At 40.5% G+C, this 144179-nt stretch overlaps 5 protein-coding genes across 15 annotated transcripts; 3 read left to right on the forward strand and 2 right to left on the reverse strand.

Moving 5' to 3' along the window:
* The first annotated feature begins 15088 nt into the window (after positions 1–15088).
* slco3a1 (solute carrier organic anion transporter family, member 3A1) lies at positions 15089–42580 on the forward strand. The gene is given in 9 exon segments (XM_034535248.1): positions 15089–15800; positions 21736–21996; positions 21998–22193; positions 37677–37775; positions 38165–38437; positions 38872–39036; positions 39132–39330; positions 41848–42015; positions 42463–42580. Coding segments are annotated over 9 exon segments (1527 nt in total). The 5' UTR covers positions 15089–15641; the 3' UTR covers positions 42470–42580.
* An 8348-nt stretch (positions 42581–50928) lies between these two features.
* st8sia2 (ST8 alpha-N-acetyl-neuraminide alpha-2,8-sialyltransferase 2) lies at positions 50929–59578 on the forward strand. Its single transcript, XM_034535534.1, has 6 exons — positions 50929–51026; positions 52331–52387; positions 53378–53518; positions 53619–53876; positions 56368–56661; positions 59266–59578. The coding sequence occupies exons 1-6, from the start codon at positions 50929–50931 to the stop codon at positions 59576–59578; spliced, it is 1161 nt and encodes a 386-aa protein (XP_034391425.1).
* Positions 59579–61626: 2048 nt separating this feature from the next.
* On the reverse strand, positions 61627–77144 carry fam174b (family with sequence similarity 174 member B). Of its 5 annotated transcripts, XM_034535114.1 has the most exons (5): positions 67953–67997; positions 66660–66726; positions 65176–65881; positions 64324–64455; positions 61627–63729 (listed from the first exon to the last, which is right to left on the reverse strand). In XM_034535114.1, exons 3-5 carry the CDS (start codon positions 65454–65456, stop codon positions 63726–63728), a joined length of 417 nt encoding a protein of 138 aa, XP_034391005.1. In that variant the 5' UTR covers positions 65457–65881; positions 66660–66726; positions 67953–67997; the 3' UTR covers positions 61627–63725. The 5 variants fall into 5 exon arrangements, with proteins under 5 accessions (XP_034391005.1, XP_034391004.1, XP_034391007.1 ...); XM_034535113.1 differs by lacking the exons at positions 66660–66726; positions 67953–67997 and adding an exon at positions 77070–77144 and having other exon boundaries at positions 65176–65878; XM_034535116.1 differs by lacking the exons at positions 66660–66726; positions 67953–67997 and adding an exon at positions 77070–77115.
* chd2 (chromodomain helicase DNA binding protein 2) lies at positions 69367–93965 on the forward strand. 7 transcript variants are annotated; one of them, XM_034535109.1, is made up of 43 exons: positions 69367–69562; positions 70938–71003; positions 71145–71214; positions 73642–73701; positions 75072–75928; positions 76906–77017; positions 80559–80793; positions 81415–81501; positions 81667–81728; positions 82158–82265; positions 82571–82756; positions 82841–82980; positions 83084–83309; positions 83400–83500; positions 83596–83637; positions 83776–83954; positions 84080–84204; positions 84308–84524; positions 84613–84702; positions 84823–85013; positions 85109–85297; positions 85420–85582; positions 85719–85871; positions 86371–86442; positions 86717–86866; positions 86968–87116; positions 87195–87291; positions 87379–87471; positions 87567–87740; positions 87876–88045; positions 88129–88170; positions 88283–88422; positions 88509–88647; positions 88767–88917; positions 89196–89318; positions 89397–89534; positions 89753–89893; positions 90101–90217; positions 90322–90500; positions 90594–90693; positions 90788–90980; positions 91207–91447; positions 92157–93965. In XM_034535109.1, the coding sequence occupies exons 5-43, from the start codon at positions 75898–75900 to the stop codon at positions 92440–92442; spliced, it is 5532 nt and encodes a 1843-aa protein (XP_034391000.1). In that variant the 5' UTR covers positions 69367–69562; positions 70938–71003; positions 71145–71214; positions 73642–73701; positions 75072–75897; the 3' UTR covers positions 92443–93965. The 7 variants fall into 7 exon arrangements, with proteins under 7 accessions (XP_034391000.1, XP_034391003.1, XP_034390997.1 ...); XM_034535112.1 differs by lacking the exons at positions 75072–75928; positions 76906–77017 and having other exon boundaries at positions 69367–69563; positions 70959–71003; XM_034535106.1 differs by having other exon boundaries at positions 71145–73701; positions 75072–77017.
* Positions 93966–95923: 1958 nt separating this feature from the next.
* rgma (repulsive guidance molecule BMP co-receptor a) lies at positions 95924–108124 on the reverse strand. Its single transcript, XM_034535195.1, has 4 exons — positions 107592–108124; positions 103526–103641; positions 100799–101316; positions 95924–98859 (listed from the first exon to the last, which is right to left on the reverse strand). Exons 1-4 carry the CDS (start codon positions 107603–107605, stop codon positions 98155–98157), a joined length of 1353 nt encoding a protein of 450 aa, XP_034391086.1. The 5' UTR covers positions 107606–108124; the 3' UTR covers positions 95924–98154.
* Positions 108125–144179: the final 36055 nt, after the last annotated feature.

Genomic DNA, 144179 nt, shown 5'->3' on the forward strand with positions numbered 1-144179 from the left:
CAGATATTGATCTAATATAATATACTCACAGGGGTTTACTTTTTTATTTATGTAACATTTTGCTGACAGACTATTACTTAAGATATGTTTAATGCTGGACTTTTTACTTGTAAATTAGTATTTTTCTTACTATATAAATGTAAATTAAGTACATTAGTATGTGTTTCACTATATTAATTAAAGTCACATCTTTGAACAATGAGTTTGTCTTTTAGATGACAAAAGTACATTGTGCCTCTCCATTTACAGTAATTAAAATACAAGCCGGGTTTAAACTGTGTTTATTAAATGATTTGGCATCAGAAAACACAAATAACTATCGTCTAAGTATGAATCTGTGGAACAATGGATTTAAAGGTTGCAGGTTTTGAAGTTAAGGTTTCACCTTTATGTACCTTTAATCCAGTGAATGCTCTCTCATTGTTGCTGCAGCATTAACAGCCACCACAAGGGGGAACTAGAGCTCAATAAATGTCTTCCACAAACAGATTACTTTATTTTGCTTCAGAAAAGGCTGAGGCCGGTGTGTGAGTGTGAGTGTGAGAGTGATTTGTCTTTATCTTTTCAAGCTTGACTTACTCCCCTGTGGGCTACACTTTCCTCTTTTAATCAGATTGTTCCCAATAACCTGGTTTCTTGTGTCCACGTTGTGATTGCTAATACTTCTGTGTATCAATCACCCAAGTCCAAGTCAGGCATCACTTTAAGATACATCTTTACTAATCATGTTTCTTGTCTTTTATTTACCTCTGATTTCTTCAACATTTGATATTGTTGTAGTCAGAAAAGCTCCTCGGAGTCAGCAGCCACTTCTTTAAGCTGCAGCAGTAAAACCAGATCACAGAAACCGTTCATATCATCTCTGATATTATTTCCTCTCTTATATTGTGGAAAAAAATATTATTCTAAAACTGGAAACTCCATGAAGATATATTCAAATATGTGTCTGCTTCCGTTCTACATGCGATGGTTATGCCTGATTTTCGGGCATATATTTTACACATACAGTAATATGTGGAATAGCTTGAGCTTAACCCTCAGAGGTTCTGTTGGAGTTTACTGCAAACTCTGCAGTGTCCATTCAGTGTGTCATTAAATAAAGTGCTCATTACTTATTTTACTACTTGCATGTATGTTAATTAGAAATGTCTCAACGTGTATTTATGTTAATATGTGTACATAGTAGCTAAATGTTTATGCTCACCTCTGTTCTACTTTGTTGTTCTTGTTTTTTTTTTCTGTTACGGTATTGTGTGCGTAGGTATACATGGCCAATCAAGCCAATTCTGATTCTGAGTAATGTCCTTAATTGTTTGTTGGTGAATTAACTGTGAACGTAGTTATAATAGGGAACCTGATCAATTTGAAAGACTAGTTCACATGGCTTTTAAATTCTTGTATGTATCATTATGACAATATCAATAAAACAAGAGGTAAATAAGGCCATAATATACTTACACATATATAATTTAGTTATAAGCTAAATATAATAATATAATTTATCATAATTGATATCATGTTAACAAAAAAACATGATATACATAGCCCCAATAATTAACGTGTATAAAACTATTCACAGTTCAGAGTATGAATGTCATGTTATAATGAAGTCACGTTGGTTTGTAATGCTGTGAGTTAACCAGTCACCACATTTTCTTACATCTATGACTTTTGCATCCTGACGTGTCTGTGAGAAATTCATCACAGACATCAGAAGCACATTACGTTTCCAGGTCAGCAAAGGTGCCAAATTCATGACAATTCATATTGTACAGCTGCAGAGATACTAAGATTGGCATATTATATGACCAAAACAGATACATTCATATTTCAGTAAGTTATTTTTTGTCTCCACAAGAAATATTTTTTTCTTAAAAGATGCGCAACACAACAGTTTTAGCTTTAGAGAAGGACATTATTTACTTCCTTATAGCTGTGAAACTGTTTTTTTTCACTGCTCTTGTCAAAGCACCCTCCGCCAAAGAGAGAACATTGTTTAAAACAACAAACTTCACTGACATTTCATTTATTCACTGTGAATAATTAATGTAAATATGCCTTATTGCTGACGAGGGCGCTCATACGTCTGTGTTACAGTGAGTGGGGTGTAAGGAAACTGAACTTTAACTTCAGCAAACTATACAACCATTTCCAGCATGTGATGTGTAAATGAAGAGGAATGACGCAACATCAAACACTATTTTTAAAAGTGGAATCTTTAAGGATTTAATTTAAAGCAAAACATCTTTATCTGGCATGTTCCATAATGCATTTACATCCTTCAGTGAATTTAGTTTTAGGCGGTTTACTCATTTCAAAGAACTCAGGTATTACTGTAGGTATTAACATTATCATCAAACATATTTATCAGTACTTTGAAATGCAGATTTGTACAATAACTTAGAGGAATAAAGACACAAACCTCTGCAATACTCAGAAGTACAGTACTTATATACTTATATCCCAACAAGGTTTTTTTTTTATCACGGGAAGCTGCTTTGGATGTGTGTTCTCATGCAAATAAATCTTCTTAGGGACTTAACTTACTCTCACTGTATGTTTGGGATAATTCCACTTTTCCCTGTTTCTGGGCTGCAATAAGGAAATAAACTGAACACTATCCTCCCGATTAAAGACGTCAGATGGCCGGCCTTATTTAAATTTACACTTGATATGCAATTCTGTTTGAAATGTCCCACTTTATATGGAGAAGGATCAAACTGAACTGAACTGAGGCAATAGTACGAAGCTAAGCTTGTCAGTGATGTGCACACATTAAATTCACATTCATGTTCAGCCCATTTTTAAAACAACGAAGAAATATAAGTGTGTTGTATTGTAGGTTGCCGGTAAAAACATTCAGATTTTAGTGCTCAGTGTTTCTTACCTGTATTGGTTTAGTTGTAATTTGGCTGCATGTATTTACTCCATGCAAGTCATGCATTTGTGTATTCACTTGTCACTACACACAGTGACAAGTATTGCAGTCAATACTTTTTTTTTTTTTCCCTAATAAGTTGATGTTCATGTAAAACACTGGTGTGCACACAGGCACATGTAAAGAAGGTTAAAGTGTTAATTTTGTTACTAAGTTATTTGAGCAGCAGCAAAACAAGCTGTCTACACAACAACATTAACATATTGTCACTTTATAAAGTTGTCAAATGTGTCAAAAAACGTTAACCTTCATTTGGAGTTGTGTTTCTGGTCACCTGATGAATGTTTTTTGTTCTACTTTTGGTCTCCGCCAACAAGGGAAATATTTGACTCTTTAATGGTTATATACTACACTATGTTCACCAGTTGCTAACTGTATCTGTTGTTGAGGGCTAAGCAGACACAATTGAAGGCTATAAAACCAAAACAAGAAGCTGAGCGACCTTAAAATGTTTGTAGGGCTCAGGGGAACTTCAGAGTTGGGGGATGTGGGTTCATCACAACAGGTGACCCCTTTCCCACTAGACGTATGAATCCTTGCTGTTAAAGACAACGAGTCTCCAGCCTTGCTAGCAGCTTTGGGATGTTGTACTTAGGTACAGCAGTGCGTTTAGCTAAATACTAACATTTGCTATTCAGTAAACACAAAAGTACAACCGAGGCTGATGGAAAGGTCATTGGCTTTGCATGTATTTGGAATTTGGAAAGTTATAACTATTCATCCTGAAGGGAACATGAATAAACCAAATGTCATGGCAATCCACCCAGTAGTTGTTGAGACTTTTCACTCACAATCACAAATGTCAACCTGGTGGCACGAGAAGAAAAGACAGAGGCTCGACAAACGGCAGCTGGGTTCATCTTCTGTGATCCATGAATGACTCTTAAAAAAAAAGAAATATCAGACAATTGTTGAGATATTTCAGTCTGGATCAAAGTGGTGGAGTGACCGTCCGACAGACACTGCTAGCATGGCTAAAAACAGCTTTAAATATGTGCACACTGGACAAACTTTGTATCTGCATTTTGTAAAACAAAGAGAGAATGAGAATAGAATATTTCTATCCTGAGGAGAAATCTATATTTGGACATCTGCAGACAAAGAAAGAAGACTTCAGTCCAAAGCAAAAGGATCATCTCTTCAGAGCTAATCAGTAGCTCGCAGCTGAGAAAACTGAAGGCATCCATCATCAGCAGCCACTTATGCACTGATGCTCTCATTAGACAGCTGTGATACAGGACTAGAGAAGAGGGAAGAGCATTCATTAGCATGTCATATCCCAGACAGGAAGGAAGCTTTCAGAATTACAGGATGAGGAAGAAGACCAGAGCACACTAGCCTTTATATAAAGACTGAAATACTTCTTCCTATCCTCTCTGCCAGCATTGGCAGCGACAGAGGAGGAAAGAGGCCTCTCCAAACAAAATCTAGCTGTAAAACTGCTGTAAAAGCCTTTAACAATGTCCTAAACTCTGTGTTTTAGTTTGCTTCTGATTGAAAATATAACAAGTTGGAGTATTTGTCCCTGATATTATCATTCTTAATCATATTAAAGATACAATTTAAATGGCACACACATACAGTACTGACTCCAGTTTGCCAATGTCCTCAATGAAAAAAAAATGTTACGGCTGAGTTTGCCAAGCGACCATATGTTTACATGTTGCTTTTAGTTTGGTTGCATTTGACTTCAAGAAGGGGTTGTGTGCTTACTGGGAAAAGTGCTGCCTGAATATTTCATGGTATAAATATGGTAAGTGGTTTGTAATGGTCCCTGGAGGCTCTTCAGAATTCCACATAATGTCCTCGCCATCTCTCCCATGTTTGTGCCCGAGGGCGAGAGAGCTGCTGAATGTTTTCTACACCTAAACCACTTTTTGTTAGAAATAATTACAGATGGAACAGCACAACATTCACTTTTTTTTTACATTATTGCACCTAAAAGCATGGCAGTTGATCAAAGAATGATTTTGAGGTAAGAAAATCCAAAATGTTTGTTGAAAACTTAATATCTCATTAAGAGCTGACCTAATCCATATTTTATTCAATGGAAAACTTAATCTGTAATGCGAAGGGGGTTGCTTGGAGAGATGAACTTGCATGTAATGGTCTAAAATCTCCATAAACTCTCTCAGTGTTTTGACATCTTTTAACCCATTATTTTGGTTTTACAGCAAGCATCTTTTGGGATTTGATTCCCTCTCACAGCTCTCATTAGCATCATTTACAGCAGCTGTTTTCAGCCAAAGTGCTCTATTCACTGCATGCTGCAAGACACAGCCACTAGCTGGTGAACATGGTGGAGCAGTTCGTAGCTAAAAAGGAGACCAAAACAGAGCTAAAAGTGTAATAAAAGTGGCAAAAGGTAATCTGATGGCGACTCTAAATACATGATGACGTTGCTCCGGGTGTTTAACTAAGCAACTATGTTGTGTTTACTACAACAACAGCTTGCTGTGCTGCTCATTAATGGCTAAAACATAAAGCTGAGAAACATTTTGCTGTGGAGACTCGAAAGCGGTGGTAAAGTAATTTCCTAGAATGACATTCCCTGTAGATCAGATAATCATTTCAGAGGCAGGAAGGTTCATGCACACTGAGTAGCTTCCTGTTCATTTGCATACATTTACTGTATGTAAATGTACTTACAACAGACTGGAGCTACCCCATTACTACTCCATGACTCTTTTCACTCAAGGTCTCTATTTGGCCATGTTTTGAGTCAGGATTGCAGAAAAGATTTGTTTAGTCTAGTCTTGAAATAATAATAAAAATGTCTGGATAGTGATTATAGCAAAATCACATATTTAAATGTATTAAACTAGCGAAGCTGACACTACACTGATACTAGGAGTACCACTGAGCCAGGAAAGTCACGTGAATATCTTGTGCTGTGCTGAGCAAAATGTGCAAGTGAATTATCTCTTCAATTGCATGAAATCATCCTAACTCTGGACAGCCTCCAGTGACAGAGAGCCTTTTGGATGTGGTACCCAATTAGTCAGCTTTTCAACATGAATTATCAGCCCACCACATGCCAAACACCGACAATCAAAATGTCAGCGACTAAAATATCTCCCTTGCAAAAGGATCGATGAAATCTGCTGAGTGAAAGGATGAAGCCTACAAAACTGCTTCGCTGTTACTGTGGACTGTTTTGAGCTATTTTCTTTTTAAGACCATACTGCAGAGGTATGTGCTGGTTACGGTTTCTCATCAGGGTGGCTGTCAGATCTCGCCATGTGCATAATCCCACCCATCTTAAACGAAGCTTTGCTTAAACTTCCCCTTTAACTGCAGAATGGCAACATTTGATTTAGGAGACTTTTCCTACGTAGTTGGTAGTTGTAGCTGAGCCGCAGAAAGAAGGCTTTAATTAAAGGGATTATAGGCCTGTGGTAAGAAGTCACATGACAAAACACATACTTCTTGCACTAAAAGCTTTTTACCCATAAGCCTCTACTGTTAAAAGGGCCATTGTGTCGCATGTTGGGCACTACTCTATAAGCACAAATGCAATATAATATTCATAACTGTTTTCATTAGTGTATAATCACCTAAAACTAAGAATTGTTCTACATTCACATCTACATCTGGAGGGGGTTGTCTTCATGGGGTCCGCCATGTTGCTACAGTAGCCCAGAACAGACAAACCAAACACTGGCTCTAGTGAGAGCCTTTCATTACCTGAAGGCCACCGTAGATCTCAAAAACACACCTGTGAAACTACATACAAAGAACTGGAGTTTTGACTTCTTCAAACGTCATTCTATACCACCAGACATATGAATAAACAAATATGACATAAAAACATCCTGACTGTGCAAATGTCCCCTGAGGGCATGCAAAAGGAGTTTGGGCTCTGTAGTACATTGTGGTAAGAAATAATAGGAGGTATGTGATAGCCACTTCAGCTTTCTTTCTTCTTTTTCTTATACTTAACACATGATACACAGTGTAGAATAATCTTCTGATTAAGTGTTTAACAAACTAACTGAATGTTAGGGTTGGATCGGTTTGCCTTCAGCCATGTGACACCTCATTTCAATCCTTACAAAGCTAAAGAAAAATGAGGCTCATAAGGTCATACATGCTTTACATGAGTCAACAGTCCCAGTGCAGTCGCTCCAGGTTGTACATGTTCACGACCTCATGGTGGCTCAGCTCTGTGGTTTTTTGCTTTGGGAGCAAGTTGTTCCTGTTTCAAATATTATTTTGACAGACAAATACAGGCTGATGTGGAAAAAAAGAGAGAGTCCTCTTGATGGTTCCCCAGGGCTATCTATTCTGTCCTTCCATTGTTTCCATCTCACCCCACTTGTAACTCAAAACTTTGTCCTGTGCATTCCCATGCTCAGCCAGCCAGCAGTGCTTCTTCGTCGCTCAGGCTTTGTTTAAATGTCATCAGACTCTCTGGTTCTAGTGGCTTTGCATTTTTCCTCCCAGTGAATGCATTCTTGTGTCACTCCCATGAAGCAGGTTGGACTGGTGTTCCAGCACAGAGATGTGAACAAATATGTGATTGAGGGTGCCACCTGGAGTAACCATGTGTTACTCTAATGTAGTATTATTATCTCATGATCCAGGGTAAGATTTAGATGATTTGCTGAGTGAATCGCAAAGGTCACATCTAGAAATAAGCACATGCATCCCATGGCTTTGTTTACACGATGGAGACTGATCCATGTTGCTTTTTTACTTGCTATGTTTCAAATCCTTTACCCAGCAGCGGACGGTATTACCCTATTTTAAAACCGCAAGCTGCCCTCTCTATTGATATTGGTGTAAAGATAGACAGCAGAGCAGCAGCATGAAATGGTTTAAAATCTAGAACAGACAGCAGCACGCTATATTTAGACAGGACACAATCAAAAAGAAAGTGCCGCGTGACATTCTAGTAGCTCGCCATTGAAGCTGCAAATGCCATTTCACTGTCCTTTAGTTCATGCAGTATTTATGTGCCCCTTAAGATCTCTCCTGATATCTGAGGGAGAACATTGACTTTGAGGTGTTATTTCAATTCTGGCCACTGCGAGTGAATGCAAGCAAATGGACTATGGCACAAAATATTTGTTGGTACTCCTTGAGCCCGACCACTTCATTACATTTCCTCTTGTCAGTGTTATAAGCAATGAGGGATGCAAACTGATTAAGAGACGAACAGAGGCTCATACAGTCTATAAAGTGCCGCAATGTGAAAAAGTAAATCAAACACTGAACACAAATGGCTTCTTGATACATACATGAAGTAGCGTTTTAAAGTTAACAGCGAACATCGACGGAATTCCTATCTATTTCTGCAGGGGATTTAAGTTAGCTCGGGACACATAATTATCTTTCTCTCTTTCCACATCCAAGTGTTCGTAAACACAAAAACAGCCTGTCGCTCATTCAGCGAGGTTGGCACTGTTACCAGAGTTGTTACCAATGGAAAGATGCAAAGTGAAGGTGTACGCCAATGTTTATAGCCTTGACTTCATGTCACAGTGACTCCCTGGGGACTCCAGAGAGTTTCGGCCAATGAGGCACCAGTGTTGGCTTACACTAAATCTCACACTTAGGTGAGATTTTGACACCTGATGGGGGTTTGGCGCAGTTTCATATGCTTTTTTCTTTACATGTAGGTCTCTCTCTCTTTGTTTCACCCACATGGTGAAGTCCCAGCAGCAGTATCTGTGAGTTTTGAGTAAGCGCCGTCCTCTGCAGAGGCCACTCCCTCCAGGGGAAATTCCAGCTCAGCAGCGCTGCACGTCTGAGTGATGCAGCGCCCGAGGCCAGACTGACTGGGCATCTGTCTGACGGAGACAGCTTTAGGCTAAGAATTAAGGAGGAAGCTCTCACTGTTTGAACATGCAGTGGAATTCCTAAAGAATTGATTTCAATCTGAGGCTGTTTGGAAGGAGAAATATAACACAGTTGCCTTTTGTTAGGGATAACTTTAGTCATTTCAGGTAAAATCTTTTTCTTCAGGTTTCATAACAATGAAAGTATTGATGCTGATATTTCACATTCTGAGAATTTTCCGAAGTTCAGAAAGAAACTCGTCCATTAGGTAGAAATAGACAACAAGGTGGGGAGAAGAAAATCAGCTCCACACTCATTTAGGTGCTTTAGCTGAAGCGAGGGACCATTAGCTTATAGCGCAGCATAGAGACTGGAAATGGGGAAACAGATAGCCTGCCTCTGGCCAGAGTTAAACTACTTGAGGTTTGACTGGGAACCAACAAATGGTGACAACCCTCCAGTAAGCAGTCTTCTAACCTGCCTGTCAGTGCCACAAGAGCACTGCCTGTCTGACATCCTGGTTCTTCGCCACACCCTGACTTCTCCTTTGCTCGGCCTCATTTCATCAGTCCTCCACTCCCCTCAACGTCTGCGGTTTTAGATCAACAAATTTACATTGGTGGCTAAAACAAAAACTAGGTTATGCGTTGGCTAACGTTAGTACAATGTAGCAAACATAACCCAAATTTGTTATTCCATTAAAGCACCGCAAGGCTTTCTGTGAACATGAGCACAATGACCGACATGCACGAGGCAGCCGACAATATCGCTCTGCTAATAGAGAAAGTTGCGTCTTTCTTCCAATTGCTTTCAAATGATGCAGACGCAGCCTCAACAGTTACCAACGATGGCCAATGTGTTTTTACAGAAACTCACACACACACAATCCCATTTCCAATAAAAGCTGTTGGTAAGTTCACAACTCAGGTAGAAACTCCCTCTGCACTATTCCCGCTGCCCACATCCATTTCCATGGCAACCGCTGTGTCTTAAGAGAACGGCTGAAGATTTTCGGGATGGATGCAGAGATGAGAAGTCGACTGCGAAACAATATTTGTACTTTCTTTCAAAAACTACAACTCTAAAGGGACAAGTTGCTGTGAAAACATCCTCAGTGAGTCGAATAAAGACAGAGCTGCAGATGTTCCCCTTCAACGTCAAGTTTGAATTTGTGTTTCAGGTTTCAGTTGTAGAGACAGAGACCGAAACGACTCTTGACAGCTGCAAGTAACAGACAAGTAGAAACTGTCCGGAGCCTTTTACTGGAGGTGGAAGTCTGTGTCATATTGAAAGTGCAGTGAACCACATAGAAATATGTGTTGCTTTGTGAAAGTAATGGCTTCTGGCTCTTTAACACACTGGAACTGTACAAGAAAAATACTGTTCATAAAGGAAATAATTACATAAAAAAGGTTTGTATCAGAGTCACAGTCCCAACACTTGTAAATACTGGACACATTCAGGGTCTTAAACACACTCAGAATATGACCAAAAAAACCTCTATTTTCAACTGTATACATCCATATATTTTAGGACTGATTAAATTACTTTTTTCAAAACAATAATCAGTGAATACTAGCTCACTAGATGTTTCTAATGATACAGGACCTAGTTTCATAAATGTCACATAATATAAACCATAATGTTGTAAAAGCAATACTGAGAATATTTTTAAGTTGAATGAGAATGCACTATGCCAGTATGTGTGGAGGAGTGCAACATAAACATCACCTCATGTGCTTTCTAAAATAATTGAATGGAAAAACTTTCACTTTTAACAATGTTGAACTTTTATTTGGTAAATATTGTAAAATAACCAGGTAGTGCATGCACACTTTCTTAAAAGCTTTAAAAGTTGACTGACAGCAGCATTGTTTGTATACTCCCAGTTATGCCTCAGACTACTCCCATTTCCCAGTTTCTCCCAGTAGACGGGCTGGGCTTATTTTCCACAGTCAAATCCTATAAATAGCAGCCATTTCAGAAAGCAGAACAATAGTCTGCATGGTTTTCCATTCATGCATTCCTGGCACCGGTCTGAGGCGTCTCCGCCCACTGCCTTTTACTACCTGACTCATGTCCATGCACGTCTACTGTATGTAAACAGTGCTGCAAACACACACACTGACATTATGATCTCACAAAACACATTTCTGCACTCTTGTTTTCCATTCTACAATTTTTTTCTTAACTCAGATGTTAACCGATGTGAATAACCTAACTTATTACAATAATAAGAGAACTGTATACATGTGTTTTGCGACCACAAGGAACTTTCATTTAATGTTTTCGAGTTGCTTTAGAAAACCTCTTAATTCACTGTACCGGGGTCTGATAGTCTTCCCCGCTCGCTCCTGGTTCTGGTTCTCCTTCCAGTGGGCACAGCATTACGGCCTGGGTCTCCAGCAGCGGCCTAGCACGGGGAAGCTCTGCTCCTGGCTAGAGGAGGAGACGCTGCTGCCAGGCGTGGAGCTCTCCTCGTGCCGCCGAAGCCTCCCGACTGCAGGTTGAAGCCAATAATGGGTTTGCCAGTGTTGGGCTGGTTGCTGCCGAAGGCCCCACTGGAGTCGAACCGCACTGGGGTTGTTGTAGTGGTATACTATACCTCTCAACCCCTATAGGCCACAAGCACACCTCGAGAAAACATTTCTGTTCAACGAATTGTAATAATGGATTCATTTTGGCTTTTTTTTTTTTAAATACTGGCCTCTAAATGATCTATGAGGATGAATCTGAGGAGGAAACTAGAATTAACAACTTGCGGTTGATTGCTTCAGTCAAGTTGCAGTACACATCCATCATTTACACAAAAAATAATTCTTGAGTTCTGGATACAAATTTGTTTGTGGAGGTCACAGTGATCTTTGACCTCTAAAATGTCCTCAAGGTGTTCCTGGAATATTGCGTTCACGAGAATGGACCTGATGACTGAACTGATGCCACAGGCCACGTAAAGCCATAAGCATGTGAGGGAGTGTCGTGATGCACTGATTAATTTGAAAGCTTCCACATCTGTGAACCATGCCACACAGGTGTTTTCACTTGGACCTTGATCACCTCATGACTGTGTGGCTGCATACAAAGACTACAACTGTAAGAACTGTCCTGTAATAAGCAAGGTCATTATAGCCAGCTTATCTTTCTGTTTAAAAAGGTGTGACGGAGCAAGTCTACCATTATTGTTATGAGTTCTTTGAGTTTATTTATTTCACAGTTTCAGTGTGTTAAAGCAGCCATAAACCGAAAGAAATGTCCTGTCTCTGATCTTTCATTGTTCACTGCACTTTGGTGCCACACAGGATTCCACCTAAAGGCTCAGGACCATCTCTCCTTGTCTGTCTGTTCCCTGCAAATGTCAAGTTATTGTGTCTGGCTCACGAATTCAAACTTGACGTGGGAACATCTGCAGCTCGGTCTTTATTCAACTCACTGAGGATGTTTCCACAGCACTCAGACAACCAGATACGAATTGCCTACAGTTCTAATCAGGCAGAGTAATTACAAACACCTGTGTAGTTTCTATTGCAGGTTACAGGGTCTTTGAACTAATGATTTTAGGTTAGTTTCATACAATTTGAAATGAACATGTGACTCAGACCACACTAGATTTACATTTCTCACAAGACTGTTCCTTTATATTCCAATATTTACATACTTCAGCTTTGGCACGTCTGCGCTCAGTGGGATTTTAAAAACGGTCAGCTTGACAGTCAACGTGTTGCTTCTCCCAGCAGGCTGAACGGAGGAAGCAGCAAGCAAAAGCATAGGAAGGATTTCTGTGTGGGAATGTGTGCTGGTCAAGAGGGAGGGAGCGTCTACGATTGATGACCATTTTGCATTGGACACATGCCAAATACCTAGTCTGAGAATGAGGGGGCCGCCCTGAATCACAGTTGACTGTTAAATCCTGCAGTGATCATTTTTAATTTTTATAGTGGGTTCATTAGTTGTTCTAACATGAGATGGTTTCAGGTCCTCTGGTTTACTATGAGAGGGGAACTGTGAGTCGATTGAACAACATGAATGGTATACAGTTAACTACCATATATAGTAACTACCAAATAATCATATTGATATTGATATAATACATGTTGTACTACAGTTGTCACTAAATCCATGTTGTTTTGTGATTACATGTGTCTTGATTAACTAAACTAACTCAAATGGCAAATAGATATGAAAATAGATTTAACCTCGATATATAAATAGTATTAATTGCATTTCTTAAGAAAATTAGATACTAGGATTCAGTATTTTAATTAACAGGTCGAACAAAGGAAATAAAAGAAAAGAAAATTATCCAAGGCGTAGTAATGATAACACAATGAATATATTAGTCTATAAAATGTCAGAAAATACTGAAAAATGTGCATCACAATTTCCCAGAGTACACGGTGGTCTCCCCATTTGTCTTGATTTGTCCAAAACCTAAAGATATTTAGTTTACAACGATATATTTTAAAAAAGACAAACAGAAAACCATCATATTGTAAACAAATATTTTGTTTTTTTGCATGTAAAATGACGTAAGCAGTTGCCACTTAATATTCTGTCAATTGACTAAACTGTTCATCAACTAATCAATTCAGCTCTTATAGCCTTGATCCGAAATATCTAACAATAACCTTATAACCCGTCTTGCATGTTAAGTTGTTGTTTTGACCAGTTTTTAAATGTTCAGTTTGGTTCAAAAACATATTTCACTGTTCGTCAATTACCAGCTCATCTCCTTGACCTTTACATGTCCTCATGCTGCTGCGGCTGTTTTCAAAACAGAGCAAACAGCTGCAGAAAGCCCTCGCAGCCTTTACACAAGATATGTTTATCATCCTGAGCCGTTCCACCCCATCATCATCATTAAATTATGTGGTTTCATTACATCATAACCACCGCAATACCTCATCCCAGACATGCTGACAACACGATAATCCCATAATAAATGTTGGAAACATATCGTGCAAACATCCCATTCGCTGCTATAACTTCACCAAAGTGATGTTAAAGGACAAGAGCTGCAGTGATAATTCGATTAATCAGCAACTATTTTCATTAACGATAGATTGTTTTAAAATAAATCGTTTTGAGAAATAGTAACTCATTCACTTTCTAGCCGGTTTAGATGAGCAGATTGATACCACGTCTGTACAATAAATATAAAGCTATAGCCAGCAGCTGGTTACCTTAGCTTAGCATAAAGACGTGGCGCATTATGGCAATTAATATGACAGACCTTTTTCTATACTAAACATCTTTGGGTGTTGGGCTGTTGGTCAAGAAAAGCATGATAGCTGAAGATCATCCTGGACTCTGGGAACTTGTAATGGCCGAGTCCCACATTTTATAGATAAATAGATTGATCAAAAAAGTAATATTAAGGCTGCCAATAATGAAAATAATAGTTAGTTAGTACTGTTACTGTCTGCACAGAAAGTATGTATTGTTTTCATTACTCATGCATTGTCATGTTTGACTTGTGGAGATACTGAGAGGCAATGTTAACAATATACAGTTCGAAAGACTGTATGGGCGGTGGAGTTGATAATCCAAATATATTCCATTTACAATAAAATAAAACAATACCTTCCTTGGCAGCTGGATTCTCGCAATTTCAATCACCAGATAAAATGTGAATTGAAAATCCATCTTGTCAGGTTTCAAGTATTGTGTTTGTGTCCGGTAAACCCGAGCACAGACCAATCAGAGTCCTGTGAGGAGCTTAGGCAGCTACAGGGCGGTTTAAGTGTGTGCGAGACAACACAGAGAGGAACCTGTTTCTTCCAAACAACAATGGTGTTTCCTAAAGACATTAGTGTAGATGCTATATCAAAGAGAAGAGAGTATCTCTTCATTAAAAGAAGAACAAAAACGACAGAGTAGGCCTTTTCTGAATGGAAAACATATTGTTTCCTTCTTTACCGACAGATGGTTCACCAAATCACCAAACAAGTATTTTATTATAGTGCCTGCCCTTTTCCAAACAGTTAATGGGGGCTTCTCAGATTGTTCCGTGTGTCAAACCATCTGGCAAGTTAGGTTAATGCAGCAAAGTATTACACTGGAGAAGCCTGAGCAACAGCATGTTTGCCATACTTTTAGATAAATTACTTAACTGATAAAGTTATCAAAACGGTTGTCAAATAATTTGTCGAAAATTAGTGATCAATTTAGCCTCAGCTAGTTTCAGCTAAAATAGTCTTGAGTTGCAGCCCTGAGACTCAACAATCATCCACATAAAAAAAACACCTATATATTTATTGTGGGCAAATTATACATCAGGGGGAAAAAAAGAAGCATACCACACGCACACACGGGGCCGCATGGGACGACTGGAGTGATTCTTCAAGTCAGTGGCAAGTTGAGCAGACCTGTGATGCTGCCACGCAGCGCCTCTAGGGCCGTGCACGTGCTGACAGAGGAGAGAGGGAGGTGGGAGCGAGAGACTGAGAGCAGTCATTGTGCGTGAAGGACCATGTCAGTCCGGAGAGGCAGGAGTTAGAAAAAGGAGGAAGAAGAACCCGGTCACCAGGAACCTTGTCCGGCACCTGAGACAGACGAAACCCCCGGCGACGGAAACATGCGATTTGACAGACATTTGCGCGCGCGTAGTTCACTTTTGCCTCCGCAAACACCAACAGGGAGTTCACATGTTCCTGCGCGTCGACGACGAGGAAATGTTTAGACGCCGACTGCCGGCAGAGCCCCGCGGAGTTTGGACGTGTGTTTCGTAGCTCGACATCGTGTATGAAGACACATTAGCGACGAGGAGCACCGCGAATGTAGTCTTCAGGTGGGAAATCGAAACCCCCCCCCCTGTACCTGCCGGTGTCTTCCCTGCGGTCTCCCTTCCGTGTGTGTGTGTGTGTTTGTGTGCGTGTGTTTCGGTCTTCTCGCGGTGCCGTGTGGGTAAAGTGAGGCGAGGATGCAGGTGAAGAAGCAGCGAGACTCGGACCGGAGCGGCGGGGACATGCTGGAAGGAGACGGCCTCCGCAAAAACCCCTCATGCTTCTCAAATATCAAGATATTTTTGATATCGGAATGCGCCCTCATGTTGGCCCAGGGCACCGTCGGAGCATACCTGGTGAGTGCAACACATCCGCGCATGACTCGCTCGTGTCATCCAGGTCCGGGCTTTGCCTTCGTGGTTTCTGCTGCTCCGCTCGCCTGAGACTAAGTGACACGTAGCAGAGTAATAGCATTATTATAGCTTTACTGTAACGTACAGTCTGCAGGACATATTCAATGCTGCTTAACTGTTGCCTTGTGTGTAATAGTTGTGAGAACATACAATGCTGCGTTTGTGCCATGGTAATTTATCTTTTTATAGGCTTTATATTTATCTATTAGGCTGTCACAATTCAAACTCAGTCACCCAGGCAGCAACAACTAAAGACTGACCGTACAGCTCTGCGTGGCATTATTGGTAATCTTATAATATTCAGAAAGGCAGTAGTGGGCTAATTTTACCCAAAATGTCATTCAAGGTCAAGCACCCCTTCCATCCCTCTTACTTCCTCTCGTTTTGGTTTTGTTTTGCGGTTGCTGTGATAACGTCAACACGTAGAAAGGTCTTGTTCAGAGGCTCTAATATATAGATTTTGTGGGACAAAGCTCTGAAGTGCTCCCAAATATTCCTCTAAGCGTCCCAAAGGAGCTCCTTAGCCTCAGGTGACCATGTTAAGTTTTGCCGTGTTTATTCTCCAAGAATGACAGTTTCCTCGGCTTGCTCGCAATTAATATACTGAACCCTGAATGCAGTGGCCATATTTGGAGTGGAACATCTTATCTTCTCTGTTAGTGGACCTGCTGAGTATCAAGCATCCCGCTGCTCAGAGCAGCGACAGCAACTCAGAGGCGGTTAGGATGATTTCCTAAAGAGGACTTCCTCTTTATTGTTTATTTCAACAGAGGCATTTGTTCTGTTTTTTTGTATTGCATTAGCTTTGGACACATATTCAACAGTTTGTATAATAAACCAGGTGATGCTTTTAATTAGTTTACTTATGAAAGAACACATGATGCTTTCTGGCATTGGTGTCCGTCAACACAAGAGAGCTAATTTGCATGGTTGTAGGTAGGACGTTGGGTAACTGGTTTGGTGACAATCTGGTGACCTGGTGTTGACTGACATGGCTGTCTCTGATTGGATGATGGGACTTGAGAGTGCTTGCTGGCAGTGAACGGACAAAACTCAGCTATCATGGCCCCCTTTGCTTTCTGTGAGCTGCTTACTGTACAAGACACTTAGCAGCATGCTGGATGTCCTGATTTAGCAGCCTGACTGTAAGTGAATATACAGTCCACCTGCACGGTCGAATACCTCAGAAGTACAGATTTAAGTGTCATTGTTTCCAGATTTAATTTGGGGTTTTCTTCAGAAAGTCACTTTGCTATATTTATAGTTTGTGTAAGAGTCGCTGAATTAATGCATCTTGTGATTATAAGTTTACATTTTAAGTAAATAATTTCATGAATGATTCTCTTCAGCAGTTGGTGACTTGGTCTAATGAACTTAACGCAAACAAAAACCTTTTGTTTGTTTTTCCAAACAAAAAGGTCGAAAGGTATTTAGTTTACTAAGATGTATGAGTATGGAAAAAATAAATGTGCTTCTACTTGTACTTAATGAATGACTGAAATTATTAATTTTCCTGTCAATCGACTATTTGATAATTCGATCGTTTCAGCTCGATTAGACTTATATTTATCAGAATTGCAGAAGGTATAACACGAGCAAGCAATTCAATTCCGTTATTTACAGCTAGTACATTGATTGATTGTAGTTGTTCTGTAGTCAGCCCTATGACTACGGAACAACTCCAATCAATAGGTATACTTTACACCTATAGTAAATAGATGTATGTAGGTCAGAAAAGATAAGTCCAGCAACAGAAAACTATTTGCAGGTATTATGTTAATTTACTATTTGTCTCCTTTTTCATGTTTGACCTTTTTCAAGCCAAAAGGGCAAACATGCCACCGTGGGCTCTGCAATGTTATTATTCATTTTTCACTGATTTGACATGATACAATCATGCATCAATAATAAAGACAATCTTTGGTTCGAGATCTAGCTGATCTCAGAACCATCATGTGATTGATACGGTTTTACACAAATAGTTTTCCAAGCGGTCTCATTTTACCCAATAATAAAGCTACAGGGACAGATGTTTCCGTCACACTTTACTGCACTAACTCCATCAGATTTTCATTGCAGTTTATACAATCAATGAATCCCTGAGAAGCTTCATTTGGGACTTCTGTGTATGCAGGTTTATTTAAAACCTCCCTGATAAGAACTAATTCTGCCACAGCAGAGCTTGAAGTGCAACTAACACCAGATCCTGAACTGTGTTTGTCTCCGCTGAGCAAATCTGTCAAACTGCGGTGGCACTGAATCTACTGAGCTTTGTGGGAGGACCCCAAATAGTTTCACAACCATATTGTCATTTAAAAATGCATAATGAGATATCGGCATTAATCACTGTGATTGTCATTTTATTTCTTCCTTCATTAAAGTTAGTGCCGAAATACTTCAGGTCAATATACAAACATCTATCACCCAGGTAATGTATTATTGCCTTTAGGCCATTAACAGAGTACCTGGCATGACTGTTGTAGCCAGAGCGAGAGAGGACCCAAATGCCGACAACGGTGCAAAAGAAACTTTATTCCTTTCGGAAAAAACAGGAATCACAAAAAAGTAGGCTCTAGGCAGGGCGATCATCTATAAGGACAAAACGGTACGAAGCGACATGGCGCAGGAGACGAAATGGGTTTAAGTAGACTGGGAAGGTGCAGGTGATTTAGACACGGGAGGAAACAATCAGGGACAGGGCCGACAATCACAGGGAGAGGAAGTGTAGGGAAACAGAGGGCGCGAGAGACAAGGACGTCAAAATAAAACGGGAAACAAGACGCAAAAAACCCAGACCGTGACAGTACCTAGCGTCAGGTGCTGTTGAGAACGTGGTATACGTTTAAAGATCCAAAGTGCTAAATGCGTTTTAAAAACAGTCCGAATTATTTGGGTGTTAAGCATCACTAAATAGGCAGTTTATTCATAATCAGCTTCACTGTATGAGGCATTTCTTTCTGTACAAACATGCATGAACTGAAAAAGTTCACTCGTGCTCATATAAGGATAGAAGATTAAAAAAAGTATGACAGTGAATGCACATTGCATGTATACACTATAGATTGTAGCTTATTTTAGACAATAAAACAACTCGTACCCTAGCTAACCTTCAGTAGGTTTCACCTCATAAAACTGAATGCATATGATTCTAGACAGCTGTCGTGCCTTCACAAATAGCACCACTTCAGCATGTTGATGGCGGCGCTAAACCTTAATGTGATGAAGTGGATGTTGGCATTTAGCTGCATTTTAGCAGCTAGCTGGTAACACCGACCCTGTCAGTACAAAAACAACAAACAAAGTCTGATAAAGTCAGGATTCCTTGTGTTTGGATAAGAATCGTCCTTCTGTTAGGTGATGTGGTGTTCCACAACATGACAATGTTTGTTTTGTTGCCATGCAACAGATTAAATATTTCCCCAGTTTGAGTTATCTGGAGAAAATGTAGCTGTAACCACTGACCAGTATGCAATCCACTCGATTTTTCCTATATAATTTGTCCTTGGTGTATGCCTCAAGGAAAGCTTTCTGTTTGAGTCAGAGTGGAAGTGCATAAACATGTTTAACCTGTAGACGAGGGCTCAACTCAATGTTTCCACTGCTCAGCTGATGGGATGTGCTTGGATTGCTCTGCTCTAATTTTTTGCTGCAGTGTCACCGTCTGTGTCGAGCCGAAGCTACAGTGTCAACAGGTTGTTCGGGCTCGATGATTAGATCCCAGTGTAAACGCAGCCTGTCCAGGATGTTTGCATTTAGTGAGAAAGAGCCACCTGTGGGGACGTCATGACTCAGCCTGAAGTTTTCTTTCAGCTCAACGTCACCAAAAGGACGCCGGCCCGAACCGCCCCCAAAAATAATCCTCCCCATTCTTTGATGTGTAGCGAAGGAGTAACTGCAGCTGTGTCCAGAGCAGCTGCAGAACGACCTGTTGTCATTTCTGCTTCTCAAAAGTCACCGAAGACGACTCCTTTTTCCAACTGTAATTACAAAGCAGACAGGCTGTCCAGTGTTTGTTTATTTTACAACATTTCCTCACTTACTCGCCTGTTGTGCGTTAACTATTGACCTGAAGGGGAAATACTGTAAGGAACAATGAGCAATGTCGGATAGCATTTGTAGAAACTGATCATGTTTTAATCAGGTACCAGTAGAGACTGAAGAATAAAGGGAATTAGTAAAAACTTTAAACTCTCTCAAACATAATGGAAAAAGCAAAGACACAAAGTGTTCACACTGTGTGACGTCAAAAGTGGATAACATGCTGAATGCAACCGAAAGTGGGAGGAAAAAACAACAAATAATCATGTTATTTCGATTTTTCCAATAAAGGAAACTCTGTTATTTATGATATCTAATATGTAGCAAAGTTTTGATACTAATGTGAAAGTAAAATTCAATTTGAGATGCATGAATGATAAGTCACCACCGCATTCGGCCTCCATGAAGTCTCAAAGGTTATTTCCCCCTTTTTTAAACATATTCTGATCTAATCCACATCAACTGTATACAATAAATTAACACAATTGAGCATTTGATGGAAAGCATTTTCCAACAGTTGAACCACAAAGTTGATTCACCAAGCAGTGAATACACTCTTTCTCTCTTCTTTTCAGGGAGGGATGTTTGTGTTGGCCTTTTTTTTATGGTTGTACTTAGTCAAAACTCTTTGATGGAGCCAGTGAGGAAATGGAAAATTGTGATGCCCTTTCAAGGGCAGTTTGGGACAGATCTGAAAATAGCTTCATAACTGTTTAAATGTGACGCTGTGGTTTCACATGGCACAGAGAAACTGTTCCCACACACCACACAAGGCAACACAGCTCTGCTTTATAACAGATTCATTATAAAGTCTTTAACTTTAAAGTATTATGAATTTAGTGTTTCACAAAGTCCATGTACTCACTCACACACTGAAAACAAATATTTCATTGTAATCTGCAATAGGGTGTGTGTGTGTGTGTGTGTGTGTGTGTGTGTGTGTGTGTGTGTGTGTGTGTGTGTGTGTGTGTGTGTGTGTGTGTGTGTGTGTGTGTGTGTGTGTGTGTGTGTGTGTGTGTGTGTGTGTGTGTGTGTGTGTGTGTGTGTGTGTGTGTGTGTGTGTGTGTGTGTGTGTGTGTGTGTGTGCGCGCGCGCCTAGCAGGTCAGTCTTCTGTGTCTGTCCACGGCTAATCTCGCATTCTGATGCATAATAATGTGGGTGCCCAGTTATGGCTGCTATGTGAGCAGAAAGCTTGGTAAATTTAATTTTGTTTTGGCGATATCTTTTAATCACCCAATATCAGCTGTGGTTGTTGTGTGTAGTTCTGAACTCTAATAAGTGCACCGTTTTCGTTAAACTGAAAACTACAGGTATCAAAACAACTGCGCGCTGGCAGTTGCTGGTAGGGCTCAAGCTCTTGTGTGGATGACAGCTGGTGAAAGAGAGAAATTTGTGATGCACCGTTCTCACTAAAGCTAAATGTTGCTGTGCCCGGCTAATCAGAAACAGAGGCCTGTTTCCAGGGAGGAGCCGCTGTGTGGAACCTCTGAACAGCTTGTTATTCATGATATTCCAATGGAAAGCTACAGTTTAGAACTTATGATGAACACATGCACGGCCGCTCCAAGATTATAGGCCCAATTTTCCTGGCTGAGATCTGAGCAGATGTGAACTGGCAGATCTGATCGCGTTCCGGTCACAATGTGTTTCTTTATTCAGATGGTACATGCAGACACAGATTGCATGTTAATGCTAGGTGTAAATGGAGTTAACATTCTTATGATAGTCTAGTCTATTATTGTTTTTCATTAGGCGACGTCGGATTCCGACATTCTTGGTTTTGTACTTGTGTTTGATTTTTCATGACCCTGGTTTGATGTTGTGTCCTGTTGTTTTCAGGTGAGTGTGTTAACAACCCTGGAGCGGCGGTTCAACCTGCAAAGTGCTGACGTAGGAGTGATAGCCAGCAGCTTCGAGATAGGGAACCTGGCTCTAATCCTATTTGTCAGCTACTTTGGGGCCAAAGCACATCGGCCCCGTCTGATCGGTTGCGGGGGCATCATCATGGCGCTCGGCGCCCTTCTCTCAGCTCTGCCTGAGTTTCTAACGAAGCAGTATGAGATAGGGAAAATGTGGAGAACTGAGGTGGGTCGGGACGTTTTGCTCCAACACCAGCAGCACTGACGCCCAGCAGGGTGAAGACGCAGTGTGCAACAACAGGACCAACACCAACATGATGTACCTGCTGCTGATTGGAGCCCAGGTCCTGCTGGGGATTGGAGCCACACCAGTGCAACCTCTTGGGGTGGCCTACATCGATGATCACGTGAAGAAGAAAGACTCATCACTCTATATAGGTGAGCCACATTCTTAAAAACCCAAATTATACCTAATCTGTTGGGAAAAAAAAAGGTAAATATCAAAGTCAGATAGCCCTCTACTGAAGGATGGTTTGATAATCTTTAGCTGTTCAAGATAAGCAATGTTCAAGGAAACGGATGATTATCACACTAGAAATTAAAAATCTATTTGCTGCAGCATCCTGATTTCCCACGGCAACTAAAACCGGTAAAGTGTAAAAGACAGCCATGAATGTGTTTGTTTATCAGGTGCAATGTTTGCACACTTTGAGTACACCCACTATGTGTGTGTGTGTGTGCTCTTCTGCTGCACACTATATGCCTTTGTCCCAAGAACAGGCCTGATTACGTGAGTGCCAGGTGAGCAAATCTTGGAGCTTTTTAATCTTCATTACAGCAGTTTCAGTGGCCACATGTGGGTTAAATGTCTCTACTTTTCTCAATCCCATCTCAAAGGCAAGATGCTGCTGATGTGGCTTCTTATAGGTTTAAAGGTGCATTTAAAGTGCTTTCTGTGCAAAGTTCTGAATACACAATGGCTGTTTAGGGAATATGTATTTGCTGTGATATGTATATTTTTGCATTTCAGTATGCAGAAGGAAGCTTTAATGCTAGACTCATTAAGCCATGGAGGTCTTTCACTTCTGTAGCGTTTTCTGTGGATCTGTCATATATTACAGGAACAACCACCCAGTGAAATATGTGAATGTATTGTGTCATCTGCACGGAGAAGAGCAACATATGCAACATCATTTGGGAAATGTGTTTATTTGCTTTCTTGCAAAAAACAAAAAAAAGATCGATACCACTCTCAGGACATGAGAGGGTATCAATCGTCTCATCTATCTTTTGGCATGGAAGCGAATAAGCATTTATATTGTCAAGCAGTTCAAACGGTAACTTTCACAGGCTACCATTCCTGCATGGTAAATCTTTTTGCTTTAATTTAAGTTGAGTTGAGAAGTTAGCTGCGAAGCCACAGCCACAAATCCATGTAATGGTAGGTTACCTTGTTTTGACGGGAACCTGCCTGTTTGTTGTCCAGACTGCCACATCAGCCTTTGATGGAGTAGATGAGATGTGTCTGCAAAGTGTGTGCTGTTTGTTATCAGTGTGGAGCAGAGACAATGAGAGCCTGAATAGAGGATGAGTTCAGGCTGGCACTCGCCTCCTTTTGTCACTCAAATACAGATGTGACCTGCGAACAAAGGTGTGCTCTGTAATCTCAAGCCCAAAGCTGATTTTCTTAATTGTCGTTCATTGTGTTTATTTGTCCCAAACATGAGCTGTTTTTTACAAAAAGCTTTGTTTGAAACAATAAATGGCCTGAAAAAGTGCCACAAAAAGGCTTTGACATTTTGGCAGCATCGTAGTGGGTTGAAAGCAGTTTACAGTGGGAGGTGTACTGTGAGTGATTTGAAGTTTGGCAGGCACAAGGGAGGTGAGATTTGGTTCTGTCCTCCTCTGATAAGCTGCAAGGAGAGTTGGAGGAAAAACAAGCGGTGAGCAGTGAGGAACAATGTGGTATTGAGTCGCGCTCAGCTGATGGTGCTAATCCTTCTGCTGCAGGCATGTCATGTGCCCGCAGCTGCATGAATGGAGTAGATTGTCTGACATTCTGTGAGATTTCCTTTCACATACTGATAATGTATTTGGAAATGCATCAGTTTGCGTCAACAAGTTCACATTGTTACAATAGCTATCGAACATTATGTCTTTGTCTGGCAAATATTTGCTTGATTCCTGTATGTTTTGCACACGTTCTGTAGGCTTTGTCTTCAGTCTTGTTTTTCTTTCACTATAAATACTCCTGGGAAGAAGTCCCAAAGTATCACATTGATACTAAATTAAGATAAGATTAATGTAGCTTTATAGTGAGATTGACACATGACAGTGAATGTATTTTTTGTAGTCGTGTTATTTGGTGTCTGCAGACAGGTGTTTGCAGAAGGTTTTAAGGGGAGTGGTTTGAAGAAGACGTTAAAGGAAATTTAGGATAACACCTTTTTGGAATCTGAGACTAGGAACTTTGACCGGACATGTGTCTCAGAACAGCTGCAGACAGAAGTAAAACTTCCTTTAGGCTCTTATTTTCATTACAAGTGTGTAAATATTGATGCAATTTTTGCACAGTTTTAAGTGTTGAAACCTTTCCACACACTCGCATAGTTGAAAGTATTCCCTTTGCTTTAATTCCCTTTAATGATCTGATATCGCATAATATTAAGTTCAGCCTAAGGTGAAGAACATCATGGTTAACCCTGATACATGGCATCAAGTGTAATTGAAACTGCTATTTTTCCTACAACTGTTGCCTGCTGCTGTTTTCAGTGCACATGTTCACCTGGTGATGTGTTGTTATTGTTAAAATTAGAGGCTGAGCTAAATGTCCAGGTGGAAAGTGTGTGCCTTTGGTAGAGGCAAACCCCGCCCTTTAAGAGTATGGCGGTGCAGGGAGAGTCGAGCCGAGAGGCCTGGAGATGAGCCATAATTACAGAGTGAGGCAAGAACGCCAACTAGCCAGCCATGAGGTGGGTCTGAGTAGGCCGGGCTGCACATGCATACCACACAGGCCTGTGAAAAACAACTCCTCCAGAGGCTCCGGCTGCCTGTCTTCACTGTGTATACTGCAGCAGACATGACTTACTGCTGTTTAAACGGCTGTAAAACACCAAGTTGGCTCTGACTTTTCAGAGAACCTTTTGTCTCTGTCTGGTTTTTTTTTTTAGGAGCTTGTACTGCTCCGTGGTACATGTTCTTCTTAAAAGGAAGTACTTCAGTGTTTAAATGCCATCTCCAAATTGTATGGCATGTTGTTTTGGATTGTTTCCCGAGTCTAGACGTAGGCACTCGTCTCTGGCCAAAGGAAATAAATATGATTGGACAGATTGCGTCAACAGGATCTCTATTCCCACTGCTCTATGACCTTTCACTATCCACTGCTAATTCTGGCTCTTCCCACAGGACCCCAGCATAAATATACTGTAGGACACACAGAGAAGGGTTTAGAGCTGGCGTTGTGTATCCGACAGCACAGACTCCACCCGCCCGCCTCTCCAGGTTTCAGAAGAAAATATAATGTGCAGTACGTGGTGGTGCCTGTGGTAAAGTACATATATGGGGTGGACTGAAAGTATGAATTAATTCATCTGTGTTGTGTGTTTTTCTGCAAAATCCCACATATTTGGACCTGTGCTCGTTAAATAAGAAATGTATGATCAGATTCAAAAGAGTGTTAATGGAGAAGCGCAACATGCAATTTTCTAATTCAGCTTCTTGTACTGGCAAACGTGACACAGTTGCTGAAGTTGTTATAACAACATCTAAAGTCTAAATGTCCTCCTTTTTTTTTTTTTATGCCTCCGCGCCAGCAATAAATGTTGCCTGAAACATCATGTTTTTAAGTTGTCCGTCCATATGGACAAACCATACCCATGAACAAGATTCTGTAGCTCAGGAATGCCCCGAGGGAATTGGACTCAAGGATGAACTGATTGGAATTTGGTGGTCAAAAGTCACTGTGACCTCACAAAATACATTGTTGGCCATAACTCAAGAATTTATATACAAATTACAGTATGACAAATGTCTAATAGGATAAAATAATGAAGTGATTACATTTTGGACAAACATGGATGTAAACTGCAACTTGACTGGTTGGTGGAGGCATAATGCCATGAAGCGGTAAGTCTAGTTTAATTCTGCTACAGCGTTGTAAGTAAACATTGTACTGTAAAGTAAGTGTCCCGTGCTCACGACAGTCACGGTAGCTGCTAAGGAAGTCTGAATGGACACACTGTGGTGTTTCAAGCTAAATGCTAATGTTAGCAGCCTGAAAGGCTCATGATGGCAATGCTGGTTTGTAGCATGTCATTTTTACCATATTAGTTTAACCTGTGAGCATTCTAACATTAGCTCATTCACTTGCTCTCTCCCTCTTGTCTATCTCTCTTTGTCTCTCTTGTCTTTCTCTGTGTCTCTCTCTGTCATCTCTCTCGCTCTCTCTGTTTCTATCTTGTCTAATTTTTTCTGTCTCTCTCTCTCTCTCAGCCAAACTAGGAATGACAGAGTAGCTGTGGGGAAACACAAAGGGCTCTTATTCCGTTGTGGTCTGAGACAAGATAACTGCCTCTACCTGGAGAGCAAACGCATTAAAATATTCCTTTCATATATGTATGTTATGTTGCTGTCAAACACTGGTTTGTGTGCCATTGTCAAGCCTTAGCGCTGTATTTTTTCCTCATGGTATATTGCTATAAATGTAGCTTCAAGCTTGTTCAGAAAACCGATTGCAGTCGTCGCAGTGACAATGGTCTCTGAGGGATCCTCGAGACACTTGTCAACATTCTTGCTAAAATGCTCTGCCTCCAAACGGTTGCTGCAGTAGGGCGTTTATATAAGCTACTTAAACTCGGCGCATGTTAATGTCATCTTGAAGGATTAGATTCTAAATGGGTTTTTCCGTCCCTGCCATAAGCTGCATGCTGAGTTTGCCTAGCAACACCAGTTTGTTTTATCTCAAGATGATAAACGGCGTTGCAGTAAACGTTCATCAGCCAGCCGCTGCGCCTCCTGCATGACTCGAATGAACAGTGTGGGCTTGTCTTTCCACCACGTGTGACAGGAAGCTCAACAGTCTGCTGTGCTTCGAGCTGAATGACCCAGAGACGTTAACTGTGCGCTCTGCTTCAGGCCCGAACGCAGCGACCTCCCCTGCTCGGTTACCTTGGGTTGGTCCTAGAGGGGAGAGAAGGCACTGAGATTATCTTGTATCTAACTGGTAAACAACATGCTGCTGTCTCGAAGCTAATCAGTAATAATCCCCAAATACACTTGAGTATCATGTTAAGGTGTCAGAAAGTAACGGAGCTGAGCATCTGTAATGCTGAGCAGAGGACGACTTCAGCACTTCAAAGTGCTCTCGTTTTGGTAAACATCATTGTGATTGATGAGTGGCTGCCTCAAGTTAAAGTTCCATTACATCTGAGCAGGGAAAGTTATTTGATTTTAATCTGCTGTCCTTCCTTTAATCTAATGAGGTAATCTCGCTAATTTGTCTGCTGTTTGCAGATGAGAAGAGTTGATTGAAGACTTGTTTTCAGATTTCGTTCTGCTATGACTCGGGCGGGTGGGCGTGCAGAGCTATCTGATAGTGTTAACCTCAGAGGGGTGTGGACTTGGTTGATTATTCCATGCCCACAGTTCTGCTGTGTGTCAGACTGTATAGTAGTTATAGTAGCCTCATAAGGACTCGTCATCTGGCTGCTTGTCGGAAGTGAATCACCTCCCCCAGTCAATCTGCTGTTTTTGTGGGATAGTATTGCAATGACACTAATTATTCCAGTGTATGTTTAGCTACAGTCTGTACGGTCCCGTCTGTTGGATGTCTGCCTGGTCGGATCAGATAAACATCCAAAGGTTTCACAAAATCCCTCATTTTGTTTTGATTTTTACGGCTTCCGCACAAAATAGAGGAAATTAGATTTCTATTTTAATTGTTCCAATGACCAAATATAAAGTAGTAGAACTATGAAGAGTTAGCTTGGGGGTAGGGTGGATAACTTATCAGGCTTTAAATGGGTCTTTATTTTTGTAAAACTGTCTAACTTGCATCCGACTCGTCTAAGAGCAGAAATCTGGATTTGCCCAACATACAACATTCACCAAGATGTCTTTAGGAAACTGGCCTCTGCATGTCTCATCTGGAAACCCTTCAAAGAGGGTTTTTAAAGTTCCACTGATGATGAGCTAACTTCTCAGGCCTGATGAACCTTTCATCCCTCAGCTGGACAATGAGGGAACTGAAAAAGTGTCAGTTTATTAAGCCAGCAAATAGGTCAGACCTCTACAGGAAATGGATCAGTGTTGGATAGCTGATATGAAACCCTCAGGCCGTCTCACCAGGGCCTGCAGAGCCGTATGTTGAAGTTCCTTGCTATTGCCATGAGCATGTTCCTTTTTTCTTCTTCTATCAGATAGCCATCTGCAGCATTGGCGACGAAGCCCAGCAGCCTGAAAGGGGCCACATGTGGCCTCCTGCTGCATTGTGGCTAGTATTTTTGCCTAAACGTGGTTGTGGCATCTTTTCCCCTCCATTATGAATCCCTGTGGCTTCAGTAAACCTCACCATGCCACTATGCAGCTGTCTCGAGGCAATCTGGGTCCGGCTCTGTCACTGCTGATTAAAAAGGGGATTTCTTTTGGTCACCCAGGGGGGGAGGAGCGTGGGATAAGAGGTGGGTGGAGACAGATCATAAACACAGTAGTATTAGCCAGCCGTTGCCACAGAAACGGTCAGTTGTTAGGCTGTTTGTTTTTTTTACGATTGGATTGAGATGCTCAGTCCTGCTGTGAAGAATGCAGCTGTCACTTTGCTCTGCCTGATCTTCAAAACCACACAGGAGCTGTATTTCTAATCGCATCATTTTTGGTTTTACTTTTTGGACATACTGCAGCTGCCCTTGCAAAGTACATACAGTTGCATGCAATATGGTTTCAATTGGGACATACTACTTCCTCGCGACATCAATCAGCAAACATCCGACTTTGGTTGCAGTAGAACATCCTAGTATTTTTGTCTTATTGCATTTGACACACTGTGTATTGAGACATACTTAATATTTTTTCTGGCATACTAAATAGTATCGTAATGCACAAAGGGTTTATAAATCACACTTCTGGTCAGCTGCTGTCTTGGACTCGCCATACATGAAAAATTTGAATTTGAACTGTATGGCAAGGCCTGACCTTGGACAAGGACTTTGCTCAGGAAATACGAATTAATGCTGCGCTTGTGGCTTTTCCACAAATCCCAAGCCTCATTGATTGAGTGGTGTGTAAGTGGTTGCTCTCTGGGCTTCTAGGATTACTCTGAAGCATGTTCAGCACTTAATCCCCATATCACTGATGGCGAAGAGTGACGGATAACGGTGCCTAATTAAATGGAGTCTGATCAATAGGTGGCCAGTAATTGTAATTAACCGTTTGATTCAGTCAACTTTTATTTAATCAATGTGTAAACAGAGGTTCGTCCAGTTAACAGTTAAGCTGAGTTATTCCTGTGTTTCCATTCACATATTTTCATCACATTCATTCAGTAAAACTTAAAACCTAAAAGGAAGGTGAGATGTTTTTTGCCTTTGTCGATTAAAACATTTATGTGCTAAATGGATTATGAAAACCTATAGACCAAACTACACTATAGCTAAGTTTATTGGCTGCAAACGAGTTAAACTTAATTTCAATTTACATAAACATACAGGTATACACATGGAGTCTGACTTCTGCATTTAACCCGTCCTAAGCATTTAAGAGCAGTAGGCTGCTGTGACAGGCATACAAGGTGCCACCTGCCCATCAGGATCTAATATAATGCTCACACCCACACACCGATTTGAAAGGCCTTCAGAAGCAATTTGGGGTTCAGTGCGGACTAACGGAGAAGGTAGCCGGCCTGCCACATTTAGCGGTCTGTCGTCGTCACCTTCTGAAATGACAAACGTCAGCTAAAGCTAATAAACGATAAAACCATGAAAAACTTCCAAATGAAAGTTTAGGCTGATTTGCCCTATTTGATCTGGTGTTTGTTCTCTGTTTTGTTGTCCATAGAAGCACCACTTTATAATCTCAAATTGACTGCTTTTTTAGAAGTTCAAAAAGACCAGTAGAGTGGTTTTATCGCAATGGAAACCTTGTCGCTAATAGTATAATGTCAGTTATCACAATCCCTCAGTTTATGTATTACATGGAAAAGTTCTGTCAACTTTTTTTATTCCTCAAAACACCTCCCACGTGTATCCTTCCCCATCGATTCTCCTCTCAGGATGCAGCACAATTACTGCCCCATTATAATTGGCAGCAAGTATGATGTTGTACAATAGTCTGTATATTGTGCGCCTGATGTTCCCGGAGAAAGGAGGGAAACGGGCAGTTGGCATCTCTATCCTGATAATTAGGCCAAGCCACCTGCTGAAGAAGCTGTTACCAGCTGCTGTCAAAGAGTCCCGAACCTCTCTGTGCTCCTCTTCTTCAATAGAGCAGCTGCAACTCTCCATCAGAGCGATGTTTACGCTCTGGTCTTTTGCCCTTTCTCCTCCGTGCCTTCATCCTACCACCCAACTGCCCAACAATGGAGACTGTGGGTCGCTGCGTCTCGGCTCCGAGCAAACATCTGAAGCGGGATTACAAACGGATCACTGTAGCAGGGCAGAAAGACAAGCCTTCGCTCTGTTACATTAACTCCTACCCGCCCCGTCTATCCGTCCTTCTCGCCCCTCTGTCTCCGACTCTGCTGACCCGGTGTTGACAGAGCTAGCAGTCTGCTTCCAGCATCGCATCACGGCCCTGTTTGAAAAGATGCCCAGTCTGTTTATGTAATCTTATGGAACAGAAAGAACATAATTAGTATTGTAACAGCAGTCAAAGCATGCAATACTGTAATATTTCAAAACCGCTAGCCTTACACAGAAAAGACCTGGTACCATTGATGCACATGAAAAGGCCGATCAATTTAATGACGTGTGCCGTTTACTAACCATGAAGATCATTTTATTAATTAGGAGTGTGGATTTAAATCTGTCAGACATGAAACAAAAACAAATTGACTTTCAGTTAGAGCAAACTAGTACTGATGCCATTTAGGTTAATTAGGGCTTTTACAGCTTCTTGGAATAGCAAGGAGTGTGATGACACAAGGTTAATGGGACTCAAAGATTAAGTTACTGCATGTCAGGTTAAAGTAGCCTAATGCCACTGATCTACAAGGTGGTAGAAGAAAAGCCTGATTACAGGTCACCTGGGCACAACGCAAATATAAGGTGCATGTTTAGATTAGCTACATTTATTTGACTAGAAAGGTAGAATAAGAAACGATGGACCAACATTTTAAAGCAATGTTTTCAACAAAAATGTGTTTTTACCACTAAAATATATCAGATATGATGTGCTGTTTCACTGCATGCTGACAGTGAGACAGCATGCACAATACCAGGACCCATAAATGGAAGCAGCTAAATAAAAACACCTATTGGAACTCTTCTCAGGACTCTCGGCCGTGTACAGATGTCAAATGTCTTTTTGTCTGATGGTCCAAAAAAACATAAATATTGAATTTATTTATGTATATGAATTGTGGGGGGAAGCCGCAAATCCTCACATTTGAGAAGCTGGAAACAGAAAATGACATTTATACTATATATTTAGAAAAATGACTGAAGGAATTAATCCCTCATGTTAATAGTTGCTGATTTTTCAATGACAATTGATCAATCAATCAAATAATTTCAGCTATTGTAAAAAGATTTATAAATATTTGTATTGAATATGTGTTTTTCTTAATTGATGAAGGTTCAGAATATGTAGTGCGTTTTTAAGAATATCACATGCACACCAATTTAAAATATAATTGGCATCTGTGTTTTGTCTTAAATTACAGAAGACGATGTGGTAAAAAACAAACTATATGTACGGGATTCTCAATGAAAGTTACTTGATTGTCCTGCTACTTAGGAATAATTTGGGTTTAAAGTAGTCTAGACTCATATCAGGAGTCTAGATATGACGTAATGAAGCCGTCAGCGAGGCCCGACATTGATCTCCCATTTCAGGCCTTGACCTCTCGGCGGCTTAGATTGAGCCAGAGCTCAGCTTAACGTGACAGGGTGTTGAGGGGAAGAGAGCCGCTGAGAAGCCGGCGTGTCGTCTGGTCGCTGCTCTGCAGTAAACCCGACTACTTCATCCTCACGGTCAAAATGCTAATCGTTAAAGACGTGTCCTCAAGCTGCACCTTTTTATATAGCATCCATATGGTATCAGGGAAACACTAGTCTACTCCGGGGGAAGTTAGAAGTTGACTAGACGAGAAGACGATGTTTTGATGTGAGCTCCCAGCCGGACGTGGACGTAGGGGTGGGTTAAAATTTTGGATGGTTTGACTTAAGCGGAAGTTAAAGTAGGATGATCATGATGTAATGGCATTTGAATGAGAGTTGAGAGCCTACTTTAAGCTTTGGCTGGTTATTTAGGTCATTGCTGTGTAGAGCCAACAAGGTTAGTATAGGATACTGCTGAACAACAAACCATCTCAGGGGTTTTTTTTAACTCTGGAACAATACATTTTATATTTATATATATATATATATATATATATATATATATATATATATATGCAGACTCATCAATAATTAATACAATATAAATGAACTATTTGGATTACCTGAGAATGAATTGCAAATAAAATCGTTTCATAGGACAGAAGCTATATTAATTTAATAACTGTATTCTGTAAGATGTTTTTTAAAACCTCCTGCCTTCAGTGTGAATAATGTTGACGTTGATACTAAAAGCCACTCAGGTCGGCCGAGGCTTCACTTTCCTCAGGTGAAATCTGGTGTCTAATGCTGTTAGTACTAATTTATGGATCACTGAAGAATTATTAGCCGTTAATATCCACTGTACCTCATCTAAGTATACTTCAACGAAGAGGAGACTTTGCATGACACTTACCTATTATTAATAATCCTGCAGGTGTGAGATTACATAACGGCTGTTTGCAGGAATTGATCATCATGTGTGCAGAATTTAAAGTAAATCTTGTTTAATTTAGGAAGGAGAATTTATTTATTTAGACAAGCTCATTTTCCTCCACGTTTTTTTTTTGCTGCTGTTCGCAGGTTCCCATCATCAGATAGTCACTGTGCAACAGTCTGCAGGATTAGGGTGTTGGTCGTATCGTCCACACAAAGAGGAAAATAAATACAACTTTAGAGACTGCAAAACCAACATCATGCAGGTGTTTAGCAGAGGCTCATGGTGTTATTAGCAGATAGAGTGGGCAGTCATTTGAGAGCCAATGGTTATGTCATTGCATGCTTGAATAGTGTCTTACTTATGAATGAAGTACTAAGACCTGATATCTTAATGCACTTTCTAATGAACTGTTTGAAAAACTGCAGCAGGTTGCGAGTGATGCGAAATGGTACGAGAGCTGGTTAAAGAAAGTTGGGATTTGACACAAGATTATTATTGACTTATTAAAATAAACCCACAGACCAACAAAGTACGAGATATCTCCGAACAATCTCAGATCAGAGCTCGACCTGCACATACAACATATTACATGCAACATCAATGCTGGTCCTTCAACTGTGTCCGCTTCTGTAACAAACAAGCACTGATTGACAACTTTACGACCACCAATCACTTTGATGGCTTGTGGTAATTGTAAATCGTGGACGTGTCGTAGTGCAGAACTCCTCTCAATCCTTTGTGTAACTGTCGGTGTGAGCGATGCTACCAATGGACATGCAGGAAATGGCCTGTGCTCAGTCCGACATCTCTGCCCTGCTTTCAGTGTTTCTCCCGAGTCTCTTCAATCTTAAAAATGTCTTCACACTTCTACACAGAGGATGTTATGAAGGAAGACGGGGCTTTTGTTTGAAAGCTTATTACATTGTGTGGTCTTAAAACTTTACAGTAACCTTGACATCTTGTCCAGGTCTTGTCTCTGCTGTATGCACTCCTTCCAGCCCAAGACTCTTTTTTGTACCTACTCTCTAGTGACCGTCTGACAAACTCATGTTTGGGCCCCAGAGATGGAGAGCTGAGACACCGGCTTTACCTTTTTTAGTACTCGTTTAGCTCACTCGCTTCCGTCTGGTCTCTTGAAGTGGCACAAGCTGTTTGGCCTCACTCATCGCACTGTCCCTCTGCTCTGATTTAGCTCAGAAAATTACTCAGCCAACTTGGGCAGGAATAATGGAGGAGAAGGAATTCCCTTTGTACAGCGAGAGCATAAAATAAAACTGAAGAGGGCACAGGTTAATGTATCGGACATTTCGATTACCATGAGCTTTTCTGTTCAATCTCACGCTGTGCTGGATTACAATATCACCCCTGCTCAGACAGTCGAAAGACTGTGGTCGGAAGACTAGAAAAGTGCGATACAAGTTGATTGATAAAGATGACGTGACGTCAAGAACCTTCCACTTCTGCTAAACCACAAGTGCTTCATGGGAAATTATCTACAGTTTGCACAAGATACAAAAGCGTCCCTCTGTGGTCTTTTTAATGGCATGCGTGGGTGTTTGTATATTCAACATGTTCATTAAGTCAACTTTTCAAAGTATCAAGAATATGGGATGCATCTGTGGGTTAATTAAAATCTGGGAAAGGACAAGCCCCATGGACAAGTAGCTTTCCCAGCTTTTTCTATGGGTCTCTAAACAAATTAGAGGGAAACAAAAAACAATAGAGCGGAGCTTTGTTATTGAATTACAGCTGACATGCTCCCCTGAGAGTATAATTCACAGGATACTAAAAGGCTCAGGCGAACAGCAACATGAACAAATTAGTTTGTTTTGTACTTATCTCATAACAGGACTGCTGGAAAGGAAAACGGATTTTGAGGCATTTTAGAAAAGCAATGTGTTCCAAAGATTACCCACGACTGTGGTTGTGTATGGTCCTTCATGGAGATTTAATGTGCTTAACTTTTTTTTCTTCAGCTTAATCCTGTTGCGACATATGAAATATGAATATGAAATGCGTCCCTTTTCAGATTGTACAGGCGCACAGTTGTCTTATCTGTGACCTGAGTGCAAAGGTTGGTTATTTCAGATAAGATACGGAGGAAGAATAATTGCAGCATTGAGGTGATGACCAATAGAAGTTTGTAATAACATAACCAAATGACCATGTGGATCCTTCACAGTTAACAATCAGCATGTGGTCACAGGCTGCTTATCCTCCTCTACTCTGGCCTCTTCCTGTACGCCAGAAGAATTTAGCTTAAAAGAATGTTATGACATTTTGGGAAATATTGTTATTTATTCACTCTCTTGCTGAGAGTTGGATGATAATGGGATTTCCCAAAATGTTGACCTATTCTTTAAGCCCAAACTGGAAAATGTAACACAAACGACCTGTGGTTATTTAACATGTAGCCGCTCTCAAAGAGTTATGTGGAGTGCCTCACAGTAAGTAGATTAGCCTCTGGTTGGTAGAAAAACAATACTGAAGAACTATACTGACACAATGTTGGGACTTCATACGTTGTTTATGTTTTGACTACAAGATCCAGCTCATGTTTCATGCCAGTTTAATCCCAATGTGGGAGACTCTATTTACTGCATCCTTTTCCTCTGCTGGCTTTTGACTACAAAAGAAAATTAAAAAAAATATATATAAATATATATATATATATCTAGATATATATATATATATATATATATATAATATATATTTATTATTTATTTTTCCACTTGAAGATTATCATCAACTTAACAATTGGGTTTGCCTTGTTCCTTGTGCAGAAGCAGAAAATTAATAAGCAGGCATGGTCTCTCATAGATTAGTGATCTCCACCACTTGTACTGGGCCACAATGTTATCATCAAGAAGACAGCGTTTCTTAGAGCAACCAGAGGTTGGCGCGGATGTCTCTGGAAACATTTATACACTCTGTGGTCGTAGACCCGCGGGCCAGTTGAGCCGTCATCTCCTGCAAGGTGATTTCACTAACTGAATTTTCCTCTTTGAGGGTTCCAGTGGTGAAAGAAATTGTGGTGTTGTTGCTATGAGAAGAAAACACTCGGTTTCTAAGGAAACACTCAAAACAGAGAGTGCACAGGCCTCAATTTGTAGCACAACGGGCAAATGTGCTGTATACATAGTGACTGCAGAACCCTCCTTCGTGAAAGTGCTGTAAACTGCACAGTTTCATTGGTGTCTAGTGAACACTCCCCAATGTGCCACAACAGTTCTTCCCTGTGTGTTTGTGGGTGTTAACCCCTCTCTCTGCCTGTATATAGAGGTGGTTAAACACTGTTTAGTTGAGCTAAGTTGTTTTAAACTTGGATTTCAGATTTACATTCAGACTGTAAGAAGAGGGCATTTAATTTATTTTCATACTACAAAAAAAAGCGCTGGTGCCTCATAGACAAATATTTGTATCTTTGTTAATTTCCGTCCTGGCCTGGCTGTCAACCACGAGATGTTTCAGTGTTATGAAACAACAAAAATCAGTATGTTCCTATCCCAACATGAAAGCTCTGTTCCTTTTTGTTTACTTCTCGTCTTGCCTAAATTGTCTGTTTGTACCTCATTTTAGTGAGGGGAAAAACAAATCTGAGCCATTTCCTTTATGTGAAGAATAAACTATGGTGTGAATGAGGCGACAGTTATGTGAATGTGTTGACTCCCTTCCTGTGTGGGTGGTCAAGGCAGGGAGCAGACCAGGCCTTCATTCTCAGCACTAGCAGAGTCCTACAGAGCTTAGTCACAGTTTCCACGGGTTGTTCATTAAGTGGCTGCTCCTGGCATTGGAACCACATCTCACTGGAGGCTCTGTGCTGATGGCAGCAATGTGCAGGCCAACCTGCAGCCAGTAAAACGGTTTCTGATGCGGCGTGGCCAGAGGAGGAATTGGAGTAGCAGAGATGCTTTTATTTCATGTTTGATGCTAATCTCTAGCTAGCATTGGTGTTTCTTTTGTGATTATTTTTGTTTGTTGTGATTTCTGTTTTGTCGCTGTGTGCCACATGCAGTCCAACAGCGCAGACTGATGCCTCAGATCCCAGGACATAGTCAGTGAGACTGACTCTCCCAAATTGAGCTTTGAGTCTTCATAGCCTGCTGTCTGAGTCACAGCGCCAGACTCTCACCCTGCTGACAGCGCTCCAAAGAGGATTTTAAATCGAGCTCCACATTTTATCTCCAGCTGCCCGCTGGAGCAGATTGGGATGAAACAGCTGGTTTCTGTTGTCGGGTGTCGTCCTCAAAGTGTGGGCTCGTATCTATTTGTGCAGTGCATTACCCTGTGAGGGTGAGAAGGCTGAGCCATGTGATCATAACGTGTACAGTCACTGCTTGCCGCCGCTGCACTCGCCTGGTGGTTTTAACTGGCTGATTTGATCTTTCATGACGGCCAAAAGGTTTTCTTGTCTGCTGTCACACTGCACCTCCAGGAAAATGCCACATAAATGTAGAGCTGATATGAAGCTAAAATGTCAAATAATATAAATGCAACAAAACACAATACAAATAATAAATTACATTTCATCAACAATATATGTGCAGAGGTTGTTGCTATTTATTTAAATATTCTGGTGTGGAGACATAGATTGCATTTCACACGAACGGGTTGTCCTTTAATCAATCCCCCGTTTCTCCTGTCCACATGTCCACTTGTCCGAGAGCGAGACACTGAACCCCGAGTTGCTCCCCAAGCACTTCACAGCAGCCCACTCCTCCTGATGCTTAGGTCAAATATCATGCATGTCACATATGTGACAATAAAGTTTTCTTAGCATTACAAAGAGCTTCTCTTGTTTTGGGCTGGTGACCTACAGTTCAATATTCACAGCTGTTTAAATAAAACAGTACTTTTATGTGTGTTTTTGTTAATATATAAATATGTCTTACGTGTGAGTTGAATAAAATAAGACCAAACAAACTAGTAACGTTGATGTTGGTTTCTGTGCAGGAATCCTCTTTTCTACTCTGGTGTTCGGGCCTGCCTGTGGTTTCATCCTTGGCTCCCTCTGCACTAAGTTCTACGTGGATGCTATCTTCATTGACACTGGTGAGTTCAATATTGTGTTTGTGTGAGTGCGAGCGTCTGTGTGTGCATAATTTGTTTTTCAAAGATCCTTATTTTTTTCAATACTATGGGTAGATATACAAGTACACCACCATAACACTATACTGCTTCAGTATCATTAGATTTTGTACAGCCCAAAATCACAAATAAGAAATAAAGCAGTGCAACAAAACAAGACCTTATTGAGCTCTGTATTTCTCTGACATTCATAAGAAATCAAATATGGACTTCTTGTATTTACACACACACAAAGGTTGGCTGTATGGTAATTTGAAACATCATTACCTTCATCACACAACCTTACCTCTCTGGAAGGTGTGTGTGCGTGTGTGACCGTGCGTGTGTGTGACCTCTGCTGTTCCTGTCCACAGATCATCTGGGCATCACACCAGAAGACCCGCGGTGGATCGGGGCCTGGTGGGCAGGCTTCCTCCTGTGTGGTGCCTTACTCTTTTGCTCGGCTCTCTTCATGTTTGGTTTCCCTCAGTCACTTCCGACCAGCGAGAGAGAGGAGGGGGCTGACAGTGAGCAGGTTATGCTTCCTCCCTCTCTGAGTGCAGACTATGAGACTCCAAAGCCCAGCAATGGGGTTGCACGCAACCACGAGCCTGCGAACAGCCCCACCTGCTGTCAGCAACTCAGGGGTGAGTGTTCAAGGTCCAGTGTAGCGCTGTAATGCAAGGAAAATACATGATGCATATTGATTCATTTATTTCCTATATTTGGAAATGTGAATAAAATTAAACTAAGGCTGTGTACTTAAATAAAAAGTACTCAAGTTAACAAGTTAAATACTGCTCTGGAAACATTACTCAAGTAAAAGTAAAATTGTCTTCAAGTACTCATTATGCAGATTGTCCGTAGTAAGTAGCAAAGAAGAAAAAAACATTTAATGCCTGAATTATCCATCAAGTTATTGGTTAATTATAATATTATATATTAGTATTATATTTTTTATTTGATTGCTAAAATAATTTCGTCATATTGGATTAAAGCAGGTGCCAAAACGGATCCTGTCGTTCCTGCTCACCAACATGCTAGTATATTAATTTTCATCCTTTTATCTCTTTACGACTAGTGATCCCTAAGGTGACCAAGCACCTCCTGTCAAACCCCGTGTTCACCTGCATCGTCCTGGCGGCCTGTATGGAGATCGCGGTCGTGGCTGGCTTTGCAGCCTTTCTGGGGAAATACCTCGAGCAGCAGTTTAACCTCACCACATCCTCAGCCAATCAGCTGCTAGGTCGGTGTCCAGAGCAAACGGGCATGAGCGCACACATACGATGTACACCAGCAATGTTTACCAGCATAATAAACAGGACCAACTTTATTTTCAAGGTATGACAGCCATTCCATGTGCATGTCTGGGGATCTTCATGGGCGGTCTGCTGGTGAAGAAGCTGAACTTGTCGGCACTGGGAGCCATCCGCATGGCCATGCTGGTCAACCTGATCTCCACAGCATGCTACGTCTCCATCCTGTTCCTGGGCTGCGACACCGGCCCCGTCGCAGGAGTGACGGTCACATACGGCAACGAGTAAGAGAGAGGCCGGATAGATGGCAGCCGTTTGTATTAAAAACTGAATACAGGTTAACGCAGTACTCAGATGTATCTGAGAGTTTGTGAGACGAGGAAAACAGGAAAAACAACATTATTATTCTAAATTGACTGATTAATTGGGATTACAAGACCCATGACCAGTCATTACAGACATAACATGTCAGAACAGTCCATTTCCAGAAAAAGAAGGTCCTATAATAATGGATATAGCGTTCACTGTCTTTTCTATAAATCTTGCTAAAGCTAAAATCTCCTCACTAAAGAGCCAATTTAACCCTTGTTTATGTTTTGACTACAAACAGTAGTTTCAAACAACCAAAACAAATCCAGATTTGTTAACTGGATTTTTTTTCAAACAGATGGTGCCTCTAAGGACCAGTGTGTATTATTATTATTATTATTATTATTATTATTATTATTATTATTATTATTATTTAAGTGGATTTAAATTGAATATTATATTCACAACTGTGTTTCCACGATAGGGACTAAACAAGAATGGCTCAGTTTTCATTAGCTTGGAATGAGTCGTTCATATCCTCATACGGAGCAGGTCCTTTTCACTATGTTGCAATGTGTCTACGGTTCAGTCAAGATTCAAGTTTCATTACAAAGCTGGGTTTGTGACAACGCAGCTTGTATGTGAAATGAGATTAAACAGTTAATCCACTGGATAAAGTTAGTTAAATGTATCTAGATTCAGCAGAGTAAGATACATTTAGACTACGTATAAGCAATAAACTGTAGATAATATGTGATTTATTTGATTATATATCCTGAGCAATTGTTGTTGTTATACCCTGAATTGTGAATCTGTGTCCTATCATGAGGACCAAGTTATTCTACTAAATAAACATGAGCAGTAAACAACATTATAGCAGTGAAAAATAATAATGCTGCCAAGGTTAGAATACTTTATTGGAGATGAATTGCAAAGGGGTCTAAATGTATAAATATACATTCTTATCACTGAAGGTCATTGGAGCACAGTGGGCTTACTTTTTATTCAAACAACTTTGTGCCATCTCATGCAGTCTGTTAAAATAGTTTCTATTCAGAAAGTGTCCTCTTGTTCCTTCGTGCTGCACAGACTGAATATGAATCTCATGATGGAGCCACATGTTATGCAACAGGACATTTTATTCACTTTTATATTGATGAGTCATAATGAATTATACTTCTTCATCACTCGGTTCATTTATTATAGCCTGTTTTTGTCTAGAGCTAGAAATAGTTTGACCAACAACGCTAATGCAGTTTTTCAATAACAAATGGCAGGAATTCTTGGGTTCCAGTTGCTAGTAAAGTAAATATTTATTTTCTATAAAAATACACCTAATATATTTTTGTGCTAAATCAGTTAATCGAGAAGATAATGGGTAGATTCATTGATGATGAAAATTCAATTCAGTTTATTTTGTATAGCCCAATATCACAAATTACAAATTTGCCTCAGAGGGCTTTACAATCTGTACACATACGACATCCCTGTCCCAGGACCACACATCGGATCAGGAAAAACTCCCAAAAAAAACAACCTTTCACAGGGGAAAAAAAACCTTCAGGAGAGCAACAGAGGAGGATCCCTCTCCCCGGATGGACAGTAGCAATATATGTCATGTGTACAGATGAACAGTATTACAGGGTTACATAAACACATTCAATGAATATGACACTGCAGCTCTAATCACGCTCAACACGATAATATCACTGTATCACACACCGTAGGCCTGAGCTGAGGATGAGGGAGAAGAGGAAGTACAACTAAGGGAGAATAACTGATGCTTTACACTGTGTATATATCCCAAAAGGACACATTCTACACACATGCATACATTATCACTCAATTGCTATCATAAAGTACAAATCTACGTGTTGCATGGAAACTTTGTGGACCAGTGGTTCCTTCCCCTTTGGACTACAGATCACTGGGCAAGTGATTAACCACAGGCTGTTATAGATTCATTTTATATTTGCACTGAGCCTCTCCTTTTTCCATTGGGAAATAAACCCCAAGAATGTCTCTATGCCGTTGTGTTCGTAGGAGGTCTTCATGGATCCAGGGTCAATAATGTGCATTTTCTTTCTAGTAAGGAATATGTCCTGATCTACATTAGTCCAAGCTCTCTTTTTACAATGGCTGCCCCATTAAAAACACACTTGATTGGTTTTCTTAAGAAGTGATACGGTTTGATACGCAGCCACACAGTTGCCTTTTATGTCTGGTTATTTCAATGTGAAAGCAGTATATTTGTCAGTGTAGTGGGTCCGTAGAAACATGGACTTTAGGTCTTCACTACTCTTCGATTCAGTAGTCTGAACCCAGCCTGCTCAAGAGCAGATTATCTGTGCCATGCAGTTTCCATGGAGATGTTAGAAGTGAACCATGGCGTCACTGATAAAGTGTTTCTTCGATTTTGTTTGTGCCACATACAGATATAGTTGGCACTTACAGTTGGAGAGGATGCTCAGGTTCTCTCTGTCTCTGTTCAGGACTCTGCGGTGGGCGAGAAACCAGAAGCTCAGTGCATCAGTCACTGCAACTGCTTCACCTCGTCCATCAGCCCTGTGTGCGGCTCCAACGGGGTCACCTACCTGTCTGCCTGCTTGGCCGGCTGCACCCAGACGGGCAGCGCTCGGACCAAGTCCAACATCTCCCAGGTCTTTAACCCTTTAAGTCTTGTGGTAGCGATTAGTAACGGCAATCTGAGTGAGCCGCAGAAGAAAAACAGCAAATGAATTACAGATGATGCAAACTTTTCTTTGAACTTCTTAATCTGTGCTTCTTAAATTAAAGTTCAAGAAGAAGAAAAAAAGTCCACGTATTTCACAGTCCTGTCGTCAGCTATCGCATGTGCTTTTTACCAGATCAGATGCCGACTGCAGATTAGTGTCTTTTTATATATTTAAATCACATGCAGAAGAGACTGCTGGAGCCGTACTTATTTTTTTAATTAGGTGCTGATATAAAGTACAGATCCCTTAATTATACCCTTTCCCCCAAATGGGAAAAAGCATACACCAGTTATTACACGTTTTCCCTGTAATTTGATTTCCTTGTTGCTTTTCAAATGGTTTGGATGAAGCCTCGTATTCTTCTCTTCACAGAACCTGACGGGATGCGCTTGTGTATCACCCAACAGTGAACTGGCCACGGCCGTTCCAGGGAAATGTCCAATGCCGGGCTGCCAGGAGTCTTTCCTCATCTTCCTTTGTGTGATCTGTGCCTGTAGCCTGGTCGGCGCCATGGCCCAGACACCCTCTGTTATCATCCTGATCAGGTGTGTTTGCTATGTATGAGTGTGTGCAGCGTTTGTGGATATGTGTGTTCTTCCACTGAATTTAGTAACGACAACAAAACTGATTTATTCTATTTGCTTCCTGTGTAGGACCGTGAGCCCGGAGCTGAAATCGTATGCACTTGGAGTGTTGTTTCTTTTGCTGCGGCTCCTCGGTAAGGGCTCATATCAGATAACACATTAATTACAGATACTATGGTATACTTTGTCTCAATACTCACACTCTGCTGATTTGCCGCAGTACCCGTTAAGTGCGTGTAGGTTTCACAGAGCTTACTGGGACGTGCATAGATAACCTCGTCACTCCCATCAATACACGCCTCAGTCAACCTGAATATGCATTTGTTATTCTAGTGCCATCAACGCTAATGCTGTTGGGTTGATCTGATTTGTCTCTGTGTGGGAATAAAAGCAGCAAAGCATTCCAGGTCGATCGAGGCCTGTATTGGTGGGAGGAGTAATGGAATTAAGGAAGACTAAATCGAGTTATCTAGAAATACGCAGGTCTACTTTTCCAGATCATGAAAGAGATATTATCTTTAATTATCTTTGATAAGTGGATGGAACGTATTCTCAAATCATTGAAAAAAAGGATATTTTATTTTATATTATATAACATTAATAATTACTGTATCTTCATGCTAAATTCAACACATTAACATTTTTCATGTTGGTGTTGGGACCGACCCAAATTCTCCTCTTTTCCAAACTTGTTTGAGGAATTTGACCTTGGAGGAAAAACTTGCCATCTTGCCAAGAGATAAAGGAAAATATGTATTTTCAAATAGAGCCACGCTCTCATGAAGGTTCGGTAAACATCTTATCTGAATCTCTGTGTACATTACATGAGTGAATGAGTGTACCAAAGTGAATAAACAACACCCCCCCCGCCCCCCCCACCCCCCCCCCCCCCCCCCCCCCCCCACCCCCCCCCCCCCCCCCCCCCCCCCCCCCCCCCCCCCCCCCCCCCCCCCCCCCCCCCCCCCCCCCCCCCCCCCCCCCCCCCCCCCCCCCCCCCCCCCCCCCCCCCCCCCAAACAATGAACAAGAAAAATCCAGGGGAAAAAAGAGGGAAAAGGGCCACCGGGTTATTTGATATTGACCTAAATTGCTCATAAATGTGTTTTATCTTTTGAAGTTTTTCTGTGAAGAGAGTATGTGGGCTCAGTCCGTGTTTCTGTTGAACAGGATTCATCCCCCCTCCTCTGATATTTGGAGCTGGGATCGACTCTACTTGCCTATTCTGGAGTTCAGACTGCGGCGCTCGGGGTGCTTGCCTGCTGTACGACAACGTAGCTTACAGGCATCTGTACGTGAGCCTCGCCATCATCCTCAAGGGCGTCGCCTTCCTCCTCTACGCCACCACGTGGTATTGCTTACGCAGGAACTACAAGAAGTACATCAAAAGTAACGAGGGCTACATGACGCCGACCGAGTTCTACCCCTCTCTCACAGACGACTCCAAACAAGTAGACAGGACAAAGTTTATATATAACCTAGAGGACCATGAGTTTTGTGAAAATATGGAGTCGGTTTTATAGTTTGTTACACAAGAAAAGGACAATGTGGACATTGATGTTCTCTCAAAGGAATATTTTTATTTTTATTTTCTTGAAAGGGATAAAATAAAGTGGTTTTTTTGATCGAGGCAATCTAGTTAACGGCCCGTCACAGGTGACGCTGCTCTCCACCGCGCTGCGCGTCCTCGGTAAACCTGTCAAGGGTCCGTTTTAGTCGTTTACGTATCAGCGAGGTGTTGTCCAGTGTTACCGGTGAATTCCTGTGTTGACTCGGTGGTAGAGGACAGACTAAAGTACTGTCGGGCTCAGTCCTAGATGATTAGTAGTGAATGGACATGATGCTATTATAACTAGTTGCCATACTGTTTTAGGTCTGTCATGATTCCAGTGTTCTGTGTGAAAAATGACAGTTTCCTTTCAGTCAGTGCACTGTGTGTTCTGTCTGTCACACTTTCAGAAATGAGATCTTTATGATATGAAAAAGCTAAAGTTGGATGGTTCTTGAGTTATTCATATTTAAAAGTTGCCAAGTGTTTACAAACTAATAGTTACGTTAATGCATTTGACTTCAATGCAGGGGGGTTTCTTACAAGAAGAGAACAGAAACACCCTGACTGGGTTGTTATCGTGGCCTACTAGATGTTTTACCTATCAAAGAGTTGAGTCTAGTACCTTTAAAACCAGGTGGTGTTTTCATGTCATCATGCACTGTTCACTTCCTCGTTCTCTTGCTGGAACACAGCCACTGTTTTTGTTACTGTTTAGACGAGACTGTGAAGTCTTGTCTCATTAATGCAAATGTGCATTTCATAAATGATACATCCATGTTTATTACTAGTTTTGCGTCAGACTGCAGGTTTGTTTTTCATTATAGCGGTTTGTTTTATTTCCATATTTGTTTTTACATCTGCAGAGTTTATCCAGCCTAACACGTCTTAATAAGGGATTATTCAAATAAGAATGTTAATTATATTTTCTTGTGACTTTTGCACCGAGTGGAAGAGCAAACAAGAAAATCAAGAGTAATATTTCTGTGTTTTAGACATTTGCATAAAAGAGATTGGGAGTAATATATTAGTTTCATTAGGGCCAGAATGTTGTATTAGATTGTTTTTGAAAGGACAGTATACATTATATATAATCTAATTGTCTGGGATGTGTGTGTCTGATGTCACAGAATATTTGGGACAATTCATAGCGATAAAAATAGTATGTTGCATTGTTGGAGTAAACAAAAAATATCTCTAATAGGGCTGCACAAAGCAGCAAACCTGCATCAAAATACAATTTGAGATTGAATATTCTGCAGAGATGTCGTGGCCCATGTATCATTCTACAGACTTAAGAAAACATCTTGGTTTGGTACGGAGTCCCGCAAAAATCACACAATAATAATTTGTATTGTGTTTTTCAGCGAAAATGGGAATGATTATGTAAAAAATATAATTCCCACTAATATCACAAATCATGTCGCAAATGCAATATCAGTCCAACCGCAATTACATGTATTTGTCTAATTGTGCAGCCCTCGTCTGGGATAACAAATACATAAATACTGCAGCGGGGTTTGTGTGCGCAAGGTCAAACAAAGTGAACACTCCGAGTCTATTCCTGGACATGTATTTGAAGAACTCTTTAAGGCAACTCGGCACACACTGTACGACCTGTTACTCTACTGATCGCTCTCTCGGCATTTCAAGTTGTGTCCCTTTTCTTACACTTTTTGTATGGCAACATATCATTTATTTTACTCTGGAAATAAATTATTTTTCAGAAAAGAAATTCAAATTTGAGTGTTTTTGCAGTCTTTTTGATATACTTTATTATTTCTTTCAGAGACATGCTTTGTCCAGCGTTTGGTTAGTTTTGTCTTTATCCATCACATCTAACACATATTCACAAAACAAAGAAGATCAAAACAAGACACAAATGCAGTCCAATCAGGGTAATGGACAACATAATGGACAAAAACAAGAGTGCATAGCAAACGAGCTGTTATGCATAAACTTTAAGTTACATTTTATGATAAATACTCTGCTTTGATTTAGTCTAAATATTGTATAGCATTACATTATTTTCTATCAAACCCTCTTTAACCTTTAAACAAGTGTTCAGGCACCATAAAGGGAAGAGCATAAAGTTCAGTCTATTAACAGCTCATCACATATTCTCAATATTGTACTAAGTGCTCACTCGGTAAGATGAAATATTGACCTGAAAAAAATGATGGAGCTCTTCTGATATTTTGATTCACACAGCAGATTTAAAGCTTCTAGTGTATCTTTTATGCTTCTTTTCAGACTGCTACTCTGCAGAACTCTCTCTCTCTCTCTCTCTATATATATATATATATATATATATATATATATATATACACACACACACACACACACACACAGTCAGGGCCATAATGTAAGTATTTGGACTGTGACACAATTGTTCTATCGCATTAACTGTTTAGGAACTACAACCATTTGTACACAAGTGATGCCTTCATGAATCTGAATACAGAAGGTTTTGAATATAAGGTGCAAACCACTGGGAACACTGAAGAACAGGAGGGCCAGATTATATTTTGACAGGAAACATCTGAATGAGCCTGAGTTTTAGATGAAGGTTCTTTGGAAGATGAAACCCAGATTAACTTGTACCAGAATGATGGGAAGAGGAAAGTGTGGATGCAAACCGCATCACCTGGTTGACATGGTGGAGGCGGTGCTGTGGCATGGGCTTGCTTCCCAATGGAACTGGGTCACTGGTGTTCATTGATGATGTCACAGTGGATAGAAGTAGCAGGATGAGTTTTGAGGTGTTTAGGGCTTTACTATTTGCTCGGATTCCGCCAAATGCTGCTAAACTGATTGGACGGCGCTTCTCAGATGGATAATGACCCAAAACATACTGTGACAACAGCCCAGGAGCTTCTCAAGGCAAACAACTGGAATATTCTTCAACGGCCAAGTCAGTCAAGTGAGCATGCTTTTCATTTCCTGAAGATAGAACTGAAGGCAGCTGAAAGTTTACACTTCAACCACATATTGACTGCTTTATTGGAAGTCCATCCAGTCGAGTATATAGGCCAAATATATTTAGAGAACTGGACTACTCTTGTCTGATCGACTTTTTAGAGAGACCTGTGAAAGCCACATGATAGTAGTCGGGTAAAGATGCATCCAAATATATTGTCAACCCTTTCTAGCCAAATAATAAAAGCCAACAACAAGCTAATTCGATTTTCTTTCAGCTGCTACATGACCTAATAAAAACTCTGTGATTGTACTTAATAAATCATAATTCTGGGGACATTTATAATTTTTCTTGAGATTTGTTTTGCCTTTTTGCTTATGCACCTGATATCATGCTGGGACAGTCATACCTTATGACTTACCTTATCAACCACACTGACATATACCAAAGGTTGGAGCTTTGACTGTAACATTTTGGCCATGAAATAAGAGATGACATTTCTTTGCAGCGAACAACCACATTCCCAAAATATTTCAACGGTCACCCTCAATGTTCTAACAAAGAACCTGTCACACCTGCACCCAGCCAATTAGAGGCCGACCTGAGTCACAGCTGCAGAGGGTCAGCGGGGGTTTGCTTTATTGTGTTTGCTGCTTTTACACAGTGCACATTTGATCTGCTGTCAATTTGAAGACTGTTCAGAGAAGCTTGTACGTGAAATGTTTTAATGAATCAAAAATCATGAAAGTTGAAGACCATCTGCAGCTCTGAACAACTGAGCCAGAACTAAGCTTTTTGTTTTAGTGCCAAACATGCAGCAAGGCCTTTTTCTTCCTATTATCTCTTATTATCTCTAATTATTGCTTATTATACAATACAACAAAACACAATCTGCTGAACTGGAATGAATCACAGTTTCATTAAATCAAAGATGGGATGAACAAAATAATTGATACCATGTAAACAATAAATAATATATCACAGTTTTATTCAAAATGTTTACCTTTGGCTTGTGTACCGAGCACAACCTGTCATAGTTACCATTTCTAAGTTCTCGTGAATCCAAATAATGTGACACACTTAAAAAAAATAAGAGCACAGTGTGCTCCTGTGGTTGTAACGTCTAATAATAGCTCAATAGCTCTTGAGCAAGACAAAAAGCTGGTGTAGGACAACAGCTCCAGTAGCAGCAGCATCTGCCTCACTGAGCATCACTCTCTGATACACACCTCGCTCCTGACACTCGTCACTTCAAAGACACACAAAATGCGACGACGAGACTCCGGGAAAAAATGTCCTTGTTGAAAGTCAAAATGAACACACACCGAAAAAAAAGCAAGCAACCCCTAAATAGAAGCTGCTGCAGGCGAGCGCTTTCTCTTTCAATCGAGCAACGCCAATTAGCCTAATGGATGCTTCAGTAAGACGAACTGTTGCGCAACAAACCCAGCAGAGGAAAAACAAAGCAATAAATTGTCCGTGAAGAACTTTGACATGTCTTTTCTCATACTGTTGAGGGATATACTGTTCATGTTTCAGTGAATATTAATCTAGTGGAGTGAGTTAGTTCAGCCTGCTGACATTCACGTTTCCATGCCTGGGTGCTGACTTTTCAACAAGATCACAAACTGCAGAATGTGAATGCAAATGTGAGATTTCACACGTCACGTCACTTTAGTGTATATGCTACAAAAATGCAGAATATATGAATAATATATGAATCTGCATTAGTATTAGATAGTATTATCAGGGTGAATATGAGTCATGTCATTATGCGCACTGTCATGGCTCCAGCTGCACTTTTGACTTTATGCAGATTAGCCCTTTATCCGTGTCTATAAAATGTAATTGTGTAGCTAATATATGCATGTAATTTGAGCAAGCCCGAGCTAACACTTTACATTAGCTTGAACTGATTAATGCTTCATTTGCAATTATAGCCATACTAACCATGTGACAACCATGTGCTCAGCTATTATGCATATAGTTGAAGTCAGTAAATAGATAATAATAATGGCTCAGCTGAAAATCAGAGTTTATTTTAGGCAAATATGAAGTCCGACAAGCAAGACTGGAGATGGCCATTGGATGAGGATGAGCAGGACGAAGAGAAAGTCCTGAAGGATGATGCTGATGATAAACAAATGTCCAACATAATCTGTAGTTGCTTTAAATATGACATACTCTGCTTTAAGTTATCCATGACATGACTACTGACACAAAAACTGCTCAAATGTGTTAACTACTGATGGCTTCCAGTGTCGTTCATATATAACAATAGCCATTGTGCTCAAACGTTTACCTTATAGATAATTAAAGTCTTAACATTTGTTTACATGCAATGCTTAATCACTATAGTTAATTAAGCCACCATTAGTGAGTGTACATCGTTGCTCACAGGGAAAGTGAAGTGTAACTCCACCAACATTTATGAGCCCGAGGTGTAGCAAACATTTGAGCAGGAAGAAAATATGCCCAGCTAGCTTTTTCAGGATAAACATAGGCTTTAGAAGAAAGAAGAACAAAAATATATACACAAATAATTGTAGACACAGCAGAGCTGGTCATAGTGACGGTAATACAAAGATAAATGATCTGATGCATTTCTTTCTCCAAGATCAGCAGTCCTGCACAAAAAGAACAGAAATCCCCTGAGCGATGCAAATGAGGGCTTCAGAAACCATTTTTTAAAATGATAGTGGTCTCCCGCATTCATTTCTTCATAGGAATGTCTCAGTGAAAAGAAACTACTGATGCACCAAAAACCTGCATCAGTAGTGGAAGAAGTACTTAGATCCTAAATAACAACAGTGTAAACATGTGAAAGTAAAAATCCTCCCTCAGCACAGAATTATCAAGTATTGTTGCAGCTGGTAGAGGTGGAGCTTTAACTACTTTAGATTTGGTCCAGTGGTTCTCAATACAGGGGTCAGACCCCCTCCATCGGGTCACAAGACAAAGCTGTAGGGTCATTAGTGATTCATTGGAATGGAAAGAAGAAGAAACAATCAAAGTTTACAATCAAAAAAGAGATTGGGATGTACCAGTGTAATCCTGAACAGTGCATCTAGTTTTAAGTAAAACATAAAAGTAACTAATATCTACAACAAACACGTAGATCAGATGGGGACATCTTTTAATAGCTCTGGTTACCATTGGTGGAGAGTAATAAGGCACGTTGAGTGGTGAGCTTCGTTACCCTCCACCACTGGTGACCAGAGCTATTAAAAGATGTCCCCATTAGAGCCAGTACTTGTCTGATTGGGGGCTCACTCGCTGTGTTTGGTGGCCACGTGAGCTTCCACGAAGCATTGACCTCTATTTCCAAATGTAGTCTCTGATACCACACACGCACACACACGCACACACGAGATGCGAGCCTCCTCCTGGGTGCCAACCCGCCGGTCCGACCCCCATGCGCTGCGGTCTTTTTCACGTCCTCCCGGTGAGCCGACAACACCTGGAGAGTGACGGCAGAGAGATGGAGCCGCTGGCCGCTGCGCCTTTAAGGCTGCGTGTGGAGTTCGTCTCGCAGGCTGTGGAGGTGCACGCTTCCAAAGTTTGACTGGGGAATAGAAGGGAAACACTGGCGACGGCGGCAGCATCGCACCGCCGGGAGACCGACACGAGCAGCCCGTCCTCCGGAGAGCCTGGGAGGGTCCGACTCCAGCGATAAGAACAATGGCTGAGCGGATTGTACATTCATAAATGGGAAACACAAGGTTCATGTAGCCCCGTGTTTGCTGAAAGGAGGGACTCCCGGCTGCTGCCCACCCCCCCCCCCGAGCCATGCCGTTTATATTCCGCTCGCTGCTGTTCGGCTTTGTGACGCTGCTGGTTGTGGTGTTGATCATTGATGATATTGCACAAGTGGAGAAAGAAACTGCGTAAGTAGCACCCCGTAATTTACCCGTGCGTTGTATACGTGTGTGTGTGTGTGTCCATTGTTTTCTTGTCCAGGTTATTTCCTCACAGGGTTGAATCTGTGAAGTGGCCGTGGAGGGGAGGAGGGGGGTAAATGAGTGAAATAAGAGAGGTTATCGGTACTGAATTGAAGTTTGGAGTTGGATGTGGACAACGTGTGGTTTGTTTCTATTCGTAACACTTGGGTGCAGCAGGAGCAGCTGTTCCGACAGCAGCCTGCCAGGGTCTCCAAGGATTAGGCTATTTGTCTTGCAGCAGCCTGCATGCGGGATGGGATACATTTACACTATAAGAGTAGTGTGTGTGTGTGTGTGTGAGTGTGCGGGCGCGCGCGCGCGTGTGTGTGTGTGTGTGTGTAAGGGAGAGAGAGAAAGACAGACAGGGGGCCAACAGATTGGAAACAAACGAGGCTTTTTTTCTTTTTCATTTTCAGTCCTTGAAATGTTGAGCAGTGCAGCAGACATCTTCCGAGGCGCGCTCATGCCCCACTTAAAAAAAAAAAAAAGCAGCCAGACCTCAACAGTTCTCATAATGATCATCACAGCTTTAAAGATGCTGTGCTACCTGAATGGCTTTAAAAAGAAAAATAATCTGTCTTTCAGCAAGAACATTTTTGCTTTGAATGCAATTACTCGGCTGTGGCTCACGTTGTAAGGAGGTCATATTGGTTTGGTATTTGCGGTGGGAGAAGAACCAGAACCGATTCTGCACTTCTGCATAAATGTACAGCTTAACACAATTGTAACAATATATTTAAAGCCACCAGGATTGTAAAAAATAAACAGCCCACCTGTCTGTCAGAGAGGCACCCTTCTGTGTCAGCGTCTCACTCCTTCAACACAAGCTGGCAGCTTGTCTCCATTTGATCACATGTGAACAAGGTCATGATTGAAAAAATAGCATGACCATAAATGCATATTGGTTGCATCAACGTCTCTTTAAAAAGATTGCATCCTTGCCTTGAGAAAAGAACAACTCATTTCAGTATAGTGGGCCTCCATTACGGCCCCATTTCCCCCTCATTACATCAGCAAATGGGCCCACAGTGAATTGCTTTAAAAATACCTTGATGTGTGTTTTCCACTTTTTATTCTGTCTTGAAAGACGGAAGCACAGTGTGCCTAGGTTTGAATACAGTGGGTGCATTATTGTAACAGGATATGATTACAGGAAGGACTTGAAACGCCAGTCCATTATCAACCAAGCCTTCATGCTGCAATATGTGATTCATAATTCAATCTAAATCATATTTATTTTCCCCTTGTAGAAATACTGGACATTCAAAGAAGATGAACTTACATCGGCTCATCCCTAAACCGCGCAGGTCTGAAATCCAATTATCTACACACACACACACATATATATATATATATATATATATATATATATATATATATATATATATATATATATATATGCAAATGCATGTATAGCAGTAGACCAACAGTGGGAAGCTTACTAGTCTTCACATATAATTTGTATAGTTGGCATGGGGCATTTGATTCCTTTGCAGGCTTTACTGTGAGTCATTCACATTGAGCGTCTCATTACTTTTTACAGCGAGAAGGCAGCTGCTATAAATACCCATCAATGCGAGGGTATCTACGTGATAACAAAAACATCTGCCATAAGAATAACGCTGAATAAAATAGCAAATAACATCAACTTTATTGCATTTAAAGTAATTTAATTTAAGCCTCATTGCAGCCAAGTCAGCGGTGGAAGAATAATTCAGATTTTATCAAGTAAAATTAGGAATACCTCTATGTCAAATACTCCATTACAATACAAGTCCTGCTTAATAAGGTACATACATGTTCAAATGTATTTAAAGTACCAAAAGGACTCATTATGCAATATATGGCCTCCATGAATGTTATATTATGATCTTTGTATGTCAAATCTTACTGTACAATGTGGTTATTAACTAAAGCTGTGAAATAAGTGTAATCAAAGGTACAATAAATGTAGTGGAGTAAAAGTATAAAGCAGTATAAAAGAGTAAAGCTTTATTTACGTAAGGACAAGTGCCCAACGTGTGTGTGTGTGTGTGTGTGTGAGTAACTGTACTTCGTTACACTCCATAACTCAGAGGGCTTCCTAATCTTCTGTACAACATATGATGACCCCCTCTGTTCTTACACCCTCGATTCAGACAGGAACAATAAATGTAACCCTTAAAACGGGGGGGGGGGGGGGGGGAGAGATTAACACAATATATACCATATACAACATGGTTTTAGTTTTTTATTAATCAAGACTTTAAATATCAGCAAAAGTGTGTCAATAACAGGACTTGCCGTTCTCCTTTTAGAAAGGCCGCAGCACACGTGGATCCGACTGCTTTGACGAGGTTGATCAAAGATGTAAACCATCTCAGTCCGAGCTACAACGCCACTGTGAAGCTCTCGTCCAACAACTGGACCTTCAACAAGAGCCTCTCCAACCTCATCAGGCAGGCTCACCCCGCTCCACAATTACAATTACCTCAACATCGTTTCACCCTCCACTCGGCGGAGTCTTTCAAAGCCAGCGTGTACTTTCTCTTTCCACAGAAAGAATATCCTGAGGTTTCTCGATCCAGAGCGGGACATCTCCATTCTGAAGGGCACACTGAAACCGGGAGATATCATCCACTATGTGTTCGATCGCCACAGCACCACGAACATCTCAGAGAATCTCTACCGTCTTTTGCCAACTGTCTCCCCCATGAAGAACCAACACCACAGGCGTTGCGCCATTGTGGGAAACTCTGGGATTCTGCTCAACAGCAGCTGTGGACCCGACATCGACTCTCACGACTTTGTTATCAGGTATTGATTTCTTTCTTTCAGAAACGGCATGAGTGACGGCGGGGCTGGAAGGTTTCCACTTGAAATTAATTTACAACGCATGCAAGTCAATGTGGACCGTGATTGAAATGGGTTAGCGCATTAGTTTCAGTTTGAGGTTTATCTCACTTTCTCTGTTTAATTTGGGTTTAGAGCTGCTGCTCACACAGCTGGAACTATGTTAATTGCACTTTTGAAAAATATGTCAAAGCTTTTTAATGATTTAAAGTTGGAAATGAGCTTCTGGACTGAGAGCAATTAAATGTATGATTCTACATTGTACTTACATTTTGAAAGGCCTCTGCATGCAGCAGAAACACATTGTTCTTCTTAGAGAAACACCAGCGCTCTCAGGGGTCCGCCTCTCATTTACCGGAGAATTGTGTTTGTGAAGCCATCAGCCGGCTCGGTCTTGTGTTTTAAGGAGTCGTTTAGTGGGTTATTTATCAATATTCACTTGTCATTGGAAGAAAATATATCTGTCTGGGGTTATATTATAATGCAAAACATATATGTATATATATTGTGATGTCATGAAAGGAAGCGTCATCAATGGGAGATGCATCCCCTCACAGTGGTTGCAGCAGAGACTACAACCCATCATGGCAACTGGTTAATGAACTCCAATTCCCAAAGGCAGCTTTGGCCAAGGCTGCCGCCCAGCTGAGAGAGGTGTTTGATTACCTGGAGGAGCTGGTGTGAGGGAGAACAAAGGAAAGGAGCGAACGAGAAGAAAATGAGTTGTTGAGGTTTCGTTAAAGACGATGAACCAGGAGTAAACTGAAGATGCTTATGTTTGTTTTGTCTCGCAGCTTTTCTGTACGAACTAAGTGTACCTTTTGCTTAAATAATCTGAATACAGAATGTTGAGTTAGAAACCACTGCGTGTCGTCTTGATGTGTGCACCCGCGCCTCACAAGCCGATCCCGACCTCTCAAGGTCACAATATATTCTTATTCTTGTTGATTCTGTGTAGAACAATCTAACAAAACATGCACTCGCTGCAGAGGCAACTACTGGAATGGCCTCTCATAAATCAATGACTTTAATGTTGCTGTATCAATAGAGCAGGAAGTAGCTGTCTGTGGTAGCACCTCATCGAGCTAATTGATCAGTAGCTGAATAGGCCTCAGAATCCTTTTGTGTCCCTGTTTTTTCTTCTGAAATTGATTCTGGTGTCAGTGAATCTTGTCTTTTCTAAGTGCTGCTGTGTTTTGCTGACAAGGAGAGGTCATGATTTCTAGACCCCAGCAGCATGATAATTACATGGCGGTAATGGTTGGCTGAAGGCAGACAACAGGGAATGTGGCATTTTGAGAAGCTGAGGAATTCACTGCGGCATCTACATATCTGATACGGAGATAATGCCTCAGCTAAATATAGTTCTCTACTCCACGCTGGGTTTCCACAAAGTAAGTTGACAGTATTTTGGGGTTAGAGATCATTTCAGTGTTGTGATGATGTAATGGAATAATTTGGCGTACTTGAGCAATTTATAGGACCTTTCACAAATAAATCAGAGTCAGCTGATGGTGCATATTTGTGATGTTTTCCTCTTGCATGTAATCTTTCCTAAAGCAGGTCATATATGTATATTGATGGCAACCATCAAGCTGTAATGGTCAGTTGCTGTCCAGTGAAAATCTTGCATCTATTCCTGATGATTTGCAATTTTTTTCAATGAAACTGACTATAATGAATGAAATGATATGAATTGTGTTGTTGATGTTTTGGAGGTTTTTAATTAGAATATATTTTAGTCCTTGAAAATGAGCACACTGTTTGTTTTCCTTGCACACTGTCGAGTATAGAGTCTTGTTTTGTGTTTTTTACTCGGAAGGTCGAGGTTCACGGCAATAATCAAAATGCCATGCTGCTTTTCTGCTGAATTTCACTTGGATTTCTGCTCCGTTTCACCCCGGGTAGAGATTTCTGGCTGGCAAATGGTCTGAGCTTGAGGACACAAACAGATGGATGGTAGATTTTAAGGGAAGTGTCTTAGTGTCAGATGCCGGAAGATTTCTGAAAAGGTACATATCTGAAGTTAATTAACCATAGCAGAGTAGCAGTCACTGTAATCGGCTTAGGAAATTAAAGACCTTTCAAAACTGGTACATCAAATCCTTCAGGCTCACCTTAAGGACATGTATGATTTGAAGTGTATATTTTTGGCTTTCATTTCAGCTCACTTGTGAGTCTGGTGACTGGAGATCATATGAATAATTTTTCATATTTATCAAACCATTCAGTGAGCCCTCACATCCTCCATTAGTTAAATACAAATAATGATACCAAGTGGGTTTGAAGCTGTGTTGGTTGCTCAGCAATGGTTTCACACTTCATTTAGAAACTTTGCTTTATCTTTGTGTGTGTGTGTGTTTGTGTGTTTGTGAAATTCAGATCAAAGAAACCAGACGATGAAAGAAATTAGCTGACAGTGAAATTGAGTGACGTGTGCGTTGCTTGTTCTCAGGTGTAACCTGGCGCCAGTGGAGGAGTACTCTCAGGACGTGGGGTGGCGGACCAACTTGGTGACCATGAATCCTTCGGTGGTGCAGCGGGCTTTCCAGGACCTAGTCAGCGACGAGTGGAGGGATCGCTTCCTGCAGCGGCTTCAGAGCCTCAGCGGCAGCGTGCTGTGGATCCCGGCCTTCATGGCCAAGGGGGGAGAGGAGCGTGTGGAGTGGGCCCTTCGTCTCATCCTGTTGCACACTGTGGACGTCCGCACCGCCTTCCCCTCGCTGCGCCTCCTCCACGCTGTCAGAGGGTAAGATGCAGCACATTTGCTTATTAGTGCGAAACACAAAGTAACACCGAGGCTTTTGGGATCGTCATTAGTGTCGCCGGTATTTCCTCATGACATAAACTAAAAAAAAATTCGGCCCTGAATTCATTTGAGTGGGACATGAATGTCTGAACCAAATAACAATCCATGAACTTTTACTCAAAACCACAATTGTCAACCTCATAGTCCTGCTGGAGGAAAAGTCAGGGGAGCACGACAGTGAGGAGGATCATCCTGTGAGGAACGTGAATGTTAGTACAACATTTCATTGCAATTTATCCAATAGTTGTTTAGATATTTCATTTTGGACCAAAGTGGTGGACTGAGCACCAACAAACCAACATTTCCTTACCTAGAGCCATGCCGCGAGCTCGGCTACAAATACACGTGTTGTGCTTTTTCTGGGAGTTACATGCTTTGGCTATTTCTTGGTGATCTAAAGCCAGGTGCAGTGGCTCGCCGTAGTCACGTGAGGTTACCAGGCAAGTCTACAAAGAGTACTGAGTGGATCGTTCATGGTATTGAGCCTCTCATTTAACTCTGCAAGAAAGCAAATAAAAATGTCAAGGTATTTGCCACATATTGCTCACTTGTTTGCTCCAAATTGTGGTGTTTTCTTACATATTTAGATACAAATATGCTATTAAGCTGTGGTATAATAGGACATTTATATTTTAATAATTGATTTATTTTAGAACTGAATTTTATTTTGAGGATTTTCTTTTTGGCAGGTCTGTCAAATACAGCCTCCACTGCCTTCAGGCTGTTATGAAACCCCTCTTTGCAATGTGTGCTACTGTCCTTGCTCTCTCATCACAATCAGACTCTGCCTGGATTTCTGCTTTGTTAAAAGCCTAACAAACTGCTGGTCAGTGACCAACTTATGCCATTTTGTATCCCCCAACTAACCCTCTAATTACAAAAGGGTAGAACTGGGCCAATATTGGGTCTGTGGTCAGTGTTTCCAAGAGAAAATAATTTACCTGATATATTTTTGGAAATGATTCAAATGTCTTTTTTAAAGTGGTGTCGGATAAATGCTCCCTGTGACCTCGTCATTTTCTCAGTAAGACTGAACTTTAACTCCCCGGCATGTGCCCTAGAGGACAAAGACCATATCACTGATAATTAGGCTTATTAAAATGCTGATCAGCTGCTGGAGTCTTTAGTTGGACTGTAAACCTGCCCTGCAGGGTTTTTGCCCTTCACGTCACACAACCTACTTTAAATAGTACAACCTCTGCATCTCGACGTGACCTTCCACACTAACCACAGAGTGCACAGCCAGAGGAGGCAGCAGGAGCCTCGAAGCTGGAGGCTCCAGAGTGACTGGAAAGGAAAATGAAGTTGGGCCAAGTGAACGTCTGACCGGCTGCTCTTAAGGGCAGTAGTATCTGGCATGTCATAGCAGCTCCTCGGCACCTGAATTACAATACTTTCTTTTTATACAACAAGTAATAAATAACATTTACTTTACAAGAGTTATTTTCCCAAAGAAACATCCAGTAAATGATCTGCCAATGGGGCGAGATAATTCAGGTTTTTTCACTTCCATTATTCCAGATCCAAGACAAATAGATATTATTTCAATCAGGAGAGAGCAGTCAAATAAAGAAAGGATAATTGTTTATTGTTAACAGATGATATATCATGATAAAGTCTCAGAGTCTTTGGCGCTTGGACCCTACAGGGAGATTGTAATGAGGGCCGTCTGCCCCAATCAGCAACACGATAAATCCCCCAGTGGAGTCCAGACCTGGTGGTGGTGCTGATGAGGCTGATAGAAAGATGAGCTGATGAAGCTGATAGATCTGTGATGGGGAGGTGGAGGGGTGCATAACGACGAGAGACAGTCATATTTAAACGGCTGCACTAGATTCAAAAAATGTATGTACAATTATTTGTATTAATAATCTGTTCTGATAGAAGAGATATCTGCACACTTAAATATATGCAGTGAGTGTGTGGACGTCTCTTTGGACAGTTTGGACTCATCGATGGTTCCAGCACTTTAATGGCATCTTCTGAAAGCTTGTTTTGTCCAATGAATAGTAAAAAGCTCAAAGATATTTGTAAAAGAGACAAAAGGTAGCAAATCCACACATTCAGAAGCTGGAACCAGAGAATATGTAATACTTAGATAATTCATTTTCTATCAATTTATCGACCAGCTTAGTTCAAAATTAAGATTTTCTAAATGACTTAAGAGGGATATTTTTGCTCAGTGCCTCTACTGAAATAGAAGAGGAGGCGAAAAGCTCACTTATTGATAATCCGTGAGGAGTTAGTCTTGAAGGGGCAGCTTGGTGGTCCACAACGGAGAAACATGTCCAGCAGGCTCTACATTTTCACTTGAGTGACTTCTCAGGATTCAGCTGCACGCTGTGTGCTCCAGTATACTATATATCTGGATTGATATCAAAACTCAGAGGGAGGAAGGTTTACTGAAGGAGAAGTGTTGCCTCCTATTGAACACTGACTAAGTGAGCTACTGAGAAAGCATATTCTTCCTTTTACTGTATTTCAAGGTGACAGTTATCGCGTTATTGATGCATCCAATCACACACTGTATGTATTTCTCAACAGGTATTGGCTAACCAACAATGTCCACATAAAGCGTCCGACCACTGGGCTCCTCATGTACACGATGGCCACTCGCTTCTGTGAAGAGATCCATCTTTATGGCTTCTGGCCCTTCCCACTCGACCCGCAGGGCAAACCAGTCAAATACCACTACTACGACACTCTGAAGTACGAGTACACGTCCAGCTCCAGTCCTCACACCATGCCTTTGGAGTTCAGGACCCTGAGCGCGTTGCACAGACAGGGGGCGCTCCGGCTCCACACTGGGACCTGTGACGCAGAGAGGAGACCACAGAAGGAGCTGCAGAGCAAATAGCTGAGGATCTCCATGGAAACCACTTTGAGCGAACTTCTCTTGTCACCGTACTTTTATGAAACTTGAATTTCCAGTAATTGGGATGAACTTTTTCTATTTTTAGGCTCTTATAGTGACTTGTTTCACTGGTGTGGTTTACCTTTATTAATGAGATATCTATGGCAGCCTTTAAAATGTTAAGACCGTTTTGTGCAGGTGTTCATGGATATACTGTCATCTGTTCGAAAAAGTCCATCCAGGTTTACAGTATGGTTAAGTCCGAAAATTAAGGAGTCAGAACATATTTTCAGATGCCATTCATTCATGTTTAATAGGGCTTCATTACAGGCGTGTTGTAACTTACCCAGCATGTCAACATCATGAGGAGCTGCTGAATTATTGACTGCTTTGAGACACTTTTTGGCCCACGATGGAAGCACTTATTAATCAGGGAGAACAATTATGAAGAAGAAAAACGTTGGTCAATACTGTTTGTTAAACCTTTTATGCTTTTGTAGCTTCTTATAAAGGGACTGGTGTAAAACAGGTTATTCATAAGCAAAAAATTCCAAAAGTCAAGTTAAGCAGAACTGCCAAGTGATAACGTTGGGGGTTACCTTGAGAGCCAAATGAAGGGAAGGAGGCATGTTGAATTGTATTGAGCTTCTGTGAGCATAAAGAAGGAGTCGGCTGTTCACATAAGAATGTTTGCACAGACTCGGGCGGCAGTAAACTCACAATGTGAATTTTTCTGAAGAACACCAGCTCTGTTGGTAGTGAGGTCCGACTGTAGCTGTGTATTGGTAGTAAGAAAAGCTTAGCTTTTCTTAAATGAATGTATTGGTGATAGATATTCTTACAAATGCTGTAAGAATTGTTTTTACCTCATAATGTGCTTTAAATAAATTCATAGTTAAAGTTAGCAGCAATTTCAGTGCAATAACACTGAGAGGAGTACGAACTGATAACATGTATGCCTGTGTTCATTTAAAAGGATGTATGAATTATACTTGTAAAGAGTGTTTGGTTTAGTATATGTGGATTTTTATTGAAGTTGCCAGTATTTTGTGCCTGTAATAATAATCAATAAATTAGACTTTTGGACCACTCAAGCCCAGAAATAAAACTGGGTTTATCCAAGTTATTTGTAACAGAATGGGAAAGATGGAAAAATAGTAACATAACTGACTTTAATAATGTTACTCACTTCAAAGTAGTAAGTAGTAGTGAGACTTCAAGGTAGTGAGTAGTAGTGAGACTTCAAGGTAGTGAGTATAAACTCACTACTTTGAAGTCTCAAAGTTCAGTTGAGTTCTTAGGTTTTTTTAGTAGTTGTCTTGATTTGTGCTTTTTGACAAACACTTTGGTGTCTCTTTCAATAACACTTAACAGAACAATGTGTATCATTCCAAGAGCTCTGCAGCTCAACAAGAAGCCTTTCATGCGCTTTTAGCCGCGTGATTGGTTCATGTGGTTTTGACGAGATGCGCCAGTCAACTTTAAAGTTTAGAATAGACTAAAGTCGTAGACATGAGCAGTCTGAGGCAAAGAAATGTTAATTTGTGTAAGTTCGCAAAAATGTTAACATTATTTAATTAACACAGAATCTGAAATTGACTGATGTAAAATGTATGGGATTGTGCTATATAGTTTATGTTTACTACCGGTATATATGTTGACATCGGCTTGAACAAATGTCAGCTTTTGCATGCTTAATCTTGTCTTGATCCATACAACATGAGTATATTTCATTTTCTTAGTTGTGAAAATATTCAGTATGGACTCTTCAATTATGACAAAGTGAATGTACTTTTCTGGGTCAGAACACACAAAAGATCAGAATGGAAAAAGAGATAACTCCTATAAAACGATGTAACACTTCAAAGAAAGCGGTTTTATTTAGGTAATGTTTTAAAGAAATAGAAACCAAGGAAACAGCTTGGTACACATAACATCTCAGTGCCAACATAATTAAACATGGACTTTCAATAAACTTCCAAAACCTGTTTGGTTTAGATGTGGGATTAGGGAAATTAGCCACAGTCTTCAAATAGCTTCAATTCATTTGACAACAGGAACTGTCTGTAGCAGAGAATCAGCCTCTGTAGAGTGAAATTATGGTTTTCCATCAGTTCATTCGCAACTAAAGGTCACATAAAAGACGTCTGATGGAAGACACACTCCTCTGAGACAAACTTAGCAGAGGCACAAAAAAGGATCTGCACTTCTCTGCACATAGTCAACAACTCAAATGAAACATGATCACACAATACTGAAAGGAACAGTGGTCATACAGTCTGATGGATAACACAGGAAATAGGCAGCTGTCTGCTAAAGATCATTATATCAAAAACAAGACAGTTTGATTCACATATGATTAAAAAACCTGATCAGACATTCACACACATCTCTCCATGCCTCTTGTACATCTAACAGATAAACAACACATGTATCCAATCTTCTGTGAATGTCAATGGCTTCGTTTACAGCACACTGTTCCTTCTCCTGGAAAGAAAGAGTCGTACAAGTTGGGCCTGACAATCTGTTCTGTTACGAGGGATGTTTCTGATTTTCATCCAGAAACAGCTGTTCACCATGGTGCACTTTATCAGATAGTCAATCAGTTTGGATTCAAACAGAAGGTCACCTACAACACAAGCCCCCCCCCCCCCCCCCCCCCCCCCCCCCCCCCCCCCCCCCCCCCCCCCCCCCCTCTACTGCAGAAACCTAATCTAGGTGTATTCTGCCATGTTGTTGGTTTACTTTAATTACATTTAGGGTGCAGAGAAGGTTTGTGAACTACTCTGTTATTTCTTCTGCGTACTTTATATCAGACTTTTGGTTGGTTGTATATTCTGTGTTTGAAATAAAGTTATAACAATTTGAATAAACCTGTTGTGCTTTTAAGTAATTTTATATTTATCTAATGGGCCAAATGGTTTGAGGACTTCATTACGATCAAGTAAAACTTCCATCTTAAACCCACACGTCAAAACATTTCCAACAGTCAAAGCTACTTGAAACGATCAGAACACTTTTTTCTTTTCTTTTTACCAGAACCTGTATGGCAAAGAGAAGCAACTCTTCTGGGGAGAAAACACTCTATTTCTAGTTAGACATTACAAGAGTCAGTGAGCCATTAATAGAAATGATTGTGGGACACGTCCCATGAATACGTTATCAACTGTGCACCTATCTCAAACAAGAGATACCAGATTTTTTTATGATTTTTAATTGAGTAACTAAAATGTTTTGTATGACCGTTTTTCATTTAGAAAATAAGACGCTGTGTGCGCGTCGTGTCGAACATGTTCAATACTGTTGTTCATATATCGTTCAGTGGTTGTTTGATAAAACAACGTTGTCACATGATTGAACACACTTGATCGCAACGGATTACAGCATTCACATTCATAGCAAACGGATGTAATTCATAAACACCTCACAAATATACCCTGACTATATTATTTGAGCTTTTAATCAAATTTGAACCTCAAAAAACGTAATTCAGCTGAGATAGCAGCGAAACAGGAACGTCTACAACATACAGTAAAAAAAAATATAGGCTTACTTCATAGATAAGGACAGACCACCTTCAACAGTATATATGCACAGCTAAGTTGTTAGTAGATAGAAATATATTTGGTATAAACTTTTGTTTAGAAAGAAATCTGTTGCTGTATATCAATAGATTTTTTTAAATGTGCACATTTGTACATTTGAATAAAGTATTCTCTATGCAATATGTGTGGCAAGTTAACATTTGATGCACTAACTGGTGGTATTACATTTTAATATGGGTATATCATAGCTTCAAAGCAGACGCTGGTTCCCTCCTACTATCAACTCCTCAGCCCAAACTACTGTAGCTTTAAACGCAGAAAACTAAATCAATCAATAACAATAACTGTCAGAAAATCATTCTGATTTCACTAATGTCAGAAATAATTGTGCAGGTAATTTGTGCTACATGATGGAAGCCGCAGTAAAGCAGCAAACATTGATATCCCTGTGGCTCCAGTCCTTTCAACACAGATTAAAGCCATGCACAAGCCGCATATGGCATTGCTGATCCGATGGGACTTTAACGACACCAAAAACAGGAAATCACTCGAGTTGTCCAGAGCAAAAAACAGGAGTTATCAAATATTGACGTCCATGCTGGGATTCACCTGCAAAACAAGAAGAAAACTCAGTTACTTTGTCTCTGGTGCGACTGCACACATGGTGAGGAAACGTTCCCCTGCAGAGTCCGGTCTGACTTGGATATCGAGAATGTCAGGTAAACAGGACGTCATATCATCCTTTCAGGAAGTGGTTGCGTGTTAAGGAACAATGGAGAGGACGGAAGGGTGAAACATGAGATGATCTACTACAATGTTTCTTTAGCAAGCAGCAAATACACATTTTAAATGCATACTTTGATTATTCCTATTCGGACGCTGTGGGTTTATACTGCATCGCATTACTTCTAATTGTTGTGCTTAATATTAAAGGCAATACAAGTCTACTAAAAGCAATGAGACACTCCTTCATCTGCCAACCAGCAACATTTGATAGTCAAAACAGAGTCAGTAAGGTGCGTTCAAATATGTGTTGACTGCAATGGTAACGAGTGAGATAAGCGAGGCATTGAGGAAAAGTAAGATAAGTAAAACCAGGCAATTTAAAAACATTACTTAGTTTAGTTTTGGGGAAACAATACACTAATATTTTAAGTTTAATTTGTTTGACTGAATCAAACCCTTTCAAAGAAAATAACAAACCTGTATTTGATGTCAAACAGGGTCGAGTCCTCCTCATCATCGTTCTCCTCATTAAGAGGGGCCATCTCCACACGCTCACCAGGTGTCGTTATAATGTCATATTTCCTGGTTTTTCTGATTCGTCTCCCAGATCTGTGCGGAATGAAACGTTGCCAAACATGAGACGAGCACAAGAAATACAATCTCACCATTTAGTCTGACTGACTAAACCACAACATCAGCTGTAAACTTATTTTACTAATAGTAATAATATTCATACTAATGCTTTCCTCAGATGAAAAATTGCTGAAGCGATTATTCAATTGGCATTAATTGAAAATAGATTGCCACTATTTCTGTGTAAATTGTACGATTTATCAACCGAAATGCCAAACATTCTCTACACCTTTTCAACGCTGTTTTATATCTTTGTAAAGAAATTTGAAGACATCACATTGGCCATTTTCCACTATTTTCTGATATTTCATCCTATCCCAAAAAAAGTCAACAGATTTAATTTTGCAATCATTAATTGCAGCCCGAATATGAAATGTGTTTTACAGTAAACCTAATAAATCCTATGCAGATGGTCAAATCCGGACTGTAAAAAATACACTTCACTTCGCTCACAGACACATCAGGACACCAAATAGCCTCCATGAAGCACCACCGGGTTGCTTAGTGCCTTCACACTAGAAGGGACATCATTAATAGGCCCAGACCGAACACAACCACGTGATCAATGTACCAGGAATACTACAAAGAGCGACATTTACACGGTGATCATCATAGTGTGACTGCATCATTGTAATGCTGCTTATTATTGGCCTTCCAGCGATGCAGCCGTGTAATAGAAGAGATCAACCTGCCTACCTGACCACTTTGATGACCAGGCACGTGATGAGAGCAGCTGTTAACACGCAGATGAAAATAACAATGTTTTTGATAGTGGGAAGATGAGTCATTAGAGATGAAATCGGGGAGCCCACGGCGGCATCTGTGACATTCTGTGGCAACTCTTCATCTTGGCTGCTGATGGATGACGGTGATGTTGAATTGAAGTGCGTCGCAGGTGAAGAAGGAGTTTGTGGTTCGCCACCGACGCGCCAGAGAGCCGCGATAAAGAAAGTTAATACCAGATTGTATGTCACCATGGTGCTGAAATAAAATTTAAAAGAAAAAAAGAAAGCAGGATGTTCTTTCAGTAGTTTCTTCGAACTAGATGAAATGCGACAGCAGCTGTCATAGTATGGAGAATCGGCTTATCACTGGCAGTTTGGGCTATGCACACAATAATGCGAAACGCAAATATCCATCTCCCTCCTCGTCCGGGCTTCTCCTAATGGTGGACTGCTATGTCGTAACTTGCATTTGCTTCCAAAACGTGTTTCCCTGGAGGTGAGGTATAGCAATCCCTCCTGATTGCATTAGGGCTGTGTGGGTAGGGTAGAGATGGGGATTATCCGCGTCCGGAAGAGCTCTGCAGGCTGGATCACTGCTCCCGGTGCTGAAGACGAGCAGTATGTGGGCTGGTGATGCCTTCATGGCCGCCTCGTACTTCCGACCACATGCAGACCTGCTGTCCAATAGAGACATATGTTGGCTGATTCAGTCGACTATTTGTTTGATAGCGGCTTGTTTGATTACTGTTTTTAATAAAACGTAATTATTTTATGTATAATGAGAACACGTTTAAAATATTACTAATTATCATGTCTACAAATTCTGAATACCACAATGCCTGTAATTATGTTGAGGCAGAGAGCACATCCCATCCAAAAGGCTGTCCGTCAATCATTCTAACTTTCTCCTAACACTTCGGACCACTATTGGAGTTGACTGGTAAATTACAAATTTCCAACAACATCTGAAGGCAGCATTTCTCTGTTTCCCCGTGGGACACAGCAAACACAATTTTCCAAAGAACTCTTGGGAGTGCACCCACAACTGCAGATCCAAGGGAAAATCTTGACCTGACGACACATTGATGAGCAATCAATTGATCCGTGTTGTGATAACATATAATTCAGCTAAATGTATAGGCATAACGCAAACACAAAATACATCTCGTCTCACTCACTCAGACACACAGAGATCCACAATTTATGATCCATCTCCATTTGTATTTTCACTGGACTTGTGGGGTTACAATCTAAAAAGTCCCTTTGGAAAAGTAAACCAACCATTAGATGTACTACTACAAATAATCCCTCTGATGGCTAGTGGGTACCGTCTTTGCAGGTAATAGTATTTTATATATTCAGAAAATTCTCACAGTGTGCAAACCTTTAATCTGAAAACAAAAAAACTGCTTGTGTAGTTTTGTATGTTTTGATGACTTATTTCATTTCACCTACTTTTAGGAGTGCTGGCCCTCCACTCCTCTCCTGTCCTGTCCTGTCTGTGAGAGCTGATCAGAGCCCACTAGATGGCAGCACAAAATCACAACGTGTATTTTCCTTCAACTCTCAGGGCTGAAACAGCACTAACTGGTGTGAGAATGCCTCGAGGAAAGGATCTGGAGTAGGAGAGGAAGTGAGAGACATCCTGAACACAAACATGCACACAAAGACCATAAAGTACCTCTGCACTATGTTGATGTATGATTTTGCAAAGAGATTCAGTTTTTTATTAAGGACATGTTCTCTAGTTCTCACAAGGGAAGGATACAAATCTTGAGCGAAAGAGGGTTGTCACATTCGGAGGGCACGGCCTGAACTTTGCACAGAGAAGCAGCTCTGAATGTGACCCCTGTGATCAGGTTACATCGCTCTTGACTGGCTGACACCAACGTTTGGTTTTTCACGCATACCTATTTCTGTAAAATGTCCAACGTTCTTGATCTCTGTGTATCGTGCAGAGAAGAAAAAGGTGAATGAGTTTATTGTTTAAGAGTGAGCATAAGCCTTATAATTGGAAAGGAACTCACTGAGAATATACCCTTAAGATCAGGGAAACTAAACCTGCAAATTAATTTTGAACATTTGAAACGGTCTGGAAATGACGCTGTGATGTTCAGTCTTAGGTTTTGTTTTTTGTTCTTGTATAGGTTTATTGTGTCAAATTCAATAAAGAGAAGTGTACTATACTTGAGTCATTTGAAACTTGATACTCTAGCCCCTCTAAGCCATATAAGTCTCGGACTCGCCTCAACATTATTATCCGCTGTTTGTTGAAAAACATGACCACACCAGTGCAGACTCATTTGTCTCCCTAATTAAAAAGCAAACATAGCTTACCTGTTCTTATGTCAACTGTTCAAGGTTATTTGCAGTGTTAAATGACGTTTGGTGTATGAGCTTTACCTGACAACACCCACGAATGCAACTATGTTGATAGTGCAGTTAAAGCACACCCTTCTGCAACAGTGAAGGCTACTTTCCTTTTAACAAAACAAATGGCTGCATTTACATCTCATTCAGACAAAGAAATGTTTTGTGTTAAATGCAGCAGGTTGGGGTGAGTCCAGAATCTGTGCTTATGTGTCATTGCAAGTCATACTATTGTAAATATAAAGGTCCAATATAAAATCTCTCCCTGTTGACTAACTGGAGTCTTCTTTTATGGCAACCTGTACGTTACATTAATGGCAGCGACTTCAGTAAAGTCTTGACATAATAATATTGTATCAAACAAACGTCTGAGCTAACCATATCAGTTGAACAGACATTTGTCTGTCGTTCCTTTGTTTCTCTCCTGCAGCACCAATCAAGTAAACCAAATGTGTGTGCTCTGAAGAGACGGATATTAATTTGTGCTGCGACAACAATGCCAATGATTCCAATTGTCAATCTCGAAAAGCACAAGTTGACACTTCTTAGATTATTTTGGGATATTAACAGATTTGGTGGGTAAACACTTCCTTGTTCAAACCGATCCAACCAGACAGTCAATGCAAGACACTCATGTTCACTTCCCTTACAAGTCACTTGCAGAGAGGACACTCCTGTTGCTATGCTGGGGATCTTTTTAAAGAAATCTTCCACTGCACAGAGCATGCGCTGTCGTGGCAAACATCCCATTGGTCAGCGATGGGGGTGGAGCGCATACCACAGACTCCATAGACTGTACAGGAAAGGCTGCACTGACTGAACAGACAAAGTTTGATCAATTTGATTGTCCCCATTAGACTTTGTTCAAATGTGTTTCAGTTAAATCAAAAGATATACTCAATCTCAATTGATTTATTCTCAAGCAAGGCATTCACGTTCAGTTATTCTTATTCTTATTCAGAGAAGCCATAAGGAAGCAGGCTTTACAGTTTTACTCCAGGTTAATTGTTTGTATAGGTTTGTAATAGAGATGCAAACATTAAAAACAAAAAAATCCCTCTTGAGCATGGCATAACTCACTCAAAAATGGAATGACATAGCCCCAATAACTCCTTCATTACTGTGAAACGGTCATCATCAGGAAGCCAAGTTTACTATCAGGAACTAAGCCTGATGTCTGAATTATGGTGTTATAGGCTATATAAACCAGGGGATACACATGTTATTGATAATTAATTGACAGATCTGCATTTACAATACACTATCTTTCTCCTTATCAAACATGTTTAAGGAGGCCTGTGTTTCTAAAGCAAGACAAAGTGTAGGCCTACTACACTGCTAATATACCTGGGTGTTCTGAGGAAAGGCATTTATTCAGCTGACAAGAGGCAAGTCTAAAAACAGGCACTAAGATAAACATGTGTTTCTACTATGTACTTATCGTCACATTTACAGCAATACCACTAAACATGTATCTAAGTGTATAACGAAGTATCACCAAATGTTTTCCAAATGCATAGTTGTTAGAGTTAACTTCATATCAGTGGGTCACCCACAGATATTTCACATAGTTAGGGAGTTGATAATCCTCCATAACAAACGTAAAACAAAAGAACAAATAGTGTCGTTAAAGACCTTTTTTTGTGTTTAGGAATAACGTTTCAAATATTTTTGCCATAGTTTTTGGGCTGCAAGGAAACTCTGTAGTGTTCAGATGCAGCAGGCTGCTCGGGTTAGCTGGATGGGGCTGGAGAGGAAGTGGAGTTTGGCTTACGTTGAGAGCAAAGTGGGCAGAGCCGCTGAAGGATATCAGCTCAGGCGGAGGGAGAGAGGAGGGCACACGCGACAGAGGAGCGAGGCGTTGAGCACGGAGACGACGAAAGGGCGGAAAGATGCGGTCGAAACACCTCCTAAAACCACGAAAATGGCTCCAAAATACGACACCGAGCGAGGCAGATGACGGCGGGTAGACACGGCCTGAGAAATGGGTAAGAAATAACCAGCAATTGGACATTTGTGGCCGTAAAATACGAGTCGGCTGTTTGGCAATATGGTGGACAAGAACGACAGTCAGACGCAGTGTTGTAAAAAAAAAAAAAATGGCCATGGTGTGAGAATACAGAAAACGGCTGAGAGGGTGTGAAATGCATTTAATTGTGTTTTAGTTCATGGGATTTGCATGTTTGTTAGCTCTGTTTCGAGTTAACTTAGTTAATATTTTGACAAGCACATTTGTTCTCGACCTGTTTGGAGTTATTTCAACCTACGCATTTAAAATGTGCTTTGTCCTTGAAAGGGCATTTGCCCTTGTCTGAATTTACTCGACAAAAACATCTAATTCTACCGACATTTTCGTCTTTTAATTGCCGTATTGAGACTCGTTGCCATCAACACTACAATATGAAGCATATTTTTGCAGTTTCTTTTCAGTAAAATAGTTTTTTGAGCTTTTTCATCAAATTGTAAATCAAATAAATATAAAAAAATGGATACTTTCCCACATTATTTTACCAGTGTGTACAGATGTAGTTTTTAACAATATTTAAGAAACTAGTTAGATGGTAAATAGTTATTTATTATAAATAGATTAAATAAATTGTGACAAGTTGTCAAAATGCTCTAAATATCTGTCTGTTGTTAACAATTTGTCTATTGTAGACTTAATTACATCAACCATACTTGCTTTGTTTCCAAATAAAGGTTATATATGTGATACAAGCTTATATATACTTCGAAATACAAAATAGGGTGTTGGCTTTTAACCCTTTATGAAGCTGAATGAAGAATAATTGTTAATATGTTCATTCATTCTTTTCTTATTTACATTACATCCCGCAAGAAATGTAAATAAATACTTATGTTAGAAAGACACACTTCAAATAGAACTATAGTTTTAGGAAACTCAAAATACTGTATTAATATTAAATATAAACATAAATTCATCTTAATATCACAGTCTTACGGACAAAGTTGGGGATTTATCCACAAGTGATGGTAAATACTACACATAACAAAACAGATAACATACAATCTTTTATGACAGATTGTTATATCTTATATTGCTAAATCCAAAGGATTAGTACCACTCTACACATAGCATAATGTCTTCTTGACGCTATCTTGAGTAGGATGTTCCTCTTTAATGACTAATTGACTTCCATTTCGTCACCTAGGTGCGATAAAACATTTTCACAACTACACAAGCTACGAGTTATTTACAATTTAAAAAAATATCTTAATGAGCCCTGAAATATTCTCAGAAATATCTTAAAATGAATAGCCTATTCATTGCCGTATTTTAATGCAAACTATGTTGCGATGTTGATTAAGACTCCTAAAATAATCATGTTTTGTTTTTTGCAGGGATTACCTGGAAGTTTAGCAAATTACGTCAAAGAATAAAAGGGATCATCTGATCCAAGCGAAATGGTATGTAATTTGTAACCAGTCCGTGCTTTAAGTGTTTCCAGATTAACTAGCATCGTTGTCTTTACTGCTTCATACATGTGGCCAGTAGGGTGTGCTGTTGCCATATTTCCTCTCTAAACCGTTATTTTTCCATTTTTAAAGGGGTTGACATTTCACCCCCATGGAGCCATGAATTGAAGGGTATGGGAGATTCGCACTGCTACAGGAATTTGTAAGTATCATTTTCAAAATAGATTAAATGGTTTCAGTAAATTCTTTGCATATCTGTGCATTGAGCTCTTCAAATTTGTCGCATTAAATGTACTTTGGTTTTTACTAACCACTACTTAACGCATACATAACTGAATAAATAGTGTATATTTACACTTCTGTGTATATCATTATTACGAAATGCAGCTTGTTTTTATGTGCATTATCCAAATTTCTTTTGACAAGTAGTAATGACAGTTCTGCCCCCTAGTGTATAATGTGGCCAGTCACAGACGCATCAATAAAAAAAAAAATTCTAATGGTGCGTTCACACCAAACGCGCTGCGAATATTCGCAACGCTTTACTCACGTCAGTTTACTCGCCCGACAAGGTGTCTTCATTCGCGAAAAGGGTGTGTGGCTTGTCTCCGTAAAAACAGTTATAATTTCCGCCATCCATCACGGAAGAAATAACCACTAGTTCTGCTTTATACTTGTTGTGGACATCCCATAAACGTCGGAACATCTAACACCCTCGTGTCTGGGTTCATAACATCATCCCTAGGCTCACACAACTCAGTGAATTTCACCGACTATGTCTCGATTACTTCCGCTACCAGAGCAGCAGCAGCAGCCAGGTGGACGGAGTGTCTCAACGCTGATTGGCTTTCGCAACTTCGTGAGTTGCGAAAGTTTTGCCAAAGTTTAAATATTTCAACTCTGGCGAAAATTTCATGCGCCCGGCGAAATTCGCAACCATTCGTGTCTGTGCATTGACTTTGCATGGGATCTACTCACGCGAAAAATTTAGTGATCAAGAGGCATTTCATTGTTAGTTTTAAAATGATTATGTAAGTGAGTGTTAATGATGGCCTTTTGACAAGCTAGCTAACCTTAAAATCTTTGATTATTCTTTTTCATATCCCATGATAAAACCAAACGCATTGCCCTCAAATCAATCAGTTAAAACACTGACATTTTCAAACGGAACGTGGTTTCTTCACCCAAAGGTCAATCAATAGCTCAGTCATTGGCATGCTGGGCCTACGCTTAGCTCAAGACAGCAAAAAGCCGCTGAGTTGTGGCGCAAGCCATTGAAATTGGTGGGTTTTAGATCACATTTTGTGAAAAAGCCATTAACCGTGGTTCCAAATTTCATGTATCCGATTGGCGGTGTGACGAGTATTGACCTGCAATCTTTTTGCTCCAGCATCATTTATCCTTTTTAGAGTTTTACTCAAATGAAAGAGTTGTTAAAAAAAAAACCACCGAGCCAGGGCGGATAAATGCTCTAAGTTAGCAAACTGGTGGCATTTTGCCAAAGTAATCGTAGAACAAGGATTTGCTCATTTGACGGTGAGAAACTTTTTAGCTTTCAACATAGAAACCACAACAATTTATTGTGATAAGAAGTGCATCATCATGAAATCTCTGGAACAATACCCATTAACATTAAAGACCTACTCGTTCTGATCAGTATAGCAAAACATTACACATTAAAGCTAGAACATTGAATATCTTTCTATGAACAACAATAAAACAAATGATAGAAGTTGCGCTGAGTCGAGAAAAAAGCAAATTATTTAGCTTCTCTCTTCAGATTAATTAATTTTTCTTTAAGTTTCATAAGTAGCTGTAGAACGGGTCAGGAGTCCTTAACGCAGAAGGATTTTTTCTCAAAAAGAACATTAAATAAAACCAAACTATACAGCTAGCAATATGATTTTGTTGACTTGAGAAAATTTATTTTGGTCGATTTGACAATGTAAACAAAAAGGGTTTCCATTTTGCAATCATTTGACCACTCTGAGATGAGTTTCCTAAGAGCACAAAAATGCACCAAATGCACAAGAACTTCCAGCCTCCCTGAGTGACACGTTGGGTTCACGTCTGCACAAGCCTTTGTTAAAAATGCAGGGTGCAAGAGCAGTGTCTCTAGATAGTTGCAAAACCCCTAAAAAGAGTTTATAGTATTAAGACACATAATTCACATTTCATTGGTGAAGCAATAATGGTAAAAGTAAAATGTTTGCTGTATTTGGCCTCCCCCATACATTGTCAACCCCTATTGGATGCACAACCGTAGGCTTACAATAAGTCTTGTTGGTAACTGATCTCGACGGTTGCAGTATTTTTGGTTTTAATAGAATCCAGGCTTCTGTTGAAAAGGAACAATGGCTTGTATTTTAATACAATTTCCAGCAATAACATTTGCTGTAGAGAACATCAACTATTAATCTATAGTTATTATTGATTTTTTTTTTTTTCCTCACATTCAAATGATTGTATGCTGGAAAGCGTTGGTTTTTTCTGTCATCTTTTGTCAGTTGTAATTAACATTTAAAATCTAAAGACCCAAGCATGTTGAGTAATCCACTGATTTGCTATCTGTGTGAATGTGATGTGCGTTGATACGGGTATCATTCATTGTTTCTTATCTTTTCCACAGCGGAGACATGAAGACATGGCGTGAAGATTTTCGAATTTTGAAGAAACAGAAGACAGCTCTGTAAGTTTTCTTTGTTTGAATTAAGTACTTATTTATTGAGCTCATTAATATAATGAATACAAAATTAGACTTTACGAGGAAATGTTACTGTTATCCCATTCAAATAGGTTGAGGATAAGTCTTTTTTTTTTTTTGCATGCCGTAGCCTCCATTTATCTGGAATATTTATTGCTACGATTCACTTTTTAGTTTTAAAGGCTAGCAAAAGACGTAGATGTTCACAGGTGAAGTGCATTAACAAAGTTTGCAAATGTAACTTTACGGCAGTACATGTAACAATTTTCATTATGTGGCTACTTCCATTATTAATAATAATTTTTGACTGTGGCTTTATGTGGACATTGACTGCATTGCCCCCTGTTGGTACTTTTTAGAAAAGCCCACCTTTCTCCAAGAGTTTCTATATCATCCATTTTTGCTAAAATCTCTCATAGGTCATTGGCCTTAATGTAGAAAACGAGTTAATACATGGCCAATGTAACAACTTTGTTTTAATGCCGTATTTCAACAATGTTTCCTGATTTTGAGCAGCAGATGTGTGAAATTGCTGTTTTGAAGAGTGGCTTTAATAGTTGCTATAATGTTGTCCATCTGTTGGTCGAGCATGAATTTGTATTGATGACTTTAGTAAACATTGTCATTAACGGCTATGGATTTTAATTTGCATACAGCATTGTTTCCTCAGCGTTTTGATCGTAATTTATTTGAACAAGATTTATGCATATTGTGAATTAGGCTATCTCTAAACTCGGCACACCCCTGGTGGTCAGTTGATGAATTTATTTGCAAATTGTTGTCGCATTTACTCAACTCAGACTTCCTTTTGCTGATTTCTTTGAATTCATCAAACTGTCAATTCAGAGCCGTACAACAATTTGACCGATCTTGCATTCCTAGTATGGCTTGCTGCATTTCTCACTGCCACTTCGTACTAAGAATTCCTACGTGCGACATCCTGCCATGTGTTGTTGTTCTTCATTACATGTGATGCATAAAAAGTTGTATTGAATGTCTTATTGGAACTTAATACATCGAAGTTTGATCCTGAATAAATTCGTTTTGACGCTGGATTACAAACACCCAACAATCTCTAGCTAGCATTCTATACGTTGTCGATGTGATGACAATCGCAATTTAAGAGAATAGCAATTTAGTTTCAAAGGAAGTAACTGTACTTGTTCAAACTCATATTTCAGAAGGACACATTGGGAATGCTAGCTAACGCGCCTGAAAGCTAGTCATGAATGCTAATAAATGTAATATTGCTCTGGTTTAGCAAGCGTTGTTTAACTGCTGGACAGTAATTCATTCCTCGTTTCAGTTTCACTGTGGGCTTACATTTTTCCCTCCCTTGTTTGTATCCTATCAAGACACCACTCCACTGGATATTGCTGAAGTGGAGACAGCGTTCGTTGTTTAACGTGAAGATGGAAAAGGGATTTGGCAGTTAGCCCAAATTTGACAAGATGAACCCTTTTTGTTTTTTACTGGACTATGACACGTGGATTTTTATTTTTGCTGACAACATGGACACTGGAACACTGTTGCTGGCTGTATAGTGAACTTGAGAATTTTTTTGGGGGGGGAACGCAAAATCAGCATTTGTACATTTGATTTTCAAATATTGTTTTTAAATAAAGTGTATGACCTCGTATTTTTTCCCCTTGCTTTGTTTCAATAACTACCTATACAGAAAGTTGCAATAGGATATTGAGCATACTATTTTGATACTGTTTAAGTCCTTTGGCTCGGCTGTTGGTTTGAATATTTCCGCTAATCGGCACAACAAATAAATTTGGTTAGCACTGACTTTGTTTCACTAGCGTTACTCATCAATGTCTGCTAATTCATAGACTAGCATAAGTTCTTTCCGGTAGGCTTCGTACTCGGTTGATAGTCTTGTTCTCTTATTTAAGCGTTGTTGTACGAAGACAATTTATTACGCGATTAGTGCTTGAAGAAAAGTTAGTTCCAATCAGTCCCAAGTCTTTGCTTAACCCATTAAAACAGTCGAAGAACACACATTGTGTAAGGTATTAGCAAGTAGCAACAAAGGATTTGGCCTGAACAGAAATGGTTTCCAAAGGCTTTCTAAAATGGCTCCTGGTTGTCCTTCTTCCTGTCTGAGCAGGAAGTGATGCAATTGGTGCAACACAAATTATATACTTTAAAGTCTCTCAGTATTCGTACCTTTCTATGAAGTTTGAAGTAAAGGTCTCAACCTCAGGTATTGGTCTTTAAATTACTTTAAATTGATATAAAAGCATATTTTAAACATAATAAAAGGGGTGGGACTTAAACATCACCTGAGTGTGTGGTAAATGGAAATAACGTCAATCAAAGGGAAAGCTTTCAGAGCTAGGAAGGAGCTCTAGATGGCGGCTGAGCCTTGGGAAGGGTGCCATGGGCTTTCGTCAGACCGTTTCTCTCGGCCGTTTTTCGACGGAGACCACTCGATTCTGACAACAATTAAATAGCTTTGATCGTGCGATCGACGTTTTACCGGGATTTTGGGCTTTTTGCGTGTATTTCCGGGCTGTTTCTTCGAGCTGAACGAGCCGTCTGCTGAACGAGCGCTGGTCGTTGTTTTCCATACTGGCCGCCATGGCGCGCCTCCATTTTTAGTGTGCTGCTCGCCTCTGTCGCTCTGAGTCTGACAGCAGATGCAGACTTTAAAGGCCTAAAAGCTTTTCGATCCAAACGCTTTTTCTTTCTTATTTATTGGTTTAGTTATTCTTTTTTTTGTTTAGTTTTTTTTACAGCTTGCTGCTTTTTTATTCGAGTCGGATAAAAACCCCGTGATGCAGCTAACGTGAATCTAATAGTTCATTTATAGGTTACAACCTTTCTTCACATTGAATTGTTCTGTTTACATTGTGTAGTTTATAATTAACTGATTTTCTCATCCTTAAATGTTATTTGTCTCACTCTTCATGTGATGACGCAGTTATAATTAATTGCATGCGGCTTGATCCGTGTACTATATTGAAGGACGTACGTTCGCTATTATAGCAGCATTTTTCATATTTCTTAGCTCTATTTTAAATTAGTAATGTAAATAATAATACTCCAATCTTTCGATTTAATCCCCCTTTCTTAACTCGTGTCGCACCGCCTGTTTTTTCTTTTTTTTTGCTGCCACTTGAGCAAAGGCTATTGGTGGGACTTTTATGATAGTTCATGCTTGCTCTAACTTTTTGACAGTAAATACCAGGACAAAAGATCATCCTATCAAAGATTATCAGGATACTACCATGATGAAGAATAAAAGTAAAAAACAAGACGATGAAGGATCGACTCAAAGCAATGCATCAAGGTATGATCCTTATACATTTTATACCCTTTTCATATCTGGTGTGATTGTTTACCTTGTCAAGCATGGTCGATCATCTGTGTATATTTGCGACGTGGTTTTGCAGAAGTGTACCACTGTCATGAATGACCTTGCTATTGTTTAATAGCCACACCCTAATTTGACCATTTCTTACAGTCAATACTGAGGTGTCAGGCCTGTGTTAAGAGATCATTGCCCACAAAATGTGTTAAGACCAAAGGCAAACTCATTTGTCCTATATTATGTTGCTCATGATCTGTCACAGATGTGTCATGTCCTATCGCTATAATGTAATGACCTTGTCTAACTAGTTGCTACTGCATTGCACCATTTTATCAACGTTGTTGCTTCGTTTTCATTTATTTCACACACGATGTTTTGCTTTGATTTTACTTATGTCCGGTAGTATATCTGGTATTTAAGATGTGTTTTATATAAATAACATACGTGTTCATTACTTCATTGACCTTAAATCAGGTTGCAATTTAAAACAAATTATATCGATCTGTGAGCTTTTATCTGGACCTGTGCTTAAAGTTTTGACCAAATTAGAGAGTTTTAAGAAATCCAAGTGAGCTCCTACTAACTTACTTTGCTCATTCTCAAATATTTGAATGCCCTTTTCATATCATTTTCTTTTGTTTTAGATGGATAGCTATACTTAAAACTACTTTGCTCTCTGTGTATTATGACAGTATGTCAATGTTCCCATGCTTTTGTAACATGCTTTCAGCAGAAGGTTGTTTTTACTTTTGTTTTCGGGTCTTATTGCGATGGACCATTTCAGGTTCAAATATTTCTCTTAACTCAAATGTTTTCTTATTATAATATTTCACTTGTCCAAGGTATTTTATTCATTGATTGCCCCTAACAAATACATTTACTGTTATTGTTTTAGTATCAGATAAGTTTAAAAGGCACCTTTTGTATTAATATTGGCTATATGGATGTTGATGGTGTTAGTTGAAGCATCTGTCTTGAACTTGTTTGATGCTTGTCAATGTTACAGAATAACTTTGTTTTTTTTTAAATCTGTCTTTATCTGTATTACTTGTCAGGTGGATTATATTTAAGTGCCTATGGCCAAGAGTCTTGACACTTAACTATATTTTTTTCAGTGTTGTCTGCTTTTTTTTTTTTTTATAAAGATACAAATGTGCAAGTGTGTATTCGTTATCCTTTAGGTATTTGAACCTTCAAGTATCAAAACAAGTGGAAACACCTATTTTCATCAATAAAGATGTTTAAAAAAAAAAAAAATAACAGGTGCATTTGCATGGTGTCAGAACACTGCAGGAATTTAGAAACCGCACAAGTGGCAAGCCATTATTATAATTTTAAACGTTTGTATTTATTGCATAAATACTGTGGCCCAACAGACATTCTTAGTGTTGGAAATGCTGCCATGTTTTCACAATAAATAATGCAGCCTGATCACAATAGACTGTTGTGTTTTTAGATAAAGACACAACGAAGTTTGGATACTAAATGCAGGTAATCACCCTCACAGCATTTTACTGATTGTACACTGCAGCAGGTTACATCACACTTGTAGTTTTCTGTGTGATCTTGTGGCAGCCATTTTAGTATTTTCAGCTGTGTGTGAAATATGTCCTATGCTACTGATGACAGCCTAACTTTTACAGACTGGTAGATGAGTACTGTAAGCATGCACAGCTGCAGAAAGAGCAACAGAAAACCTTCTGACTTAATGCAACATGATATCTTACTAAAGTATTATATATATATATATACACATGCTCTCCTGAGTCACAAAATGGCCCTTGCTTTGTGTGTCGAGCTTGCTCACTTAGCTGTATTAAAACTCGGCTCAGAACTACATGGAGGAGGAACAGGAAGAGTTCAGACATTGGAAAGCCTGCACACTGTGCTCTTATAGGCTAGAGTTTCACCTAGTAACACGCCAGCCAATAGTAATTCGAGCTTTTGTCCATGTCCCGCCCACTGGTGACCTCACTTAAAGCGGAAGGAGGCATACACTTCCGAGTTTGGCAATCGAGGCTGCAGATGGTGCAGGCTGTGACATTTAGTAACCCAGTCGTCATACATACATGAACACCAGTTAGATTGTTTTGAATCGCTTTGAACACATTAATTATTAGTGTCTTATTCTTGTTTTATCAATGTCAGAATACAGTCATGGTCCTCTTTACACAGTTGGTAAGATGCATAAATATAATATTCTCAAAAAGAAAAACAATAGATGAAACGACAATTAAACATTTATACTAATTTTTAAATTTGGTTATATATATATATATATATATATATATATATATATATATATATATATATATATATATATATATATATATATATATATATATATATATATATATATATATAAACTCATGTTTCCAAAAGAGAACTATGTGAGGCAGTAATTCCTACAGATTTGTTCTGAGTGACTGTCCCCCCATGTGTCCAGACAAGGTACTGCACGCAGAGAAACCCAGACAGGAGAGGTCCCCATTTCCTAACATTAACACATAGTCACATCAAAATACCAGCTACAGTCTAATGTAGTTATAGTTTACAAAATGTATACTTTTGTTTAAAATTGAACTTCAGCACCAGCATATACCCCATGGCATGTACCATCTTGTTTTTCAAAGTGGTTCCAAAACATGTTAAGCTTTTATCTGAATAAATTCCATGTAGTGACGGTGGTTTGTTACCAACCAGGGGCATTTGGAGGAGACCTAAGACACATCTGAGTCATAACATGATTAAAGATTTTTTAATTTTTTTAAGAAACCCCTTTATATTACACATTATTTTAATTTTATTTAATATTTCCCGTTTTCTTGTGAAACACTGAAGACTTTGTCCGTTTCAGGCCTCTAAAATCTGAGAAGAACAAAAATCTAAATTACATTAACTCTCGCAACACGTTCAACTACGTCCATAACCTGTGATGAGTGGTGGCAAATAGACACTGCTTTGGTTTAAGGAGTCTAAAGCTAAAATGATCAGGAACCATTTACAAATCTTAAGATTCTTATTGCTCCACAAAAAGAGTTGGGCTCTTAAGTGTTAACTGCGTTGTTCATTTATTTATTTTTATTTCACTTTATGATATTAATGTAATGTAGGTTAGTAGAGAGGAAATATTGTAATACTGAGTCGCCACTCAAAGAAGTGATGGCATGTTAAACCACTTAAATCACTTATTTTAGTGATGACAGAACGCCTTCAAAATGACTAAGTAGATTTATGTGTCTTAGAGAGAATTAGCTTATTATCAGACTTAGCTGACTAAAGAACATGCTGCATGATGTAATTAGGTTTCTGTTTCCTCTCGGCTGACGGTCACAATTCACTCATGCCATCAAGCTCTTGCAGTGTCTCCATGTCTTAGTGAGTGTGTGTGCACTTTGAGTTTATTTTCTTTTTAAGTTGCTGCCACAACTCTACTCACATTTGTTGTTGTTTGGTGTAAAATGTAGCTCAACATATGCACTGCAAAATCGAAAGAATCAACATGTTCTTGTTCCTGTAGCAATTCAGCCTCAGAGGAATCCAACCGCTCAGCGTCGGAGTCGGGAAGTCATTCAGAGAGCGAGCATGGCAGTGAGAGGAGGAGATCCCACAACTCTGAGTCAAACAGCTCCTCAGAGTCAGAGTGTCACTCGGAGTCAGAGAGCGAGTCTGCAGAGTCCAAATCACAGCAAACCTCAGCAGAAGTGAAAGACAAGCCAGTTAGAAAGAAGGAGCGACTGGCAGACGTGAAGAAGGTAAAGGTCACCTCACTGTAGAAAGACTTCCTGTTTCGAGAGCAGTTCCTGTTCTCTAATAATGTAGATCGAGTTAACTTTGTGTACTCAGGCTCTACATTTATTTATGAAGGTTGGAAATGTGAGACATTTGTAGTTTTAAGCCACATTTTTACATCCCTCATATTGTCTTTGTATCCATGTTAGACTGTAGCTGTACACAGCTAGCAGGGAGCAGATGGTGGCAAGGTAGCAGAATAATAACCAGCAACAATTTTGACAATTGATTTGTAATTTCATTTGTCTTTTTTCAAGCATAAGTGCCACACAATGTTGCTATTTAAAGCTTTCTTAATTGTGAATATTTGGTCCTTTCCTCCATTTTATGTACTTGTAAACTCTTTGGGTTTTGTATTGTCGGGCGGACAAAGTAAGACACTTGTAAACACCACCGTGGGCTCATTTGTCATGATAGTCCAGTATTTTATAGACTAATCAATTAATTGAGAATCAGATAACAAAAGTAACAATTATTTACAGCCTAATAGCTCATTGTTACGAATTATAATTGGACGTGACATTTCTTGTATAGGGATACAGAAAGCCAGCAGCTCTCTGATAGCGGTCGCTCTCTGTTCACAGATGTGGGATGAACATCCAGATGTGTATGGAGTCCGGAGGTCAAATCGTAGTAGACAGGAGCCGGCTCGTTTAAACATCGGAGCTGGGGTGAGTAGATGTTTTGAAAAAATAAAGACAAAGAATGTGCATCATGGCCTGGCTATGATGTCTCTTGGCATCAACAAGCCACTTGTGCCACCTAGTGGACGCTATAAAGAAGTGCTGTTACGGTTCATGTTCTGACTGAACTTACTGTACTGACTGTATTTACAGGGCAGCAGTGACTCTGAGAGTGAAAGTCCCAAGAGAAAAACCTCCCGAGCTAAGAAAAAAGAGTAAGTATGAAGACTGAGAACATATTTTGGTATTTGTATAATTTTATTATTATTAATCGTATTTGACAGTACAGCACCATATTGTTTCACTCTCACCGAACTCCCCTTTTAGCAAGTTTTTTGTTATTCAACACTCAATCCATTCAGTAGTTTTGCACAACGCATGTCTGTTTTTGTCATTGTGTTGCCAGTCTGTGTTCATATTGTGATTCATATCATTTAAAGCTTGTTTGTAAATGGGTATCTGTTTGTTCCGAATGGGCTCAGTTATTTCAGTCAGGCAGACAAGGTTTTACATTTACATCCAAACTGATTGGTCCGATCAAATTGGGCTGTGAACACCCTATGGCCTGTATTGAATGAAATACAAATTTAGGTAAAGCAGTGATGGGCCTTGAGGGTGAACTTGTGGCATTTTTTTGTTGTAAGAGATATCTGGAACTCAAATGATGAAGACGAGGAGGAGGAGGCTTCCGACAGTACAGACAGTGAGCAGGAAGAGAAAAAAGTTAGATCCAGACGACTTCCTGCTAGAAGGTAAGTGTGTAGCAAGGCCTGGCCACCAGACAGCTACCCACCGGTCATCTCCCAATCATTCCATATTGTGTGTGCAGTTTTCTCCCTTTGCTCCTGGTGTGAAGAAGTGAACACCTGCAGCCTGATGTTGTAAAAATGTTGTTTAAAATTGAACATTATCACCATGATACAAATATATTTTAAATCGTAAAGAAATGTTGCTCCATCGACCTGACAGCGTGTCAGTCGATGATCCAGGTGGTTGGTTGCTGTTCTCTAAGTGGTGTGTGTGTGTGTGTTTCTGTGCTTCACTGTGTGTTCGACAGACCGCAGACCAAATCATCAACCAACAAAAAGCAACCGTCTCAAAAAAGCAGGAAGTCCAAGAAACAGGACTCATCTGCTGAAGAAGATGACGATGACGAGGACGACGATGACGACGACGAGGACGACGATGACGACGACACTCCAAAGAGACAGACTCGAAGAAGGGGTGCAACAAAAGTCAAAAGGTGCATTGCTGAACCCAATGTGTTTTTATCATCCGTCATCTGGCCTTCAGACTGACGTTCATCCCCTGTTCTGTTGTGTTCCAGTTATAAAGAGGACCAACATGACTTTGAAACCGACTCTGATGACCTGATTGAAATGGTGGGGGAGGCAGGCGAGGAGCTGCAGGATGAAGACAGTGAGACCATTGAGAAGGTTATGGACACCAGGACCGGCAAAAAAGGAGGTGAAGCATTTTTACTTGACTCTCTGCTATTTTGAAAAACCGTTGTTCAAAACCAAAAGACGCTTTGCGACATGTCTAAAAGTAGTTTTTCCTTCTCCTCTAGCCACCGGGGCTTCCACTACTGGGTATTCTGTGCAAGAAAATGGGGACCCGGGTGAAGGCTTTGACCCCGAGAACGATGAAGGGGAGACTCACTATCTGATCAAGTGGAAGGGCTGGTCCTACATCCACAACACGTGGGAGAGCATGGACTCTCTGCTGCAGCAAAAGGTCAAGGGACTAAAGAAGCTGGACAACTACAAAAAGAAACAAGAAGAGCTCAATTCATGGTGAAACATTTGTCTTCACATTAACATATGATGTCTTGCTGATGTTGATCTTTTGAGGATTTTCACTGTTTATTCTCTCCTTGTTTGTAGGTTGAACAGGGTGTCCCCTGAGGATGTGGAATTTCATAACTGCCAACAGGAGCTCATATCTGACTTGAACAAGCAGTTTCAGATTGTGGAGCGCATTATCGGTGAGAGCTTAATTATCCCATGCTTTTGTCTGATCATCTTTTTTTAATTTTTTATTACACTTAAGATGTACTAACATTTATTTTATTATCAACAGCAATAAAAACAGCAAAGACACCAGCATCCTCTGACTTCCCCTGTAAGTCAATTTTCACATTTCTTTCCATCACTGTTGCATTCTGTTGACTTTTTAAATGTTCTGTATGTAAATGTCTGTGCTTCTATGTTTGTCATCATCATTGCTGTGAGCCGATCATGTGTCTGCTTTTCCACACAGCTCATAGTCACAAGACACCATCCTCCAATGAGCCAGAGTATCTGTGCAAGTGGATGGGCTTGCCCTATTCAGAGTGCAGCTGGGAGGATGGAGCTTTGATTGGAAAGAAGTATCAGCACTGCATTGACAGCTTTATGAACCGAAACTCCAGCAAAACCTTCCCCTCTAAAGACTGCAAGGTACGAGTGAAATGACTCAGAATGGTCTCGTCTTCATGGTTTACTTTTGAATCGCTTCCCTTTTATTCAGTATTGTTCGATGTTTCTCCTCCTAGTTAAAGTTGTTTTTCTCACTATCATTTCAGGTCTTAAAGCAAAGACCAAGGTTTGTTCCTCTGAAGAAACAACCATCGTATATTGGAGATGATAACCTTCAACTGAGAGATTATCAGCTGGATGGCTTGAACTGGTTGGCCCACTCCTGGTGCAGGTACTGTGTACATGAGTGTTGTAATATTGGATTATTATTGGAATATGTTGGATTACATAATTAGAAAAATTGGCTTTTTTTTTTTTTAATGCTGCGTCCTCAGGTGCAATAGTGTTATTCTCGCTGATGAGATGGGGCTGGGAAAGACCATCCAGACCATCTCCTTCCTGTCGTACCTGTTTAATCAGCATCAGCTGTATGGACCCTTCTTAGTGGTGGTCCCTCTGTCCACGCTCACCTCCTGGCAGAGGGAGTTCGACACCTGGGCTCCTCACATGAACGTGGTGGTCTACCTCGGGGATGTCATGAGCAGGAAATCGGTACGGTGAATCCTGAATGTCTCACAGTCTGTTGGTCTTCTTCAGAGGTTGTTCCATGAACTTATGTTTTTGCTTCTGTTTGACGTAGATTCGTGACTACGAGTGGGTGAACCATCAAACGAAAAGAATCCGTTTCAGTGCACTATTAACCACCTATGAAATTCTACTCAAAGACAAGGTAGGTGTAGTGCTCAGCATTTCTTCAGGATTGTGTTTAGAGTTGTATTTTTGCCGTAGTTTCTGTGCGTGAAGAGAACCAGATCACTGTGGCTTACAAGAATGTAACATTTGTCTGCAGGGGGTGCTTGGGAACATCAACTGGGCGGTTATGGGTGTGGATGAAGCTCACAGGCTGAAGAATGATGACTCCCTGCTGTACAAAACATTGATGGAGTTCAGGTCTAACCACAGGCTCCTCATTACTGGGACTCCGCTGCAGAACTCCCTCAAAGAGCTCTGGTCACTGTTGCACTTCCTCATGCCTGACAAGTACGTCCTGGTTTAGAAGACGAGCAGGGAAACGCCATCAGTTTGAATCCCAGCCGGGGATGAGTGACGTCTGTTATTTTTGTCGTGCACAACAGGTTTGATTCCTGGGAGGATTTTGACGAAGTACACGGGAAAGGAACGGATAACGGTTATCAGAGTCTCCACAAAGTCCTCGAGCCCTTCCTTCTGCGACGTGTTAAGAAAGACGTGGAGAAATCGCTCCCAGCCAAAGTAGAACAGATTCTCCGGGTAGACATGACTGCACAGCAAAAACAATTCTACAAGTATGAATGTATTTCTGTCTTTTGTAACCTTTTTTTTTTTTTTTTAAACTACACTAATCGTCTTGTACAAAAGCTGCATTTCTCCTCCCCATTAACTTAATTTTTTCCCCCGATATTTCCAGGTGGATTTTAACGAGGAATTATAGAGCTCTTTACAAAGGGCCCCGAGGCAGCTCCTCTGGCTTCCTGAACATAGTTATGGAGCTTAAAAAGTGCTGCAACCACAGTTTTCTCATTAAACAGCCAGAAGATGTAGACACTGAAACCCAACAGGAACACATGCAGGTATGTCTCCGTATGAACCCTCCTTAGCTCCCAGCAACACCTCAGGATATCTCTACTCTACAAAGGAAACTAGACCCCAATAAAGGCTCAGTGCTTCTTAATTTTTCCTGACACCCAAACGCTGTGCTTTTTTCAGAGTGTCGTGAGGGGCAGTGGGAAGCTGGTGCTGCTGGACAAGCTGCTGACCAGACTCCGAGAAAGAGGCAACCGAGTCCTGATCTTCTCCCAGATGGTCAGGATGTTGGACATTCTGGCTGAATACCTCGCCAAGAATCGCTACCCATTCCAGGTACGATTTTATAATTTTATGGGCTTCATTGTGCTCGTGTTTTTTGGAACATAACTGGGAGACGTACTAAGACTACCTTTCTTTAAAAAAATATTATTTGCTGTTAGCCTGACAACCACCATATTTTCTAAAATCAATTTTATCTCCAAAAACTATGTCTACAGTAGACTGCCAGTTTATGGAGTCAAACTATTTATGACTGTTGTCTTTATTGGTGTTTACAGTGCAGGGAGCTGTTGGGCTGGTTGTGTTGGGTGGGTTTGACTTGAGGGTCGGATGTCAGTGTTGTTGCACATATACTCAGCCAGGCTGAGAGATCCTGTTATGTTATTTATAACAAGTTATTTTCTGCTGAAGACCAAACAGAATCCTGCAAGTCCCTAGACTGGTTGCTTTTGGTGACTTGGTGCAGACATCATATATCCTGAGTGATGCCAAGATTACAGCAATTAGCTGCTCGGGAAATCTTCAACGGTTAATTTCTCTCTCTCCTCTTTAGCGGCTGGACGGTTCCATAAAGGGAGAAATACGAAAGCAAGCACTCGACCACTTTAATGCAGAAGGCTCAGAGGTATGTCTACTAATAATGTATTGTTACTAACTGAAGAAAGTAATACATTTATTCTCAAACGCACACCATATTTATTTGAATATTAGTATATTACTAAAAGCAGTTTTATCTTATTGGGATTATGACAAACAAACAAACATACAGTTCATTTTCTTTCATGATTACATGAAAAAGTCTGAGGTTGAGCAGCATTTAAGTAACAATTACCATTTTCAAATGGTGTGTGGTGTATTGCTAATTGAGAGCTGTATTAACAGTTTCATTTGTGTTCCAGGACTTCTGCTTCCTGTTGTCCACCAGAGCTGGAGGTTTAGGGATAAATTTGGCCTCGGCAGACACCGTCGTCATCTTTGACTCTGACTGGAACCCTCAAAATGATCTGCAGGCACAAGCCAGGGCTCACAGGATCGGCCAGAAGAAACAGGTAATATGTGGCCCAAATAATGGCTTTCACTGTAAATATGATATATAATTAAAATGATAGTTGTTTTGTCAGAAGATTACATCAACGCTTACCTTTGGTAGGTGAATATTTATCGACTGGTCACCAAAGGGACAGTGGAGGAGGACATCATTGAGAGGGCAAAGAAGAAGATGGTCTTGGACCATCTTGTCATTCAGAGAATGGACACCACCGGTCGGACTGTACTTGACAGCAACTCAGGAAACACAAAGTAAGATGTCAAAAATCATTGTGTTTAATATTTGGACACTGAAACTCTGTGTGTTTAACATTGTTGTTTTGGTTCCAGTTCAAACCCATTCAACAAAGAAGAACTGACTGCCATCCTCAAGTTTGGTGCAGAGGAGCTTTTCAAAGAGGCAGAAGGAGAGGAGTCTGAACCGCAGGTAATCCAACAAGTAATAATCTTGTGTGCAGTACCAATATGTGTTCCATATTCGTGGAATTTAATCAGAATGTATTTCTTCCTGTAGGAGATGGATATCGATGAGATCTTGAGGTTGGCTGAAACAAGAGAAAGTGACCAGGGCTCAAGTGCTACGGATGAACTTCTATCTCAGTTTAAGGTTCCTGTCATTTTTTAGTTCTGTAGCATTATTGTAAAGTATCTAAAGATCCCCCCCTTTCAAAATCTGAAATCTTCCTCCTCATTTCTCTGCAGGTTGCCAATTTCTCAAGCATGGAAGAGAGCGTTCCAGAGCTTGTGGATAGGCCCATACGGGAATGGGATGATATCATCCCTGAAGAGCAGCGACGGAAAATTGAGGAGGAGGAGAAGCAGCGGGAGATGGATGACATCTTCATGCTGCCCAGGAGCAGAAGCTCTAACAAGAGGGTAAGTTTACAGATTCATTTTAAAACCAACAAAATGTTGCTTGATTTCAGAATCATACTTTACAATGCGTTCTATCTTCCAGCATCTCATTTGTATCCGGTCATAAGGTGTTGCTCTGGTTCCTCTGTCTTTTAGGCTCAGGCAAATGATAGCGACAGTGATGTGGGCTCCAAGCTGAAGAACCGCTCCTCAGGCTCTGAAAGTGAGACTGATGATAGTGATGACGACAAGAGGCCAAAGAAGAGAGGCAGACCCAGAGCCCGCAAAAACCATGTGGAGGGTTTCACTGATGCAGAGATCCGCAGGTAAAGTATTTTGTTTTATTTGTGTAAATACAATTAATTATATATTATACAATAAAATGTATTCATGATACTATTATTTACAGGTTCATTAAGGCATACAAGAAATTTGGATCTCCACTCGAAAGGTAAACGTTGCTACATTATATTACTAATAAATGTGCGGCTACATCATTAGACTGCATGGTTTGTGAGACATCTTCATAGCTCAAACAGTCAAGTGAGTCTTTCTGTACTCAGGTTGGAGGCCATCGCCCGAGACTCTGAGCTGGTTGACAAATCCATTGCAGACCTGAAGAGACTTGGTGAACTGATTCACACTAGCTGTGTGACTGCAGTGCAGGAGCATGAGGAGCACCTCAAAGAGAACCCAGTTGAAGGTATGTTGGTTTTACTCGGTCGGACTTCTTGGAAATCGGAGCATTTTTTCGGGCCCAAAAAAAGAATACGCATGTTATTATTTCAGCTAAAGGTCCTGGGAAGCGGCGAGGAATTAACATCAAGATCTCGGGAGTGCAGGTCAACGCCAAGTCCATCATCCAGCACGAGGAAGAGTTTGAGCCCCTGCACAAAGTGGTGCCCTCCAATCCTGCTGAGAGAAACAAGTAAGATACCACTGCGGAGATGAGGAGCAGCACGGGCGTTGCATTGCACTCAAATTAAGATGTAAAAGAAACGGTCTGTTTGTGTTGCAGATTAAATTTGATGAATCTGTTTCCCGCAGGTTCAATCTGACATGCAGAGTCAAGATAGCCCACTTTGACTTTGACTGGGAGCTGCAGGATGACGTTCAGCTCTTGCTTGGTATCTATGAGCACGGCTTTGGCAACTGGGACCTGATCAAGACGGATCCTGACCTTAAACTCGCTGACAAGGCAAATGTCTAATTTCTACCTTTTATCACCAAGTTGGAGATAAATGAAAATCTAAATATTAGAAATTAAGCACACACTCGACACAAATTGGTATCTTTATGTTATACTTTTGGATCAAAACTGGCCCGTTTAGCTATTGTGAAAGCTTTGAAATTATTATTTTTTTTAAGTCAAGTTCTGGTCAGAATGTTTAGACGGCAGCTAGATTTCTCAATGCATCTCATTAGCACCTCTCGGCACCTCTTTTAATCATGCAACATTTACCTCCCTCGGCACAGATTCTCCCAGACGACCCAAGTAAGAAGCCTCAGGCCAAGCAGTTGCAGGCGAGAGCCGAGTATCTTCTCAAGCTGCTGAAAAAAGAACAAGACAGCACAGACCTGTCTAAAACAGTGGAGGAGGTAGGCTGCCGTTAACCAGAGCAACTCATCGATACTGTGTTCACCACATGAAGGTTTCCTTTGACACAGCTCATCCAGTCTGTTCCCCCAAAGGTTAAAGTGAAGAAGAGGAAGCCTCGAGTGAAAAAGGAGAACAAGATTCTCAAGGATGAGCAGGGCAACGACATCTCCTCCCCCCGCCTGTCCGACAACCCGTCGGAGGAGGGCGAGGTCAAGGTCAGTGTGACCTGCTAGTCTGTCGGTTTAGTTATGCCTCTGTGTCGAAGGTTTGAGTTGAAACACTTGATTTTGTTGTCCAGCAAAGCCATACCAACAAAACCATGCACCTTGATAAATGACCCACCAGACTACAAATCATGCCCTGTGAAGTAGGAAACTACAAAGTGTGACCTACTGTCATATTGTTTAACATACGCTGTCTCGTGTTTGAACAGGATGATGGAACGGAGAAGTCCCCTGCCAAGAAAAGACAAAAGAAAAAGGACAACAAAGAGAACAAAGAAAAACAGGGAACTCCTAAAAAGGAAAAGGACGGGGACAAAGAAAAAAAGGGTGCCAAGCCCAGAAAAGAAAAGGTATTTCAGATAAAGTATTCATGACCTTGTGTGCTTTTCTCAAACTTACATGGATGTAAGGTCTATGGGATAATATCTGTTTATGCTGTAAAATGCAACATGTAGCTAAAGGAACATGGCTATCCAGTCTGTCACCATCCTGTGAACAATCTATTGATTATGAATTATAGGTTAATTGTCTTTATGTCCGGTGTTTTGGTATTCCAGGCTAAAGGAGTTAAAGGGAAGAAGACTGAAGGTCCAGTTCACATAACGGCTGGGTCCGACCCCGTTCCCATTGAAGGGAAGGAGGATGATGAACTTGACCAGGATACTTTCAGTGTTGTAAGTCTCTTTAATTCTTGTGCAAAGATTAAGCCAGTGATATTTGAGAAGGAGTTTGCGAGCAGTGCATTACAATAACATCAGCAATGTGTACATGCGTCTAGTGTAAGGAGCGCATGAGGCCGGTGAAAAAGGCCCTGAAGCAGCTGGATAAACCAGACGAGGGTCTGTCTGACCAGGAGCAGCTCCAGCACACTCGCACATGCCTACTGAAGATTGGAGACCGAATCACAGAGTGCCTTAAAGCCTACAGTGACCCTGAACATGTCAAAATATGGCGGAGGTAAGATGATTACACCGTATTACCTTTTGTGTATTGAATCACGGTGCTCACCTGTTTAACTCTGCTTGTGATTATTTCTTCCCGTTTCGGCAGAAACCTCTGGATTTTTGTGTCCAAGTTTACAGAGTTTGGTGCCAGGAAGCTTCACAAGCTTTACAAAATGGCACAAAAGAAGCGATCGCACGAGGAAGAGGCGAGTGGATCCTATTTTTAACTCTGGTGTATCAAGAGGTAGACATACGGTGTTGTACAAAACCAACACTGAACATATCCTGTTGCTTTTCCAGAAGGAGCAGAAGAAGAAGGAGGATTCTGGAGGGAGGGGGAAAAACTTCCGACCAGAGTCCTGTGGTTCCAGTAGAGACTCCACGGGTACTCAGTCGTCCTCTAAACCCGGATCTCACTCGACTCAGGCAGGCCCCCACGGGCACCACCGAGAGTCATACAACTCGACTAATAAGCGGCACTTTGGCAATGATGGTACGTGCGCAAGAAGGAAACAAAGTGAGCTTTAAAGGTGCAGGCGGGTAGATTTAGTTAACATTGGACAGAGCCAGGCTAGCTGTTTCCTCCTGTTTCCATTCTTTATGCTAAGCTAAGCTAATCGTGTCCTGGCTGTAGATTCATATTCACCATACAGACGCCAGAGTGGTAATGAATATTGGAATTCTATTTTTGATATCAGCTTTTATATGTTTCATGACAGATAGAGGAGACTGGCAGAGGGACCGTAAGTACAATTACCCAAGTAACAGCAACCCGTCGTGGCAGGGAGACCGACATCATCCGTATGATCGCTACAAGGATCACTATGGCGATCGACGACCACATGGAGACTCGTACCGCAGCTCAGGCAGTTACCGCAACAACAGCCCCCCTCGAAAAAGGCCGTACGAGCAGTACGGCAACGACCGGGACCACCGGGGTCAAAGACCCTATTATGACAGGTAAATTACTCCGGTTACATGTTTAGTTTTTGAGTCTTAAAATTAGGAACTATTATGTCATATATATATATATATATATATATATAAAATAATTGGAATTAGGATTTTTCGAATTAATCAACATATATTAAATCCTAATTCCAATTATTTTGCTTAATATAATAATAATAAATCCTGATTATTTAACATGACTGCTCATTTCACTTTGGAAACATCATGCATTGAAATGCATCAACCGGGTGTACTTCAAAAGCAAAAATAGGAGGCAAGACCTGTGAAGACCTTTGTGCTCTTGTAATCAATGAAATCATAAATACATTGGTTGTATTGATATGACTGGTGATGAGTTGATGGCACAATAAAGCGAAGTCACATGTGACAGAGCCTGTGTTTGGCTGTCCTTGCCAAACTGAGGACGCTCAGCCCAGTTGACAGTCACATCAAGCACTCAGCGGCGAGGTCCTGGCGACAGCTGCTATAAAGCAACACCGTCCCTCCGGCGAGGCCCGGGGTCTCTGACCTGCAGGAAAAGGGTGCACTGGATTTAGTCAAAATGAAAGTGCCTTGCAAAATGATGATAATAATCGTATTTTGTTGCTTATCTTGTACTCATAATCGATGGAAGCCAAAATCGTGATTGAAGTTCGATAAATTGTACATCCCTATGCCACACCGCTGGTTTAAAAGAATGCTATCAATGATATTTCAGGCATTCAGATCCCAAAAGGAGGCGTTCTGATGAATTCCGTACCAACTACCACCAGGGAAGAGAAGGCCCTCTACAGGACTTCCGGAGGATGCCGGAGCAGAGGCCAACGGGTCCACCCGGGCCAGAGCACTATAGCAGGCCCTTCCACCCCGACAAAGCTCCCCCGCTGCAGGACCCTCGCTCCCCGCAGACTCACAAGTCTCCCCAGGACTCTCGCTCTTCACCAGAGCGGCCTGCAGAGCCAAATGCCACAGCAGAACCGAACTGGAACAACAGGAAAACATAAAAGGAAGCCAAGGCTGCTGATGGAGTCTGGACTTGCCAATTATAAGCTCACAGTTGGAAAGGAGATCAACTCTCTTTACCAGCAAAACTACTTTGCTCTATTCTCCCAGTGACACTTGCTGTGAATGACGCCATGAAGGAAGAAGTTTGTTTATCTGTCATCTTCATGGTAAAAGAAAACTGAAACAAGCATCTTTATTTAAATGAATTGACTCAAATCAGTCTACATGGTAAGACTGAGAGGAGTGCTTATGGATGCTTAGTCCCGTGGACTATTTTCTAAGGAGAATTTAGGATACAAGAACTGATGACTGATCTCAATCCTAAAAGTGCCTGAAGGCTTTTGGCCTTTCTGAATGGTAAATGTTGGGATTTTTCCCAAAGGAAGCATGACATGGACATTATTTAGCTGTAAGTATTGCAAATGATGTCATTAGAAGATTTCAATACGAAGCCATGTGGAATGTGTAACGTGTTCGTCATCATCTGCACCTCGAACATGTAGCTGAATCACCATGTGGGTTAAAATGGTGATGTGTTGGCACGGCCTAATTCTTCTGAAATTTGAATGACCAACGAAGCCAGTATGTTTCCTCTAAACACTACAAGTCGTTTGAAAATGTTTTTTAGCAAACTCGTATGACTCGTGTACAAATGATCCTTATTTCTGTACTTGTGTAGCTGTATAAATCATTGCAATCCTCTTGCTTTGTTCACTTTCCCTCTTGCTAGGCCCGATGAAATGGAAGCTTTGTAAGCAGTATTTATTGCAACATATTGTGCAAAGGCTGATAACACTATAACTTGGGACAATCCTTTTTATTTTTGATGCCTTTCAGTATTCTGGTGGCTAAGTATGGTACATCAGTGTAGTTTCATTAATTCATCTTTCCACCCACAGTATGTAAGTTCTCAATGATGTCTGAAAATACTTTGTGATAAAACATTTTCTTTCCTTATCTATTGTTTGGTAATGCTGTTGCCGGTAGGTTGTTTCAAGGTTATCAGGGTTTTGCTGATGACATTTAATTATTTGTATTACCTTCGGTCACCCTTTTCCTGTGCCAAACCTGCTCTGGTCCTCAACAGTTTTTTTTTTTTTTAAATGCTTCTCCATTTGTGCCTTATTTATGTGTGTATTATCATACTGTATATTCATGGACAGTACTGGGGCCTAATACAGGCAGGGTGTAGTATTACAGTGTCATTTTAAGGAAATTGCTCAAAGTGAACTGGTTAAGGGACCACTTATTCTGGTAATCGTCATGCGGTTCCGTGGTTTCCAAAAAGTGTTGTCGAATTTGATGAGAAAAAGCTCAATTTAAAGAAATCCCGTGTGTTTCGCCCCGGGCACTTAGCGGACCTGTTGCAGTGAACAGCCAGCGTTAAGCAAGCGCCTGTTCCTGTATCGAAAGTTCTTTAAGAAAGTCTAATAGTTTATATTTGTGACAAAACCACTCTTCGTGAGAAATGTGCTGTACATATGTTTGGACATATGTAATAAACTTTGTTACACACTGAAAATGTGTCTACTCTGATTTTCTCATGGCTGACTTGTTAAAAATCCAGCTGCTAATTTATTTTCACAATTGCTTAATGATATCGTATCCTCAGCAAAGACGTGCAATGGATTTTCAGGATTACTACGTGTAAGAATGAATGAGAATTATAAGTGAAATGACTTATTTAAGAGTTGCGTTCATAAATGTCACCACTTATATTACTTATTGAAAAAGTTCAATAGATGTATGTATAGAAGCCCATTTTTGCCAGGAAAAGAAAAAAATAAGATTAAAATGTAGCTGTGATAATAAAAGTATTCCCATGGTAAGTCATAATTATGAGATAGAATGTCGAAATTATGAGATAGATGGACTGAATGCGCCGTCATCCGTGAAGCGTAGGATCCGATAGGCGGAGATTCTGATCCTTCTTCCTGGTCAGGGCGGGTCTCATGAACGTCTGCAATGATTTGAGTGATTTATTGCATGTTGATTTATCTCAACACTAATCTTACAAACAACTTGCAGTTGACCCTCCTTTGCGTCAGATATTTTTTACTTATAACATTCCCGGTAGGACTTCCCTTCTTTCATGCACATAAATGACTTATTAACTTTAAACACGCTCATTGATGGAAACGGTATAAGTATTTAGTTTGATCACAATCATATGGCAATGATAAGACTAATAAAACACTGTGTCATTTTTGTGTTATATTTTATTTTAATAAATTAGGCTACTTTCAGATTTAAACTATTTTAGTTTAAATACTATATATTATTATATTATTTATAATAATTAATATATTATTGTATATTTTAATGAAGTACTAAGAGATAACAGGTTAATACACAGTCACCGAGGCCCAAAAACCATCACAGGCTGGTGAGATGAGGCGCCTCCATATTTTTCAAAACACCTCCGGATTACCGGAGATTACGCTGCGTTGTGGCCTGATGTAGTGAGATTGAGATTAGATGTTGTCAAAGGTTTATGTCTGACTCAACTCACCAAAAGTGTACTGAACACATGGCTAAACATGGCAGCGTAGAGACACAATAGTAAAGTGACTCAGTAAGGTGACATGAATACATTATTCGTAGCAATATGGAATTATTCATATTTTAAGCCACATAAAGTGGCACTTTCTTCCAAGTCATTAAATTACATTTAAGGGTGCAGCAGTTGAGCTGAAACCTTGAATCTGCTTAAGACTCAGTTGTTTTTCATTCTCTAAATTCTATTTTACTAACACATTACTTTTCAACATACTGTAGCACTACGTTACATTAGGAGGATGTTACGGCTGTGATGACACTTGCTATGTGGAGTTTGATGTAATATTATGAAGTTATGAATTTGCATCTTATTTTTTTACTTTTCTCTTGCATAAATGGGCACGAGCTGTGATATACAGGAATTCTGGTGATTTTAAAAGCCAATAAAAAAGAGATTTTAAAGTTAATTTGTAATTGCTGGTAAATTACAAAGATGTTTTACTTTTATATCAACCTTGGAGTGCTCGTTAACTTTAATTTGAACATTTCGACAGCTCTCACTCAAAATGTTAACTATATCCCTGTTCATTTAATATGTTTATAGATACCATCTCTAATAGCATATATTGATAATGTCAACATAATTATAGGGAATGTATCCAATAAACTTTCCTCTTGTATGCTACAATTAACAGATGCATATATCTGGGATATAACTTTCTTAATCATGCCTTTGGTGTTCTATAGACAGTCATCCTTTATAACATTTGTCTGCATTGAAGAATGTTACTTTCAGCTCATTTATACAAAACTTAAGTTTGACTTTTTACTAAGACTTCATGACTGGGATTATTCTTTAGACGTTTGTTCCCATTCACCACCACATCTGTACAGCAGGGGGCAGTCAAACACTGGATTATGAAAAGAAACTGAATTTAAACAACTGCTCTCACAGCAACTGAGACAAGTGGGCACCTCCTTAACAAGACATTTTCTTTTATTCAATAAATAATTTACATTATAAACAGCTGGCGTGTGGCACCACATTTGCTCTACATACAAACAGTTTGATCTTTCTGGCTTTTCCCATTGAGCAATTTTAAAAAACCTCTTTTCTACCATTACAAGTCTGACACAGAAATTCAAACAAAATAAGAGCTAAATGGTAAAGAAAACATAAAGTGCTTTAAACTCAAAAACATGAACACCCCAGAAAACGTTCTACATTCAGTTTCTAGATGATGTGGACTGCATTTAGCATGTTTTATTTAAAGTGATGACAACCAGCAGTGTATCACTTACTCCACAGAGAATAGGTGAGTATACTGTATATAGTAAAGAATATTTTGTTCTGTGCCGTTCATGTTTTTGCAAGAAATCCCTTTTTCAAATCAAAAAAGGTTCACATTCACCAAAATGTACAAAAACAGGAGTGATCAATTCAAAACACAACTGGTAATATACAAATTTAAAACTCACAAAACATATGTACAACCTCACATTTCAAATGTAGAACCATATACTGTAAAACTCACAACACAAATTACATCTATTAACACAAGATTCAACATTACAATCATTTGTTTGTATGACTTTTTTTGTTGCCGTCCGGCTGCACCATTACATGTTCCAAATAGCAGTAGTAAGGCCTGCCAAATACTTCAGTGTACAGGATAAATGGCCGTAAAACTGTGCCAGAGTAGCAACTGGATCTACATGGATGACTTGCACATTACCAGATGCTGCAGCTGAGCGCCAGAGTTCAAATGGAAAGTTATCGTGAAACACATGAAAAGTAAAAGGTGCGACAGCTTAAAACAAAAACTAATGCTGCTTTTACAGTGTGTTACTGTAATGCAGAATTCACCAACAAACCAAAGTTATATATATACACAATTAAGAATCCCCCTAATGTGAATTGTTAAAAACTGAAAGATGGAAATTCAGTTGAGGGAAATGTTGGCACATGGGCTTGTTCTTTGGCAATGACTTAAGCCATGAAATCACGTCTACCGCCATATGCTTATCATTTATGCACAAAGCCACAGTCAGGTCACCACACTGGTAGTCCATAAAATGCTAAACTGACTAGCGGTGACGTCTCAACAGCTACTACTAACAGTATCTACACCACAGACTTGAAATGGAGAGTTAAAATCACAAAATGCTATTTAAGAGCCCTCTAAGTGCGACAGGTTGATCTGCATTCTGTAAACGCTACGAGTGCCCTTAACTAAGGTTGCTCTTTTCTTGTTCGCTACAGTCACATTACAGACGTAAAATACAAAACACTGTCTGATCAACACCCAAGCAATGGGGTGAAAGTCGTCTGTATGACACTGAAAAGAGATCTTTAAAAAGACATTTGCTACTTGGTGGATGAAGGCCCTATTGACAGATTTTGAAGCGCCTCATCTTTTCTATTTCAGAAATGTTGGGTTCCACAGATATGGGAAAGATTTCTCCTGGACCCACAAACACACACAATTAACCACAGATGCAGAGTTCTGCACACATATTTGACTAATGCGCGCACACACACACACACACACACACACACACACACACACAGACACACACAGACACACACTCACAATTGTATTACAATATGACGCATTAATCTCCACAGCAGACAACTGGAGACGCTGCTCTGACATGCTTTTGGCTGAGTGCTTCTTCCAAAAGGCTCAGGCTTTTCCAAAGCTGGAAACTAATCAAACATAGAGCTGCTTCTGGCCTTAGGTTAACAAAAGCCCCTGTCAGGTCCTCTCGCTTCGCCACATGAGCCACAGAGAGCTTCACTGGCTCAGCACCAATGAGTGGATCAGGAGCGGAGGATCAGCAAACTCTTCTTTCTGCAAAAGATCATCTTGTCCGGCTTCCCATAGGCATGCAGGTCCGGTGAGAATGTGGGATTTAATCCTAGGTGGATATCCTGAGCTCTGGGGTCGCTGGGCTCTCTCACCGCTGCTCTCATCAAAGACCAATCCTATGAACCAGCTAAACACATGTGATGATAGGTGGGAGCACGGTGACCTCTACTTGTCATTAGACCAAGACATGACAATCCTACTAAAATGAGACTCCGGGCTGGGAGGACCCTACTGGCAAGTTACAGAACCGGAGCAGACGAGAGGAGCCAATGTACGACGTGGCAATGGTACTCTAACACTCACAGACAGATACACCATGAGGATACTGTGGTCAAGCAACTATAGATGAACTGTGCAACATTCAACCCACAGTAAGACAGCGAGGGCGTTGAGGAAGAGGAGAGAAAGAATATCTTTGCCCTTCTGGCCTGAATTACTCATAAAAGCATTTTTTTCAAAGATGTGGTATCTCTTGCTGTTTGAGTGGAGCATCTTTACATCCTCAAAGGCGTAGTAGGCGGCCATGGTGAAGTTTATGTCTCCAGAGGAGAGGAGGTCGAACACGCATGACTGAAAGTACAGGTCCTCCACCGGGAGCCGCTCTTTGCATTTGGCCTTGGCAGACTGGTAGGTAAATCCATGCGCCGCCGTGCCGCCCCTTATCCTGCCTGCGCTGTGGGCCTCCGCTGCTCGAGTCTTGAAGTTTCTGAAGTCGATGCGCTGGTTGGCAGGGCAGCCGTGAAGACACAGGTACAAGTCCTGGTTATCGCCTTCCTCCACCGAGTTCACCACTTCCTCCGGCATCCGCACGGCAAAGGTCAGGTAGCGGCCTACCTGCCGGACCACTATGGTTGTTCCAATGTACCTGGCCTGAATCTCCACATGCTGCCCAGGAACCTTCTCCACCACGCGCAGGGTGTTAGCTCCGTGCCGATCCCCTCCGTTCTTGGAGCCATCTGCAAACGCAGCTGGCAGCTCATCCGTCTCTGCGTGGTACATCTTCTGGTCCACACATTCTTGGAAGTTCTTGAATATGATTGTCAGCTGCAGGAGAACAGAAAAAGAAAAAAAGACATCTCAGCATAAATGCAAGTATGTAGACATACATTAGTTGCGGCGCTTCTCTGGTAACGTACAGAATCCTAGTAAAACAGCAGTAAATGTAAATTTCTAAAAAAGGGAAATGCTTATACATTTGCATTAAGTGCAATATGTGCCATCTACCCCACTTAAGTGTCATATTTCAGCACTGGCTCAACATAGGGGAGGCCAAGGTAAACGCCCTCAAAAAACACGAGTCTCAGCCATGTAAAATCAGGCCTCAGTTTGCAGACACAAAGACGATCCATTCATAGCGCTGAAAAACCTGCCTGTGAACCCCAGAACTATGCCCCAGGGAGTGGCGTCGGGCCAGCACAGAGCGATATACTCTGCAGCTAATTAAGGGAGACCGCTCAGGACTCGGCAAGCTTGGTTTCATCAGGACACCAATGAGCCATTGTTGGAGCAGCGATACCAGGAAAGCCGAGGGACTGATGTCTGCTCGCTTGTGACGGAGGGAGCCTACAGAATACGCTATTAGCGTGACAATTTATCTGTTGCACCAGTTCTGTCTCAATTCCAACTTCTCTCGGGTTACATTTCCCACCTACATTAACTTGTTTTTTCTCTCCCCAGGATCTTTTATAAAGCTTTTAATGAAAACAACCAAAAATGACTCCATTATCCCTCCATCAGAATGAAGATATAAATAACCAGACAGTTTTATTCGCTGGAGCAAGAGCTCTGCTATTGCAGATCTTTTAGCAGATGGGCCTTGTTTGCACAGGTGGCATTGGCTCTTGCCTTGTTTTCCCTTTGTCCAGAATCAAGATCTTAAAAAAGCTTGTCTAATGTGCTTCCAAGAACAGCATTATAAAAATGTCATTACTTGGTAAAAGAAAGTATCATTAAGCAACCTTAATTGCTGAAAATTAGACTTTCTACAAATGTACATAAGGACAAAGTGGCTTTGGTCCATAATCATTGCTGCCAAAACGTTGCCAACTACAAATACTCCGACTTCTTTGTTTTTGACCTCAAGTTCTACTGAAAGCCATTTCAGGGACAGACGTCCCAACGAACCCATGTACCATTAAACAAAACAATAATGAGGAATGCACTGCTGATAACGCTATGAAAGAATATATCTCATAATGTAGTGGAAATGTCTGCAGTTCCGTGCAGACGCGACATTTCCTAACTTAATGGCTCAGTGTGGACTCTAAGTAGGCCAAACATCAGTGTGAGCCGTCCACTGTGAAAAAGGAGAATGGAGCCTCGCGTTAACATTTGATGCAGCGCTGCTGTTTTAATACTAACATATAATGTATAAAGCTTATCAAGATCTTCGCAATTGAGCTGGGTTTGGCTTCATTATGGACCTCATCCAAACACTAACCAGAGTCCACAGTTTGACAAGAGAAGCAGCCCCACAGCAGCTTACAGACAGACCACATAAAGAGAGAGTCATACAAACCAAAATATGAACTGTAAGATGTTCTGTTGCAACCAACATGTAAAATCAATGTAGCAAAGTGCAACTAATGATCATCTACATTATTTATGAATTTGTCGGTTTGATGTTTTTCGCCTAGAAAATGTGAAAATGTTATTCCAAAAGCATAAATCTTCCAGTTGCGATTTTTTTTTGTCTGAACAACAGTTGAAACCAGCTTCTTAAATGTGATAATGTGCTGTTTTTTCTGAATATTGAGTTTTTTGACTGTTGGATCAGACAAAACAAAATATATTAGAAGTTCCACCATGGATTGTGATGGACAATTTTCATTGATTAATGGAGAAATTAATCAGAAGATGAGTCAATAAATAAAAATACTTGTTACACGCAGCCCTAAGTAGATTTAATGTTTGATCCAGATTGTTTTGGAACCAAGCAGACTATTTTGCCCATGCATACAGGACGAAGAGAAGGGATCCCCACCTTGCTTGTGGCAGTAGCCAAAGACCCGGGCACCACAGGAGTGTTGGTCACCTGGACAGACAGGTATTTGTTGTGGATGAGCGGCCAGGCTCCTTCCACCTTACATGTCTGGAAGTCATCACCAAATGTTCGGAGGTGTGGATCTCCAAAGAAGCCACAGTGGGTGTAGTTGGGCGGCGCGGTGTTGCGAAGAAGACTGCGCTCATAGTGGCACACTTCTGGGCCATCGGAGCGCTCCTGGCTGTCAGGCAGGAGCGGCGGAGGTGGAGGAGGAAGAGGTGTGCGGGCACGTGGTTGGGATGTCGGCCCCTCCTTGGAGCAGTTGTGTTGGCTCATTAGATCCTCTATGCCATGCTGGGCGGAGTGGTACGCCAAGTCGCCCCTGCAGGTTCGCGCAGTCCGCCGTACACAGCCGTTGTACGCTCGCAGTGCTGTGCAAAACTCCTCCTCGGGTCCAGAGCTTGAGGTGGAGGCCCAAAATTCGGAGTTACACTTGAGGATCTTGCACTGCAGACTCACTGTCAGGGAGGAACAATATACAGTTTGAACAAAAAAGCAAACCAGAGGACGCCATGTCCTTTAGAAACACGAGAAAGACACGGAAAAAAGGCTATAAATACACAATGGTAGTTTTAAAGCACATTAATTACACTTAATCTAAAAACAGGAATAATCAATATTTCCAACGAAGCATTAATGCCCACGCAGACATTGTGGTTAGGCCGCAGTGCCAAATACTATTCATGAAATTAAACACATTTTAATAATAACAACACAGTAGGATCTCTCATATTGTGTCACATACTTTGTTTTGTCTATTATCCGGTTGGCATCTGGTCATTATATATTTGCTGCTAAGACTTGTTTGTACATTTAAAAAAGACAAATAACATAATGCCTATAAGTACCATCTTTTCACAGCATGAAGGACGGATTTTGTGAATTAAACGCAGGTCTGAACATCCCTCAGGTCAACCTTTCACCGCCATGGGCTATTGGTTAATGTAAAAGTAAAAATGCCATTTGGGAATCTTAATCCACACCTTTATTGATAGTAGACGCTGCTGACTGTAGATTGTTGTCCCCAGCTTTATCGCCACATCATGCCAGCTCTTCACACAATGTTCTTCAAACATTTCGACGAATACCTTGTTGTCTCACCATGTTTGACCAGTATTACCGTTGACTAATAAAGCACTTATTTGAATAGGCCGGGAGAAGTTTCACCTAGTGTGTCAAGGGGGACGGGGGCATATCAACACTTTCAAGTTTTAAACAATATTCCTCCTGAAAGCTTCACCACAGCTCTCTCCAACCCACATTGCCTCTCCATCTACCACCCATTCTATAGATGGCGATAAACTAATCTTGATGTCAACTATCAGTGCATTATCACTGTGTTGTTTGAAACTGATAAGGGTTTGGCAAACATGCAAGGTGAGCTGAAATAAGTGACCCACAGCAATCATCCCATTGTCACATTACAAGGATATTAAGTCAATTTAAACCCACACATGTGAGATTGTAATGTAATGCTATACTGTCACAGTTCACTCGAACTATGAAGAAATATTCACAAAAAAAGTGCTATTATAGTGGATTGTTGGACATATACATTGCAACAGGGGCATTTAAACCATAATAAAAGGTTATTTAAGTTGTAATGGCAGCAATGAAAACATTCCAAAGTGTTATTCCCTGCTTAATCACTAATTTAAAGTTTGAAAAAGGACCGAGGCATGTGCACCATCCCCCAAACCCAACCAGAGTTGGGGCTGCAGCAGCTCCAGAAGGACCTCTCACGTTGACTGACGCTCACGCTGCTGTAATCCATCCATCCATCCATTTTCAATACCGCTTATCCTCATTAGGGTCGCGGGGCGCTTGAGCCTATCCCAGCTGACATAGGGCGAAGGCAGGGGACACCCTGGACAGGCCGCCAGTCCATCGAGGGCACATGTAGGGACATACAACCATTCACTCTCACATTCACACCTATGGGCAATTTAGAGATCAATTAACCTGCAGCATGTCTTTGGACTGTGGGAGGAAGCCGGAGAGCCCGGAGAGAACCCACGCTGCCACGGGGAGAACATGCAAACTCCACACATCGAATCGAACCCGCGGCCCTCTTGCTGTGAGGCGACAGTGCTAGCCACTACACCACCGTGCAGCCCGCTGTTGTAATGTCATCGCGATTAGTTGTTCACTTCCTGTTGTAATATGTTCCAAAACTTCGTCGCAACAAAATCTCAGTAATCTAGAATCTCGGGAGATTTTTAATCAAAATTGTCTTTAGTTTAAATGCAATTCCAACTGATTTGCTGCAGTTATAGGTTACATCGCTATTTATAGCAATTAGCAATTGGCAATATTATGGCAATATTGTGGCAATATTGTGGCGTACCACGCAACTCTTGTTCAGTTATATTATCATGAAAACATCTCGGCTGATACATAGTGAACGAACCCTACCAACTGTGTTGCCCAAGGTGAACAAGTAGTGTGTTAAGGCGAAAAAACGAGCCGCGTTACGATTCATACATTTCAACCATACAACGTCAATTCAACAGAACTTTATTAACTTTATTAAGTAGTTTAAACCGTATCAGTGAAAACATGCCCGTCGATTGCATTTTAAATGTTATTTTAAAGAAAGAAAAAAAAAAACAATTTACTCGAAAACTTTTTTTCTTTTTAATGCAGAAGTGAGAAGCAGCATCTTACCTGAGGGGCAGAGTGCGAGAAACACCGCAAGGACTCTGCACACGTCAAGCGCCGAGGGTCTTCCTCTTTTCCCCATAACCATCCATCCAGCTCGGGGTCGCACTTCACTCCTCTCCCTGCTCAGCCCGGATTAAGGAAGGTACAGAGGAGAAGAGTTAGAGCCACCGAGTCCTCGTTGAGAAAACCCACAAAAAGTCCACCATAGAGGTCTGAAGTCCCGTCATCGCATCGCGAGCTGGTGAGACGTTGTTTACCGAGTGAGAGCTCGCGAACAGTCCGCGCGGGGCCGCTGGCTGAGAGCAGCCAGGCGATCCGTCTTCCTTTTAGGGAGTGTCGAGAGGGGGCCGCCTCCGCGGGCCGAAGCACACACTGAACCAATCACGGCTGCCCGTTCTGCCCTTAAACCCCCTCTCCCAGTTTCAAATTACAGCTCAATGCGCAGACTTGTTCGCCGACTGACCGAGAGTCCTCCGCGACCCGCAAAGTGGTAGTTAGTCCGCGACGCCGCGTGTAAGAGGCCCCATGTGCGGCTGAGATCACAACAGCCACCTCTCTGTGGAGGGGGAACCCGAAACAGGAGAGCAGTGTCATCCCTCCAAGCAGCCAGCGTGTGTGTGTGTGTGTGTGTGTGTGTGTGTGTGTGTGTGTGTGTGTGTGTGTGTGTGTGTGTGTGTGTGTGTGTGTGTGTGTGTGTGTGTGTGTGTGTGTGTGTGTGTGTGTGTGTGTGTGTGTGTGTGTGGAGGTCAACGCGGGGGAAAGAGGGGGGTAACGACAGCATGCAATATAAACGAGCATTACCTTTATTCTCACATAGCTGTAAATGATCTGCCCCTCATATCAGCATCCATTACTGTGTTTATACCTGCCATACAATAGTGCATTGCTTAAAATGGTGGCTGCAAGCCAAGTTGCCTTTTTCACCCCCTCTGACCTACTGGTAGGTCAATTAATTTGCAAAATCCACACAGCATTATTTCATGTTCTAGTGTAGATCCTCAAGGTTCTAAAGATGCCAATTTTGTCAAACTGAATGTTGAATGAATGTGAACAAAATGATGCACAAGACACCGAGAATATTCCCATTTGATGAAATGGTGAAGCCAAACGTGACGTTTTAGGATTGAATATTTCACTCAGTGTAATCATCAGGTATGGGAACAAGCTGTTTTGTATTAGGCCTGCCACCTACAATTATAATCATTATTGCTTACTCTGCTTATTATTTTACAGATTATTTATTTTGTCTACATTATAAAATGTGAGGCGATAGTGAAGATTAGCCATCACGGTTTCCAAAAGCAGACATATTCACATTGGCTGTTTTATCCAACCAGCAGTCCAAAACCCATATTTAGTTCATACATTAAATACAAAAAACATAAAATATTGCTGTATGAGAGGATGTAACAAGCAAATATTTAGCACTTCTGCTCCAAAAAATTATTAATCAATTATCAAAATAGTTGCATATACATTTTCTTTTGATTGGCAAATTTATAAATTGGCTAATTGTTTCAGACATTCTGTCAGCTGGGTGAGGGCTAAGAATTAAAAGGGGGAAACTGGAACTGGGAGGGTTGTACACAAACTGAATAGCAATGGGTGGAAGTAAAGAAAGCACAATTAGAATCCAGCCAGCATTTAAAAACCCACTTGGTGAAATATGCTTGTAATTATATGACAGTGACAACTCGTCCTTGGTTGTTAAAAAACACCAAGAACATGAGCGGTGTGTTCTCAATGATACCTACAGCGTTGGAGCGGCCATTGTACTCTTTACAGAATATATAGATCCTCACTGAAGAAATTGATAGACTTCAAAATAAATTGTTATGCGTAAACAAAAAAATCTGTAAAATAATGAGTTTCTCTCGTGTCATTATCACTTTGCAAATTAACACTGTCATGCACAAGTATCTCTAAATATCTATTATTAAAGACCACAGCTTAATTGTCACTATTGTGTTGCCAGAAATGTAATGAAAACTAACCATCAGCTCATTGTTCATAAAAAGACAATTCAGGTAACAGGTTTCAAACTTTCAATCTGCACCATCTATTTTCAAGAAGTGATGTGAACAGTCCACAAACATGTGAGTCACATTTAAAGATATCTGCATACCAGCAGGAACATTTCATTCCTGCGCTTGCCTCGACACACTGTCGCTGCTAAAAGCCCCAAAACATTCCACAATTCATCAAAACACATCACAAAGCATTATTTATACCTTTCTGCTGCAGTCATTCATTGTAGATGTGAATACACGTTATATTAGAGCTGGTGGTCAGTCGGCAAAGGGCCACCCTTGTTGGAAACATGTGGAGGCTCAGACCTCATTGTACAGGAACGTATCCATCATCCACGAGAAGGACAGCATTCACAAAGACGTTCACGTACTATGGAAAATGACTAGCCAGCCAGCCATAATCTGATTGTACATCTGTGTGGTAGTATTTTGTTGTAAATGGCAGTAGAAGACAGCAGTAATGTGTCATTTGTACACGATAATCAAAGATATTATTAAGTATTACGCCTTTTAGAGGAGAGGATCACGGCCTGCTCTTTGTGGAAATGTGTTCAAATCCTTTTTGTTTACGCATAACAACTTATTTTGAAGTCTACAATCAATTTCTTCAGTGAGGACCTATATATTCTGTTAAAAAAATATCAGATTTTAATTACAGAGTCAATGATTAGTCGATTAATAGATTAGTCAATCAACAATTTTGATGGCAAAAATGCCAACCATTCTCTGGTTTCAGCTTTGCAAATGCAACGATTCACTAACCTCAGTTTAAAATCACTGTAAAATGTATTTGTGTTTTGGGCTGTTTGTAGCAGAATTATGAACTCATCATCTTGAGCTCTGACAAATTGTAATGATATTTCTGACTAATATTTTTCGATTTTATAGACTTAACTATTAAATCAGGAGTGAAAATAATGATTAGCTGTCGGCCTGCAGCCACAGCACAAAGGCACATTTGATCAGTTTGACTACACCACCAACCAAAATGAGGTTTGGTTTCTTCTCCCTATAGCCTTTTCTCGTCAAGCGTTTGCTATCATCTGTATTTTGGCATTTGGATGATAGTTTTAGTGTCCGATCAATCAACAGATTGTTTGATTGCTAATTAATTTAGTGAGTTTTACCTGGCATTTAACATCTCCAAAGGGAAATGACAAACTATAAGAAAGCTTTACCAGCTGTATTTCTAAAGACACATCCGGCAGGTCATGTGCTTCATGTCGTGACAGGTAAAGATGACATCATTTAACAGTAAAACATATCCATAAATCCAGTAGATATAATCTAATCACGTTTAATGGTGTGCTTTAAATCTCTGATATGACCTGTCAAACCTGACACCATTTCGACACTTTCATACACTGAATATGTACATAATGTTGGTGAAGTGCTTCATTTCTTCCTCAGTGTTGAATTGTGCACTATATTTTTTTATGCATCTGTATTGATGGTCACAGCGGACTGATCCTCTTTTCCAACAGATGGCGCTTGTTATGAGCTTTGATATGAAACCTCAAATCATGACACAAACGCACATGGCATTATGAGGACAACCAAACCTGTCATTAAATGTGAGCTTTATGGACAGCTCGTTTATTGGTCTAATTACATGCTGTCATGCAATTGGGATTCAAAGGGTGTAAATCTGCAGCCAGCAGGCGCATTTGTGCTGTTGCACTGCCCTGGAGAAGACCATTCTTCCCATTCCATGTCAGATAGAACAAGTATAGCCTCAACGCTATTTCTGTCTGGGAGGAGCTGACATTGAATAGTGCTGCATACTTCAACATTTAAACAAGTGAAGTGAATGCAGGTTTTATGCTTAAAATCTGGAGTGACAAATGGTTAACGTTGTTAATATTGCAGGACTCAAGCTCTGATCTGAAACATAAACATATTTTAGGATACGGAGATACAGTTAACATCCCTGCAAACTCAGCAAAAAAAAAAAAAACGACCAAGGCTTCTGCGTAAAATATAGTCCCGATAATATTGGTTGAAATTCTAAATAAGTCTCGAGTTAAAGATAAACCAACCGTGGCGACTGCATGGGCTCTCCACGACTCGGGGACTCCTGCAGGAACCCGCAGGACAGCGAACAGGAGCGAGGGAGGGAGAGCAGACTCCGAAAAAACAAATCTCCCCCTGAAAGAAAAACTCGTCCTGTGTGTCACTGTAATCCCAAATCAAACGCACTCAGTGGCTTTCTGCGTGTTAAATCCGCAAATGTGTGCATGATGTCCACCGATCTTCTTCTCAGTAAAATGAAAGGGTTTTTTTTCTTCTTCTTCTTCTTCTTTTTAGTTAGGAGTCATTTAAAAAAAAGACACTTCTCGCGCACCCGACGGGGGGTGGGGGGTGGGAGGGGGACTCAAATGTCTGCAGCCATGGCTTAACTCATTTGACTATCGGTCGATCGGAAAGGAGACATTAAGTCCAGTAATTGCCCCCATCCGCGCGTTGAATCCAAAGTGTTAGTTATGCTCGACGTCAGGGAGAGAAAGAGCCCCGAGGGCGAAGCTGCTGCTGCTGCTGCGTGCGGCCGATCTGCTGTCTGGATGTTGTGAAATGGCTAGTTAGAAAGTGTGAGAGAGACAATGATCGGCTCTGCATGACGCCTCTGGGAGCCCCAAATCTCAGCTGTGGACCCCCCCCCCCCCTTCCCTCTTTTCCCCCCCAAGTAGGTGTTCTCTCTGTGGGAGATAGGACTCCTTAGATTATGGTCGAAAGACAGTGAGTTGTACAATGTCATTTTCTGTTAAAGCAACTTACAGTAAATACACGTAATGTCAGCTTCCACTTGAAGCGCGTGCCATTTTCTTCATATGTGCCCTATTTTAACCATTTGACAACACCAGTAGGGCTACATTTAAAACAGGACTGAATGGCTACTTACACATGGCTTTATTATTTTGTGTTTTTGTGTTTAAATCCCTCCCCCCCAAATTGTTAGATCTACTCCCTCACCAGATAACCTTTAGCAGACCACCATCTCTGCAAATCACAGGCTGGAAAAAGACAAATCCATAATCATCAGGATTTAAGGAGGATCAGATGGACAAACACTTTGCATCAGGGAGGAGGGGGGTGGGGCTATGCTCAAAGGCAGAGAGGGTTCCATGGAGGCTGCACCTGTGTTTTAGGATCAGACTGCATGCAGGAAAATACCCACCACCCCCTTCAGCTTTTCCAGTCTCCACTCTGTACAACGTGAGTGGTTCTCTCTGCTCCGGTTTTCGTCTGATCAGGAAAATCCATCACACCAGGGAAGGCAAAGACTTTCAGTATAGGCTACCTGACTGAAACAGCAGGGTGAGCATGCAGCCCAGGTTTCTAACAGTCTGCCAGGTTGATAATGTACATGCCCAATCAAGCAGAAATGCAGAGCTGTGGTTAGGAATTGTCTATAGGAACCTTCTCCTAACGCGGATGTCGTGGACTTTGTTTGCATGCAGCTACCGGACAGAGCTGTCACATTACATCATCCCTTTGTGCATCCAGCAAGAAACTGACCCCTATAATCCACTCGTTTACTATCACAGCCCAGTCCTGCCCTCTCCAGATGGCCACTGAGAGGCAGCATATTTTACATTGATGTAACATAAGAACATGAAAGAGCGACACCAAGGTGTGAAATGAATGGTTTTAGAGGTGCCGGATGCCGGCCACATCTCAAACACAGCTGGTACAGCCGCTGCCTTGCTGAGGTTATTCTGGCGAGTTAACACAACAGATCTGCTTTACATATCACCAGATTAGTAAAACACTTAGATTTCTTTTGTTCAGTGTCTGCTTCATTTTACAGTAGAAATCAGTGACAGTCAGCCATGTAACTATATTACAGGCTCAAATGAAAGACGCCTTCGGTGATGCCTACCAAATCTGTGATTTAGTCCTTTATACAAAATATGTTCACCTCAGGTTGCCACAGCAAATAAAACATAAAAACAATATATAAATGAAATATAAGAAAAATCTGCCACAGAACATACAGTTCCTGTGAGACCAATGTACAAAAGATTAGACGTTTCTTGATCCTGGCAGAGACACACAAACTTTCCTGAGAAACTGAATCATAGGAAGTTGCTACAAGAGTTCTGCAAGAAGGACATGCAGGAAACTAGTCAGCAATTGCATTATTTTTTAGTTGGTAAATTCAAAAAGTGTGTTCTTTGCTTTTAAACTCCCGCAGCATAATAATTAGCTTGTCGCAGTGTGTTGGGCCTCTTTTTCCAAGGTGTCACACTGCATTTAGTTTCGAACACTTTCAAAAGACTTGACAGGGGCTGTTTGAGACAGATTATCTTGAAATTAGTTTTTTACAGAATATATATTTATATGTATATATATATCATGTTAATTTTACACCATTTAAAATATAACCTTTAAGAGAGCTAAAACAATTACAACAATTATTTGTATAATAAATTAACCATTTAAGTAATATCTATATATTACCAATTTACATTTTCAGAATTTCTGCTTTTCTTTGCCTTATCTTACAATAATGCAATATATTATTATCAGATCTTTATCTTTGGTCAGACAAGACATGTGATGACTATTTTCTGACAGTTATAAACCAAACAGTGAATCCATTTATGGAGAAAAAAATTGTTAGTTGCTTAAAGAACCACACTCTTGATTGTTTTTCTTCTCAATGCTGCTAAATGAATGAGGTTAAACACATTTTGAATACAAATACAAACAGTATATGACTGTATACAATACCTTTTCAGCATGTATATGCTTACATAACTGTGCCATAACATACTCTATATAATGCTTTGAGTGTGATTTATCAGAGAAACCGTTCGACCATGTTGACCTAAAACAAGATTGCTAACAACTACAGCAAATGCTAATGTCTATCTGCTGCTTTTATTTTATTCTCCACACGTCATAATATGTGTGACATATTATTCATCTATGTAAGCCACGCAAACTGTGTACATGCATATCCCTTTTTATTGCTGGCATGGTATTATAAACTGAAACATATCTTGTCGACGCCACTGAGTTTATCAAATATGACACAAGAGCAATTTTCAGTGTTAAAACTGACCTGATTCCGCTAAAGATTTCTCTTCTTCTAAAGGCTGTTAAATGAGAAAATACAGTGAACCAGAGAGAGTCCCTTGGTATTTAATAAAGATACATATAAGAGGGATGCATCCACCAGCACAGTCCTTGGTAATAAGGTGTGAGCATGAATTCAAAAATGTCTATTAAAAGGTGATATGGGGCTCCGACACTGTGGAATTACTTCCACAGTCAGTAACAATATGAATGCTTGCACATTGGCCCGTTCGTGCACACAGAGGAATGGTCTTGAATGTGCAAACCCTCATTACAGAATCTCCTTTCTCTTTATGAGCAGAAGAGAAGAGTTTCTTCTTTTTTCTAAAGCCAGACTGCAATCCAGTGAGAATTATGCACACTGTTTAATTCCAGACATGGACCGAACCAGACAGAGTGTGTACAGACGGCAAGACAAATAATTAGCTCCGCTGCTAAACACAACCGACCTTAGTGAAAGGCACAATACATCAAGCCACATTTTGGGGAGCACTATTCGTGAATAACTGTTTTAGACCATGAATGATCATTACAATTTATTCACCTGACAGGGTTAAAAAAACAAAAAAAACATGATGTTGGTGAGAAGCCATTACTCCATTAATATGCACGATGCCATACATGCAAGACAACTGAGGCTTATCTTAATAAAACAGCTGCCTTTTTAATTTCCTGTTTCTGAAATTCTGTGCAAAAAGTGAAGGACTTATGAACAGAAAATTAGATAATGTTTTTCTCCATACAGTGTGAAACGCCTTTCCGGCAATTTCATTTATGGTAATACACAACTAATCAGTCTCAGAAATAATAAGCAATTTTGTAATTAGGCCTTCATTTGTTTATACTGTCATAAAAACAATTTTTTTTTTGTTTTTTTTGCATTTTACACAAACAATGGAAATAGGTTCTCCAATTATTTTTTCCCAAAGTAAATACACAATTTATTCGGAAATTGCATGGATCACATTCATTCTTCAGACTATTAATATAATACTGTTTAACATTTCTATGCTGGGAAACCTATGGTTTTCTTCTGTCACAGCTGTATTAGCGGTTTTCAGTTAAGTATTCTTCTGGAAATATGAGGCGATTCTCTAACTTCCTATCAGAACCAGTATTTCCCCTCCACCTAAACTCTGGTTATCCATCATTGACCCGTGTCACTGACAGAGATACGAGCACAAAGTGTAGACTTCATATCAACCTCAGTCTCAATCCTGCTATTTGTATTATGTGCATTTTGCCAGACAGACATAATTCTTCACAGCTCTTTTATGTCTCTGGTTGCTTGGTTGTTGGACTAGAGTACTGCAGTGTTGTCCTGTATGCACAGCTGCAGGTGTTACGTCCTGCCCTTCCCTTTGTCCCATATTATCACAATAGCTGCAGAGGAAGGCTCAAGTTTTTGTAGTTGCCAGCAAATTATTGGCAGCCCCAAATTCACTTTGCAGACTTCATGCTCTGCTGATAGTGAGAAACAGGAACCAGGATGATTCTTTAAGCTGCATGGAGAATCTGAAGCATGACGTGTTTGCTGTTTCCTTAATGTTTATCACATAAATCAAATTTAGAAAACAGCACAATGCGGAAGTCCAATAAGACACAATCTGAAACTAATTTCTAAAAAGTCTAGGCAGTAAATCTTTAGCATTATAAAACTCTTATCCCGCAAGTTTTTCATAGTTCACCTTTAGCCCCGACTAGCTCTAGCTCTCTCTCCCTTTATTACTCTGACCACACACATTGACTTTAAAGTAGCCAGCATAGCTGCTCCTACAAATCCCTCAACTGGCTCCATTCACATTTTAATACACTAATTCCCTTAAAATATTGCATTATTTCAAGCAAATGGCATCATTATTGCAAATGTTGTAGTCATTCCTTCTAATATCTGTGCAGTAAATTATTTCATTTGCAAGGAAAATTGGCAATCCTATTTTAGATTTAAACGATGTTCACGGGTCAGTTGCTCCATAGAATTTTAGAATAATCTGTCCAACAGCGTAATCGTATCCTTGGCGAGTAGATGGAAATGAATTTGCAATTCTAAAAAGATCATTTTCATGCTGAAATATTTATAGTCTCCTTAAAACTGTTGGAGAATGGAATTCAGTGGTGGCTGAAAGAACAGAGGAATCTGAAACACATTAAGATGTATGCTATCTCCTCAACAGGCCATATAGGAGCTATTTCCTCTTAGGTGCTCTAAAACATTTGCAAATGCCTCTAGTAGTGTTACTGCAGACAGCAGAGCCACAGCACTACTAAATTTCACCCTTGTTCATATCCTCGTTCAGCCTTGTAGTCCACTTCATCTTTGTAAAGTGTGCGGTTCTTCATTAATGAGCTGGGGAAATGTCATGGCTTTGGGTTCAGATTAATTGAAGAGCCCACGGATGTCTAATTACAGGGTAAAGACTTACAGATATCCCCAGCCCTCAGAGACAGTGGACCTTTCCCCCCATGGCTAAATTATGCTGTTATTAATCGTCAAATGTAAAAAGATACTGTAATTTCTCTGTCTCGGCCGTAGCAATAGAAGCAGGTTAATTGGATCAGACCCTAAAAAGGGGGGAAAAAGAAAAACATTGGTACTGAACAAGCTATTTAAATGTTTGATTTGTTATGCCTTAGCTCGAGGTTTGCTTTATATGCAATGAGGTTAATTAACTGTTGAATGGTTGTGGAGCGACACATTCCTTGTGGTTGTGATGGCGTCTGGTGTTTGGTCAGGTGTTTGTCGAACAGTGGAATGGAGATGGAGGCTGTAGATGTTTTACTGATGGCTCTTCATGGCGAGCACCTCACACAGCAGCCTGAAGAGTTGTGAAACAGGAAGAGACTCGAGGCCCCCCCCTCAGAAAAAATATCACAATGCCAGAGCCAAAATAACATCAGTGAGTCATAGTTGCCTCCAGGCCACATTGACTTTATCTCTTCTGTCTCAACACGCACACTAGTGCTCTCACCGGTAACTTTAATTAAAGCTAGAGTGGGAGTCACCACATATTTAACCTCATCCTAATATGTCTGCACAACTGTACCATTTATGATGCATGGCCAGGTTGCCCAAATTGCCTAGCAGTTTTAAGTCAAGATTTAGATTTATGTGATTAGAAACTATAATCAGATAAGGTGCAACCGTTGTATGAATACAACTGACATTTTGTGATCAAACTTTGTACAACCTTCCCTTCTCACGTGGCAGTTAAGTCACACTTTGTGAAAGTGAATGGTGGCTTTCATGACTTCAGTCTGTATGCCTCTACTTGTATTGTCTACATTTCCTTTCATTTGCACCAATCAAAGCAAACCACGGAAGAAACATAGCTTTGGTTGATTAAATGATATGACAAATTATATATTAGGTAAAATAAGTTACCTTTTATGAAGAGCTATCACGTGTCCTGACAAACGCTTACTCAGTGCACACAAATCACCTTAACATTTGGCTATAAAAAGATGGAAGAAAGCAGAATAATCTGAATTGGAAGCATTTTAATACCCATTGCTGTTCAGAGGAGTGTGGTATATCACACTGGTATATCAAATCAAACAAAAACAATCCCTGTGCTGCTATTAGACAGCATGCACTGTTCTTGACCCTTGGAGACATTGAGCTGACAAATTAGCTTTGAGGGTAGAAAAGGCATCCAAAAAGGCATGTAGGTACAATACCTGAGAATATCCATGACAGGAAACTGTGATATCTTCGCACCATCGGTTAAAGGCACATTATGAATAAAGTAGCTCACCCTACAAAAATCTTTTTTTTTCATAAAAGAAAATAAATAGATAAAATGAAAGGAGACCAAAATCCAGTTCCAGGAAATAAAATGACCTTGAAGCCTCATTCGACAGGTCTTTGCCAGTGGCAGAGCCCAAAGCTGTGCTGCTGCCTCTTGTTAGTCTGCTGGAAGCATCCAGCCGTCCACTTAGCACACAGCTATTATGTCCAGCACCCTGATAGGAGCTGGAGCTGCCACTTCAGCTTTACTGCAGGTGTGAGGAGCCAGGGAAGGGTCTGTAAATGAGCTCTTTCTGCTTCTGAGCCGTACATTCGTAGGCGAGCAATTTGTTTTCTGTGCAATCGCTAAACAAGAACATGAAAACAAGATTCCTTTTAATCTCTGATTGAATATCTATTCCCAATGAGTAAAACCGGGGAGATATTGCATTAATAATCTCTATGATTAGCAGGAGATAATGTTGTTGGGTAGTAAGGGCTTCCAGTTGCCATAAACTGAACAAACAAACAAGCAGCAGAAAAGAGGAGTTGGTGACATATTGCAACGGAGTAAAATACATGTCCTGTTTGCTCTAAATATCAAACCACACCTGGATGAGATCAAGGGCCAGCAGTCCAAGTGTAACTGGTTTCCACAGCCTCAGGGCCCTTTACACTCTGACAATAGCACTGCCTCGCAAAACGCTGGCTTCCTTATTCGCTTTAATGAGACCACTGTTTGAGCACAACAGGGGTTCATGTTGAAAAAGCCTTGAGCAAAAAAAAAAGCCCCCGGGGTGGCACAGCTGAAAAGTTAAAAAGCAGCTATTGTCATTGTGCAACACACTGCACCGCATACCGGTAATACCTCATGGTGCATTACTTGTAGCATTTAGCTTGAGAGGGAAATTATTGCTGCTGTGATTAGTTTCCCCAAGTTATACGACCTGTAAACCACTCTGCAGTTGATACACCTTTAATCTTCACTTATGAGACTCTACTTGCACCTTGCATCAACACGCCAACACCAGTGCAGCACCGTGGGCTGTTTTGCCTCAGTCTGAGAGGAGAGCATTGGCGTGAACATTCAACCTCAACACTCACATATGGCCTTCAGCAGCCCACAGACTTCATCTGAGGAGTGAATTTTAATGTTGCATTCACACAATATCGTCAGAATGGGGAGACTAGGACAAAAAAATAATAATAATAATTTGTGAGTGTTCATGCATTATTCCGAAATAGTCACCCCGCTATTATACTTGTAACATTAGCTTATTTTGCTGTGACATATAATTGCAGCAGTTCTTTAACAAATGATACAAATAATGCTCCTTTCAAATTAGCTTAATTAATTGTGAGTGTGTTTAAATGTAACTGTCCGTGATGGAGACCTAACTGGCATGTCACCAGGCTTTGTTGGCACTACTGTTGTTTCTTTTTCAAAGTGGGATATGTTGTAGTTGTCAGAATTACAACTTTGAGGCTTCAGTGAATGCTTTTCCCCACTTGGATACTTATTATTACACGCCTGAACAATATAACCTGAATGCAGCAGAAGCCCTTCAAATATGCTGTTCAAGTTTCTCTGAAGAATGGTGGTTGTGGTCATGGGGAAAGTTTGATGCTGTCTGGATAGCTTTTATAACCTAACACGTGTTGGTGTAGTGTGGCATGATTCTAGCCACAAGCTGTTCACGGTAATGTTGTCAGCATGCTTCAACTCAAGTGCTTATTGGATAGTGAAACAGTACCTGAAACCCCATTCCGTCCACTAGGATTGGACGATATTGATCCCTTACTGGTGATATTACTTTTTAGAAAACAGCATGTTCACAACATATATGAAATTATCGTCTCAAAAAACCTGTAGAGAGAGAGAGACCTGTCTCACGCCGGTCGAAACCCATCTTGTGCATGAGTGGGTGAACAATCCAACACTTGATGAGTTCTGCTTCACAATAATGGGAAGAGCCGACATCACAGGATCAAAAAGCGACGTTGGTATGAACGCTGTATTAATGGTATGGAAGAGTTTGAGGATGTTACCAGCTTGGCTTGAGAAACGCACATTAGCTTTATTAGCTAGTTATTGTAACCTGCCAAAGGACCTTTGATCTCAACCACAGCCGGTGCAGCTCACTAGTGGTGCAGTAGAGTCTGTAGGAAATGTGAAGGCACATGGACCAACACATTGTTAACTTGAGTACCAATGAAGAAGTGACGTGTGAGAGACTTAAGGAGAGCGCAAATGTATTGCCTTGATTTTGTTGTAACTGTCTAAAAAGGATGTTAAATTGTCTGCTAAATCTGCTGTGGAAAAAAAAGTGAACAAGTCTTTTCATAAAGTAAAATGACTCCTTTGTCTCAGCACAGAGGATGCATAGTGTTTTGGGTGACTTTTCCAGATGGCTGACACATGCTCATTTGCTTTCCAGCTGCTATCAGTCTCTTTTTCACAGTAAGGTGATCCATACTCGTGATCCCAGCTGCATCTTTGCAGCGAATTCCAGGGTATCAGCAGTCAAACACTCAGCATCTCTCGGCTAAGACCCAACTTTACCCCCTTAAAGAGTGTGGGCCAGGCAAATGGGAATGTGAAAAAAAAGATTTAATTTAATTTTACACAACAGCCTATCTTCAAATGTAGCCTTTGTTAAATGTTGTTTCCTACATATTGGTTACCATCATGTAGGACTGGAAAGAGCAGGCCATTCAGTGCACCTTACGTACTTTTCACTTGTCATACTTGAGATAAGACACTGAATTTCTGTCAGATACGAAAGCCATGAATGGATTCTGTGGCACAAAACCCAGAAGTTCTGCCCGTATTTTTCCTCTGATGCATTTTAACAGTATTGATTGACAATATTGACTGCTTTTCCAAATAAATTTGAAGCACTTCGATGTGACCAACAAACAATGAAATACCCACAGGGTTCACTTAATTATCCTAAAGAAATAATTGTTGCTTGGTGTTTTACTTCCTGCTGCATTCTCTCTCTCTCTCTCTTTCAATGTCTGTCTTTCTTTTACATTTGACACATACCTTCCCCAAAATATTTTACTATTCATTCATAAAGTTTTTTGCACCTGTGAATCTTCTGTCACAATGCAGCAGGCTCACAAAGAACTGAATCCCTGGTTTCACAGAGGCACCTGTCAGCCAGTAGTTTTAACACAATGGAGGGTAGAAAAAAAAAAACTCATACAATCGGAACCACACAGGCAAACGGCTCAAATAAAGCCAGATGCAGAAAGCATGAAGGGTCTTTGAAAAGAGAGCAGGGATCCAGAGATGAGCATAGACAGGCCTCACAGCGATCTACAGCGGCGCTGACATCCATGCAGTTGGATTCTTGCTTTTATCAACACAACTGAAAGCAAAGCAAATACGTGAAAGGTTTATTTGGCATAGACATTAAAAATCATCCATTACATTGACAGCCATGCAAGCAGTGGCAACATCAGTATTTATACTTGCTAAATCAGTGCTTTCATGCCATATTTTAGCTCTTTTTTTCTTCTCAAGCTTCTCTTGCAAACACATCAGAGGTTGATGTACGATCAAGCAGGGAATAATGGATCTTCCATTAAACTGCGAGAACAATTGTTTATTTAGTGAACAAATAAAAGCTTTGAGACAGACGCTCAAACACCCTTCAGTTCCAAAAGATGATTGGATCCTGGATAAAAAAGAAAGTTTAGTCTAACCCTGTCTCTACAAGTCTCTTTCTAACTACCTCAAAATGCTTCAGATGCCATAAATCCTTTCCTGCTGCTCTCAGACCAGCTCTCTGAATCTCTGGGTTGTGACATAAGAGTGCACCGCTAATATGACTTGATGGCTCGTGCTGTTCTTTGGTTGAAAACCTGTTAGAAACAACTGGGCGTCCTTTGTGCTGTGCCAAGAGCTCAGCAATAAAACCCTTAACTTGTCAGGCTAGTTAAAAAAAAATTCGACAGGCTACTTTGTTTGCTAAGAACCCTACGGATTATCGGTTGAACCATTTTCCCTCGTGGCAACTACCATGTACTGTAATTAGATTTCACTTTTTAAACCCTGACATCATCACCTGCCACTGATACTTTCACTGCGCCACGTGGGACGGCCCTGTATCGTATTCTCAGGAATTTACCAGCCAGTTTTTCAAATGCAAGGGTTTGTAAGAAAACGGAAGCAGAAACTTTTGAACGTGTCTCTCTGTGGCAGCGGCGTATCTGCTCTCCTAATCCTCGACACAAAGCCTGGATGAGCAGCACTTTTGTGTGTCAGAATGGCGGGCTTAAGAAACAGGCCTCGGCATGCACGCAGCAGCAACACGGTGGAAACTTAGCTGACGCTGAGAACATCTACAGTAACATGGGGGAATAATGCTGGCAGGGATGAGAACATATCCATACGTACACACAAATATTTGCCCATGCGACAAATATGTTTATCGCTGTGAATGTTTTTGTTTTACGGTCTTTCTCCAGCTGTATCTTCCAGTTATCGGCTCTGGATGTGTTGATCCCTGCATTCAATTGGTAGTGAACGGTTAAGGCAAAGAACTTGAGAAAAATAAAAGTGAATTTGGTTTGGTCTTTCTCGTAGGTTATAAAAACAGATATGCCCTGAGGGCAGCACATGGATAGTACATTTACTCAAGTACTGTACTTGAGTACAATGTTGAGGTATTTGTACATACTTGTATATCTTTCTACTCCTTTCTACACCTGCTTAGCCACATTTGATACATAAATATTATACTTTTTACTCAGCTATGCATTTATCACATTGTAGTTACTTTTCAGATATGGATTTTACATTTAAAAATATGTAATGTTTAAGATGAAACCAACTTCTCCCAAACGTTTTGACTTGGTTTTGGACTTGGTTTTGGACTTGAACTAGACACAGCGCTGGAGGCGGGCTCCTGTTCATTCCTATGGAAGTTGCTCAGTGGCACATGAAGCGTCAGAGTATAAAGTTACCTGGATCTCTCGGTGATCTTCCGTATATGTGGGACCATGGAGCAAGCACACTAGCTCCCGGTCTCCCAGCCCTCAGTCTCACGCTCATTCCAGTTCATTCCCATAAATCGCAGCACCAAATTAAGTCTGGATTTGGCTGTAAGTGCTTTTTTACAATGTTTAAGAACTATTGATTTAGATAAGGGCTCTATAATTATTCGTACTGGGAGGTTGATTTAATTTAAAAATGTATATTTTTTGAGACACTCTTTTGAGAGATCTACTCTTGGTTGAGTGAAAAGTTTCCAGTTTATTTTGTACTAAGAATGAAACAGTCCCCAGGGGCATTTTTCTGCATAGTGAGTACTTGATTTTGTTAAAAATAATTATATACTTTTGGTTTTTGAATGAATTTGATTTGTTATGGAATAATTCTGTACTGTACTGTACTTTGCTGAAATAAAAGTGATCAGCATTTCTTCCGATACTAGGTAGCGCTTTTTGAGAAAGCCTTTCCTAAAACATGTTCTTTGTGTGTTTCCGTGCTTGCATATGTGTAAATCCTGAAAAGCACTCAAGGATGTTCTTTCTGGAAGCTATAAGGTATTCAGAGCAGCTCCCACAGAGACCCAAAAACATGCAGAGGAAGCTGGAGCAGCAGCTGCCGATTCACAGCAGCAACTTTTTAACATTTCATTTTGAATGACAGAGCAAAACATTATGGTGAAAAGCCGATGTGGTTCATCTACAAACACCAAAGTGAGCCAAATATGAATGTCTAGAACTTCTGATCCAGCCTAGGATTCAATTTAATCACTTTCATTCTACATCTAACGTTATTTGATATCATATTAAGAAAGAGACCATGAGTTGGAGTCTTTGACTAAAAATTGTGTGAAGAAAAACAATTAAACTTCTACTGAAGTTCGATGCAGTCAGTAATGTCAGACTTTTTCTTTTTTACTAGTCTGACCTTGGGATGTGCTGTTGTGGAGCACAACACATTTAGATGCTGCCATTTTCATTAACACTGTCGTGTTTCTCTGGAGCTCCCAAAGGCAAACTCGTTTTGGCAGCCTGGCGTTGGATCAGGCCAACCACCTGTCATCCTAATTCTGCACATGGCCTCTTCTGTCAAACACTCCCTCACATTCCTCCCTGCGCCCCACACAGCACCTGTGATTGGCTCGCCTATTGCCATCACAGCTGTCAGGCTCACCCTCAGTGTTAATTAAAGTGATAGACCTCCCAAAAAGCTGTTTATTCCAATAGCTAGTTTTATTTACATTTAAGAATGTTACGTGGGAGCATACTAAATATTAAGGAATACTATCTGCTGCGTGTAGATGTATTTGGGGCTTTAGATGATGACTTTAAACAACATACGGCAGGTTCTAAGTGCCATTGTTTCAGCCATTCATCAAATGAAATTAAAATTGACCATTTAAAAACTAATCAGCTGATTAATCGCTGATTAAAATGATCACAAGATGAAGCCCTTGTAGAATTATTTTTCTTTCCTTTCGGAGCTTACGTGACATTACTTCAACATGTTGAAGCTCCAGTCGTAGAGACACAAATCAGCCACAGCAGACTGAAGGAAACAAATGTGCAACGTCCCTTTTCAATTGGATTTGTGTCAACTTCACCTCAAGAGACTTTTGTTCCCAGAAACCTGTAATATTCAGCACACTGAGACGACCTCAGTTACAACACATTGATCCAATGCATGTGGGCACGAGAGGCTCATCTAGAAGTAAACACCAGCACATTTGTACTGTAGATCACTTTCAAAATATTTTTGCTACTCGACACAATCTCACCATAAAAGTCTGGGCATGGATTAAAATACAGATTTGTGAAGTGAATTTCTCAAAAAATATCTCTTTAATTAAAAGATATTTTGCAGAGATAAAAAATAGCTTAATTATTCATTTTCAACACTATTAATATGTAAAGTATGGGGTTGATCATGCAACAGGCTCACTGAATAAGCCATCTCTGAATAAGGGGGAAAAAACTAAGAATCCGTCGACAACAGAGACAAAGTAGTTTTTTTAGAATTTAAAGCCAACCTCTTACTGTCATCCATAGCTAGGCCTTAGACGACATTATGGATGGTTTTACCCCAATATTATTGGATTCCCCTCATTATGCTGCAACAGCAATGCCTCTGCTACTATCATCCTTTGATCCATCTTATGGTGCTAATGCTTCACTGAAAATACAATCAGCAGAATATACTTATTTTCTTTTTATAAGTTGGAGTGTGTACATCTTTTTAACGGAAGAGAACTTCAATGGCAGCAAACAGTTGTTCAATTGTTCATGAAAATGTGTGCAAATCATATGCAGAAAGGATCCATGTAAGGTTGCATAACAGATTTATATGATACATTATGTTCTGTACCACAGGAAAAGGGAGAACAAAATCCCATAAATTAGAGTAACAAATTAACCCCCAAAACCCCTGAATGCAATGCATTACTCTTGTTTGAACTGGTCCTTATGAAAAGCCAATTCGATGTTGTGTTTAAAAGGAGTTTTTTTCTCTTCTGTGTCCCTTTTCTGTGATTCGACTCCGACGGGGACCGACTTTGATGTTTTCAGAAAGTGTAAATGGGAGCAGAGCTGAATGAAGCGGCTGGGTGTCACTGTGACTGACTTTTCTTTTGCTTTCTGAACACCAGTAGCTAAGCAGAGCCTCAGCTGGGGATAAAGTATCTGATCTGTGCCCTCCAACATTGTCAGGCCTCGAACGTATTTACTAGGCTTGTTACAATTATTATCCTGATAAGACAAAACGGAAACAACATAGAGGAGGAAAGACTTTAAATGAGGCACATCTTTTATCACAATGACACTCAATCAAATTAGCTAGTAATGAAGCTTTATTTTTCCTGAATGGCTGCAGTGTTTTGTTCAGCTGACGGCGGACGAAGCCTGAAGGAGTTCCTGAAAAAACGTCTGGTTTTTGAAATGCCCCCATTCAGGCCGAAGGAAAGGATTTTTTTTTCACAAGCCCAGTGTTCTCACACTTGTGCTTGCATCTCAAATAAACCTCCTATGGATTCCTAACTTCACAGAAGGGCCGTGGGGGAAGGGGAGTCAGGGGTGGAGTTAGGAAGGAGGGGGTGTGCCAAAAGAGCGTTTTATAGAGATGCTGATTTCTTATTCAGTGGCCCTCTGTAAGAACAGAAACCCAGAGGAATGCACATTGAAAGCTACGATTCTCATTCAGAGGCCATAATGCATCCATCGTATAAGAGCTGAAAAAGAGTTCCCAGTGGGAAAATAGTGACCCCCACCCCCCCCCCCCCCCCCCCCCCCCCCCCCACCCCCCGAACCCAGTGGAAAGATAGCTGCTGTGTGTGGGGGGGAAGGGGGCTCGTGTTGCAGAGGTGCATTGTGGAGTGAGCGCTACCTCTCACCTGCACTGAAAGAGAGTGAAAGCCCTCTCGGGGTGTTTACACCAAGCCCTCTTCTGCCTTCCCAGTGGAGCGAAGGAATAACAACATAAATCCTGGCTGAAAGCGCGGAAATGCCGCTGTTGCTAGATCTTAATCAGGCCATTCACGAGAGGCAACGATGACAATTCATTCTGAGTTCCCACTTATTTTACAGATATTTCCCCTTTCATCCATTTTTTGGGTCTGAGGTAGATTACGTGGAAGACATCATAAAGCATGAAGATCTTCACGACAAAAAGAGCTGTCACACCTGATAAGCATCATAAATCACCAACTGAATCTAAGAAGTTAGATGGAGTGTACAGGCTGAGCAAACACAATGCGCAGATAAGAGTTGTTAAATGTGCTGAGCGTCTCTAACAGCCATTTCGACAACATCTGAAATAACTGACTAGTGCCTGCTGGCTTCAAAGAAACTAAACTTGGTCGAACCTAAAAATAACATTTCAGCCACTAAATTAAATATGAGCTTTGCTGTTTATGTTTTGGACTGCTGGAGGCACTCAGTGATATTGTAAAATGCAGATAGAGCAAATGCATAAATAAGAGTTAATCTATATATTGGCTGCTTGGGTGTGCATTTATTTTCCCACGTTTTCGGAGACAGCATTATGCACGACTTGTGCCACATTTGGAGGAATTACAGATGATCCACTGTTCCAGCTGACAGGACTGTTAAACAGATGTTGAATTGGAGACAGATATCCTCAGAAGAGTGAAGCCAAGAATACCAACTGGATTTGCAAACTGCAATGATGGACACATGGCATTTGGGTTTTGTGCGTGTGTGTGTGTGTGTGTGTGTGTGTATGTATGTGTGTGAGCGTGTGTGTGTGTGTGTGTGTGTGTGTGTGACAAAGAGAGACAATACAGAGTACATGTTTTACATACGAACAAAGCAGCCGAACAACAAGGCTGTGAATGCAGCGGGCAGACTCGTCCTGTAGTCTAGTTGGAGAGCAATGACGACTCATTGACAGTTGCACAGAGGATGAGTTTCCTGGGTGATTTCTGCATTTGAGGGGAGTTGTGCATGGTCGTCACATCAGAGATGTTCTTAATAAAAAAACTCTGAAGAACCTCTGTTCAGTGCGTTCACAGTCTGGGGAATGCTTGGTAGACAGCCAAAGGTCAGGGCTTTTCTTCCACCCCCTTTCCTCCTAGACTGTGTGGTCTTGTTGCTGGGGTTATATGGTACATTTTCACATGTTGTTAACGTTTTAAATGCTATGAATACACACATACATATATTTCTATAATGTATTTCTACACTACTTTACATATCATCATATATTAATCAAATATTATTTCGAAGGAAATTCAATAAAGACCGCCAAAGTAATGTTTCTCGACCATAAACAATCATCACATCATGACATCCCGAGTAACTGTCTGCACAAATATTTGCGCCTGTTTAAGGGTTTTTGGAAGTATACATTTTCTTTGATTGACAATGACAATTCCAAATGATATGTATGAAGATTGGTGTTAAAGTGCTAAAGAGATAACTGCACCCCATTAAAGTTGATGGTGCATCACATTAAATTAACCCCACAGCCTCAATGTGTTTCAGGTTATAGCTGTTAAAACTCCACAAGGAAGTCCAGGGGGTGGAGAATCCTTTTCTCTGGCTGTACCCCTCGCAGATGTAGGTGAGTGTTAAAATCCACGGGTTAATTAATAAGCATAAATTACTAAACAGTTATTTGACATAATTCAAAGTGACGTGCATTTGAGTCCATTTAGTGCAGGACTAAACATTACAAATAGCTGTTATGAATTCCAATCTTCAGCTTCAGACTGAGCCTGTCTACATGCATCATAAATACTGACCACAGAAATCTCCCAATAAATAAGCAATTCCGACTTGGAAATGGTTTGAACCTAAGTTGCAAATGTTCATATCTCTTATATCTTGCTCAAGCATCACAGGCTTCATTTGCTGATATGTTTGGCTGAAACAGTAAAACCATGTGTGCTGTGTCATAGTGTGTGGACTGTGTGGGTGGTCTACCACCACGAACACTTGTTGCAGGAGACACAAGTGTTTTTGTCCTGTTTTAAACAGTCCAGCTGTCTTTTGATGAAACTGTTGACTTCAGTCATTGACATTTTATTTTTGGTACTCTATTGCTATTTTGTATGTGCCTTGATTTATGATACCATGTAAGGTAATGTGTTTGACGTGGTATTTATGCCAGATGACCGGAATGTGTCTTCTTCCTCTTCAGCTTTGACAAAGATGCTGTTACAGCTGATCCTGGCATGGATCGATTGTATTAATTCTTGAATACAAACACTTCAAGTCGTAACCACATTTGGTGATGTTTCTGTAGTCAGCATGAGCAAATGAAGGTAAAGAGGTAATTTATAAAGGGACAAACACAAATAAAAGGACTAATTAATAAAAAAGGGTTTGATAATCAGACGCGATGCAGCTGATGTTTTCATGACAGCAACGTCAACAGTAAAACAGCTCGATATCAACACACTGGATGCTTGTTCAGATAGAAAAGCCTGTGTTATTTGTGGACCACCAATTAATCAATTCAGAGACAACCATAGAGAATTAAAGTATTTAGAGTTCCAGAGTGATGTGCCAGAGAGTTTCTCATGATTTCAGCGCACATGGCAGTGCTTGGCAACTGAGTCCCCAAAACACAGAGCAGAAAGTAAGCCCTTGGGGCGGTCTCAGCCCTCTAATTGGGCTCTCACCATGTGACAGCCTTGGCTAATACTGAGCACTGGTCACATACAAAAAGAGAGGACAGAGAACGTTTATTATTCTTAGAGACTGAGCAGAATGAAAGGTGGCCTCCTTTTTGGAGGTACCTCGGCGGGATTTGTGCCAAACTGGAACGATACATCCGTTCCCAGCCGAGACAAACTGACAACAGCACTCGTTGTTGAGACATTCCAGTGCTGCTGGCGTTATGGTTTTCTCAGGCACACACTGCTTTATTCTCTAATAAACCTAGATCAAGATCGTAATCATACCAATATGTCCTTCTTGGAAAATTGAGGTTACATAAAAATAGATATTGGCAAGTTTCTGGGTCAGTCCTGTTGTTTTTGTCAAAGAATAAGCTGCTAATAGAAAGTTAGCAAAGTTAGTAGAAAACAAACAGATCCACAATTTACTAATTTCACACAAAATAAATATATTAATTGTTACTACTGCCTCATTATTCAGTCAAACATGTTATTATGTAAAATTCAGGGTTTCTTACAGTGGTTTGTAGTAATGTTGGGCCACCTCACCTCAAACAAAAACAAAAACAATCCCCGCCAACATCATAAAAATATTTGCTGTTTTTTAAATGTAATGTGTAAACATTACATTTAAAAAACAGTTATACCAGGTTCTAGGTCACAGGTGCTTTTCCACAAATCAAAAGCTTATATTCAGCGTGGTTATTGTTAGTTGCCATCAACTTAATCAATTCATCATTACAGTGCATCAAGATCTGAGTTGTGCACTTTGGCTGAAATATATTAATCATTATAGATTACTACAATATTCACACCTAATTAACCTATGACAAAATTAAACGTATCACTTGTATTATGGTTACAGGTAGAAAATAATGCACAGCAATAGCCGTGTTTATTTACATGAGTGATTATTGGTGATTATTATATGAGTAGATCATTTACGTCTCAGTCAGACACTATCGTTCAAAACCAGAGACCAGAATTAGAAACAGGAGCAAAATCAGATATTAGATGTTTATTTTTCCAACTTAAACTTAAAGATCAAACATTTGAAACCACACTGTTGAACATGTTTGTTATTAACAGCAAAGGAGGAAAAATATATCACCAGTGTTCGCAGTCTTTGAGAAAATATTCAACCTTGCGGATTCAGACGATTCCCAAGTTAAATCCATTCAGTTTGTTGAGGTGAAAGAGCAGCCAGAGAGCACAACAGATGGTCTAATACCTGTCAGTAGCATGAGGGAGAGCAGGAAGCCCCGCTGAGGAGCAACTGTGCGCGCTCGGACCTCCCAGATTTGTTTGGAGTGGTCAAGTCATTAGCAAAGTGACACAGTCACTGACACTGACAGGTGGTCAACAGGATGATTCAAAACAAACAGAAACAAAACCCCTTGTTATTTAATGCACATAATCTAGCTAAGCTAATACATTTAAACTTTCATCTGAATTTGACTGATGTACTTATTCTAAAAATCGATGCATGCACACATTTATATAAAAAGGAACAATAATCAACAACATACAATGCCTATACAAGTGAAACTGTTTCTGTAAAAACACAGCAGGGTCGTCCTTCAATCAGACGATCGGCGGTTCGATCCCCGGCTCCGCTAGGACATGTCGATGTGTCCCCAAATTGCTCCCGCAGGTGTGTGAATGGGTATGATGGTGGCACCTTGCATGGTAGCGCCTGCTAGCAGAGTATGATGCGTGTGAATGGGTGAATGATGACATGTCATGCAATACAAGTACAAGTCCACTTTATCATTACCATTCACCAAAACAATAGTGCAGAGTGCAAAGAGTGCTGGAATAAATACTGGATGATTATTGTAATATATTATTTATTACATTATATATATATATATTATTTAGATACATGAAATAGGTGGTTATTTACAGTATGTCTTTTACAGTATATAAAGCATGCCTGGATTTGTATTTGGTTATGATTATACATACACATTAATACCAGTGTGTATTTAAACTATAAAATATATACTTTATAATTCGCAGGTAGAGTGGATGTTTTAGTGTTATGCAATCTAGAATAATCTAAATCATAACCTGATGACAGTTGTTGGGTTGCTTGTGTTTTAATGTTGGCAAAGAAATAGCACTATTAGTTTTTATTTGCTCAACCATATATATGACCTCCATGTAAATAAATATATTTGAAAGATTTTCAAGTCTGCGGTATAAATGTTCTCAACACAAGGTTTACTTACTTTTCTTTTCACAGAGCTGATGACCCTGATGACACCTGAGCCAGCTCCATTCGCTGCAGAAGACCTGGACTATCATCAAAAGCTCACTGAGAAGCCAAAGAAGTGAAAGTTGACCACAGATATGCTTTCTTAAGATTTCAAATAAAGCATAATTCTTCAAGCATTTTAATGGTTTATGTAAAAATGCATGATTCTTCTGAAAACAATTGTGATTTTTTTCCAATCCAGAGTGACTTGATACGTATACACTAAAAGTGCCTGAAATAATTCCTGTATAAGAGCCAGTAAAAGTATGGGAGTGGAAGGAGAGACATTGTTTTCGGGAAGATGATGAGATAGACAGGAAATTATGCTGGAAACGTTAAAGTCTCAAATCAAGTTCAACATTTCTCCCCTTAAGCCAACACAGCACCCGGCTCGTAGACTCCAGGTCCTTCTCAGTGAACCTGCTCTTGTACTGTCTTGCAAAGCATTTTAAATGAACCTACAGCATGCAGATATAAATTTAAACCAGTGATGCAATAAAAGACACGCTGCCGAAGATCACAAACAACGCAGCTTTTCTTCTATACTGAACACCTCACTGAATAAGAAAAGGAGTCGGCCATTTGCTTTGAATTCGTCATTCAACGTGTTGTGTTAGGCACTGGTGTAACTGGCAGGGTGACACAGGCGAATAGCACAAATCTCTATTCAAACCAGACATCAACTGCTTCGTAAAACATTTGGCTCCCAGAGCTGCGACTTTTACATACCTGACATTACTCTGACGAGACTGAATGTCCTGATTTTTACTTCCTGCTCTCTCAGCTTGTGTCAGTCTCATGAGTTGATGGATGAAACAAAGGCAGCCGAGAAGGTGGCGGTCCAGAGGCGCAGGCCTCAGGTGTGAACAGGTGTGTGGGTTCACTGCCATGCTGGAATGGGAACAGTTCCAGGTGCACAGCTGCGGGGTGTGGCTCACGCTATATATATATATATATATATATATATATATATATATATATATATATACACCCAGCCTCCTGGCTTGTGTTGAAATACTGAGTCCCTGGGAAGGAGGGAGAGGCGAGTTGGGTGGGGTTTCTGTGTAAATGTAATCTTGCATTGCCATAACTTTGAACAAGGAGCTTTGAGGAATAATAGAGTGTATGTTTGGAGCTGAGGGTTAGAGGGCGATAGAGGGGAAAATCTGTGGGAAAAAAAGGGGAAGCACAGGTTTTGAATTCTATGTGTGTAGGCGTGAGTGATCTGTGTATATTTAAGAAACAGTAAAGCAAACAGAGTGACAAAGAATGACGTTTGGGAGGTTGTATGTCTGAGAGCTAAATGTGTGGAAGTCTGGTCTCCCGGGAAACTATTGTTCTTATCAATCCGTGATTAAACAACATTGGTAATTTGCAATCCTGCTGTAACACATCCTGGTGAATTCCTGTTGAAGGAACATGTCTGGATTGAACTTCTCTAAGCCCTGGACGGCATCAATCTCAGCCTCAGGACAGATTAGGTTGGAGACAGTCTGCAGGGTACATGATCTCTAAGTCTTCTCCATCAAAGGTCAGAGCAGCCGAGGGAAGAGCAGCATCGGGGCGTTGCGTTGACTGCGAAGTCTGAAAGGAGAAATGGGTCAGTGGCATCAGTGGATGGGCTCGCTTGTGACACAAATACAAGCCCACACATGCTGTCGGGAGAGACACATACATGTGGACAGTGATGCAGGAAAGCCATCACAGATTGTGTGTATGGATTTGGAGCTTGCCATTCTGCGGCTTTAATCCCTGATTTTCCTTGTTCAATGTAGTCCCACCAGCCCAGTTGACTGCTTGACAGTGTGCTAGACAAGCAGTCTGACCTTTCCTGTCCTTGGAACAGTTGATGCTGTGTAATATATTCTGCAGTTGATTCCTTTTTTCGTCCTATGAATTTTAACAACTTTTTTCCCACCTCTGTGTCTGCACTGCAGGATATTATTCCTCTTATTACCTTTCAGAACTCCAATCACCACATGTCCTATGGAGAAACAAAGCTGCGAGACGCTGTCAACGATGGAAACAGTGGAGGGAATGTCAATTTCCTCCAATCGGCTTGGAGGAGAGTTTTTTTTCCTGCGGGGTAAGATTAGGTTAATGTCAAATCTGAGATCCAATGAGCTAAAATGTGCTGAGACAAATGTCAAAGGTGGGAATAAATACCAGAATCTGCTGAATGCACCGCCAGACAGCTGTTTTAAAATCAGTGTCAACCTATTTTAATTTGGCTACAATCCCAGCATATGAATAAATTTGTCAATCACAGCTGCTATTGATATTCCTCTTAGTATCGAATCAGCTGATGATAAGACGAGGGATGCCAAGAGCGTCCATCAGAATCCATTAGTCGTCTGTTACTAATTACCAGTGACTCCGGGGTTGATTAAAAGAAATCACCAAGCAGCAGCAAACACCATTATGCTAATGCGCTCATTTGGAGAGGCAGAGTGGGGGCGCCAGCATGTATTTGGACAAATTCACTGTGCAGCCGGGCCGGCGGGAGTAAATGGCTTCTTGGACAGCATATCATTACAGGACTGGAGAACTAACCTGTGTGATGATGATGATGTTGGCAAGATTGTTAATCATGTTTATCTTGTCCATAGACTTCACTGATGGATTTATTCTCCACACTGACTTCTTATCAAACATATATTTTTTTTTACCTGCATTTTCCTGTGGCATTAAACTGTGAAATATCTCCCTGGAAAATACAGTTTGTTGTGTTTTAGTCATAATTGATTTTCTTATCTAATTAGAAAACCCTTCAGGGGAAAATACCAAGGCACCAAACAAGCTCCTAATTACCAAAACACCCGTTGCTTTGATGCAGCAAGTTTCAATACAAAGATGTCAGAAGAAGCCAAGCCGCACTGACAGCATAAACACATGCTAAGAGACATTGATAATTATTAATAATTACACAAAGCAACGCAAAGATCAATGCTCTCTGTGAATCCACATGGAGCATTACATTTGGTCAAACAAACCCAAATAATAATAATGCATTTAATTTATATAGCGCTTTTTAAGATACTCAAAGACACTTTACATGTTACACAGTAGACACAGCTACTGGAGCAATGCAGGGTTAAGTGTCTTGCTCATCTAACTTAAAACTAAAGTATTTGAGAAAATGTACTTAGTTACTTTCCACCTCTTTATTTTGTCATGTGACCAGTAAAAATGTTTTTATTCTTTCATCCAAACATTATTACATTTGACATCTGGGAACTTTATTGTAGGACTTTATTGTAACAGCCCTGAGCCTAATCCTGCTTCCTTTTTTTTTGATGAAAAATAGCCCGGGGCTTTCCAGAGGTTCATCCTCATGCAGTTTAGCTCCAGATCCACCATCCAGCCCCTGAGCACCTGTTAAAGGCCTCTTCTCCTCTGCATCTAATAAACAGCTCCAACTCTTTATCCTCTCGTATGGCTTCCACAACACTTTTCATCCCTCACATCTGTGATTCCCCGAGCATTTCCAAAAATCCCCTTGGCAGTTCAATGATCTTTCTCAGCTGTTAGTGTGCCCTCGGGCCAGGGCAGCCTTGCTGTGTGCTCCAGCTGCAGGCTTTGCTATGGTCATGGGGCCCCACTGAAGGGCACTATTGTCCATTCATGGGGTTCACTGTGTGAGAGGTCAGACGAGGGAGAGCCCGCGCTGGGGCCTGGCAGGAAATGAAGGTGGAGTGGCAGTTTGGGCGATATGTGGGGTTTGAGCCTGAATAAATAATAGTCCAAATAAGCACAGAATAAGTTGAGTCACTATTTTATACTGCGAGTGTATGTAACACAGAGCTATGAGGAGTGACGAATAAAAGAATCTTTATCAAAAATGAACTGCTGGAACAAAAACTTAAAATGTGTCATTTGTCCTAAGTTGTACTGTCGACTTTTTGCAGTTTGAAGTTCAGACACACTGTGTGACTGAGAAGCCAGAGCGCCTCGCAGATGATAAATCTTCATTTCTCACCCCAGTTAAGCAACTCAAGTCAGCTTCAGAGGCTGCTTCAAGCCAAAGGCACCTCTCAGGATCCGGAAGAAACTGCAGAAAAATTGGAGAACAAACAGTCACACTGGGTCATTCGCATTATCCTTTATCAGAAAAGCCAAAGGACCTCAGGAGGTGGGCTGGCTGCACCCACCAATGAACAATAACACACATGTTGTGATACTCCACTGACACTTTTCTAAACCTGCCTTTTTTCACATGAATCTTGTATAAGTCCCTGCTCAGAGTCCTCCATCCAGAGGCAGCTAGAGTGGTTTTACAGCAGACAAAGTCAAAAGGCTTTGTGTAGAGACTGTAAATATCAGTCCAACCTCAGTGAGAGTAGAGGGCGCTTTCCAAATGCGCGGCCAATATAGACAAACCTTTTTTTGTCCAACATACTCAGAGCCCGATCAGATGGGCTCAAGTACCTCTTTGTCTCACCCCTTCGATAGCTTGGATAGCCTTCATGAAAACTTGCAATACTATTTCACCGTCATGCTCATTTGAATTCACACAAGATAAAACGATTTTATGGAATTTTCCGTTGACATACTTATTTTATATTAAAAGCTGTACATTTAAAGCATTTATCCAAGTCCATATGACCTTTCTGCTCGCATGCCAACTACTTTCAAATCATTACTAATCACAACATTTTCTCTTGAGGTGTCAGAACATGTTGGTGGTAAACTGAAAAATGTCCTGTGCAGTCGTCATAGCGAGGCAAATCAGCACCAATGTGTAATCTGGTTTGTGCTTTTTATTTTCCTCCTAAACATAAACACGTGGTTAAACAAATATAAGAAAGTCAGAATTAATATTTTTAAGCTCATCCAGAATCTTTGCTGGTAGCTCATGGGACTTTATACGTAAGTAAAGTATTTAAATGGGGTGTAAATATAAAATAAAATACATCAAGTTAATATAAAATGGACAGTGAGACACTTGCATATGGCAGTGTTTACACTTGACGAGTAGCCAGTTTAGTATATCCATTCCCAAATATCTACTGCAAAACAATACTTCCATGGTATTCAGCAACAGGTCTTAAACAAAGCCAGTGAAATAATATTAAATGATCTCAATTTGCCTCACACTGACTCACCTTCTATAAATCCCACAATGCTGACAAGCTTAAATCTATATATATTAGACTTCATAAATTAAAATGAATAGGAGGATTTTCAACTCAGAAGGGAGATGCATATATCTCAACACATAATACAGCTAATTATTTCTGTACAAGCGGCTCCTTTTCAGAAGCAAACAAAAGCTGGAATTTTTTTTGAAGCGAAGGAATCCGTCCATTACGGAAGAAACCACTGAGGAGGCTTGAGGGAATTTTTCAAAGCCCTCTCGAAGCTTAACGAGAGGCGAAAATGAGAAAGAGGGAAGAAGCAATTGCTTTCAAACAATGCATCATTGCTATGTCTATTTTCTTGTTGTACCAAACAAGGTCACATATTTCCAACCACAGATAATTAGAGACCCTTTCTGAAAAGAGAGACCACATACTTGGAGGTAATGCTTCGACATCCGCTGCAGTGTTTCTTTGTTTTCTGTTTTCTAGCCACTGAACAGTGAAGGGAACAGAGTAACAATTAGGATTCAGAACATAACAGACAAAAGTGATGATCCAGATTGCACTGCGTCCTCAGAGGTGTGGAGGTGTGGAGGGGGCGACACAGACACGGGGGGGTGTTGAGGGATTATGGGCCAAAAGGGTCTGAACGGCAAACCAACTGACCTTTCTCTACACTGCGCTGGAAACTGGTAATCAGGGGCAATTATAAAGGCCTCTTGGCCACAAATCACCTAATCTTGTTGTGGGAGTGGGAGCCAGATGTAATTACGGCACTCTGGTACACCGACCCTGCGACTAGCGGAACTAAGTCCAGAAGCCAACCAGAGCGATCCTAACCGCCAACTTTAGCTCAGTCCAGGGCGGACGACCAAAGTATTCTCATTTGGCCTGAAAGCGAGAACCACCTGTTTCCTGCAGCTACTGCTTCGTTATTCCCCTGACATCGAGCTAATCAGCGGCCTGCATAATGGCAGTACATATACATGTGACATGGATGGCACCTTATGTTGGTCCAAAGCAAGATCAAGTTAAATTATTATGTATGCATACAATGTTTGTGGCTTTTGTCTTTATTACCACCTTCATAGAGATTTAATATGCTTTTTCTGCTACTCACATTAGCATTGACAGAGAAATTGAAAATCAAAACCAATTCATTGTATTGCATTGCAGAGCTTTGAAGAGTCAAACTAAATCCGTGCAGAGCTTTCGTGTGCAATTCACCTTTGGTGAACTTTAACGCGCTAATTTGTGCTGTTAACATGTTGCAAACTGTCTTGACAACGCTGACCTTTCTAAGATGGGGAATTAGAGAGTCCAACATTCAGGAAACTGATTTGTAGTCAGTCAGTAAACAGGAGTCGATGGCACAAATACACTGCATGAAAAATATATATATTTAGTATACAATTAGGCTGAGGACTAAAGTATTGATATATGTACTAACATTAGTATTAGTTGTGAATTAGTTTCACCATAAATAAGTTGCTGGCCTTGTATGTTGACACATAACGGGTATTTGGCTCAAATCAATACAAAGAACCTTTTAACAAAGAGAACACATGTACAGACATGCAGCTAAAAAAGATAACAAGCAAACTTAAATATATAGCTATTATACAATATAAAGGCAGGAAAAATGATTCTTTAGGCTGCAGTGAGGTAAGTAACTTTACGTCTGTGCAGCAGCTGCTCATCAATATGTGAATCAGGCTGCAGAGATTATAGTCTTAAAGTCAGATGGCCAACTCCATTACCAACCTCCAACTTCAACAACAGATTGATCACTCAGCACAACGAACTCTGACAATTATTTAATGACGGCAGTTTTATTTCCTCACCGACGGCAAGTTTCTTCCTTCAAACAAGAGAGTGAAACCAAACTGCGACTTCAAAGCATTTTGCGCCACTAGATTGAGTTTTAGTACATTTACATTTATCTTTAACAACAGCAAGTCAGTCGATAATCAGTGTCCCTGTCTCATTATCATGTCCATGCACCTAAATTGACATTTTATTCCACAGATAAATCTCATGATCGATTGTATGTTTTGTTAAAACATATCCTCTCAGGTGCAGTTGAAGGGATCAGAATCATTTTAGAGCAGCAACATCAGCACCACGTCAGATTAGATTAGAACTAAATCCAACATCACACCAGACACCATTCATTTAATGCACCTTTGATTTAACAACATCATTTATTTAACACACCATTGATTTTACTTCACAACATAATCATTTGATTGATTTAATTGGCATTCCACCTGGAATGACCTAGAATCCTGCAACAAGCCAATATTGGTGAATTGCTATTCACTTCCTCTTATGCAAAGTGGGTGATAAAAAATGTTTCTGGTGTTTTAATAGATTTTCTCAGGACATTTGTCCTATGTGTCACTGAAGAAACCGTTTTTGATGCTTTAATTTCAATATGTCAACAACATTAGGCCTTTATACTCAACGAAAAAAACTATATAAGAAAAAAGGACAAAGTAATATTTATTTTACAGGAATCACGCATCCATCTCTATTTCCTTGATTAGCAGGTGCGTTTGGTTGTCATCTGTGACAAAATCAAACTGAGCCGGGTAGTGCAATAATAATTGTATTCTATTGGTTAAAATAATATCAGGATATTAAATGTCAGTCAAACTGTGATAATTTATACTCAATATTCAACATCCCACTCGAATAGATGCACCCACCCACAATTCATTTACCTGTTCTTTAGCTTGTCTCCGAAATGAAATAGAAATAGCAATCAATCATCATGTAGCAGCGTAAAAGCCTCTGGGGACAGGTTGACTCTTTGAGAAATGGAACAGATCAGGCAGTAAGTACATAGACAAACAGCCGGGCAAAAGAGGTTCAGCTGTTAGTGGTGCAATCAAACTGATTTATTTAATCCGATGAAAGCAAGGAAAATTGCACCATGACTGCAATAGATTTTTTTTCATTGCTGTGGTCAAATTTTTTTTGTGGGAATAAGAATCAATGAAAGGAAATGTTCACAGTAAGACCAATTACTATGTTTGTAAACAAACAGTGATAGCCAATCATGGCGTAGCTCCGACCGGCTCCGACCGGCTCCGACCAGGGCCCAACAACTAACCGACTGCGCTCCATAGACTCTCATGCAATTGTTTCAGATTTTCTTCATTTTCAGGCCAGATTTGTGGATTTTGATTGAATTATGGTTCATTGTGTTTTATTGATACTTGTTACCTGGAGAAGTTGGTAAGACGTAAAAACTTGTGTATTAGCAGAGTACATTAGCACATCATTTAGCACCGTTAGCACATAGCTGCTGAATGTACACATGCTGTTTTCTTTAGGTGGGTCCTCATGGCAAGACCATCAGATAAAGAGCAATATTCACATTAATTTGGACTTGTGTCTCTGGCCATCAACAAATGGAAGTCCAATACTTGATCTCTTTTAGCTCTATTTCTGTTCTCTACCAACTCCTGCTGCACTGTTCCAGCTAGTTGCTAACTGTGTCTGTCATTTGCTGGTACTGTAGGATGCTCAGAGTTTACGCTGAAAACATCTGCTGCTGCATCTGGAACAGACGCTGGGGAGAGCGGTGAAAGTCAACCAAAACACCAGCTGAAAAACACAAACACGCACCTTATCGCTGAGGAGAAACCTTTCACATGAACATATGTGATCAATTTCTTTTAAATTGAAATTGTTGATTATAGCCTAAAGAAACATGGCTATAGATTGTCTATCTGAGCATTTTAGTGGCACGTATGCAGAGAGGTTTGTATTTATTTTATATTTCACTATTAAACAATAACATCTGTTGTCCCCATTTAAAGACATTGAGTGTATTTCCTTAGTGTAGCATCAGGTGAGTTTATCAAAGCATGTCTAGACAGAACATTAGACAACACAGCTCACAGTGTGACACAACAAAGAGTTAAACCTTTCTTTCAGATTGCAGCATCTCCTGTTTCCAGCAAAGGTCTTTGAGGGGTAAAATAATGAGGGATGAAGATGCAACGGATGCATCTAGCATTACAGAGAAGTGCTCCCCTGAGCGAGCACGGCGAACGGAGAGGGACCAGGACATGCACAAGTACAGGCAGAGGGCAAACTGCCTCTCAACTCAAAATAAAGCTTTTCTAACTTCAAACAATCTTTATCTTATATCCCAAAATATGTGATTTCATCTTCCACACACACTCATTTAATTATCCCCCGGATTTATCTGATGATCAGCCATTGTTTGCAGATTTATTGAGGAAAGTCACCTCGATGTCACCTAGAACATACAACACAGCCATCAAACAGTATATAGTCAACCAACTCTATTTTTCTTCCTACAATGTAATCATACTAATATCATTACACCTTGGGGAAATCAGAGGCTTTTTGTTCTTGCTGTCTCTGTAAGAGGAGTTTGAATAAACTCCTCTGAAAGGGAACCTGGATGTTATCAGATGACTGCAGTGATTCTCCTCTGAGAATTTCCAGTCAACTGACTCCTAATGACTTTTCTCCAGAAACAATTAGATATCAGCCATGCAAGACACAAGAAACTGGGCATCATGCCACATCGATTCAGTGCAACAATTCGTGGTCATTACATTTCTGATAAATATCATTCTTTTGTTTCACGCTGACCAAGAATGGGCCAGTTTATCGGACATTGTGTGACAAGAAGCACATTAAGGTGTTCAAATAATGGCCATCATTTATGAAATCATAGCTCTGTATCCATTAGTTTGATGCTGAAATGTCACAAAGCTTGTGGAAGTGAAAGTTGGAGACGTACTGTATGCTTTTACAAGCGCCATCACCCACTTGTTGTCCGCTCGTGTTCTTGGTTCCTCCTCTGCTGGGTTTGTCTGTGGTGCTCCTGTGATTGCCCTTTTTGAAGCTGATATCAGGCAGAAATGCAGATGATGTCTTCTGCTTTCCTTGCTGTCTGTATCTGCCACGCTCAGAAGCAAAAAGACTCACAGTAAATATTTGTGATGCTTCCGAAGCTTGTTGTCGAAAAGAGCCCACGTGTTCATAAGAGGAGCAGAATTTATGAGGCCAACTTACAACCTAGCAGCATTTTTGCAATTACTGTACCACCGTGATGTTTCAGCTGGCAGTTACTTTTGCTGATGTCATTTATAAAAGACCTTCAGTTGAAAATGTGCACTTCGAGATGAAATATTGAGTGTCTAGCTGCAGCATGTATGAAGTTCATGGTTTTTTTCTTTTATTGCAGTACTACAAAGGCAGAAGACTTTGTCACTATGAGCCAAATCAATATTCTCTGACATTTGTAGTGAGGTGCAGGGCAGCAGGGGTGAGACTGGAGCAGAACGTGTACAAAGGATGGGCTTTGGAGAGGGCTGACAGGCCCCGGTGCGACCATTAGCTTTGTGAAGCACCCTGCGGTGCTTGAGGAGCGGGAGGTTGGCGAGGCGCTGTGGGCTTTTTATTTAGGAGACACGGCAGGAGACCCAGATGAATAACTCAGCTGGAGAACAGAGGATAATGGTAGGTTTCAGTCTTCAATACGGAATTCAACGGGAATAAACAAAACAAGGCTTAGTGATGCATTTGAATTCAGGGGGAATAACCATATTTCCGCGCCACATTGCTTTGGCTCAGATCTACATGAGGTGATCCAGTGTAGACTGTCACACATATGTGTTGTAATATAAGCGCTTAGGGTAATGGATTCATGCTTCGTTTTAACTCCAAATGCATCGGTCACGGAAACAATGTCTCTGAGTGACACATTCAGTGACGCCTATTCAATTAATGCCAGACTGATAAAACAAAGAACAGTCAGTGAATAGAGCTAAATACAACCCACTGAACCCCTGTACATAATATATAAAGTTGATTGTTTTTAACAACATCATGCTGTTTTTTTGTTGCTTTGTTTATGCCACAATAGGGATGTCACAAAAGAGCTTTTGTTCTTATCTTTCCTCCCAGATGAGTATTGACAGGTTTACATTTACATTAAAAACAATGAATTGGTGATGAGTGTAGCAACGACAACGGGCAAAACTGCTGTTTCCTCCAATACAATCTGCATAATTAGATGGCGTGACACAGATAACTAGACAAATTACAGTATTTTTGGATTTTAATTAATGTGTGTGTGTGGAAATGTGGTTTCCTCACATTCACCAAGATGATGAAATGACATCATATTTGAAAAACTCTTTGTGAGACTGATTGCACCTCGGCAAAGGACATTTTCTTTCTGTACCTGCGGTGTCTATTTAAGAGGGAGAACATCAAGAGTGACTCATGGATCAGAATATTGATTTCAGCTGAACGAAGGTTTCATCATTGTTATCATGCACGATGCGTCTCTGTGAGTCGGTCTCCTGTGAAGACTCTGCCGTCACGTCCTCTGGGACTGGCTCCTAACGGGGTACTATAAAATAATGAGGGATTTGAGCCAGCGGATCAATAACTGAACAGTTTTTTTTCTCTTGTGCTGTCTGACTGCAAAACGTTGCTGTATTAACTTGTTGCAGTGATGCTGCTGTCCGTCTGATCCTCCCACTGCAAATCTGACCACAGGGCAGCCGCAGGGCAGCAGCACATGAGATGACTACATTTCCAGTTCTACTATGTATGTATATTGTGACTTATAAACCTGGTATTACATGCTGTTTCAGGTCTATTTGCCAACAACGCACACAAGAAAAGATTAAATCCAAACAGATGTTTTGTATCACTTTGCACAAGTGATTTGTTTTCCAATGGATTTAATTCTTTGTGTGCAAGACTGTTGAGGCTACAATATTTCTCTCTCGCTAGTGAAACCCAGGAGATAATCAATAAGACATGCCAAACAATAGAACACAATGATTTGAGTTTAATACCCTTGGCTCGAGAATCACTTTGTGTTCGTGTTGCAGAAAATCGATCTCCTCCACAACGGAGTAGCTCCAACTGAAACACAGGAGTGAAAGTACATCAAACACATGCAGCGCTAACAGTGTGCTGCACGTACGGTGTGACGTCGGCATTCTACACAATATTTGTTATTAGTGTGTGTCTGGTAGTCATGCTTAGAAAAAACTGAAAAATAACAAGCTAAAACAAAGAATCTCTCGTATTCTGGCATGTTAGTCGACCAGATCATCACTTGTTGTATGATAGTTGTCAATTTGAGTTATAATTTGAGCAAACACAAAGACGTGTTTGACACAATCAAGAGTGCCTTAAACAACTGAGATGTTAACATGTAATGAGTTCCAATAGATCTACTTGTACACCTGCATGCCGTATATACACTTATACCCATGCACACACACTCACACTTGTTCATGTACTTCATATGAACTACACACATTGACTCATGCATATAGATATGCCTGTGGCTTTATATGATCTGTTCCATTGTTTTTAGACATAACAATAACTGTATGAACCATGGCCATTCTGACTCCCCAGTACTCGTAAGAAAGTAGCGTGCACATATTGAAGCTTTCTTCAATATTTGCAAGTAGCGTGCACATATTGAAGCTTTCTTCAATATTTGCACGCTACTTGTCTTACGAGTGAATTCTCCATCATCTACCTGATTTGTCTACTTTAGTAATGCCATGAAGACAGATACAGTACATTTGTAGACAGTCAAAGGGAATGTTCAGGCTGCTGTGTGTCTTCTCAGGATTTGGGCTACATTTCATATTCTCTCAGATGAATGCAAACAGTTTGAACCCGTATGTACCACACTGGCAGAGTTGGGACAAATGTGAAATAACGTTGAGAGGTTTGCTCAGAGAGTTAAGTGTAGAGGCCAACATGTAATTAATTAACCATGTCCCAAAGGCAGAAAATGACAGCCACATTTTAGGGCTTCTATTACCGGGTGTTGAGTTGCAGGCCTTGGGGGGGGGGGCTGCCACATCTCAGGAATCTCTCCCCCTCAAATCAGATACATGATAAATATTCAATGACACATGGGCTTATGGATAACAACGGGCTCCGTTTCCCTGAACTTGATGGAAGAGGGGCTTGACGGAGCAACGTAATACAGATCCTCAAACCAAAGCGCGAGTCTGCATCAACACCCCCTCAGGATTCACCCTCTGATCTCCAGAACCGTAGACGCCAGTGTCAGTAAATGATCCCCGCAGCACACTCCTCTTCTTACAGGTAAAAAACACACTGCATGACCAACCCAAGTTCACACAGAGAGAGGGGAAGTGTGATGTTGTGAAATCATATTTAATGTTTAAAGCACTTGTTTTTTTTATCGTTGGTGTCACCGTTATTTGTCTGCCTCCTGTGCCTCAGAGTAAAGGGTTAATGCTCGCTGTGTTTGCTTCTGGAGTTACTGAAGTCGCTCTCAGACGGCATGATCAATACAGCAGATTACTTCACACTGTCAGCTATCGTCTTTCTCTCGGAGCTGGGTAAATGAGCTCAAAGCACCAGCGATGGAGAGTGAGTCTGCGAGGATGTCTACGTAAAATGTTATAGGTGATGTTTTGGACAATTAAGTCACAGTGTAAACCTTTAAGGCATCACAAAACTAAATATCCAATTGCATACAATCTCAAGAGAGCCTATTTCAATAGACTTTGGCATAATCAGGAGGTGTAACGCTGTGAGGCTGATTAACTGTAAATCATTGCCTCACATCAGCGTATTGAACAAAGAGGTATGTTAATGAGGCAGAGGAAGCGCTAACTGTGCTCTCAGCCTGTGACCTTAATTAAGTCATCAGACTCGGCTACTTGACCGGCGGTCAGGATGCTCAGTCACACTGTTCTGCAGCTCCAACAGGACACAAGATCAGCTTTTACTGGAGAAGATTACGAGGCTTTGTCCCTCGGCAGGACAGTATATGAACACACACTAGATTTCAATCACTCTGCGTCCTAGAAATGAAATTCATATTCTTTGACTTCCTTTTGACGTCATTGTTGGCCGACTTGCAACGATTTCATCCTTTTGTTCAGTTCGTTTGAACGATTCATGCTCTTTTCTTCTAAGCTCAGCAACCACACCATCATGGTCAGCTGTCGCATCACGTTCATTTGGTCTCGGAGTTGATTGTTCTTCTTGAAACGTTCAGTTCAAAACTAGACCGAAAACCAACCATTTATAAGGCGTTATTACTCAGCAGCCACCTATTTACAACAGAGTTGTCGCATCATGATTGTTTATTTGGATTGTGTGTCTGTTAGTAAGCTTTTTAACCAGGAAGTAATCACAGCCGGCAAGAATGGTGCTTTTACAATAAATACTTTTCCTATATTATAAACCAAGGCAACAGTCCAGTGAGGGCCTATGAGCATGACATTATAAATCATGGTGAATAGTTAATACTTGTGGATATTGCCATTGAGCATTTTGCAAAAATCGTTCAGCACATTCGAAGATTTTTGCAAATATGTTGATGGGAAACTTTTCTGTTCATGTCATTACAAAACAAAATTGGGGCTGCTTTACATTTCTCTTAAACTATATACAGTGTTCTGTTGCAAATGTGTCATATCTATAAGCGCAATTCAAGATGACAGCGTTGGTTATAGACATAAAACATTTTACAAAAGTATTACAATAAGAAAACAGGTACATCAAAGTAGCTTGGAGCACTATAGATTAATGAAAAGTATACTAATATCAATGCTGCCGCACAGGTAGTGTTTTTTCACTCCATGTTGTTTTCCTCGCTGACAGCTAAATTAGCATTTGCCTGTGGCTGAAATGCATTACGGACAAACTCAATTTAGTTTTCAATCTTCCAGAGACTGATTGTTGAAACACAGCAGAAGAGATATGATGAAGGGAAACAACATTTGTAATGACTCTGCATAGTCTTGAAAGTTAATTAGTGTGGGATGATTCGATTGGCTGCATGGCGCTGACGTGCAGCTCACAAGGCTCAGGTAATCGTGAGTAAACAACATTAGCTGTTGAGCCAAAGGTTCAGACATTAAAACTCAGTGGCCACACTGTTGCTCACACATCCAGAGTCCTGGTCCTCATACAACATGCCTTAATCCGATTATAATGGATTGCTTACATACTGCACAACACCAAGTCAATAGAGAAACATGTAATCTCATTGCTACTGAAAAAGAAAGATTGCCCTAAAGATACTTAGGGTGGTATTAATTTCACTCTATTGATGCGGCCCAGGGAAGGCAAGGAGGCTGATACTGTGTCTCTGGTGGGACATTTGACAGGGTGAAACGGGTTTCATGAATACTTCATGGGCTTTGGGTGAATATTCCCACACATCCACAACCTGTTTGTCTTGCTGTAAATTACACGTTTGAATCAAAGAGCGCAACAATTTAAAGGAACGTGATATTGAAATTGTTCAAAAAGAATCAAGCTGTGGTACAAAGTGTTACTTTAAAAAAAATCTAGATGCTAACATTAAAACCTGGAGAGCTCGCTAGTCCCACCTGCACCATCAAATATGCAGCTGTCTCCATGCAGAGATCTGAATGAGTATCAATAACTGAATTGTATAAATCAAACAACAAGAATATGGGATTTGAATTCATTACACACCGATAAGATACCCTCATATTATTCAAACCACAGCCAATCAAAGAGCAGATGATTAAACCATCACTCCTCTGTCCTCACATCATTAGTGAGAAATAAACAGACTGACTTTCAGTGGCGCTTGTCAGTTTAGCTGTGACCTAATTAATACCAGAGATCAGTGCCTTGGTGAGTAGTGTTGCAGTGCTTAACCATGTTAATGAGTTCAACCTCCTCATCTGAACTGGCATGACTTCACCGCTTTATGAAATTACTACAAAGTCAGTATTTGCATCAACATGGGGAAAAAGCTTTACCATAACAGTGCAGTAATGCAGAAACGGAAACTACCTGTACACTTACAGATAATCACAGGAGGTGTCATTCATATTCTGGGTTGTCAATGTGTCTCCTGTCATGATGTTAAGCTGCAGCTGACAGCCGGTGAGAAAATAATTGTCATATTTGCATTGGAGAAACTGAAAGCTGCCTCAGTGAGATCAATATATAATATCTCAGGAAGTATGAGCAGTGTGATGAAGTGGAGATGTGCTAAATGTTGCACACGTGTCCTCAGATTGAAGGCTCTGCCTTTTCCACTTTAAATCCAGTGGAGCATCAAATGGATCTCAGTATGCGTTAAAAGGATCCCTCAGCGGGTGTGAACTATGAATGTAGATGAATTTAAACCTCAGCAGTGTTTTTCATCAACACTATTTTCAATCCTTTCATATACAACAAGGCATCTCTTTTAATCTATTTGAAGTGCCCTCCAATCGTAGCTTGACCTTTTAAAGAGCTTCGACCGACAGTCATGAGCACAGAGCTGACTATTATGTGCT

Source organism: Cyclopterus lumpus, chromosome 6 (genome assembly GCF_009769545.1).
Source record: "Cyclopterus lumpus isolate fCycLum1 chromosome 6, fCycLum1.pri, whole genome shotgun sequence".
Taxonomy (NCBI): domain Eukaryota; kingdom Metazoa; phylum Chordata; class Actinopteri; order Perciformes; family Cyclopteridae; genus Cyclopterus; species Cyclopterus lumpus.

Bases quoted from the DNA above. Each gene is read 5' to 3' on its own strand.
- st8sia2 (XM_034535534.1), top strand. From the start codon at position 50,929: ATGCCGTTTATATTCCGCTCGCTGCTGTTCGGCTTTGTGACGCTGCTG. The intron at 53,519-53,618 runs GCAGGCTCACCC...CTCTTTCCACAG, and splicing joins AGCCTCTCCAACCTCATCAG to AAAGAATATCCTGAGGTTTC. The intron at 56,662-59,265 runs GTAAGATGCAGC...ATTTCTCAACAG, and splicing joins CTCCTCCACGCTGTCAGAGG to GTATTGGCTAACCAACAATG.
- fam174b (XM_034535113.1), bottom strand. From the start codon at position 65,456: ATGGTGACATACAATCTGGTATTAACTTTCTTTATCGCGGCTCTCTGG. The intron at 64,456-65,175 runs GTAGGCAGGTTG...CATTCCGCACAG, and splicing joins CTGGTCATCAAAGTGGTCAG to ATCTGGGAGACGAATCAGAA.
- chd2 (XM_034535106.1), top strand. From the start codon at position 76,872: ATGATAGTTCATGCTTGCTCTAACTTTTTGACAGTAAATACCAGGACA. The intron at 88,648-88,766 runs GTAAGATACCAC...TGTTTCCCGCAG, and splicing joins AATCCTGCTGAGAGAAACAA to GTTCAATCTGACATGCAGAG. The intron at 90,981-91,206 runs GTACGTGCGCAA...GTTTCATGACAG, and splicing joins GCGGCACTTTGGCAATGATG to ATAGAGGAGACTGGCAGAGG.
- rgma (XM_034535195.1), bottom strand. The intron at 101,317-103,525 runs GTAAGATGCTGC...CCTCCCTGACAG, and splicing joins TCTCGCACTCTGCCCCTCAG to TGAGTCTGCAGTGCAAGATC. The intron at 98,860-100,798 runs GTGGGGATCCCT...GTTCTCCTGCAG, and splicing joins TGGCTACTGCCACAAGCAAG to CTGACAATCATATTCAAGAA.